Below are 144179 nucleotides of genomic sequence, written 5' to 3'. Positions count from 1 at the left end.
TCTTCATGTCCTTTCCTTTCTTTCAGCAAGTTGCCCTTGCATTTATTTCAGTGTAAAAGTTGGGGGAAAAAAAAAAAAAGAGACTCTGAAGACTTTTAAAAATTTGAGGACTAATTTGCAAAGTGATAGTTTCTGGTAATGAAGGCTCCTACCTTTGCCCAGGTCTCTCAGTATGATAAAATTGTTTCAGAATGTTAATTACTGAATAATCAGATTCCCTTGAAAATGAAACCTCAACTTTTACTAAAATATGATATGTCTAAATTATATCAGACCTGTAGTACAGTCAAACCAACAATTACACTAAAAGAAATCACGCAGTCTTCTCTTTAGAATGAGGCTCTATTATCTCAAAAGAATTTAAAAAAATACCTATGATGTATCGCCAATATGGAAATACTCATCCCATTGGCCTCTATTATCCAAAAGGAAATGAGAAAACACTTCCATTACATTTTGCAGTGATCCATGCCTTTCTCTTTTTGAGTCAATAAACTATATCTTTCACTGTAGCAGTTTATGCATGTGTGCAAAAATGACCTTTTGCAGTTTGGCTGCTGAGACGTGCTGGGAGAGGTGACATAGGAATTGTAAAAAGAGATGCAAACCAGTTTATACTGCCAGACATGTCCTACCATGGAGTAATAAAATGAGGCCTGCAAAGCCTCTTGCTGCATGCACTATTTTGTTGTTCTGTGTATCATGAGGCAGACTTCCCTTCCCAAATCAGTTGCCCCTAATTAGTTTAATTGAGGCTGATGCTCAAACTGCAGAAAAATATGATGAAGAGAAAGTCCCTCAAGTGACTCTTGGCCTCCGTGGAAGCACGGTCCCCTCTATCACATAATATCACTACACACAGCCTGTTGAAAAAACGCCTTGAAACGAACATGGATTCATAGAGGAGACGGCATCGGGGGGGGCACTCAGCACTTGCTGTCTCTTCAAAAAAAAAAAGAAAAAAATAAGACTTCAGAAAAAGTACTTTGAAACTGGTGAAATAATCTTCTGAATAAACCACCAGTGGGGAATTCCCACAGCCACTGAGGACAGCATGCTGTTCAGCGTATCAACAAAAATACATTTGGCCTGCGGCAATGCTGAGGGCAAACATATCCCAGATGGACTAGAGAGGCCCAAATACCTTCAGAGATGAAAATTTAATTAGAGGAAATGTCACTGCAGTGAACAAAAGGATTGCTTTAGTGATTTTTCATCATTGTTTACTACAAGTGAAGTATAGTTTTAAGTGTTAGGACAGGCTAAGTACAGGAATGTTCTTAAGCACTGGAATGGATATGAAAGGAATTGAATGGATGTTGAAGGTCAGAGAATCATCCGCACTTGAGGAGTGATCAAAAGGAGTTAAACCATCAAATATTGGCAGATAGCAATTAATTGCTTCAGTGATGGCAAAAGGTGGCAAAGGGGGTGTCTTCAAGCCACCAAGAAGGAAAAAAACTGACCTTATTTTGTTGATTGGGTGAGGGTTTTTGTTGCTTTGTTATCGTTGCTGTTGCAAGATCCCAAGGATGAGAAAAACCTTGGGTTTCTCTGAAACACACAGTCATGCCTGAAAGTAGAGATGGCTCACTGCCTCCTTACCTCTTTGTTAATCCACTGTATATTATTAATTCTGATTCCTGCACAAGTCAGGGGTGAAATTGCTGCAAAAGCAATATAGGGCTTGTTGCAGCACAATCACAAGGAATCACCCCCCTTAAATGAAAATACGGGAGGTCTTGCATGAGTTCTGAAAGCTGTTTGGGATAAATTTAGAGAAAATAAGACAGAGTACATTATAATATATAATATAAGACATTATAAAAGTCTGTCAAACTATAGAATTTTCTGCATTTGGGTTTTACATCTTCAGAATGCAGGGTTGAGATTTTGGTGTGTGAATTTTCTGATCTTTTTTCCCATTCAGCCTTCATTTTATATTTTCTAAGGAAATGTTACCCCTTTAGCAAAACAAAATAGTCAACTTAATTGAAAGAATGCACATCATGATTTTCCCATCATAGTATTAAAATAGTGCTACTATAGCACTCTTTTTATTACCTATTGTGTGATAGGAATTACTTACTATTATATGTTGTAAAAATAATAACAGAAATAGTATTTATTACCAAATATGTCTCACAGAGGTCATACCAATTTCAGTCAATTAATCTTCTTAAGAAGATCTCTACCTATAGACAACTGGAGGGGGGATTCATTAAAATGGGCCGCAATCTAAGTAAAAAAATGAAGAAAACACAATACAAGTATAACTACATACAATTATGTATTGATCAGTATACTTATTTGGTTAATAAAGTCAATAAAGATGGTTAATAAAGTCAATAAAACTTATTTTTGAGATTAAAGCTTTGCTATTTTTTTTATTTTTGGTCTTTTCTAGATCACTCAGATTTTACTCATGCTGTTGTGAATTTGTTTTTCTGACTCAGATACAACTATACATAGATGGATTATTTTTGTGTAGCAGGCACTGTGAAACTTGAAGTCTGCTGAAGAACCTTCACACTGATTTTAGCAAAGTTTGGATCAAGCATCTGGAGTACCTTATTTACTTACTAAGTTTACTGAGTAACATGTGCCTTAATTTCAGGTGACTGATTTCGGTCTCTCTTTGTGCTATTGCTTATTATCACCTGTTACTCACACTTCTATATCCTAGCCCAAATAATCTCCCTAGATTTCCACTGACCAGAGTCACTATGCTTTTTCTGGCAGTCAGAACTGGCTTTGTGTTCTCCCATATTATCTTGTTAGTCCTTCCTCTTTTCCTCACCTGCTTCCTTGTTTTATTTCTTCCTTTCCCTTTCCCTTTCCCTTTCCCTTTCCCTTTCCCTTCCCCTTTCCCTTCCCCTTCCCCTTTCTCTTTCCCTTTCTTTTTAGCAGATGCAGCTCTACACAAAGTTTAATCATGTGCATAAATTTGTTAGATTGATGCCAAAAGACCTGCCCAAAGGCAGGCTCTAAACACATTATTGTTTGAAACCTGCAACGGAGAGTCCAACCAGCCTCTGATTAGGCAACGTGCCATACTAAGCAGATATTAATGAATCTTGGCATCCAAGTATGAGAAATCAGTTTGCTTGCCATCCTTTCCCTGCTACAGATGGTTATCTGGAAAACAGTCCAAACAACAGAAATATACCATATGTAAAAAAAAAAAGCCTCCCTTTTCATTTTCAGGTTCACAGACTATCAGCTTAAGATTTCACAGTATATATTATTTTTATAATTCAAGATGAGCAAGTACATCAATATCCAAATGCATCCAAATTGTGTGACACTGAAGAAACCAATACTTTGCTTTAGGGGACTGTGATTGTATTACTGATGTTACAGACTTCTGGATGATCAACACAGATTCCATCTACAAACTGAAAGGACAAATTTCTTCTGTATCCATCTATCAACACCCATAAAGTGGAAGTACTGAGATCAATAATGCTGGGTGAAACAAATAAATAGATGCTTAAAGAAATATACCTCTGAGCTAGGTTAATACTGGATTACATTACAGAGAATCTGAAGAGGTATTAAAGGCACAGTAATGAAGCATAGACATCTATTTTACTATTCTAGTCTTACCAAAAGACTAGATAATAAATTGATCTTCAGCTGATCGGTCGATGGTAAGTCCATCTTCAACTAAAAGACAAACCTGAAGGGAAACTAAGTCTCAGTATGTAGCCTTCTTCCTCCACTGATTATCATCAGGGTAGATCATCCCCTAACTACACAGTGATTATAAACTGAAGTCAATGTAGTACCTGAGACAAGTTGTGAGACAAATAAACCTCCTTTATCAGATAAGTGACACTCTCTGCAGAGACACAGGAAATGTAAACATGGGTAGAAAATATCTGTGTGTATCCCATATGTAATCTCCTAATGCATTTCTTACTACTTATTTTTCTGCAGAAAACCTTTATGGAGTTATTTCCCAAACAACTGGACTAGAACAAAGAAAAATAAATGCCTGAGAGCAAAACAAAAATTCATAAAAAGGCAAAGGACGACTCCTTAGTAAGAAAAAGAATTCATAGCAAAATATGCAAAATATTTCTATGTTTTTTTACATAACTGTGGAGCTACTTGCATGATTTTTCAAAATATTCTCATGACTTATGCACCACGTGAACCATTTTGTGATGCTCCTACTCAGAGTGAGCAGCACATCACTTCAAAGTATTTGATCTGAATTCCTTAAGAGCACAAATGGTGGTAGGTAACTATCTAACAACAGGAAATCACTGCAAAATATCACTGAATGAGTGAAACTTCTCACATTATGTACAAAGCAGAAAGAGGTGAAAGCCTGGTGCAAGTTTGCGATGAAACATGAGCAAGAATTTTATAATCCTGCCATAAGGGCCATATCCTAAAAAACCTCCTGAGTGCCAAAACCAGGATGTATGAGAACTTTTGGCATGCGAGTCTTCACTCTGAATTAAACCCACTCACCATCTGCATAAGTCTGAAGGTAATAAAGTTCACTAGGTGCTCTCATCTAAATTTTTCACAGACCAAAATCTATATTTTTTAAAAAAATAACATGACTGACATTCTCCCCTCTTATTCTTAGAGAGAAAGAATATAGTGAGTCTTAGAATGATCTGCAATGTGTTCTACCTGGTGTACATTTCCTTCAGCATTGTAGGAATTTTATTTTGTTCTTAATTCCTTTTCATTACAGGGTATGCCATCACAGTTATATTTTTACTATATTGACTTTATCACTTTTACATGGGAAAAAAACATTTAAAAGAACAATACACACGCTCACCTGCAATGAATGTCTGCAATCTATTATTTTGGCTTTATGGACTTTCAAATGGACAATTTAAGCATTCAGCAAGTAAAAGCTTTTCATCTTGAGAAGATGCTCAAGAACAGGGCTACGGATTCAGGAAGGTTTCCTTGGTTTTTTATCTGCCTGTTCAGAGGAGCAGATCCTTGGGTGGGGATAGGGAGGAGGAAAACACTACATGCAGCAGACAGTTTGCTCATTTGATATACACAGAATTCCACATTTCCTCTAACATCTTACTTGGTTTTTAGATTGGTTTCTAGATTATAACTGTGAGGTGAAGGTTTTTCCTTTATGTATTTACAGCTCAAATCTGTACATCCAGAGACCTTGGAAACCTCCAGGTTCTGGTACTGTTTCCTAGGGGTAAGAGCAAAACCATCTAATATAGACAGTAGTGCTTAAATATGAATAGTGAATAAATCTGATCTTAAGAGAAAGCTTAACAAACCCTACTGGAATAATTTGCTCATAAATCCTTTAATATGAAATTCGCCTCAGCAGGTAACACAAGAACTGACACTGGTGTGAACTGGAGGAACATAAACCCAGCTATGCCAAATTAAACTGAAAACCAAATAACTTTTCACTGCCAAATCAGAGGACTGAGTTTTAGAAGCAGCTCTACTGTGGCTTTTCTATGTGTCTGCTTTAACCCACGTGCTACCTTAAATAATTATATTTTGCTATCAAAAAGAGATTTGGGAAGCTTAATATTTGTAAAGCAAGTTGACTAGCTCAAGCAGAACATACCACCAAAGAACAAAGTATTGTTTCATATCAAATAAACAGAGTTTGGCACAGATTAAATCAAAATGCAGTCCATAGTTTGAAAATGAACACTAACAGAAACCATTGGATAATTCTTCTTACACTGAAGGGAAGAAAAAGTTTGTTAAAAATGTCTTAGCAGAAATCATACTGGAGTCAAATCACCTACTCCAAAGAGTTGGACAGAAGAAATCAACATAACTGTGGGCTAGAGAAACTAGAGGCTGCTTTTCACTCTGACAAAAGATTAACCCAAACAGACTAGCAAAGCTATGTGTCCCCCCTAAATTCCTGTTATTTTCCTTTGCTGTAGAAAATGGCATGTATGTCATCACTGAAAGTTAGAAAACATATTCTCAATGAAACAGAGGGAGAGAGGGAGAGAAACTGTCAAAATATGAACAAGTTAGTAATGTTTGTATAGAAATTCCAGGCATCTAGGGAGCAAAATGATGAAACAGAATTAATGCTGAAATGCAGCACTCTGAAAGTAACAGAGTTACAGTGCCAGAGATATGTTGGAGGATGAGTTCTAACGAAGTGGAGTATTGAACTACATGCCCTGAACAGAAAAATTAAGGCACAAAGAGTTGGTGCAGAATATATTGGAGGCATGAAAGACTGTAAGAGGCAAAGAGAGATAACGTATAAAACTGGACCTTCCACTGTCAGAATCTGTGCAGAGAGGTTTGTGTAGCCTTGAAATGAGTGAATAGATTGCCTCAGCTTGCAGTGGGGACAACTGAGCTAGAGAAGAGAGCATGAGACACACTGGGAACAAAGTTACAGAAAAGAAAATTATCATGATTAAAAGAATAATAAGGTAAGTAGTTGAATGTACTGAGGTAAAGGAATGGGAAAATCTCAAGCCAACAATTCTGAGATAACTGGTACATAGGATTGCAGGTCCAGCAATGAGTATCCCAAGCAAATCTATCAAGGCATTGAAGAATCTCAGCAGTACTGCCAGTGTTCAAAAAGAGGCCTGAAGATCATGGTATTACAGCCTGAAAGCTGAACATCCATTTAAAAAAATGTAAATCTTTAGAGGACATTGAGAACTAATTAGAGGTATGTTTGAAAAGAAAAGAAAAGAATAAAAAAAAAAAAGACCACAAAGAAACATGTAAGAATGTAGGACTTCTGCATTAACAGAACACAGAACCTAGCAAACATTTGGGTATTAGTGTCTAATCCAATAATATGTGACAAAAATTAATTAAAAAAAGGGATGAGATTTAGCTGAAGATAGCAACGTGAATGAGCTGCTGTTTGAATGGTAGCATATTAGTATATATTAGCACACATATTAGCATATTAGTATATATTATTAATTTACTGTCTATAAACCCAAAGTAAATGTAGTTACTTTTAATTAAGACTGTTTTATCCTATCTAAGGTAGCTAATACAGCTCTGAATTGCTTCTGGTTGCTGTAGCTCTCTGATTTCAACCTGTGGTGATCTCGGTTCTACCATTCTCCTTTCCCAAACCTAACATTATTCTGCTCACTGCCTTTTCCACTAGTGCGACTAAAGCTAAACTGAATATAAACTATCATCAGTTCTTACTAAAGTTTTGCTATTTTGCTATATATATTCTTTTTGCAATACTATAAGTTTTCCTAGAAGAGGTAAAATTTAAGGTCTATACTATTCAGCTGAATATGTCAAGGAAAACACTTTTTCGTGGACTGTACACTCAAAACAAGTGTTCATTGCTGAATTTCAGTAGAGCCAGAAATAACCTTTTCACTCACTTAGGAAATACAACTAGTACCTTACTTGGACTTTTTGCCTTTCTCTGCTTTTAGCTTTTACTTTTGAGTGGAGATGGTTTAGTTTTACTGAAGATAGTTCTCTTCTACATTTTGAACAAATACCTTACAACAGTTTTTTTATTTTCATTTGCTTCACCAAATTCTTTCATCTCTCTGGCACTCTCTTTTTTTGCATGTCAGGATCTCAGGCTTTTTTTTTGTGTCAGTGACATCAAACATCCTTTTTCAGTCTCTGTTGTTGTCTTCTAATTTCTCTATTCAGCCCATCTGTTGTACTCATTTGTGGCTGGTTAAGTTTTGGGTTGGGGAATGAAATAAATCGACTCTTTTCACCTCGGCAGTGGATTGAAGGTCCCCCTGTATGTGTCGATTAACTGTAATTGCTAATTATGGTTAACAGTATGTGTCGATTCACACCATCTCCCATGTAGCATTTAGATCTTCCTTTTCCTACAGTATCAACAGAACTGAAATCAGCTATTCACATCAGAAATGTATAGCTCTTTCAGTAGGTTTATGTCAGGGTTTCTACATCTTCATTTTTGAGACCACAAGTCTGAAGCATTCAGTAATCTAAATCAGTGTAGGACTTGGATAAGTGTCCAGCACATCGTCAAACTGATTCCCAAAGAACCAGGATGCCCATGAGAGCATGCTCAGGAGAGACAGGCAGCATGCTCCCCATGGGCAACCCAGTTCTACTTTCAGCTTACTACCTTTCCCTCACTCTGAAGGAATGTGGCATTCTTTAATTTCTTTTTTTGAATTTCAATTTATTCATCCCTACTTTATGGTAAGTCACGAGAAATTAGAAGCCTTTTGTGAGAACCAGAGTATTTGACTAAGTAATCACTCATAAATATCTACACTTCCTCTTGCAAAATAAGAGTATAAATAACCACATCATTGTGCTTTTCATCACAATCTGAACACTGTTTCATGATAGCCTGCTGTGGAGTCATTCATAGCAAAGAGTTGTTTTAGTAGGTTTCTGACACTGGCAGTACCACTAGAGCACAGTAACTGCACTGCCAAAGGGCAAAAATGACCCTCAACAAAGCCCCTCCAGTCTGCTGTACCAAGCAGGCTGCTTCTTAGCCACCCTACCTAGTCTGTTTTTAATTATGGCTTTCTCAGCTTGTTTAGATGTCCCAGCTACCTTTTTCTTTTTCAGTGTTTAAAACCAGTAGTCAGGACAGAGCCTTAAAAATCACTCGTACTGAATGATTTTCTGGAAATATATTTCTTTGCTTCTCCAGTGATGCACACATTCTCAGCTAATTAATGTCAGAATTATATTTCTATTCATGCTGCTGCCAGTAAAAGGTGCAGAAAATATCCAAGGAACGTGGTGTACCGATAACAGCAAACTTAACATATCAAAGAAGCCAACTGAAACTGCACAAGAAGAACAGCAACCCAAAACCTCAATGGCAGAAGCACAGAGAAAAAAGGTGCAAGCTTAGGGATGTCAAATTAATACTTTCCATGAGTATCCCATGGTCTTTTAAAGAGAGTTAAAAGTTAGCTCCACCAGGTGAAAGACAGAAAGCATTTTCTCTGCAGAATATGACCCTTCTCTAGAGGAACTCATAAATAAGACACCCTATCCTATAAAACTTCCTAACTATTTGAGCACTGCCATTTGCTAATGAGTGATGGAGAAAACCTCAAACATGTTTCCTCTGCCAGAAACAAATTTACCTTGACATTTTCTTTTGGTTTTAGAAAATAAAAATCACTCTGATCATATTACTTGGGTCCTAGAATATACAGCAAAGAATCTGAGGCCTTTGCTTTCCATTTACCTTGCCCTCAGGTATTTAAATTATTTTTTTCTTCATTTCTTTCTCCCCTCTTTCATTCTTACTTCACATTTATATAACTTTCCTTCAAAGCTCCCCAGTGTCTCCATATCTTCTCAGGTGTGTCTTGCCAGTTCCATCACATAAATTGCTTCCAAATTCCATTGCAAATCCTGCCCACCTAGTAACAAGAAATTCATTTTTGGTGCTTTTTCTAATTTTGGAGAAATTAAATGGAAATACATATTTCAAAGCATTCGTGACAGGCAGACTATCAGTCTCTATATGCATTCCTTGCAACTTATTTTATGTTTTCAGTGCGTGCTTCCAACATCAGATCAAGCTTTGACAAATGTATCTTCAACAGTTTCCTTCTCCTAAAAAAAGACGATAGGAAAAAGTTGGTTTATTTTTTTAACAGAGTAGGGGCTATATACTGAAACCATATGTGGTGTTTCTACTTGGGAATATGCAAAGATTCCTTGGTTTTAACTGACATCACATACACAATAAAACATGACTTTTTCTCTGTGAATATTGACTTGAACTGGTTGCTTATAGAGATTCACTTTTATTTTTCATATTTTATTTGTGTTGCAAGGAAATCATTGAAAAGCAAACACACCTTGTCTGTGAGAATAAATCATTTTCCCCTTTGCCTCAAAACAAAAAGATACTTTGAACAAATCTGCATTTTTCTGATTTTTAACATTTCCTCTGTTGAATATAAAAATTTTAAACATTCTTCACTTGGGTAGCCATGGGAGTTAGGGAAAACCAATGACATTTAACAACTAACCTGAAAGTTGTAATATTTATGTGACTGGATAAGAGGATGGGTGGCAAATCCAGCTGCTATGCCCTACACCAGTGAATGACAAAGTAGCCATTGGAGTTCATGCAGGATTATTAAAGGGATACTGAGAAAACTAAAGAGCTCTGACCTATTACATTTATGAGGCTGAGCTGCTCTTTTAGGTTGCTAAGATTCAATCAGCCATTAAAACTTTGGTTTTTACACCACAGGTGCAATCCCCAGACTCCATGACTCCTGTGGTTTGAGGCACAGAGATGGTGGGAGTGGAGAATGCAAATGAGAACACTTACTGGAATTTCTCTGCTTTACAAGAATTTTGGTAAATATAGATCTGAACACTTATGCTCAGCACCAACTTTTATGGATTTGATCACTTCCTCTGGATTCAATGAGCTCTTCTCATGACTTATATTTTGGAAGTTAACTGCTAGAGGTCAGAACCTGAGGTAGTTCAAGGCTATCTGAAAGGTGTAAAATAGTCTTTGAATATGAACATTTTACCCTGAATCTCCCAGACTGTGAAATCCTCCTTTCTGAAGTAACATGAAAAAAGGCCTCCACTGATTCTCCATTCTTCCATGATGGAAGAGTGAATCATGTGACAAACAGAAACCAACAGAAAGCCCTGGGAAAATGAACAACTTTTCAAAACACTAATGATGACAGCTCCAATTTGAAGGCACTGAAAAAATAAACATTAAGTAGAGGAAACTAATCTCTATTCACAGCATTCTCACAAATTAAAGGTTAAAAACAGGCAGTGCAAACTTACTAGCAGTTGCCAGCTCATATTCAAAACCTTATCATATCAACTTATTCTTTTGAGATAAGTCACCACACTCACCCTATACACAAATCTTGCTTATTTTCCTTTGCTGTTTATTCACCTTTCTGGCAGTAATTAGCAAAGGCCTGTGACTGGCTCAGAGAAAACTGAAGACATAAAACAGGAGCATGAAGTGAAATGAAATTTCTATTGTTATATTTATACCTTCCTCTTACATTTCACTCTACAAATTGGAACCAGGAAAAAAAAAAGCGTAGAGCTTTTTTAGATTCTTAATAATCTTTTCCTCTTTGTTTTAATTTTGTATATCACATTTGAAGTTTTTTCTGCATTTTGTCCTTTCTCCACTCAGTTGCCTCTGTTTACAGAAATTCTGTTCTGTCTAAATATTAGACTATGAGTTCCTAAAGGTAGCTAAAAATCTCTTAAACATCCCTTGAAGCCCCTTCTCCTGTGGATTTCTGCATCTATTAGTTGTCCTGATAGAACTATTTTTAAAGCATTAGTGAAAGGATCAAGCTCAGAAAAATAATTTCAATAAAGGTCATAGTTACTTGTTTTGGTCCAGGTTTAGCCATATAAGCACAGCATAAGTAATTGATCCAGCATATTTTAGGAAGGCATTCAGGAGATCAAACAAGAAGGAACATGACATCAGAGATGGAATATGGCAATAACCTCCAAAACCAGCTTTATTCTCAGGGATTTTAACAGGGAATCTCACTTTCCAATTTAACTGCTTAGAGTACTTACCTCTCTCTTTTGCTGCTTTTCCTGCCATCCCTGGGGCGTCCATGAAATGAAGCATTAAAAAAACTCCAACAAACTATGCAATTTACAGGAAACAAATGACTTGTGATTCATAGCCTGGTATCTTGCTTCATACTTAATTGATTCCTGTTAGGCATAGCAGGACAGTAGTATTCTGCATTTTATGGCCTAACAGAAATGTCAGCCATCTGTTTGCACCTGCTGAAGTTGCTAGGGATAAGTACTACAAATCCTGGCAGCGTCTGGGCCTGGATTTCCAGAGCAAGAAAGCATTTTTTGTTGGTGACTGTCAGCATGAAGGCGTTAATAACAAATGTTAGAGACATGTTTGAGAGGGAATGCTCCCTCCAATCCAAACAACATGATCATTCTCATCTAAACCTAACCTTCAGAAGGACTGAACAGATATTTATTTCTTGCAATTTTGCTGTTAAGCTATGGCAGATGAACTAAAGTGTAGAGTCGATATTACTTGGGACAGATGGGAAATTAGCATGTCATAAAATTAATAAAAAAGTGGTTGATGATGCTGTCTGCCTCAAGAAAATAATTACATAATGATTGCCTCCTTTGAGAATACCAACAAACTAGTTAGAGAGCAGCCAGTTCTCTGATTTACCTATTAGTAATATTTTTAGGTATTTGATATCCTTCAGATAAGGTGTTTTGTACTGTCAATTTATTCCGTTAAGAGTTCCAACCCTTACCTTTAAATTTTTAGATGTCTTGTGTAACTGAGCCATAGTGAAATCCAACTTATGAACCTTGTTTCAGATATTTGCTCTAATTTAGAAGCTGATTATTTTCTTTCAATATTTCTCATAATGGTTAAAAAGTTGTACAAAAATATCTTTTCCTAATAGATCTAATTGTTTCCATACAGCCTAAAAAGTGGTGGCATTCAGCAAATTCATAAATGTTTGCCTTTTTCTTTAGCAAGTGAGATACTGAGTGCTAAAAATAGGTGGTTAGAAAGTAACCAGTTATGTATTTTCTGGGCTAAATGAAAAAGACTGGTTAGGTAGAGGATCCTGAGTACAACAAATGTAAACAACCAAAGGCAACTGAAATTCTTGGAACATATTATTATTCCTAATAATTTTTAAAGTGTACATTCAGAATGAAAATTTAAACATAATCCCTTTTGGAAGCTACATACAACAGCATTTTGGTTTACTTCCTGCTCCACTGCATGTCTCAGATTTTTAGAGGCATGTCTAAAATGAGGGACATGTAGCATGTCTGTGGAGCTGACACTGGAGTGTAAGGGCCCATGAACTTACTCATCCCCTGGAAGGGAGATCTTGGCACACTCCCGTGGGACAGTTTAGACCCAACCATTTTATCGAACTGGACTAATTCCAGAGGAGCTGCTCTTTCCCACCTGCCCACTTTTCACAGATGAGCTTTAAAGCTGTAGAGATGAAAGTACCTAATTTACTTCACTGCAAACTTTGTCAGGTTGGTTCAAATCAATCTCATCTGCAATTTAAACTAAAGAAGCTAGCTTTGCAATGAAATAAATGATCGATGTTTATGGAGTTCTGCCTGGGTTTGCTGTCTACCAGCTGTGGGAAACTATCCAGTACCTGAGGGATAGTATAAGCTGCTAAATTGAGACGTAGTGAATGAATCAGGATTTTTCTCTAGAATCCACAAGTGTTCTGTCCTTGTGCTAATGTTCAGATATTAAACTGAGGTCTAATAATCCTTTGATGTGCTCTGGAATTATAAATACGTTCAAATCTGAAGTTTAAGGACACTGGTGCATGTGAGGGTTGTCATTAATATATTATGCATTGTTAGCAATGGAAAAAATTTTTTTAATTACCTTTCTATTTCTTTTTCTGAGGACTCTTCTTCTGTCCTTGGGTAACAAAGATCACTATACCTTATGACCTATTCACAAAGCTAAATAACATAACACAGAAGAGACAATGCACTTGACATCTCCTTTGTGCAAGAAATTCAATGCTAAAAGCTGCAATGAATTAAGTAATTCTCTTGGGAGTGATAAACCACAATTACAGAGAAATGTTACTGCAAAATAAACCTGGAGAAAAAGATAATGTTTATAATATAAATTCTATTTATTTGCAGTTTTTAAGACTTTTATTTTTATTTGGGAAAAGAGGAAGTTTCCCTACAAATGTTCTCCTTTTGGAAGGAGGGAGCTCCTTCACCAGTTCTTAGAGAAGCCCTTGCAGTGGCTCCAGTGAAGCTTGCAGTAGGCTGTCCTTGGATGCTAACTGTGAAAGCAGTAACAAATATCTACCTGCTTCTCATCTGCCTACAACTATCCATCATTCTAACATAATATAATCAACTACTAGATGAACTCAAACAGCAACAAGTCATCAGAAAGGCAGGGGTAAGGAAAGCTGGCTAGCTCAGGTCAGATAGCACAGCTCAGGATTAAAGAGACAAAACAAGTTAATGTATGCAAGGAGGAAACAAAGTGTTTTGATCAGGTAAGCATTCCCTGCCACAATAGAGTGGGGGAGCCACTTGCCCTCTCCCTTCTCTGCTCCCTTTTACAGTCAGACCTTGAAAGCTGTCAGATGTACTGAAAGGTGGGATAATCATGTGTTTCTGGAAAGGACCAAAATATCTTCTGTGCTCCCCTAACAGGACAAATAAATGATGGTGATCTTTGGCAAAGTACAGGCCTACCCCCATGTCACGAGAGCAGAGTCTCTCAGAGGAGCCAGAGGGCTGCTGACAGAAGCGAAACCAGGGGCTTTGCTCTGCGCTGGTTTCTACCATGTTCTGTTCAGTGTGCTCAGCTTACAACAGACCCTCTCCTGTAGCAGTGTCTATACCCCTTGTTGAAGCCCTGTGCTGAAACCCCCCTTGTCAGGGCCCATCACAGTCTCTCTGGTACTGCCTCTAGGCCGAACGGAGGAGGATACTTGCGGATACTTGCTATGATCAGCAGCATGATTGACACTTTTCTGTTTCAGGTTACATTCACCTGGGAAGTGGGGAGATTCTCAATGGAAGTCTTCTCAGTGGAAAGAGTGTTTTCCTGAAAATCCTTTTCTCTTAAAGCTCTCCGAAATTTTCAGCTTCTGCAGGTATCTCTGATTCCCCTGTTTACTCAGGACACAGATAGAAACTTTTTTCCCTAGGTATAGAAGGGGGACTAACAATGCTGTCACCTACAGCTGGGCCAAACCACTCCCCAGCTGGAAGTTATAAACCACAAAACTCAGCTGGCAAAGGGGAAAGTCAGAAGTGCTTTTCTGTACCAGTGGAGTCAAATTAAGTCAAAAAGGCATAAAGAACATGAAGGTTTGGGCATTGGGCATTGCAGTTCATGAAGGCACACCCAGGTCACAATTTTATGGAAGCAAACAATTTCTACATGGGAGTAGTGTGTCTCAAGATACTTAAACTACTCCAGCTCTTTTCAAAAGGAACACGCGACTATTCCCTGAAATCTGATACTCATCGTAAGAATGAGGGGTCAGATTAATGATCCAAATGTAACGTCACTTAAGCTAAGGACTGTCCCAGCACAGTCACCTTAGACACACAGGTATATAAACACACACCCACTTCAAAGCTTTCCTGAAGATTGACAGATTCTGTCAACTTTGCATACACAGATGACATTCAATCCATTTTTCCAACCAGTTCCCAAAGGTCTCAGTCATTCAAGATTTATATCTTAGCTTGTTGATGGAATCCACTTTATTTCTGGCAAAGAAATACTGAACAAGGAAATTGGAGTTAAGCAGCTCACAGAAATATGAACCTAACTCTGAGGAAAAGATTTTGTGCCATATTTGAATTTATCTGACAAAGTTAAAGAAAAGCTATTTCTATACCCATTTACTGGTACAATCAATGCAATGGGAGGCTGAAATAAGGAATACAGGATGTCTGTATGCACTTTTTTCCACATATCAAGGCAATGATTACTCGAAGACCATCCTCATATCACACATTTTCAACAATTAGTTTTTTCAGGAAAAGCAATTCACTATTCACGGAACTTGTTTGTGAGATATAACCATATATAGTTTTCTTGAGGAAATTCTCACTGAGTCCTCTCAGCTCCAAAGAGTGAAACAGAAGATTTTCAGGACCCATGACTTTTAGAAGCTCAAATATTTTAATGTTCTTTATACACTGGAAGAGCATAAGATAAGTAAGCCAGACTTAATTATAGGTTATTGATGTCATTGTTACTGAGAAAGAACAAAGGGTTTTTTTATTATTTATATTTTAAAAATATTTCTTTGCCTCTTCTAGAAAGGCTTCAAAAGCAAGACTGAAGTTCCTATGACTTCTCTTTTTTTAAAGCATTTTTTTTTACTTCTGTGCAGGATGATACCCTTGGCCTTTTTGTTTCCTGACAAGACTGTGCAGTGAGGTAATTTTTTTTCTGTGGGGAACATACAGATGTTCCACCTTGCATGGCATTACTAGTTAACCTCTTATCACATCAAGGTGCCAGCAAGCTGCTCCACTGCCAGTCTCTCTCTGAACATAACCCACAGCAACAGTGATGAACATCATGAGAAATGTACAACTTATTAAACTGGAAGTCAACAGAATCACTGATCCTTGTGAAGGGGAATAGATATCAGAAGTTTTGTGCTGGCTTTAATTCTCATCACAAATTCAGCTATTTCCCATTACTCTAGAGATATAAAGGGGAGAGTCTGAATAAAGTTTAGTCCTTTGTAGGACCCAACAGTAAAAACCTTCAGCTTATTAAAAAAATTAATTCAGTTTGGCATATTCTGTCTGTGTTTAACCCTTCTAAAGAATTCTGATGTAAAGGTCACTTTTAATTTCTTAACAATATCTCCCAGAACAGACTATTTAAGAATGACAGAATCTCCAATACTTAAAGCCAATGAATATATGCAATATATGCATGTCACTAAATTTAAGCATTTGTATTAGATTTAAAACAAACAGGCAGCTTACTAACCAGATCAGTACAAAAGCAGTTTCTGTAATCGAGTTGGCACCAGTTCACAGAAAATATAATTTGAAAAGGTTCACATTTAAATGAAACTTGCTTTTCATGCTCAAATGTCATTCCAAACTCCAAGGATGAGGTATTAACCCTTCATTCACTTTGATTTAATGAAACTCAGCACTTAGCTTGAATAACCTTGACTGCATTTACTCATCAAAATATAAAATTAAACAAAAGACCCTGTATTGCAATCACTTAATTCTAAGAAATACCAACCAAAAGTATATGGATAAACTTACAGTTTGCAGTTAAACTTGTGCCCTCAGCCTTCTTCATGGGTGGGGCACCCTCATCCCTGACTTTATCAATTGTGTCTTCAAAAATGAGCTACTCACCCCTTTCCAGCAGTGTTTATCCCCACATTTGGGAAGCCAGACAGCCGGGGGATGTCTGTCTCCCCAAAAAAGGAGCCCCTGGGCAGTTAGGGCAGCTCCCCTTCTAGCTCCCCCCATCATGCATCTGAATGGAGGAGAGAATTAAGCTCTCTTCCATTCATTTAGAGCTCTGCTCCAGATAATGCTGACAAAACTATTCCAAATACAGAGCTTTTTTATCTCATTGCCATCCAGAGGGACTCGGCTAGTCCAAGGTAAAATGACCCCAACGGGAGTGCACAGGGTAATCATATGTTAATCCTCTTCCTACAATCAGTCAGACCACTAGAAAATATGCAAACATATACAGGCACATAAAATGTGTGTAGGTAAGTACAGACTGAGTACACACAGACATCTATCTACACACATTGGCATACATATATATAGATATAGATATAGATATATACAAACTCATGCACATTTGTGCCTATGTCTCCAAGCACAACCTGATTTGCCTCCAATTCTGTCTTTCTGTGAAAACTATAGAAGGAAATGGAAGGTGGCTTCTGGTGTATATATATTTATATGCATACATACATATGCTGTATATCAGCATATTCATACTGGCAGGAATATTAGAAACCCAGAACAATTTGTGTCTTTACTTTCCACTTTGCCGCATAGCCACCTTGTTTTTTCATGAGCACTGAACCCAAAAACTGTCAGGAAGAGTGGTCTGATACCTGCCTGCTGCTCACAGTCAAAAGCAGCAGGTATTAAAGGACACAGAGGTTGATGTGTGCAAATTTGTTCGCAGTGTTAGAGGTAGATGTGTCTTCTGTGAGCTCTATCCATGATGATCCTATATAACTTCCAACAACGGAGCTGAAGAGCTCTAACAGTTTCCTCAACACTAAGATTTCTTTTATGAGATGTAGAGCTTAAATTGGCATTTCTAAAACCACCACCAAATACTCTTACTGGGTACTGTCCCAGTGGCAGAGTGGTCACGCTGACCTGCCGAGAGCCACTTTGGCAGCACCTGGTGCTCTTTGCTTCCATGGGCTCTCTTCATTCTTCAGAACTGTCTGCCTGAAAATTTTTTTAACAGGATGGTACTTCTCATTAATGGAGCTTTTGAATTACTGAAAGGCTGTGTAACATTTAATTAGTCTTTATCTTTACAAGTAATAAAATGAGTACCTTTAGGTAAAAGAAGGCAGTCTCTGGCGTGCTGCTGGATAACAGCAAGTTTTTGATTTTCTATTCAAACAGCTATCAAACAGATTATAATTTTAGCTTCATTATTTGGCTAATTCACATTTCCTTAGAAGACATATGAGAGCAGGTTTATAAATATTGCAACAAAGAAATTTGGAGTCAACAGCCAACAGGTTTTGAAGGTGACAGATCAGAACAATACTTGTAAAAATACAGTTTGTATTACCTGTAAACTGTTTGGTGTTAGCTAGTTTCATTTAAATAGAAATATTCAAGGACTTCTGGTATTTTTGTAATTTATCTGTTGATTATTGACACACCACATCTTTGATTTGAATCATCTTCAGTATGACCATATAAGTTTCAAATGTTAGAGGTCTCCTTTCAAAATTTATCAAAGTTTTTACTTTTTCAACCAACCTGACTGCAAAACAAAACAAAAACCCCACAACAATAATATGAATTTTAGAATTTCAAATTTAGTTCAAATACAGTATCAAGACTGGCTTCTCCCAAAGGCATATTGCTATTTCTCAAACCATCACTGTAAAATTTTCTCTCTGAAAATCTATCTCAAATGTCATATAAACTAGAGTGAAGCCTTTTACCACATGAAAGATATTTGCTTACTGATTTACATCAGTAAATTTACATCAGTAAGCAAATGGCCAGGAGTAGATTCTTGTTTAGTACCTGTATAGAAGTAGTGAAGTAGCACTGTGCTACTTGGCAGGTTTGGGTCCTTTTAGGGAGAGACACCCACGGCGGCCATCCTGATGAACTTGCTGGAGGTTCTGAGTTAATAACAGAGAAGAATTTCATGGGACAAAATGTAACCAACTGTGTGAATTGACACAGGCAGGTGACTGGGACAACTGTAAAACCGGGGCTGAAATGCAAAGAGCAGATTTATTTCATGACCTCGCAAACTGGAGGATCCTGAAGCAACACCCGGACGGTGACACAGGAGTGGGAACACCATCTGTGATTTCCTCTGTGTGTTCTGTGACCTCTGAGCTTTCATCTCTCTCCCAAAACAGGGAGCTCAGGTGTGTCCGTGAGAGTGCCTCCAAATCCCTCCAAACACTGATGTTGTCTTTACACAGAGATTTTACTTCTCAACACAGAGAGAGGACAAACAGCAGTAGGCATAAAGGTGTGGGGTTTCCTACACTGATATTTTTCAGGCCTTGGTATTCCCAGCTGCAAGGTCACTTGAGGAAATCTACACCCTCCTCAACAATCTTCTTCTTTTAACCCTTTCCTCCCAACACCAATCTATGTGGTGCTTGAGTTTAAAACTGTGACATATGCAAACTGTACATAATGTAAGGTAGATTGGGGTAATCTCCCTTTTTGTGAAATTTCCCTAGAGGCACGCCACAGGTCACATACACAAAATCCAAAAGTACATGTCAAGACATAGATAAATACACATATTACTATGTCCTTTGGACTCAGCCACACTAATTCATAATTCTGACTAGGATTCTCCAGTCTTTTAATGATCAGACTGAATAAATGCAATTAACATCCACTTTATGCGACAGAATTAATTTGATCTTGTCTAATTCAACTATTCAATCTATACACTGTTTATCAAACTGCAAGTTTGTCTCAATGCACTATTTGGTGCAGAATAAATACTACTTTTTAAAGTAATATGACGTGAATATTTTGTAACAATAACAAAGTGTGGCTAAAGCAATAACAGAACACTTGTATTTCCAATATACTAAGACACCACATGGAAAACAAAAGGATTTCCAGAAACCATTTCTGGTGACATATTGAGGTCACTGTGAATCTGTTTCTGGCAGCATGAGGATAACATTTGCAAATTCCTAACTTATGGGTGTTGTGAAGAAAAAAAGTGACTGATCATATTAAATAATTCTTGTGGCTAGCCAAGCTCATCTAAGTACTCCTAGTAATGCGCAGCACTGCTTCTGCTTGTCATTGCTGCTCATTTTGGACTGCTTATATGATAAACACTCCCTCCACCCTCCTGCTCACTGAAGAGCAGGTAATCTGTTTGAGTTCTATCTCTAGTATCAGTTTTGGGTTTTAAAAATTACATTCCTTTTCCTTTTTTACCCCCCTTTTGATCTGTCCACTTCACTGTTCCCCTCACCTTTCAGTGTAGTCCTTAAGGTTAATATTCCTCAGGATAGTAAAAGCAGTGTATTGCTTCAGTTTCTTCAGGAAAAAGAAAAATTAGAACTACAAGCATAGAAAACTTAATTATGTTGCTTTCTGTTTGACATTGGACAGCTTGCGCATGCACACACAAAATATCTCCAGCCTCAACACCATTTCAAAGATATTAAATGGGAATAATTCCCTGATCTCAATATTTGTAAAAATTTAAAACATGAAAGACAACTCTGTAGTGCAGAACAGGATTTAAATCGGTATTTTGTGTAAAAAGAAATTATGTTAGCCTGATATGTAGTAAATAAAATACATACTAGGTAAAAAATGCAACTTAGCAGTATGGTATTTCTTGACCTAAATATAGCAATCTTATAAATGATAAAATTTAATTTCATTTCTAAAAATCTCTAATTGCTATAGTCCAAAATGGAGGGACTTGTGTAAGCAAAACAATAATGGTAATGGCAGGTGACAAGACACAAATTATGCTACAGTGTTGACAGCAATCTCTCCACCTTTGGTTTTAATTTGTTTTAAAACAATGAGTTTACATTTTAAATGAAAGCTCTTTTTTTTTTTTCTGAGTGTGGAGTGACTCTTAAAATGCAACAACGTATGGCAAGAAAGAAGCCATCAGGATGAAAAGGAATTAATTTTCCCTGTCTTACTGTATTCACTGGAGCAGCCTCAACAATTTATTCTGTTCGGTTTTTTCCCTTCTCTGGGTTTTACATTCACATATCAGTTCAGCATCTTTCTAGCTAATGAAAAAAGAATGTATAAAGGGAACACTTTATTTCTGTTTGAACATGAAAGATCTGTGATACACGGCTGCTTTTTCCAGCATTTGGTCAATATCTGCAATAAACAACAGCTGGCAGTTTTTTGAGAGAGTCCAGTGGGCTCAGTGTAACCAGGATTTGCTAGACAACTTTTGCCTTAAACTTACGCCTGTGATAAATTATTTTTTAATCAATAGACACAGCCAGTAGACTTGTTTTTTTTTTTTTTCCTAGGAAGCCAAGAGATAGGAGGGAATATTTTAATATTAATAACATTCAATATATATAAATACAATTTGACCTAGGTAAAGGCCAAAAGAAATTTGAAAGCAAAAGCAAGATACAACTTTTATAAACATATATTGCAGCCAAAATTGTATCAACATTTTTAGTGTGTCATAAACTACTCTTTTTCTGAGAGCTATAGGCATAGAGGGAGAAAATGGTCAGTTATTCCTTACTTGGTCAAGGTTTGTTACTTTTCCAGTGTCCTTGTTCTCATAATTGTTTAAAGCTTTTAAAAACAAGGGCATTATTTTAAATTTTATATTGCATAAAGCTGAATAACATGGAAAAGTCTAATGAAAATGGAAATTGTTAAAGCAATTTACTACTGTAAAAGGTGAGAGGATATTGGCTTCAGACTTGTTGAACAAGTATTAACCACAAGAATCTCAAGAAATCTGCCATTTTAGCAGAAAACTGCCTTTTTAGTTTAAATATGGCTCAGTGTAGTGCAGAAGATGAGAGAAAAGTTCTCATGAACAGAGAAGGCACAACATAACTTTACAACTAATTATTAAAAAGAAGACACAGTTAGAAATACAATTATTTGCTACCTTCACCTTAGGATCATTACTGCCAAGGTAGACTAATAACACAATTACTTTCATAAGAAGTTTTTATTTTGCTGAATTAACAGAAACTGGTAGATGTACAATTTAATATGCAAATTAAAAAAGGGAGTTGTAGAATTCTGGCAAGAATTCCCCTTTTATTTGTGTGTGCTCATTATTTTGAAAGGAATCTAGATACATATCTTGAACTTAACTAACTATTCTTTCTTTCTATCAGGTAATGGCTTCTCATCATAATTGTTACAAATTGAGATTTCCAAAATTGCTGAAGGGAGTTAAGTGTTCAATTCACTGTGAAAGCCAGAGGGAGGAAAGTGTGTTACACTGAGTTTGAAATTCAAATGTTCACCCTCACACTGTGAAACAAATGCCACCTGGATTTTAATTAACCCTTTATATTAAAGGACTTGAAAGCATTTATGAAATCTTTCATATTAAAAAAAACCCACATCCTTTGGATTTTTTGGTAAAAAGACATTGCCATCTAAGAGGTTCAGATTCTTTTGGTAGTTCTTATACCTTAATCTGTCAGTTGAAGACTTTCAGTATTACAACAGTACTTTAGAATGTTTAAAAATATATATATTAAAAACAACGGAGGCATGGCATATTCTTTTTAATGTTATAGGACTCTAGAACCATATTGTGTTTCAAAACAGATTTCAAGTTCAACTGTAAGATACTTCTTCCCTTTATAAGGTTTTTAATGTGTATTTTTACTGTGTATTAGTGAAAAAACAAAGCATATGAAATAGTTTCACAGATGTGTGATTGTGCTGAAGGACAATTTTGGATATGGGAGGATCAAGTGTTACTTGAAGCTTAGAGGATAAATTGTTACCTGAAATATGGCAGTCAGAATCTAGTCCTTGCTTGCCCGATTGGACGTTTTTCATTTCAGCATTTAATTGAATTTTGTTCATTTAAAATTGGAGCACATGCTGAAAGCTGATTTTCCTACATCCCAGCTTGAATTATTAAGCACCCAAGCATAAGTAGTAATTTTTTTTTCCCATTAGGAGAATACCTAAGTTTGACCTGAAGACCAGACTTGAGGTCTGCAATGTCAGAAGCTTCATTTTTTTGTTATCTGCTGACTCAACAAAATACCAAAACCTCTCTGAGTGTCAAGGTTCTTAATGCAATGTTTGGAGATTGTTTTAAATGGCCTGCTATTTTTACTGTCCATCTTCCAACAGGAAATGCTCTTGGAAAACATTGCTTCATTTCTGTTGGGGTCCCTCCCCTGCCATGGAGCCCTGGGAGAGGGGCCCTGAGGGGAGACACGGGGTTTCCCTGCCCCTGGTCACCTTTGTTTCCCATTGGTTGGTTTGTGTTTCCCGGTGTGGCCAAGGACCCTCGGGTCCTGTGACTGCGGAGTTCCTGAGCTGAGCCCCGGCCATGCGGCTGGAGAAATAAACATCTCTGAAACATCTACCACGAATCTGTCCATATATACTTTGTTTCCACGGGACTCCTGGTTTGAAATATGCTTGTTGCAGTAATCCCCGCTGCAATAAACTGGTGGAGGAATGCGAGCAAGATACCGATCCCTGAAGAAGATTCGTGAGTAACATAATCACTCTAGACCTCTCTCTTCTCATTTTGGTTTGGATATTCTCTCTGGACTATGGAGGAATTGTGGGAAATGGGGCTCTCTGAGCCACAGAGAAAAATGTATCTAGAAGTTAAAGGAATCCTTGAACAGCAAAACAAAAAAGTAATGCAACCGGGAGATCTAGAACACTTTTTCATCTGGCTTTTCAAAAGGTTCTCCTGTATTTCTCGAGACTTACTTTTTAATATCGAACCTCCTGTGTCTTGTGAGGGGTGTTTCTGGGACGAGATCTGGGATAAAGTATGGGATCAAAGAGGAGCTTTCCGTGCATACCTTATAATCAGGGAAGCTCTTGAGGAGCATTTGTACGGTCCCATTACCCCTAAAGCAGAGGATCCTACTTATCCCGTGGCCGAGGCCGCACGGCCGCCATCCCTGTGGCACATGACTGCAGCTGTTCCGGCGGAGGTGCCTGCGCTGGATGCGCCCGGCCCCCTCGGGAGCACGCGCCCTATTGCAGACCCCATCCCTGCCTCGGGGTCCCCGGCCGCGCGACCGCGAGTGAGGGAGTGATGCCGCAGGCGCCGCGGGTGCCGTGGGCCACGAGCAGCCAGGAACCGGGCATCGGCGTGGCAGGCCGCTCTGAGCACACGGCTCGGAGAGCCCTGCGGAGGGAGAAGCGGCGGTTTCCACAGCGACACGAGAAGCCGCGCAGCGCCGAGCCGGAACGGGGCCGCACTCAAAGCAGCGTGGAGTTGGCGGAGCAGAACCACTCACAGGGCACGGGGCCAGCGGCGATGGCAACGCGGGGCCGCGCAGCGCCCAGACACGTGCCGGAGCAGCGCCGCTCGGAGAGCGAGGAGCAGCCGCAACGCGGGGGCCCAGCCGAGACGTCGGAGTCGGCAAGGCGGCAGCCATGCGGGACCAGCAGCCACGACAAACACGCAAGCACGGGATAGGAGGAGTTGTAGCCACAAAAGTCACAGGAACTGTGAAATGGTACAATGTAAAAAACAACTATGGATTTATAACACGAGATTATACAGCGGGAGATCTATTCATCCATAGAACTGCCATTAAAAGGAATAACCCTAAAAATTACCTGCAAAGTGTAGGAGATGGGGAGGTTGTACAATTTGATATAGTGCAAGGAAAGAAGGGTTTACAAGCAGCGAATGTTACTGGGCCTGGAGGTATTCCAGTCAAAGGCAGCCGTTATGCACAAAATTATAAACAATATCCATCCCTGCAATTTCCCTACCCACAGCCTACTTTCCCCTTTTACCCTCTACCCAATATGAACCCCTTCCTAAGTTTACCCTATACCCAGTTTATTCCTAATCCGTTTTTCACCCCATGGCTTCCCTATACAATTCCATTTCCCTACAATTCCTCTCTGCTACCGAGGGGGAGATGAAAAGCGGGAGGGAAGAAATTAAACCCTCTCCTGCCTCAGTTTCCCCACAAAGCATGCTCAGAGAGTTCTGTCTCCCTTCTGTCAGCCCTAAGATGTTCCACAGAATCTGTTAAGACATTTAAAGACTCAGGAGGGTGGCTTGTTTTGTCTTGAAACAGTTCTTGTTATGTTTATCCAGTTGTTTTCATTCTCCTTTTATTAAAATAAAACGGGTGAGGTGTTGGGGTCCTTCCTCTGCCATGGAGCCCTGGGAGAGGGGCCCTGAGGGGAGACACGGGGTTTCCCTGCCCCTGGTCACCTTTGTTTCCCATTGGTTGGTTTGGATTCCCTGATAACGCCAAGGACCCTGGGGTCCCATGACTGCGGAGTTCCTGAGCTGAGCCCCGGCCATGCGGCTGGAGAAATAAACATCTCTGAAACATCTACCACGAATCTGTCCATATATACTTTGTTTCCACGGGACTCCTGGTTTGAAATATGCTTGTTGCAGTAATCCCCGCTGCAACACATTTCATACTCTCTCCTTAAGACTCACGCATCCATTCTGGGTTACTGACAGAGGATTCCCCTGGAAAACTCTACTGGAGGTAGGAAGGGACTTGTTTTATCTCCTTAAGATACATGATATAGATTTCTTATAAAACAAACTTGAAGGAAGAAGTCTGCTCTATTTTCTTCTATTTTTCTAGACAAGGCCCAAGACTGAGTTGAAGCTGGTTTTTTAGGCATCCTGAGAGGTTCTTTTTAGTCACCACCATTTTAAGACCATGCCTGCACAAATATGTGGAAGCACATACAGCAGACTTGATGTTCTGGTTCTTCCTTACATCCTTACATGAAAATAGTTACTATTACTGCATTTGTGGTGAAGCTCAGCCTTGGATAAGGCGTCTTTAAATCTGTAAATCTGCTCAGTCTTCTACAAAGTTTTAATTAGATATGCTAAAAAGTCAATTTATCAATACCTGGGGATTCTTCTGATTAAAAAGGAGGCACCTAAGGAGGTCAGGTGTGTCCAGAATTAGGCAGTAGCTGAGGTGGATTTCAGGATTACAGTTAGGTGTCTGAGATTGGTCTTCAAGCATCAAGTTGCTTCTTTTCAAAAATGACTATATGGACAAAGTGACCCTACTTTTACAGACAGAAAGAATTTTGTGGAATATGTCCTCAGCAATGTAATGAAATTTATGAATTTCCCCAACTGGCATTGGTAAAGGTTAGAACCATTTCAATCAAATGGGATAAATATTGGATCTTACTCTGCCAGGTAAAAGTGCGCATCACTGTGATTTGTGCTTTCAAAACCTTGAAGAAGTACTTCACTTATGAAAAGTGTAGCACTGCAGCTTCCCCATCCCTGTCTCCAGGTGTGGGACATATTCTACTGCCTTTCTTCAGACTCATCATCAGGCACTTAATAGAAAGGTGATGAAGTGATGAGAATTAAAGAATGAAAGTACTAATAATCCTAGATATCCACAGAGTCCTAATAGTGCTTAGCAACATCATATATTTCATGATATTCGGAAAACCAGTGGATGGCAAATTTAAGATTTACTACCTGTTTTGAAAAAAATTCCCCAGGTTTTCAGTTTTTCAGTAGCTACTATGCTCAGATATTTTTCCTTTTTCTTATTTCTGGTATATATTTTACTTCTTCACTTCCCTATGCCCTGATCCTGCTGGATACTGTTAGAATTTTCACAGCTATAGGATATTTTCAGGCCAAAATGACAATAGGTGCAAAACTCCTCTTTAATTTTCTCCTAGTGTTTTCAGTTGTCATGGGATCAGGTCTTGGGAGATGAATATTATTGGATCACATATTCTTAGGTGCCAAAGGCCTAGATCCTGGAAAAACAGATCTCATTAATTAAGAGCAAAAATCTGAATTTCTGAAAATAATTCATGTTGCTGTAACTTTCAGCAGGTTAACAGATATGGCTACAAGGATACCTACAAAGAGGCCTTATCTCCCTCTCTGACCATTTTTCATGCAATTGACCATAAAATAGCTCAAAATTGGAAGTTATGGGGCTTCATTAGTGGTCATAGGACTGTATTAATGCACCACTTCTCTTCAAGCTAATTAGCCCTGCTAAACACTTTGAGTACTGTCCAGGCATAAATTACTGCAAATACTTATTCCGTATGAAAATATTAGTAAGTACAATGAAAAAAAAGAATCACTTCAACATGCCCTAGAGCCTTTCTTTTATATAAAATTCTGTGTCATCATCGAGTTCAGGCTACTGTTGCCGAGATCATATCTGTTACTTAAGTACAACCAGGGAGTGCCAGCTACCTCATGTATTACCAGCAATCTGAGAAGTAATGTTCTTGTCAGGAGGAACAGCTGCTCAATTCATCTTACTATGCCCAATCACAACCTTGTATAATAATGCTGTGCTCCTCCAGAGAGGAACAGAATGTTTCCTTTTGTCTTCATTTAGTGTTTGCCATTTCCCCTTCATAAATAATATGCTGCAGTTAGGAACCCTCATGCTGGTAAAATTAAAAAATTGTTTTCCCTTTGGCATCCAAGGACCTGCAAGACAACATGAAGAACTGGAGCATGTGACCCTTTTCAACAAGAAAAAGCTGAAAGGCTGCAGTTTAGGCTTGGCTCCTAATTTGCCTTTTAATGAATGGTGCATTTGTCTTCTAGCACATACACACTATTCCTTGCTCTGGTGGTGTCCCTGCAATACCTGTGGGGAACCTACAGCCAGGGAAGAGCGGTCTTTGCAATGATATATCTTACTCTGAGTATGCAGAGCTGCACAGGAGGCTGCTACAACCCTGGCAGCCTCCAAGGAAATATTATTCATTATGTATTTACAGTTATTGGATTAAAACTCTGTAATGTGCTCTGTTCAATTAATAATAATACAGAGCGGAATGAGCTATGAAATGCATTGTGCCTTTTAAAAGATCTAATATAAGAAAAGACAAGCAGTTTGTCCTAATGAATGCATCTAATTGGTGCACTTTATTATAAAACACTGGAACAGCATTTTTCACGAGGCAGTTCTATTTGTAACAGGCTGTCTTCAGCACGTCAGGGTGTAATAAATGTGCTACAGACTAGAACTGCTGATTAGTATTTCTGGAAGCCCAGGAAGTTAGTAGAGATTGTTTGCCACTGCAGAAAGACCTTCCAAATCCTCGCGGAGGGACCCGCAGCACTGCAATCCATTAGGGATATGCTGATGTGATTGTCCTTTTGGAGGCAGCCCGCTGGATATGCGTGTGAAGCCCTGGTACCTGAACAGCCAAAACAACAAATAATTGCTGGTACTTTGTTGTACCCCTGGTGACTTCCACAGTACTGATATATAAAAGGGGCTTTCACTAAATACTGCCTTCAACACAGCTTTCGCAGCAATAGCTTGAGACAGAGGTATGGTTTATGTATGACTGTAACTCACTGTCCACATCATCCTTTGTTCATTTTTGATGAATGTAAAGAGGAAGAAAGAAAGGATGCACATGCAAGATTTCTTTTGAGGTATAAGAAACAAAAAGCCCTAGAGGCACTTCTAAAAACACACCTGAAAGCCTTAGAGGAAAACAGGCAACAGTGAATATTCCTTTGGCAGGATCAGTATACAGAATGACATGACAGCATTCAAGCAAAATAGTTTAGATAATACCAAATCTATGCAGAAATCAAGTCCGTGCTGAAGAAATAAAAGACTATGAAAGGAGTGAGCTTTGACCCAGAGTTCTTTTGTTTTCCTCTCAATAACTAACAAGATTTTCAGGCCTTTAAATCCCAGAAAACTGAACCAATAAATGCAGTTAATTTTATTTTCATGTTTTTTGAAATAAAGGATACCCAAAAAAGCTTCCATTGTAAAGATAAACATGCTTTCAGGTGCAGGAGACACTTCTGTCTTTATGGGATGCCTTTTGGTCTCATCAGTAGCTTCATTTCCCTTGGTATTCACAGCTGAAAGGCACATCCCGCACTTCTCACTGGGGCTGGCAGTCTGTTAGCCTGAACCTGGGAATGTCTCCCAGCTTTATGGTGTTATTCAGCCTAACAGCATTAATCTGCCTTAATACAGTTTCCTATAATAAGATGGATCCACCCCATTACTTTTACTAATTTATCTGAAAGAACAGAGGCTTCCACACTGGTTGCTTGGGCATTGTCCTGGTATATATAGTGTTCAAATCCTGCTGATTCCGTGTAATGTAAAAGAATAAATTATGCAGCCATACAGGGAGAGTAGGACTGTGTATTTACCTTCATTAATACTCCTGTCCCTGACAGAGGCAACTTTATGATGAGGGAGTAGTACAAATGAGGTCATGGGTTATAAGCAAACACACTTTTCATGTGTATTTCTCTTAGGAGTCTGAGACAGAAATATTCCAGTAAGGAAAAAGAAGAAAGTAGGTGCAAGGCTATTGCATCCCTTTTCCTGTCACACAATGCACAAACTGGTTGTCCTCAGTTATCCTATTCCATTTCCACACCAACCAATGCTGAGAGACTAAGCTACAGGGAAACAGAGTTCTGGATGGCATGCACACCCCAGGACCAGGCTGTGCTGGCACTGCCAGTGGTGCTGAGGCACATGTGTATGATGTACAAAGTGGTCCACAGTGTGACTGTTTACTCGTCTCCAGTTCAGATTTTGGCTACGCTGGCTCATGCTGACAGCAGCAGCATTAGGTCAAGGTGAGAGCACCAGGTAGGCAGAACAGGTGGCCAGAAAGAGCTGAAAGGCTACTATTCAGCCATCATGGCCTGCAAATTGCTGCCTCCAGCAGCCCCTGTATTTTGTCTGGCAGTGTCCCCAGAATCCACTAACTTACAGAAACGGGATAGACTAAGCCTCCAAGCCTGAGAGTATAACACATCTGTCTGAAGATGTCCCTGCTCATTACAGAGGGTTGGACTGTAAAGGTCTCCTTCAACCCAAACCATTCTCTGGATCTACGATCTTACCCAAAAAGATTTTGAAATAGATCCAGCTGCAGCTGGACTGCTGAGGTTTTTCTGCTTCCTGGTGTGATACAGGGGATGCAGGGGATGCCTGCACTGTGATGGAAGAGGAAAGGTCAGCACTTTCTCTGTTGGCTAGGTAACCAATTCTTTCCTTTTTCTCATAGGCATATGATATCAAGAGTAATATCAAGCAACAAAATCTTGTGAAAACTTCACTGGAATGGTGAATAAGTTGATTAACGTGATAGACTAGCTTGGGTAAAAGATGATGGAGCCTTGGTTTGTCATGTTTATTATATTGTTTAATAAGCTAAGGAAATAAAGTTGAAATCGCGGAGTGTATTGTTTCGTAAATTAGAAAGATCTGAAAGGACCTTGACACAGGAAAAGCTGCATGCAAATCCTGCTTTGGTGTCACTCAGTCCTGGCTGCCCATTCTGGTCTCAGGATAAATCAAAGCATAATTCATGATATTGACAGGAAAATGGCAAAAACATACATATTTCACAGCATATTTGCTGTACTCCTGCTACACCTTTCTGCCCAAGGGTGGGTGTTGTGGGAATAATTATGTTGATTAAACAGGTCCCAAGTAACCCTGCAGCAGTGAGCTGTGCTGTCTTTGAGCCACTCTGTCCATCATCTGGACAACTATGATTTTCTGTATCTTTATCTAATTATCCATTACCTACTTTTCAGTCTATTACCCTCTGATACTGATTCTGATCTGTACATACTGTGTCCCCAGGTGCCTATGGCCTTCTGTTCTTCCACCTCAATCCCTGTTTAAGGGCAGCAGCCAGGACATGTTATGCGAGAAGGGTGAATGGGAATGAGTTTGGAAGGCTTTATCTTCATGCCATTGTCTCTTCATGAGGCCCTGGCGCATACATTAAAAGTCCCAAACATAATTTAATGCTGTGCCTCCCATGTTCAGAGTAAGACAACAGCCCTTGCAGATGATATGGCATCACAGGTCCCTCAGGAATCCTGATTTCATGGAGGAAATAAGTACTGCAAGAAATAAACTCCTCAGGAGAATTCTGAAATTCTTTGGGGACTTCAAAGACATGACTGTTCAATAGCTGGTGTATGGCCTCTTGACATTCAACAGACACCAAGGAGAAAAGCAAACCAAACCCAACAAAAACAAGAACAAAAGCCTTCTCCTTTGTGCCTTTGATGACAGGATATAAAAGAAATTGTGAGTTTCCTTTTTAAAAACAGTGGTCTTAATTAGGATTTCTTGCATGCTGGAAACAATCTCCTTAATATGTCGTAAATAAATTATAGATATTCTACGTACACAGTCAAAATACAAACTTGAATTAGCTCAGCGTGATGGAAAATATCTGTGTATCTTGTAAATCAAACTCTGTCATCTAAAGGCATATTTTGCCCTGCATTTTCAAGTGATTGAGCCTGAACTTAAATGTTCTCTTTTGGGTCAGAGGCTGGGATTGGCCTTTTGACTTGCCTTGCAAGAGCTTCCAGGCCTGAACTTTCTCAAGCATAAATGTCAATACAGTAGTCAAAGTGTTTGGTTGATTCCAGTTAAGACATATATGTATTTCCATATATGGGAAAAGATACATTTTAAAAAAAAGAATCTCCAAGTTGCGTCTATTATTAGAATATATGCCAACATACAAAACAAACTAAAACATAAGGGGGAGATTCCTCTACATGTTATCTCTGGAATACACACTGTACTGCAATTTCTGGAACAAGTGCATAATGCATAAATATTTGTGATGGTAGCTTATGAAAAGGACACACATGGTATATGATTATTACAAACTATTTCTTCTGTCTCTGAAAGGTTCATGATAATCTTTTTCCCCTCAGTGTTCCCGAAGAAAAGTACAGGATGCAAAAACAGATCTGAAATACAAGCGGATAGGTCACAATAAAATGGAAAATTATACATCAAAAATAGCTGAGAATTTTTTAGTAAAGGAACTATTATTTACATTTCAAATATTTTATTATCCCTTTGGTTTGAGCTAAAATTCAGGTTGTTTTTGCAGTAGAAGGGCTTTCAGAGCCTGCACAAATCTTCTCTAACTGAACAGAGGAAGAAATGAGTAAGAGAGGTGAGTGTGTGCTCAAATTTCCAGGTCTCTTGCAAAAATCAATTTATCCCAAAACAACCTAGTGAACCAACTATACTCTTAAATTACTGCTCCTTAAGCCAGCACTGTGAGTTTATAATGTACCAGCTACTGTAAACCAAACTGCTAAAATAACCACTTTGACTAACTTCCCTTCCCCTTAGTAAAAGACAAAGGTCCCTTGTGTTTTGGGAAGTGACTTCTCCATATCCCAAGTTTATTGTTTACTGAAACTGAGTAAATACATTTTAAAAGGATTGAAAGGTCTATTTCCTGGTAGATTACAGGGCTTGATTATTTGAAACTTCATGGGTCTTAATGTTCATTTTTCATAACTTCGTCCTAATTAGGATTTCTTCCCCCATGATGGTCCCTTTTTTCTGCGTAAGTGAATAAAAATGAACATTTTTATTACAGAATTTAAGCATTTAAATACAATAGTACAAATATGGTCTCCTGACAGGAGTAGTGAAAATGCCAAATATTAAATATACTTCACAACTAATGTATTTTGCTTTCAAAAAGTGAAAGCTTCATGACTATATCATCACACTATGTGGATTATTAATAGGATTTTACAATTTTGGGCTGGCTGGAGTGCAGGGCTAAGGGAGCTTCCCTCTGTTCAGACTACTAGATAAAATTAAGTCCCATGTGACCCACAGCACACTTTTTCCAATATACTTTACATAATTAATTTCCATATAAGTTATTGTTCATAAATACTGTGCATAAAAATTGAATTCTAAACTTACCTATTAATTTTGGTACAATTTGAAGAGACAGAAGACATTCGCTTGAAATTATGTGACCGTGGATGCAGGGAGATTGATGTCTTTGAATCTGTGAAGAAAATAAGGATTTCTGAGAATTTAAGGGTGTTTAACAAATATGTGTCTAACACCATCCCAGAAAAAGTCAAGCTTCTCACTACTGTTTTCATTAGGTGTGCTAAGCGGTTGTTCATCTTACAGCATTTCTCCTTTCTGATTGTCAACTGTTGCTATAAAAACCCAAGCCCAAATTCCAAGTGTTCAAATGGGGAATAACAGCTTATTTTCGTCACACATAGTTTAGTTTGGAAAATAGATTCCTCAGAAGAGTATCAATGTCCAAACAGTTGAGTAGTGGGGAAGTGAGCGAGTGAAGAGAGAAAACAGCCAGTATTGGTTTGTGCTGCCAGCTGTTCATACAGCATAATGGAACCCAAAAGTAAAGACATGCCCCTAAATGCTGGCTCGGCGCTGATCGGTACCATTGGGGTCACATTTGCCCATAAAGAAGCCTGTATTGGTGTTACTGAGCAGATGAATGTCACCCTAGTGGAGCCAACCTTCGTGCTAGGCTTCCAAGTACACTACTGCACCTGTCTGAGGCACAATACAGAATGAAGGATCAAGTTTCCCAGGCCTTAGTGGTAAAGGTCTATATACACACAACGTGAAAATATAGACGTCTATAAATAGACATAAAAGTACATCTCTGCCTTTCCTATATATCTATTCATGAATTCTAAGAAGGTGGTGCCATAGGTATGCATGCTTCTTAATACAACAGGTTCACTCTTGCACCAGTCAAGCCCATATGCTTCTGAGCCAAAAAACAGATGCCTGAGCCTGCTTTGAAGCCCACGACCCTTTAGAACTCAGACACCTTCAAAAAGAAACCTCTCCAACACCATATCTACATCCATATTAATGCATACGTACAGAGAAAGGCTGTGTGTGGCAGCCAGGCTCTTCTCAGTGGTGCCCAGCAACAGAACAAGAGGCAAAGTGGAGAAACTGGTGCACAGCAAATTCCACCCAAATATGAAAAAGAACAGCTTTACTGTGGAGTGAAGAAGAACAACTTTACTGTGCAGTGACTGCACACTAGAACAGATTGCCCAGAGGGGGTGTAGAGTCTCCCTCACCAGGGATATTCCAGAACCATCTGGACAAAATCCAGCGCCATGTGCTCTGGGAAGGCCCTGCTTAAGCAGGGAGGTGGTACCAGATGAGGCATGTAGTCCCTTCCAACCTGACCCATTCTTTGGATCTTTGATCAAACCATAAAGTTCCTAGATCTCAAGGGGGGGCCCTATAGGGTGTAAAACACTGTGGGTGTCGCCTTGCTTACGCCATAACTCCCAGTGGGGTTGTGACAGCTGCAACCACCTTGCTCTGGACTTTGGGGGATGGATGGCAACAGAGTAGTCAAGGGCTGTCTGGCATGGTGGCCAGACATCTTCCTGCTATGCAAATATAGGTAAAAGTCAATTATCTTACTCCATAAATAGTGGACAGCTCCAGGCCTGCTGAGCTCTACTGCACAGCGGCAGGCTGCATGCCAGGATCTCCCCTCCAGCAGGAATGCCTCCCAAGGTTAGTCCTTGAGGCTGAGAGATTTTTTGCCACACTAGAGTCTCTGCAAGTGATTAATAGCATGCTAAGCTTTGAAATCTTACCTAAGTGATATAAAGTATTGATTGTGCATATATAATCCTTTAGACATAAACCACGGACCATGTCTGGGACTAAGAGTGGATCTATCTGCACCCAGACTCCCCTCTGAGAAGGAATTTGGAAAACAAGGCCATCCGTTCTGAGCCTCATGACTCAAAGTAGGGTCTCCCAGACAGTTTTGTCTGAGCTTGTCTTAAATGCTGTAAATAACCAAGCATACCTTGCCACTAAATCTTCTCAAACCACTATCACATTTACCTCTGAACTTGCTTAACTCCCTCCTTTGTATCAAGAAAGTGTACTGTGTCTTCTTTGTTATGAGTGAAGTGCATGACTCTATCTGTGACACAGTCTCACATTGTTTCACAGGAGTTCAGAAACTGAAATAACCAGGCTGTGTCTTCTTCAATTATTTATTTCTCATCTACAATCACTTCATCTCCAAGGATATGAATGTGATATTACTCAGCTGTTTATTCCTCGTAAACCATTTTACTACACTTAGGTATGTCAAATCAACATAGAAATCTGTTATAGGCTTATTAAAACAGGTCATTACAGTCATCTTATTGCTCAAGACTGATAACAGGACTGAAAGATAATAAAACATGATGTTTCAAAAGCAAGCAATAAAAAAGTCACAAAAGAACAGAATAAAAATTTTATTATGCAGTGTCAGGAATGTAAATAGTTTCAACAGTGATATTGTCAAGCCTTTTGGGACCCATCTCTTGGGGCAGTCTCTTCTCAAAAAAAGACAAAATAGAAATAACTTCACAGTGTAGACTGATAGTTAATAAAATAAGTGCAGACAATATTCTGCTCAATAATCTATATTGAATTGCATCAGCTTAAATATTGGACAGCAATTCTGAAAACATACTACAGAACCAAAATTGGTTCTACCACAGGAATATATAAAATTTGTTACTTTGGCAAGTAACATCCTGACACAGCTAAAATTATTAGTACATCCATCTATACTCTGAAAAGCTCTTTGTTTTCTTGTTTGGGTTGGTTGTCAACACTTTGGAAACACTCCTTATCTATAAAAGAAACATACCTCTTTCTAATTGCATGATTATGTTTCCAAGCTTTATTTATGGAAAAGTCTTCCCAGCACAAATATTTATGCACAAGATGATGACATTCTGTTTCAAGAATATTCAAGAATATGTTCACAGGGGGGGTTGGAAATGCACTTCCTGGGAATATTTTGAAGAATTGAATGCAGTTACTTAAGTGCTGCAGGTCTGTGACCTTCCTGGTATCTGCATATGTGTTCCAGCTAAAGTGAATCTGGAACTGAATGAAAATTCCTGTGGAAAGGATCTTTTGTGTCCTTTTTTTTCTTTTAGTGTCGTGTCTAAATTCCCCTTGTGTTGTATTTCAGTCACATGAGAAAGTCCCTTACCAAAATCTGGCCATTATGTAACAGTCAAGGCTGCCACTTTATTTCTAATATTTTCCATTTTTTTTTCACACTCAGTGATATGCAACAAATAAGAAAGTGAATTAGGTTTGGGGTTTAACACATATCTTCTACATTATCATTATTAACAGAGCTATTGAACTACTGTTTTCTTTTGGCTGCTGAGCTGAATAACTCAGTTTTGAAAATTTCTGCTTAAAAAATTAATTTTTAGGGAAAAGGCAGTTTAATTTAGACAACATATAACTTCTTGAGGCAAAATAAAAGCAATTTTGACATTTGAAATTGTGCCAAGGTTTCTGAAGAAAAATTTGAATTCTTTTGCAAAAGAATAATATTGCAATGAATGCTTTTTTTAATGTTTATCTTGCCATCTTGCTTTCCTGACTGTACATAAGTTTTACTGGAGCCAGAATGGTTGCTCAGCTTTTCCACCATAACAATTCCTACAAATGCTAAGCAATTTGAAAGCTTTTGTTTCATAACCTCCGTAAGTAAGACATTAAATTTTTTCCTGCTTTGTTTTTAAAGATTAAACGTCATCATTTCATAAATTGAAACAGGGAGAAAATCATTCAGCTTCTCAAAACTAAATATGATAGAGTACTAAATACATCCCAAAAAGTGAGCAGAGCTCCAATCTGATGCTGAGTGAGTTGCTTTAAAACAAGTTTCACTGGTCTTTGGTTTATGATATCTGGTTGAAAGATGACATATTGTTGGAAGTAGTGATGCATAAGCTCCACATATGCACCAGGAAGCAATAATGATTGTGGAAAGTGGAGATTGAGTGATGAGACCTTGGCCTAAGACAGTAAGTTTTTGATTAATTAAAAAGGATAAAAATATATTCTGTTACACACTGGGAATTTAGGGTGCATTTTATCACTCAGAGGAGCCAACACTTTGCAGGATTAGGCAAATACCAATTCTGCAGCTGTTATTCATCAATTTTTGCAGATACTAGATAAAGCTAAAGCAGAGTCCCACCATCTTAATTTTTTTCCTCACTCCTAGGCCTTCCATTTTTCATCTTGACAGTGTTTCTTTAGAGAAATGATACAGTATAAACACACCTTCTGAAGGAATTAAGAGAGACAAATACTGAGAAGTACCGCAGAATTCCTTCATTCTTGCCTGAACAGAGCACATCCCACAAATAAAAGGAGAGGGCAGCTTGCTGCTCTTGGATTTTCCACGTATCCCTGCTCTGAGAAGCAAAGGAGCTGACAGCAGGAGCAGTGGAGGTGAGCAAGTCACTGTCAATTAAAATAAAAGGGAAATGGACGCACATCAAAAATTTTTCAACAGATACTAGAATCATTTTCCTATGTTGTCTGACTATAATTCTGGCATGCCTGATGTTTTACCAGAATATAGGATCCTTTATCTGATCATTTCAGTGTGCTTTACACATTAAAAGTGCAATTAATAGAATATGTACCAAGCAATTAGATGACCTGTTGTGACCTTTCAATTTACACTGTGACAAAGACACACACTTGGAATTCAGTAGTAGACCATTTTCTGGCATTCACGCAGCCAGTTTAATGGAGCTTGGCAATATTTAAATCAAAAGGGGAAAGATGAAAACTAATTAAGGCCAATATACTAATGCTCAAATAATTTGTATTAATAGAAATTAAAAAGAAAGGGGCAAAAAGAATCCAGTATTACAGGGAGTGAACATATTTTTTCTCTGCTAATTTAAATACCACTGTGGGATAATTTCAGTGTTGGCTTGTGTTCATATTCCATGACTTTTATTAACATGAATAGAGAGTACTGAATTTTTCTAGAGTAGACTGGAAAAAAGTACCACATTACTTTTGATCACAAATGAAAACAACACAGGTTCTTTCTTCATATTTAAGTATCTCAACCACACGGTAAAAACCCTCCCAAATCTTTGCATGGCTCCCTGGTGTGCTAAATACTGTATTTGGGGTTAAAAGTGTCCTCAGCTAAGGAGAAAATGGTCATTTTCAGAGGAAGGCACTCCTTGCACAAAAGTCCTCCCTTTCCTAAACGTCATCAGCACTGCACTCCCACAGGCACAGCGAATGCAGGACTGATGTGCAAGGGCTGTGGTCGCAGCCCCTGGGTGCTCTGGGGCTGCCAACAGGCTGAGCACTCATCCTGCACCAGGAGCACTTTGGTCCTCTGCCCATCACTGGACAGGCCGGGGACCTCACTCTGTACTTCTCCTTTTCACCCCCATCAAAATGAGGGAGAATTTCAAGATAGTCAGTTTGTCCCTGTGGCTCATCTTACCAGGAAATGGCAAGAAATGAGCAGTTTTGGTTTGCTAGAGAATGGTACTCTTTTTCAAAATTCTTATATCTGCTTAATAGTTGGTTTAATGAACACATTATGAAGTTTAAAATACGAGGTATGTTGAAAACATCTGTGCAGTATCCCAGGTTCTGATGAAGATACAAAGAAATATTTATAATTCTGTTAATTTTGTTTGCAGTCAGATGTTCTTAACTCATTTGAAATATGAATTATTATGATGAAAGTAGTAGTAGTAGTAGTAGAATGAAGTAATGTGCCAATTATCAGTTTCCTCCAGACAAGCCTCCATGTTGCCAAATACAGATGAAAATCATGAGTAACTGAAAAACTGAGATAAATTTCCAAAATAATTTACATTGAGAATTTACCATCTAATGTTCAGTCTCAGAGATTCAATAACATTTTCTTCTCTTCTTGTAGTCTCTACACAAATCAGACTACCTCTAAGGACATACACTTTGCTGAAAAGACATCTTCTTTCTTCCAACAAGTATCAATTACAAATGAATATGGTTCATTATTAGTAAAGAAACTTGGTAAAAAAAGTCACTGTGTTATTCCACAAGCCAAGTTTTCAGTGATAATCTTTAGCCAAAATCATGATTTGAAGACAGATTTACTACCATGTACAATTTATTAGGGACAGGAGAGTCTTACTTAGAAAACCAGCACTGAACCATGTAGTGAAATGAAGAAATGTTTTCTTTTCACCCATTCTGTCTCTCTTGAGTTCACTTAGGGCTCGATTATGCAAGTCAGTGAAAAGCTGGCCCTTGACTCTTGTGTGACAAAATCCAGCCTTATTGAATTTCCTGTTTATATTTCTAACCTAGTTGGTATTCCTGACATGCACCCACAAGCGCTTCCAGGACTGCCTGCATGCTTTCAAAAAGAAGGTCGTAGTTCTTTCAGGATCATCAAACGATCATGAGTGAATCATGAATCAAGATGGAAAACATGAGGGGAATGTTCTCTTGAAAGATAAGAAAACATATAACTTCTGCAGTGCAAGTCAAATGACTCAACCCAAAAAGGAGAATCATTTTTCTAACCCTGGAATGGCAGCCTGCAGATTTCCATGTGGCAGTTCTGGTTCTCACTGAACTTTGATTAACTCAGGACAGCATGAAGTGCTTTTCTTTTATGGCCAAGGTCAGGCCAAATATTTCTTGTCATGCGCTTAAATAAAAAGATCTCCTTCCAGACAGATCATCTGTCTTTCCAGAGCACATTGCAAAAGCTGATCCAGTCTGAATTTCACTGAATTATACTCTGATATTTTTCTGGATCTGTTTAACAGTGTGTTTTGGAAGGTAAAACTCATATGCTGAAAAATTAGGAAAAGGTAGGATAGGGAGAAATCAAGGAACCAGTGATTACTATTTTCTCCTAGAATCTATATTTTCCATCTATGTCTTGAGAAGTTTCATACAGGGTTATCTAATTGTACTGTTTGAAATATAGTTTGTTCTTTATTAATCTGGCTTCATTTCCTATGGAATATTTAAACTCAAGTTGTTCAAATAATTAATCTGGTAGTAAGCTGCCAAAAATTTTTAAATGTTGTATACACTGCAGTCCTACAGTATTGCATACCCACCCCTGGGGAAAAAAGAAATTTGTCCCATCTTGATGAAATATATTATTTTGATTGCACATAAACCCTTTAAATGCTTTAAAAATAGGTTTATCCTTTCAATTCTCAAAGCAAAATCTAACATTAGATTAAGAATACTAGCATAGAAAATTTCACAGGTAAAGATAGGATTTGATAATTTTCATCTTCCTTTTGAATAATATACAGTGGACTCCTAAAAGAATCTAAAACCACAGAAAAAAAAAAAGAAACTCTGAAAAGCCATAAGAAAAAGTAAAAACTAAAAGGATTTTATTTGCTTGGTCAACATAACAGTCTGCAGCTATTTAAAGCTTTCAGAGAGGGTGGTGCTTATTTATAATGCAGAGGAGAATCTGCTGTCTGAAAGCAACGAATACAATGAGTTTGAACAGCAACAATAGCTGAGCTAGACATTTCAGAAACATCTCCCTAATAAGACATAGTAAGATACTACAGTGGATTCCAGGGTACTTATTCCTGGGGCATTTTGGAGTCCCTGATACTGGACATTCATAAAAGGAAGTTAGACAAACATCTTCCAGTAGTCTGTCTCTTCAGGTAATCATAGAATTATTAGAAGTAGAATGGGTTGGAAGGGACCTCGAAGATCTTCGTTTCAACCTTCCTGTTAGGGGCAGGGACACCTTCCAATAGACCAGGTTGCTGAGACCCCCATCCAGCCTGGCCTTGAACAATTCCAGGGATGAAGCATCCATAATGTCTCTTGGGCAACCTGTTCTAGTATCTCACCAGCAGCACAGTAAAGAACTTCCTAACCTCTAACCTAAACCCACTCTGTTTCAGTTTGAAGCCATTCCCCCTTGTCCTGATACTACACACTCCCTTCAGGTACCAGAAGGCCACAATTAGGTCACCTCAAAGCCTTCTTTTTTTCAGGCTGAAAAAACTGAATTCTCTGTCTTTCCTCGTAGGAGAAGTGCTCCATCATTAACCCTCTGGATTAATTAACCCCATGGCAGTCCTGCAGCTCTGTCTTGCACTAAGATTTTTATGGAGCAGAAAGAGTCATCACTAGCCAAAATGGGTTATTATCTAAAAATATTTCCAGATCTCTAGAAATGCTTTAAACTTCTTTTTTAGGGCATCTAGAAATGTTTTGAGGGTTTTAGAAATACAAAGTCAGGCTTATTCTTCTCATTTTAATAATTGTTCATAAGCTTTTGAAGGTAAGTGGGAAGATCAGTAGTTACTCTGGATGGTTTTTTTCATCTGTTGCTTCTCTGCTGTTTCAGGTTTTTCATTCCTCTTGTACTTTGCTGTTAAGTATCCTTTTTATTTAATACTCTGCTCTGCAGTTAATTGTATTTCCAGAAGTTGAAGTCCTCTCAGACATTTAAATGAACTTTTAAAATTAATTTTAAAAAATCTCTAAAACAATAAAAAAATCTCCTTCATTTATTAGGCTCACTCATGTTTTCTCTAGTTTAACATAGGGTTAAGGACATCTTTTTATCTGTTCTTAAACTGTGTCATTGATGCTTGAAATGTGCTCAGCACAGGTCTCCCACCTGGCTTTTAAAACAGTATTTTTAAAAAAATGCATTCAATGTACATTTCTGTTCTTTGATGGGAAACATTTTTTATGACATTTACAAGAGACTCCTGATGTAAGTCATATGTGTAATAGGAATTATCAAGCATTTTTTGTGGTTCTGTAAATTCTTAATATTTTGTGTTTGTTTATTGTTTGGGCAAGGTAACAAAGTGTCTGGAGTGAGAAATAAAGCCCTTCCTAAGGGTACTGGTGTACACCACTAGTGTGGCTCACAGATGACACACAGGTGCCCAGCACGAGGAAGACGACACAGACAGGCAGAACACAGGCTGCCAGCAGCTCCTTGCTGTTCACATCCCAAACACCTCGGGGAAGAGAATGGGAACGAGCAGTGTGTGGTGTTAGCTCATCATGGAGGGAACTGCGCCTCCCCTGCAGAGTGAGTTAGCCACTTCACCTCTCCTGCTTCCCACGGGCGTTCTCCCACCTGTGAAGTGTCTGAAGAGCATCCCCAGAGCACTGCAAAGCTGCCAAACCGCTTTGAGCCAGAACACTTTATCCATCCACGTCCTACTCCACAGCCCCTGTGCAGCTGGACCGTTTCCAGCTGATCCGCTGGCGCCGCTAAAGCAGCAGTGGGTGCAGTCAGGGGGGGGAAGCGTTCGTGGGGTGCAGGGGGAGCAGAGGTGCCTCACAAAGGCCAGAAGTGCAGGGATGTGCCACAGCAGCCCAGCCAAGCATGAGGCTCACCACGTTCCTGTGCAGCAGTACTCCTGAAAACCTCAGGCTGAGTGCGTCAACACACGTGCAAATCATCACAGAAAGAAGTAAGGACCAATTTTGTCTTTGTTTTCTTTTTTTTTTTTTTTTTTAACTAGCCAGGTGGCAACCTTATTGTTATGCCAATTTACAAAGCTGGATTGAGGAACCAGCTGAGATCTCTCAGCCAGAAAGCCCCATTGGCAGCTTTCAGCACTTGCTCCTGGCCAACTGCTGGCACAGGGGGCACTCTTGAACATGTGAGAGAGTGGCCTGATTACAGTAAGCAGCTCTGCAAAAATGCCACAGTGCATCAAGTGGTGTCTGGTCCTAGAAGCCCTCAAGGTCAGCTGAGGGGAAAAGATCACTATCTTTTTCTCTCTGCAGGTTTAAATGTTCATGTTGTTCTTCTTCTCCAGAGAAAAAAACAATCCAATGTTAAACTATTCATATTTATTTGTTATGATTTCTACTGTTCTTCCTTCATTTCTGAATGCACACATACATGGCACCTGGCTGTGTATCCAGCAGCTCTAAGTTTGACTTTAACCAACCTGCTGACATGTGAATGTTGTTATAAGTGGCATCCCTTGGAAGTCACTGTTTGTACAGTCACCTTTCTAAAACACTGGTCATAATGATAGAATTTACCTAGAGGAGAGCAGCAATACTGCAAGATAAATGGATGTCCTGGTTTTATATCTGGATGAGAATAAAATTAACATTTAATGATAATTATTACTCATTTCCATCTCCTGTCACAGAAAGATCCTGCTGTTTTGTCTTTTGCAGTTCCATACGCTCTCCTACTGATGCTATACACAACAAAGCATTTTACCATTAATTCCATTTTTCTCTCAATTCCTAAATGCTAGTAGCTTTAATTTAACCAAAGTTTTGTATTATTTGATTTTCTCAGTTCAGTAGTTTACTGTAGTTATCCCATTTAGATCAGAAGTGCTAATATTGTTGGGTTGAAAGCTGCCAATGGCATGTCTGTTTGATGTATAAGATTTCAAAGCCTCCTCAAGGAAACTGTGCAGTCTTTTAGTTCTGAAAATTAAATCTCTAAGGGCCAGGACAAATTTGATATACCAGTGGAAGGCATTATCTAAGGTAGGGCTGAGATTTAGATTTATGTCTATACTGATTAAAGTTTTGATATTCCTACTAGTCTTTATGTCTTCAAATTATTCATATGTATATTTATTAGATGCACAGAATGATCTCCTTTGTTTTGAACATGTTCAGAAGGCTGTACACAACTATGCATTTCTATTTAGATGAAAAGTCACCACCTTACGAAAGAATTGGCCTCTCTTCTCTCTTCTCCTTTTCCCCAAAGTGTCTAACCTATAAGGGCTCATATTCTTATACTTACTCCTTACAAATATTTTGGTTTGGGGTCTGTAAAATTTGTGTCTGTTTATCTCAAGAAGAAGCAAAATCAGGTCTGTTTACTCATCCTCATGGCTTGCACTTCTTTTACCCATCTGTTAGGTGGTTTGTAAGAGACCTCCACCTACCAACCACTGCTTGTGGCAAGCTACATTTTCCCGGTTTACTCTTTCTGATTCTGTGGTTTATTAAAAGCCTTGCACTGCCCAGGGATAGTAACATCAGTGGCTCAGATTAATTCTTTTTGGTCTTTAGCCAATCAACCAGCTAATTTTGTCACTTGGCTAATTTAGTGATGTGCCAGCAAAATCCATAATTACAGCTAAAAGTATTTGTATTTCTGTTGCTTGCTGAGCTAAGGTGACTCCATGAATACCATGTACTCCTTCTGCCCTTCGTTCCAGAAGAACACATTTAATAAAAAGCGTGGAAGTGCAATCTATCATCTATTCATTTAAAAATTTCAATGCTTTTGTTTTTTTTTTTAGCAGGACACCAGGCCATATCCTACTCTGAGTTACACAGGAGATACTTAAGGAAAGGGTTTTTTTTCCCCCTGGTTAGGAAATACAGCTTGCAAGCAGACTGTTTTAGACAGAATTCAAAGTCCAGCTGAGTTAAATCTCTGTTAAATGCAGGGAGAACATGTCCTTACATATGGTGGCCTTGCTGAGACATGATACTTTGTGATTTAGATGTTCTTCACAGGACAAAGTATGATTTAAGGGACACTTTACTCAGCTTTTCCCTATTTTTAAACGAGTAAAAATTTCCAATAAAATCTTCCATCAAAACAAAGAAATGTCATTTCCATAAGAACGTTTTTTGGAAGACAGGATTTAACAGGCCACAGCCCAACTATGAAACTCTAATGAGTGTCTGTTTCACATCAGATTCACCACCCTTCCCATCCCACCTCTATCATCACCAAAAATGGTTGCATGTAGGGCAGAGATATTTCCCCAATCATTATTGCAAGCTTTCCAGTTGAAAATGTTTGATACAAACTTAGCAGTCAGTAAATTAAGAGCCTGACTGTTTGCTAAAATGTTCCATGAATTTCTTAAGACTTGATAGAACTGCTCAGCACTTTGAGTTGGCACCTGCCGACTTTTAGTAATCAAAACCAAACCTCCAAAAACATTCAACTGCTTGAAACAGAGAAAATGTGCCAATATCTGGTGGCTTTTTTCTTTTCTTTGCTGCTCTGTGGATGATAATTCCTCTTTGCCCTTCTTAGTAAGTGCAAGCCTAAAAGAGAGAGGCAGGCAAAAAAAGAAGTGTGTCTGGGGAGGAAGGACTGGCAAGGAAGATCCCGCAGCACGAGCCAGGAAAGCACAGTTCCTCGGGCTGAAGCCAGAAGCAGCAGGTTTGGTACAGAATTAATCCCTGAGTACCTTCTGCTGCCACTGGAAGTATTATGAAAGTGCTAAGGGCTGCACATGTTCACAGGCTGCTTCCCCAGCTGCTTTGGGATTAAAACCTAGCTCCAAAACACACGGGATGCTGAAGCGTGCTATGTCCACATCTGCAAAGAGCACTGGGGGTTGTGCTGATCTTCCTGGGGGGCTGGAAAACATTGCTCCTTAGCCAGCATCTGGGGGAGTGGAGCAGAGAGAGCTTTTGACTTGTCAGGGGTTTGGCACCCTGTCATGGGGAGGGAGAGGAGGGGTGAGAAAGGACCCACAAAGAGGGAAATAAGGACCAACAGAGGACTATAGAGGAGGGCAGAAAAGCACCTAGAGTCTGCAAAGGAAGAGCTCCAACTTGTTTGCATTGCTGACTGACTCGATTTGGAAGCTTAGCTGTCATTATGAGAATTGGATCAGAAACAATTCTGGAAGATGATGATATTTACTTGCCAAGCCAATCCCTATCACTTACTCTCAGTGCCAGCTCCCTCAGCTCTCAGAAATAGCCTTCTCTAATTTTCTTTAGGCTGGAAGCAAATACCAATTCAATAGGAGTCATGGGTTCTCAGCACTTTTCAGGAGTAAGTATTAGACACATGCTGAACTTAAAAACTGACACATAAGTCAAGATGGTTTGTTTCAGTATTCTGCCTTCTCTGGAGAACAAACACTTGTAATACAAAACTGTGCATCTCACTTTGATAGTTTATTTTATTCACCCATGCTGATGCTCCAGGTAGTTCTAATAGGCAGAATTTGACACAGGTTTTTATGGCACATCATTTCTGGCGGAGCTGTGATTGAAGTGACACAGCAGGCTTCCAAAGTCCTCACTGAGGTACACAGACTTCACACAAACTGATTGTGAGCACAGGTATGGAGAGATTTTCAGCGGCACCAGAAGCATTCATCCTCTTTTAGCCAAGCCTTGTGAATTTCCCCTTTGTGATTCTGCCAATTAGAGGTGCTGTCTGTGTGCCTGTGTATGCTCATCACTAGAGATTCAGATTTTCATCACAATGACAGTGGTGCTAATGTCAAGTAAGTACATAAATAAAGAAATCCAGTGAAGCCTTTATGGGTATGGTTTATACTGCAAACAAACCCACTGTTACTCACTAAATGTTTTCCATGTAGAAAGCTTTATATTATTCATATAACATGTTCATCACTGCAGCATGTGACTGTATCTACAGATGATCATAACTCTGCCTGTGGCCGGTGGAATGTACAGGATTTTACTGGTATGGAATCAGCACAAGATCTTATCAGAGAGTGTTGACAGATTTACTATGGCAGAACCCCCACGCCTTACAAGTCTCTAAAAGCAGAGGGATATATACAATACTATCAGGATCTTAGTATATTGACTAAAGAATGTAGTTAGCCCTAACACATATTTCAGTCTTTAGTCTTAAGTACATGTTTTAGTGCTTAGCCCTACTGTCTTCCATAGCTCTGAGTCATGCGTTTAAGCAAATACCTTGATTAGTACAGCCCTATGCTACGTCAGGCATTTGAACTAATCACAGTTACTCCAATTGAATTAATGCACTAGGTAAATGGCACTTACCTTTATGAACATAATGAATACACTGAGCAATACATACTGGAAATAGTAACTGGCTAGCAAACAGTCTGTGGGACAACTTGTGAATGAAATCTCACATTTCTGTAATATACACACCGTTGTTTTTTGTTTTATTCATGTTCTTCAAAGTACTTTATGTACTAGGTAGGATAAATATACATCTGGAAATGGCGTTTGTCAAGTCAGAAAGGAAAATAAGAAAAAAAGGGGGGGGGAGGGGAGGAGAAAGTTCTATTGCCAGTGCAATAGTTCATGTAATAACTGTAAACAAACCTAAATCACAGACAGGGTGTAGCAAAAAACAAGGGAGCGAATGAACTGTACGCTATCCATTTCTTCAAGGAAGAGCAATGTTTTTATCTCTTTCCCCACCTTTTTCACACTGACATCACCATACCATTTTCCAGATATGGATGATTTTCTTTTTCTACATTCAAAAGTTTCACTGGATTTACATATTTGATATAATTTATGCAAATAACATTTCTCCAATAGTCAATAAATTTTACCACTTGGATAAGGAAACCATCTAAACCAAAGTATTTCAACTAAAATATAATCAATGAATATTCAGGCACAATATTTTAAGGAGTCTAATTAGGGATTTCTAATCATACTTTATTGTTACCAGCCAAGCCTTGCCAAGTAGCATTAATGAAACTCAGACTTCAGATGCTTTACTACCAACACTGGTGTATGCAGGAATTAATTGCCACAAGTAGCCTACCCACACAAGTGTCCTGAAATGCATCAATAAACTTCTAGCCCAGCAGGATTCTCTATTTCCACTGTGCCAGTGGAGTCAATGGAAAGTAGTCTTCAGGATGTTTATCTTAATGTTATCCACCTTCCCTATTTTTTTTGGTGAATTTTAACTTTATGTTTCCTTTTCCTCTGCTATATTAATTTGTATTCTATGACATCTGTTCGCCTATCTATTTCCTTCCTAGGTCAGTATCCTGATGCTGCAGTAATACCTCATGAAACCTGACATAAACCAAGAGAACTTCATAAAAACCAAAAGACAAACATTTATGGTTCCAGTTTGGGGTTTGGGCTGATAATACCAGTTGTACTTCAGGATTTTCTTTTTCAACTTCCTTAATCTCTCACTTTCTTTCCCTCCCCTCCCCCCTTCTCCTGTTCTTTCTCAGTCTTTTTATTCTGTCTTCCAGCTTCTTGATTATTTTACTTTCCTTTTTATTTCCTCCCTCTGCTCCAATGCCTTTCATCTCTCCTCAGCCATCTTGCAGTTCCCCAGTCCAATTCTACCCCTCACTGTTCTAACCCTACTCCGTCACTCTCCTTTTCCCTCATCTTGCTTTCAAAATCTCTTTGACTCTATCTATGCACGTAGAATATTTTCTTGCCATCACTCTGTCAGTCTCCAGGCAGTATGTACCTCTTGGCATACAGCTTAGCAGATAGCACCTTAGGTGGCTAATTTTGCAAAAGAGGATGTATTTCCTACTCATAATCAAAAACCCAGTAACTGGGATGTTTTCTACTGCAAAAGTCACAATAGAGGCTCCATTAGAGACAGTGGAATAATTTAGTGGTTTGTTTGGTTTCCTGGACAAAACAATCTCATTTAATAGTTCCAATAAATCATACAAAGATAAAACATGCAAGTACTTTATGGCAATCAAAGACTTTACTTGCAGGTAAAAGCCAGAGATGTGTACAGCTGTGACCTCCTTTTACATAATTTTTAGCCTTTTTCTACTGTAATAATGAACCAGTATGAAACCATATTCCACTGGAAAGGTTGTGGAAAGAAAAGAGAGAAGAAAAAAAGAAGAGGATATAAATATAAAATCAGTGAAACAATAAAATAATTTAAAAGTATCTGTTGCTTGTATGCAAAAGGATCCTCTATATAGGAATGTAGTAAAAGAGAACTATAGTGGCTCTCCAAAGGGGAACATAAGGAAAAAGCTGAGCAAAGACAAAATGAAGGTTCTGCTCCTGCAGGAAGGGAAGTGGAACAGCACCCTTCCAGTAACTGAAGGTTCACCTAATCAATTACCTGTAGCTGGAAGAGGCCAAGACCTGAGGCTAAATTAACCTATCCAGCCCCTAGATGGGGCCTGTAACACCACCTGTAACTGCTGGTGTGTCCAGAGAGACCAAAGCTATCCAAGGCAGATAGTAGTTCAATTTCCTCTGTCTCTTCAAGTGGCCATGGTATTCTTTATTTTCTGTCTTAAACTGTTGGGTAGCAGGTGGTATGTACTGTTAAGCTGTTGTCACATCTCATCCCAAAGCCACTGGTATTTCACTGACTGATAAAGTGTGACCCTTTAATTCAAAACTTCAGGGACAAGTATTGATAGCACTTTATCCTATTAGGCAATCTACCACTCAGAAGAAGATACTATTCATTATAAATGAGGTTATCAGAATCTAACCCACAGAGTAGTGAGGTAAAACACATTAGTATACTAAAAGTGTTAGTTTTATTATCAGTTTTGCTATGCAGGTATTGACAGGTTGCTGTGATAACACAAGAAGTCCAGTGCTTGAGAAGAGCAAAGAAGAATTACAGAGTAGGTGCATACTGCTATTACAGGGGTGAAGGGAACAAGGCTGCAAAGAGTTCAGGTAGAATCTTTATGTTGTTGGAAGAGATAAAGTCTTCAAAATGACAGAAAATAATTGCCTAATAAAGAGTTATAGTACTGCCCTAAGCTGCAGAATGAAACAATTATTTTTATTTAGCTCCTCATCTTTAGAACCTTAAATCCTCTGTTGTTCTCTCATCTTTCCCTTGATCTTTGAAGATGTTTCCCTGTACATTTAACAAGTATTTTTTGTTTGTTTTCTCTCCATCCAGTGCTTTCTCTATGCCTCTGTGTGACTTGCTTCTGCAGTGTTGCTACCTTTCTGGCTGTAGCATCGCATCATGGGCCAGATCATTGCAGGCATCTGTTATCCAGCACAGCTGACACATTAACCTACAAATGCCCCCGCGCTCTCCATTATTCTCACAGGTCAGCACAGTTCATCGGTGTCCCGTGATAGATGATGCAAAAGGAGAGGAGATTAGAGCATCAGGAGACAGGAGAATGACTCTGAATCTGATTAGTTTAGGCAGAAGGGATTTCATGTGATCCTAAGATGCAGCTGCAGTATAAAACAAGAGATACTTCTTTGTGTCTGTCATAGTGACTGCAAAATCCCAAATGAGCAGAGACACTGTGGGCAGCTGCTCATTTAATTAACCTGCCCTGACTATCAGGTTCCAGGGTCTAATGTCATTTGATAGAGTTTTCACTTTGCTTCTTAGATGAGATCACCCATGGAGACAGTGTGTAGGCTGGATCTAAACTATATTTCACGTGCGAGCCCAAACGCAGCTCACCCCCAAAATAGCCTGCATGTCTCTGTTAATCCAGAGTGCAGCAATGGAGAAGTGAAAGCTCAAGCTTTTTCTGTCTGTTGTTCAGTGTCGTGGCTGTATACCCGGTAAACCTCTATTCTTCAATATGACAAATATTACCAGGCGTGCCCTAACAGGTGCCTCAAGCACACAGTGGTGAGCACAGGGGCTGGACAGGTAGTGAAGCACCAGAGACACAGCCACTAGTCTTATAGCCTAAGTTTTATGTTGGAGGATAATTGCAGGTTCAAATTCCTAACCTTTTTTCCTAAGGATTTTTAAAATACCATGCTTTATAAAATTTTAAGACTCACACACATATATCCCTACCCGTAACTATAAAATGGGAAGTTTCATATTCTGTCATGTTAACAAACTATGTCTTGAAACTCCCTGGCATTGGGAAATAAAGAATAGCCAGTTCAGTCCCCTCCTGCTGCTGAAAAACATAAGCACTTTTGAGTGGATGCAGCAGCACAGAGTATTTCCTAAACCTACACACCTGTGGAAATCGTAACATTTCCAATGCATATTGTGTTTATATCGTGTCTTTTAAAATTAAGAACACTGCAAGTAACACATCTGCAGTATAGTTGTCACTTGCCTTATCTCAATGAGAGACTTTTTTTCTCTATTTTTCTTATTAGAAAAAAAGAAAACAATTCAGCCGAATGAAGAATAAAAAATAGACAATTTAGACTACAAATTTTATCCTAACTTATTCAATGTCTATTTTCTGCTTTTAGAATACTGATAAGAAGATAAGGATTTCCCGAGTATATTCATTACGACCTCTCTGGGTCATTTCCTAGAGTATTTAAAATTCACTATTCACTCTGTACAGTTTGCCCCTGGTCAGTCAGTCAAAGCACCTTGTCTGTTCTCTGACTAATAGATGAATAAAAAGAAAAAAGTGTGCAGACATTTCAAAAAATTTCTTTCTGTACATGGTAATGCCCACTTGGTAAATTCTTTCTATAGCTACTTGTGAAAGTAACATTTCTGTTACAAACATAGTTGACAAGAAGAGAGCCTAATAATGGGAACCAAAATGCATTAGTTTTTGCAGAAATACTCTCTGAAACTGAAATTCAATATTGCCCCAAATTAAGAAAACAAATTATCCATGATATTCAAGGAAGAGGTCTGGCTCTGGCTAACAACATTCTGTGATAAAGGCAATCTCTGTAGCTGATTGCCAATCAAGTACTAAATTCTCCCAATGATTGGTTAGTGAACTAAATACAGATTACTGACTATTCAGGAGGTTTGAGGTAGGTTTTGTTGCCACAAAAAAAAACCCCAAAAAACCCGAAACATTACAAAGATTACAATAGGCATTGGAAACTTTCCAGTCAGGCTTTTTGTGTCCGGCAGTGTTTTGTTAGGGATTGATACTTTAACCCTTGCAAAGAAAAGACAAAATGCCATGTTATATGAACACAGAAGTACAGTAAGAAATAAGAAGGTCATAGATTCATAAAGGCTACTGAGAAAATCTTTAAAATCTGAATAATACAGTTCTAGGCTCATTGATTCTAACGGACTTTGGGTCAGGCCATTATTTCTGCTGTGATGACAATATCTGTATAATATATTCATTTTTACAATCATGACAATGAGTTACTGTTTGGTAAGTGCTTCTAATTTTAAAGGAAAAAAAATATGTCAGTAATTAAAGATTATCCCTTGGCATTAATTTTATAAGTTGTGCCATAAAACTCTTCTTCAAATAAAAAAAATAAAATCTAGGCCAACAGAGTGCCGATGAAGAATTTGATATAGGTTAACAACCCTGCCGAAAGACAAGGAGGAGGCAGCTCAACTCCCTATTTAGTTTTGACTCCATACTGATCAACCTTTTCTTAATGGTGCCATCTCAAAATACATCATCCAAAAATATATTTCAGCTTCACTGCAATCCAGATTTCTGGCTCTAACAAATAATTTTTCTATGCCAGGCTGATAGTGCAAAGGACTAGTACAAAACCATTTACCTCTTTGTTAGCCACTTTTGGCTGACAACAATTGAAAGACATGTTTCTTGGGTTTTTAAAAATTTTTATCTTGTAATCTGAATTTATAATGGCTAGAATTTCAGCTACCTGATTTATTTTTGGGGAGCAGGACAAAAACATGACTCTCATTCCGTAACTTCTCTAACCAAATAGGTGTGCCTCTTTTCCATACCTGAGAACCACAAAGTGAAATGTTTAATGCAAGTCAAAACTGCAAAAAACAACCAAAAAGGAAATTTTTTAATAAAAGAACAAAGAACCTGAAGATCTTTGCTCTTAGAACTATTAATGTCAGAGAAAAAATCAGAAAAATTTGAAGGCAACTTTAGAACTGTTGTTAGTCTTGTTATATCCATTTGGCAGAAGGAGAAAAGATAAGGACACAGATGATTCACTGGACCACAACCTTTCTGTGACAGCATCACTTAAAGGCAGGATTCAGGTTAATGGCCCCCAAATCCATCGATCCTAGTTATGAAATTGTATGAAGAAGGATTAGCAAGTTGCAATTTCAGATGGGATTTAAAATTTATGATCTTGAAAATTTCTCTGGAATTTTCATTTTGCCCTGTTTCCCAGTGCAAAACTCAGCCAAGGCATGGAGAAGCCACTAGCCTGGTTTGCTACACCTAGGGGATATTGGCTGGAGGGAACAGGGAGTAGGAAGCTCAATGGTCTTTCCTGATTAATTTAAAGACTAAGAAACCTTCTGAGGAGGGAATCAAATATGAATAAATCCCAAACACTTAATCTAGCTTATAGAAGCAAGCACAGGGCCCAAAATCCAGGTGTTTTCCATTAATGCAACCAAAGAACTTCATCTGCCAGCTGGATCACAGAGAAAAATGCCTATGGGTATAAGTAATAGGAAGTTAATTGTGTTTATTTAAGTAATATGAAGTGTTGATTTAAGTAATAGGATGATATAATCATTTGTGCTTTTTTAAAGGATGATTTCAAAGAAGCAGGTACACAAGAAAGCACCCTGTTATATTGGATCTGATGATCTTTCAACTGAGGTGGTAAAGGCAACTGCCATGCTTACCACACTGTTACAATTCCCCAGAGTATGAAAGGGTACACCTTGTTCTTTCTGAGCTGCGCTGTCTGTTTGAAAGAACAGAGAACATAATGAAATGTGGAACTACTACCTCTCTGTCACCAAAATAAAAATCCACGGCAGCAGAAAGAGAAACCAAACTCTAGAGATTTTAAGGGGCTCTTAACCAGCTTAATGAAAACAAAGCAAAACAACAACAACAAAAAAATCGAACAAGAAACAGAGAAAAACACTCTCTTTGTGTGGAGACTGACACCTTCTGGGAGAGTTACTAAGAGTGCCAACACATTTCTTAGCTGTACAGAGAAGGAACCTAAATGTATATCAGAATCTGTATGTTCACACACATAATTTAGCCACAAATATGAGGGATTTTGCTACTACCTCTTGTGAACATGAACAAAGATGCATATATGCAATATATTTTTCTACATAAACTCTTAATGTCAAGGATGGAGAACAAAATTTTTGTGTAGGCTGTAAATCAATGGCCATTTGCCATTCTTTTAGTCTTGAGCAACTAAGCATGGATTTAATCACTGCTAACTTCAATACCTACAACATACCGTGAAAGTTATTAATTTTCTCTTATTCAGACCACAGAAATGAAGATTTCCACATCTTTTGTTTATGTCTATGGTGATTTATGTAGAAATTACAGAGTCAAAAGACAAAAAAATATATACAAAAAAAGCACATACAGTATAAAACACATAGGATATCTTCTCTAGCCTAAAGAGAAATGGCGATTTTCCACCAGAACTAGTGAAGTAGAAATTCTGATTTATTGATCTTTGAGGTCAGATGTAAATATTTTCAGTTGGCTTGTTGATTTTTGTTGTGCTTGTTTTGTTTTCCATTGCCCTTTTGAATTTATGGAAGGTAAGGTCAAAGTGTTAATGCATTAATTCAGTCAGTATTAAAGAACCCATTTTACATCTTTCTGAGCATCCTTCGAAGCTGCCATTCTGTTTAACATCTGTATCAGTCATCTCTGGAAAACAATGTCATGGTGAAACTTTAAAGTGCCATATGATAGCAGACAGTTGTGGTCCTGTTTTTTACTTTAGCAGTTTCACTAGGAAAGGATGAGAGGAGAAAACCCTGAAGGGGAAAGAGATAAGTTTGCTTTCTTGAAAAAATGTCCTTCATTAAAGACTCAAGCTTCAACAAATCTGATGGAATTAAACTTGAGCAGTGTGAACACCACTATGTTTTATGGCTTGCAGCAATTTCCAACTGAAAGGCAGGTAACTAGTATAATAGGCTTATATCTGATATTCTGGCTTTTTGCACACCAAGGACTTAATTATCAGAGGGCATGTAATTTTGAGGGCCATTTTCCTGAAATTTTAGTCTTTTCATGCCCAAATCACTGTTTCTTTTCAGAATAGTTGCATGACATTACTGTATTGTAATCCTTAGGTACCATATTAAACAAAATCAACATTATTACTGGTTTACAGTTGGTAAAGCAAAACTGTGCCCATGTTTCCAAGATGTTTGTTTCTCTTAAGTGCTTGGATGAGCAAAATTTTCCACAAAAAGAAGAAAAAGCAACTGTAATCTCCCTCTTGAGACAAGATTGTTACTTCAGTAAAACTTTACTAAATACATTTTAATGTTCATATTTTGTGTTTGTCTATATACATATATATTTGCTTATATTTCTATTTATGTAAGCCCTATACACACAGTTTTATAAATCAACAGTACTTTGACTCTATTGTGCTTCTCAGACCATTGATTCAGATTGAAAAATACTACTTGATATTTCTTAGAGTGAAATTCATCATTATGGGATGGTCTACAAACTACTTGAGGCTCCCTTATTTCAGGGTTTAAGTAGCACTTTGGTGATGCATTGCCTTGTACAGATAGAATTTTACCTTTAAGGAACATTCCACGTCTTTTCCTGTGATAGTTTAGCTGTGCAGGAGGACTGTAAGTGTTTTATGAGATAATACTGTAAAATTGGATGTTTCCCTCCTTTTCAGTTATATATATTTTTATTCTGAGTGGACTCTTTTCCTATTTGAAAGAAGAAAAAGGAGGAGGATTTTAAAGAAAAACATAGTCATTTTTTCTTTATATTACCAGCAGCGCTGATAATACAAATCTCATGAGAAGAAGTGAGGTGCAATTTGATCTGTAAAGAAGAGAATCAACCACATTTTTCCCTAATTATGCTATTGTGCATTCCTGATAGTAGAAATATCATGTCATTTTTCAGGAAACAAAATACAGGAACATTCTGAAAGGTGGGTGGTGCACACAAGTTTATTATCACCACAGCTGGGCATAGCACTAGGTTTTCTTTTTTCCTCAGAAAAACAAACCAGCTTTTATCAGCTTCAAAAAATACTGAATAGATCCTGCAATTCCCAGGGTATAGGAAGATGAAATAAGATTAAGATTAGAGAAAAGTGTGTGAAAAGGCACTAATTGAAGAACAGGAGCAGTGAGGAGAAAGGATTAAACAGATTAGAAATCCAATGTATAGGGAATTGCTTCATGCATGACCGTGAGTTATACAAAATGAAATGCTGTGTTGTGCAGGGGCTTCTGTGATGACTCAAAAACTCTCAAGACAAATCAAGAAAGCTTTTTTCCAGATTTTTTGGTCCTGAATGTATCCAAGCATTGTGCTCCTAACTGATGACATAAGAGGAAGCTGGGTGAAGTGAATTTTAGGTATCGTGTCAGAATTTTTTTCCATAAACATAAGGCAAATACTTTCAAGTCCAGATGAGTAGTTTCATTACCTATATAGCTTTCTGTCTAATGATCTGTAAAGTTCTATAGTTTTTCTACCCTGCGAACATTTAGATATCAATAAAAGATCTTGTACCAGTCCCAAGAATCGTGGACATATTAATAATTATCAGCACAAGATCTTGATGAAAATACGTTTCAGAATTTGACAGCTAGGGGTGCTTCTGAGAAACTGTTCAGGACATCTTTAAAACTTAAGACATTTCCTGCAGGAAGCAAATTTCATGAAAGTCTAGATGAGCACTATCCTAAAAAATATCAACTGCCAAAAATAAATAAATTACCTGGCAAACGGTGAAATATAAATATTATGTGGCTATACACACCTGCAGAGTAGATAAGCAATATTTATTCTCACTCACATATAAGTTTTAGATAAACTAGAATAAACATCCCATGTCAATTACAGATTTACAGATAGTGCACTTTTTTCTTTTAAAAGATGATTTTTTGCAAATCATGCAGAATGAGAACACAGAATCATGCTCACAGAGAAAGCAGTAGCAGAAAATACCCACCACATAATTTATTTCAGCCTATTTCATATAAGCCAGAAGGTAAAGTAAGTTCATTTACTCTTATGACTACAGTGTTGCTGCTGGTATCAGACTATCAGACAGAGTAATAAAAAGTCAGATCCTGATAATACACCCAAATCACCCTTGGCATACCAATAATTTCCATACTGGGTACTAATAAACAGATTTTTATTCTCTATGACTTTCAGTTATTTATTGTTTTTGCTTTACAATAATTCCTTGATTCGGGCAAGCATGCAAAGAGAATACAATCAAGAAACATAAAGAGCAGGTATTCAGACTCTGGCTCAGGTTAAGGACACTGTGGTGGATAATGATGGTTCACATGTTATGAAAGACTAGAATAATTAATTAAACCATTAGAAAACAGATTCATGAACATACCATCTGGAAGTGTTATTACATTGTGTGTCTAAATTATTCCCCTACAAATCTCTAAGAGTGGCAATTTAATTATGGAGAGGGTAAAAATTAAATTCCACAAACGATTGGAAGGCCTCCTCTCCAGTACTGCACTGACATATCTTAGTAGAATGATGGTAGTTGATGAGTCTATTTCTTATGCCATAAAGAAGAAAGTGAGCAATGCCCCTAAGCAGCATTCACTATGCTGCTTTCCTGTGAAAGCTGCCTGATGAAAAAGACCTGAGGGTGCTGAATCTACTTCAATATATTGAATGAATTAATATTTCTACCATAGTACTACTAAAAGTGCAGTGGTTGCTAAGTGAGGCTGGAGAGGGTAAGGAAGAAGTACATGTCAAAACCTGCTGCTTCACAATTTTCATGCCTGCCCTCCAGAAGAGTTAGGAAAGTCAGCCCACTCTCCACACTACAAAACGGATGAATAGGCACCTCAACAATAAAAGTCATCTCAGACTACTACCAGACTTCAAAACAACTTTGAACTTGAACTTGCTTGGTGTTCAAAGCGCTGCTGTTCCTGCTTTGGTTTTTTTGTTTGTTTGGTTGGTTGGTTGGTTGGTTTTTTTGTATTTCAATATGTCTGTGTCTTTGCCCTTTCTGTTAGAAGTCAAAATGAGAGGCAGAAATAAAACAATAGGGTGAGAAAAGTCAGTCTGTTGACAGTTTCGACCTGATTTTCAGATCAGAGATGCCAGGGAGGAATAAGCATTGGGTAAGTACGAGAGTGTGTTCCAGAACTTTTCAGGTTTCTTTATCAAAATCTGCAAAATGGAAGAAACCAAAGACTAAAGCTGTTAAAATAAGAACAGGAACCCTCACATGCATGCGTCTGTTGCTCTTGTAACAGGGCTGTGATTTGGGTCTTGTTTTCATACGTGAGTCTCATTTCAGGGGTCATGACTTGAACAACAAAAAGAAAACCATCATCACCAAATGTGGTTCCCAAATGGCATTCTCTAGATACAGCTTTGTCTTGTTGGGCTGAGGTTCTAGGTGGGGGCACTTAAAGCCCATCCTGTCTTTACTAGAAGGTGCATTTGTTTACTAGGGAACAATGGAGAAACTTGGTTTGATAGTACCCTTGCTTGTAAATATACTTCACTGTATTCCTGTATTATTTGTTGTTTCTAAAGATTCTGAAGAACTAATTCAATGCTATAAATCACTCAGGAATATGGAAGGAATTTCAGCAGTAGTGTAAAATTTTAAATATTTTGGACTTAGCTTTTGCAGGTCCACATATTTCTCTTACACATATTATTAGTCATTTCAGATTAAGTGTAAACTAAAAATATTTTGGTTGAGTGAAAAGGTATTGCACTACCTGTTTTAAAATTCAACCCACCAATTGACTTAAATAAATTATAAAAAATTAATTGTGTGAGCCACAAACTTTTTTTTGGGAAAACTTTTCATATTTTATGTAAACAACACAAGTGTCAAGCAAGCATTCTGCAGAAATAACAATTTTTTTTTTTTTAATAAAAGTGAGGGGTTTAGCTTGATTCTCTAAATAATCTCAGTCCAACAAGTTCTCTAAAAAAAAATCTACAATAAAAAAGTGTTGAGTGAAGAAATGGAAGAGTGCAGGAGAGCAGTGTATATGGAGACAGAGAAATGTTAGCCTCCACACACTTTACTGAACAGATTTTAGTAACCTAAAAGGTCTGATTTAATTCATGGTGTGCAAAAGCAGAACAGAACAAAGACCGTCTTTCACAGACATGAGTTTGTATAATTGCACCTTATAATGGCTCCCCCGCAACTGCCCCTTGGAGTTGGGTCTGTTTGTTTATGTATGCTGGTTGTTTTTCAGAAGGAGCTGTAAAAGGCATAATCACAGCAGCAACACTAACCAATGCTATTAACTCTGCTTTGTAAACCCTTGATGTAGCTCTGACACTCCGTCTTACTAACTACATAGTAGAATTTAAGCTGGATCATTTAAATAATGATAAAGCTGTCAAGACTGATGTGATTTTCTTCTTGAGCAATTCACCTTCTATTACGGGTTTTATTGTACTTTATAGTGGGCATCTGTAAATCTGAGGATCAGCTTAGCTCCCTAATTTACACCCATTGCACGTACTACATGGTTTTAACTGACTTACTTTAGAAGGATTCACAGTAGTTGCTAGGAAACCTTTCTGTGTTCTTTTCACTTCTTATATAGCATTAGCTTTTCAATTGATAAGGCTGTACCTTTAGGTACAGAGGGATTTAAGCAGAATCAAACAATGACAGTAGGACTGCAGCATAGATAAGCAAAAAAAAAGGCGGGGAGGGGGTGTGCAAATCCTTGTTCTTTGTACAGGTAATACAGAGGATTAGAGAAAAAGAAAGGACATTGCATATTTCCATGAATATTTTTAAAAGATATTCTGCATCATATTAAGAAAAGCCTGAAAACAAAACTTCTTAACTATAGTTTAAAGTTTATAAATTTGTAAATGACTGTAGCAGAGAAACCATTTCATTGTGCTACATTTGTTACATGGCATGTCTTCCCGGGGTTAATTTCCAATGGTAATAATACTGTAAAGCATTTTTCTGTATGAGGGAAGGATAACTCCTATGCAGCTTTAAGGACGTAAATGTTCTTGCCAGAAGTCTCTCTCTTGCAAACACATTTCCACTAAGATAGCACAGTTAAGTCATACTTTTTCCTGCTGAAATAGTCTGATAGATGTCCTCAGGTTAGCAGACATACAAGTCTGTGTGAGAACAACATAGAGACAGGTAGAGACTGGAGAGATAAAAGAAAACTTTACCCTTATCTTCTGTAAACTGCATTATCTTACTGCTTCTCATCTCTACTGGGATAAAATAGCCTCTTTTTCATTAGAAACCTTTTCCCAATGAATTCAAGTGTGCAAATGTGTATCTGATGCACAGCAGTAATTATATTACTTTCAGATGCAGATTTTCCACTATGCCATGTTTTTCTTCCCCAAAGAATCCCATCTCCTTTCAAAAGTTTCAGATGTTTGAGTAGACAATACTGTGAAGAGCCCACAACACTCCTCCATCTGCATACCTTCCTGTTCCCACCACGTCCAGGTGCCTCATTGCCTGATGGTGGCTATCAGCCAGGATCCTAGTACACTCAGTAGTCTGAACAGCACCACAACCATCTTTAAGAGGCCTTATAGTAAGCACATAAATAGTGGAAGATATCTTTTTTTCCTTCGCAATTGAAAGGGGAAACATAATTTAAAATGTCTTTTCTGTGCCTTTTTAATCTGGGACACCTGTAAGACTGTAAGTGTAGGTGTTTCTACAGATACCTGCTTTTTTTATTCCCTAGGTTTCTGAAAACCAAATCCAAAACATATTTTTCTCTTTTTCTTTTCTTTTCTTTTTTTTTTTTTTTTTTTTTTTTTTTGGTCCTATACTGTCCCATAGAGGTTAGAGAGTTTCATAAGATGACAGACTCACTTCAGAAAAGAATCTAACTTACTTCTTCCAATAGCCTTACTCAAGTCTCTTGGGTTAGCAAGTCTGGGTTTGCATTAGCACTGTCTCGGGTAGAGTGAGTTTTTTAAACACCTACTTTCTACCAGTCAATATGAAAAAAGGAGAGGAAAGTATTCCCCAGCATCTTGCTTTCAAAACAGCCAAATCAGAGGACATAAAATCATGTGAAATAAGGCCATCATATCTTCATTCCTAATATAGCCTGAAAAAATAAATGTTTCAAACAATAAGATAAAATCACAAATAATATTTCGTAAGTGAATCTAAAGTTCATGAAGTTTAAAGGCAAGAAGGACAGTGAAAGAAATAGGGCCACACTCCAAAGATCATTAACATCAACCAGTAATGCCTGTGCCAAATCCATATCAGCCTTCTTGAAAGGTGCATTTCAAATGCAAACATCATCTCAGAGGAATTTTAAAACACCTTCAGATAAAAGAGAACCTGCCACCTCCAATCATAAAGAATATCCTTTGCATTTAAAACATTCCTCAATTCTAATTTTAAGTTGTGTGGTTTAATGTTTTAGTCCTTCTCTTATTACCCCTTTTTGCACTACTGCTGAAGAGTCATTAAAAAGCCTTTAGAACTCAACAGTGTCTTAGCATCAAAACATTCATTTATATACTGCAATTACGTAATCTCTCAATGTTTTTTGAGTCAGCGAAAGGGATGGACTTTTAAAAATCTTTTATTGAAAGACACTTGATACAATATTTCCTCTTTTTTTGTAACTATTTTCTATAATCCATCCAATCTTTTAACAATCCTTAAAATAGGGACAATAGTTTTATATGCAAAATGGTAGTATCAATCTCTGAGTAATGCAAGTTAAAGTCTCCACCCCATTTCCAAGACAAACTCCTCATTTAAGCAACACAGTGCTGCATAAGCTCCTTTAGCCACAAGATGAGACAGAAACCTTCCTATTGCTATTGTAAGAGGAAGGCTAAATTTAAAAAGAGCTTTTAGAAGACGAGTTATGTAAGACATCTTTCATTGCTGTATGGCCAAGTATTCAAAGGCCTTACACTGGACATTACTTCTCGCTGAGGTGTCTCTTTCTCCTTGAAACAGCAGAACCAACTGAAAAGATAAAAAAGTAGCAAAAGAACCTCCAAACCAAACAAAACACAACAATACAAACCTCAGATCTTAAAAGAACAACAGAGTATCTCTCCATGCAGGTACGCCCTTATTAATTCTCCTAAGGGCCATTCTGAAAGTGGCAGAAGAAACAGAACAGCACAGGGGCTGAGCTCCTCCTGTATCATCACAACGGACTTTGCATTGGATGTTTTCTGTTATTCTTCTGTGTATTTCCAAAATGTCATATGAATTAACTTAGATATCACTGACTGATGCTGCTAACAATACAAGACAGAGAAATGAGGAGGAAGAGGAGAAGCAGAACATAATTTTAAAGACTCAAAATAACTCTTCGCTTGAAAAGGAATTCTTATCATCAACAGATGTAAATTTAGAAAACAAAATTCCCTGGAATACCTACTAAAAGCTACTTTCATCTTTTGGTTAAATGATTTGAATCACATTTACCTGAAGAGATCACTGATAAAATATATACATGAATCTACATTTAAAATGCAGAGAGCCAGCAAAAATCCCCACCAAAACTGATGCAAAACAATACAGAAAATCCAAATTATAGAAAAATGAGTTTTACATTGGGAAGTAGAAACTAATATACCAAGAGTAAAATTAGCCTGTTTCTCTTTCTAAAACAGACAGAAATTGTATTAGTTAAAAGTATGCAGAAAAAACTGCTTTCACTCAGAACTGTGTTTGCAAGGCACTCTGAAAATACACAGAACTAGACTAAACTAGATCTTATCTACTTTATTCCCATCTTCCTTAGAAGGAGATATACAAGGCTATGAAGTACCATATTCTTCCAAGACAAAATGCCTGAGGAATGTTGTTGTACATCTTAAACCAGCAATGATAGACTAAGTACTTAGATTTTGTATGGAACTAGCTTTTGTTATGCAGATAAGTACAAGAAGAATCCAGCAACCTTGCTGTACAGCTGATTGTTATTTGGTCTACTAAGTGTAAGTAAGTTTGGGTTAAAAGATCAGTGGTGAAGAAGGAGTCTTCTATTTAATTTCTGCTTACCAAAACCACATCACACAGTCCATACTTTGCTGCTTTTTTTTTTTTTTTAATGCTGTGTAGAAAAGAATTGTTTAATTAAGTTTTAAAATTGCACTTGAGGAGAATATGACTACTAGACTAGTCTCAGTTCCACATTCTTTACTTCACTTACTACATTAAACACACCAAACAGTGAAAACAAGAGAGAAATCATATTCTATGTATGATGACAAGTCTCACTTAAAGGTTTTACTAAGAGCTCTCATTCAGCCATTCACGCTATTTCTATCAATACAAAGACATATTAGTGCATTAACTCTGCACAAGATACATCTGAAATGCCCAGAGATCTGCAATCCCTTCAACATTACAACCTACATGCTAGCTGACTTCACTAACCCATTAGCGGGACTCCTTTACTTCCAAATGCCTTTTTGGTCTCTTAGAAGCAAAATTTATGATTTTTCTTTTATTATGATTAATTCTCCTTTTTAAGATTACAGAAAATTGGGGAAGAGCATAACTTTGATATCATAATGCTTACTTTTTCCTTTTGTAGTTTTAAAATATCTAGCAGCTGCTCAGCAGATTTCCCATCTTTCACAACTTCTTGAACAACCAGAGATTAAAAGCACATAGGAATAGACTGTTGGCATGTATAAACTATGCTTACACTGCAAGGGCAGTGGCCCTCGTGTGCCTCAGTTCCCTCCATTGCTGTCTCCCCAGTGCTGCTACCCTTTACTGCCCATTTGACTTGTAAATCTCTCTAGCACCAGTCACCTCATGACTATAGTGCAACACCTTGTATTCAATCACAGGTCCAAATCAAGGCCGAACAAAGGCCTTCTTACCTACTGAGAGGGCTGACAGACACTGAAAAAAGAAATCCAATTCTCATATCCTAACTCCCATTTATGATCAAAGTGCCCTTCTGCTTGTGAGCATTTCTTGTCAATCCCTTCAACAGAGAAATATCCTCATTGTCAAGTGATACAAGGACCTCATGAGTTTACATTTCATCTCCCAACTACTGCTACCTCATCCATCATACTTTCATGATGTCTTTGTAACTATACCAAGCTGAAGGTTTTCTCAACAGAGAAACAAGTCCAAAGACAGTTTCTACACTATCTTGGCTTTTGTAACTAAAAGAGGATTCCAAAACTAATTGTAAATTCACTTCTCTGTCTTCTTTCCTCCTTTTTCCCTCTCCTCTCTTCAATGATGAGCTTGCTCAAGAAATTCTTTCCAAAAAGGCCCTCATAGTATGTATTCCACTCTCCAACCCTGTGAAGGTTGGCAAAGCCTCCACAGCAAGTCAGAAGCAATCCACCAGCACTGTTCTATAAATTAAGAAACCTCTGTGGCCTTTAATTTTATAACAGCTGAAAAGACACTGCTGTAAAAGTGTTGATGGCTCTTTCCTCTTTAGACTGCTGAGCCAGACAGGGTACCGGTGGAAATGCTTGTGTACTCAGAAAGGTAACTTCTAAATACATGAAGGGTTGTTGAGAGGGGAAAATATCCTACAAAAATCTGTTGATGCACTTCTCCAGATAGTATCCCTTTCATCGATCTCAAACATTATATCAGGCTGTGGTGACATACATGGTGAGCATTTGAAAACTGATGATTAAACAAGTTTGTTTTCCTATGCCAAATGTAGGCTTGAGAAGGAAACAGCTTACATGGGTAATAAGGTTTGTTTTGGATCGATACACAGTAAATTGCCCAGTGCTGATTATTTTGAACAAATGTGCAGTTCTACCCCATATAATAAAAATCTGGCTGCCTTTTGTTACTCATGAAACTCATAAAGGTTAAACCTTTAGCCTGAAGGAAAAAAGATCCTTTTCATCCAATGAAAATTAATAGGACTGAGCATCCCTCCCCTTGCAGGCAGCTGTAATTTTTCAGCTAAGAGGCAGAGAGGTCCAAGAAGAATTGATGATGGAAAGTTTTTGTCACCACCATAAACACATTTTAAAAGCAGCTAGCAGTAGGCTCACTCTGAGAATTGCATGTCTGAGGCGATGCCAGTGGTACTTAGCACAGCTGCTCGTGGCTGTGCGCCTAATTCAGTGTTGTTTGTCTCAAGATTTTCCAGTGGACCATTTCAAGTGGCAGCACACAGCTGATGGGCCATATTAGCATTAACACCTCACCTGCAAAATACATAATTACATTCAAATCTGCTGATTAGAGTCAAAATACAAACACATACTAATGGTTGCATTTCAGTGGTAACCATGCCCAGTGAAGAAAAGGAGTGGATTGTTACCTAGAAATAGTGACACATTCTGCCAGTAAAAAAAAGATTATTGGTAGCTTGTGTAGGAATTAAAATTTCATAACCTTTTTTGGATGATGGTTCTTTAAGGCTGGGTAAATCTAATTCTGTTTGTTTTCCACACATTTATTTTGCATCTTAAGATTTTTAAAACATGTTTCTGTGATGCTAAGAAAAGGAAATCTTCTGATGAATTACTTCCTATATATATACATATATATACACACACACATATATATATAGAGAGAGAGAGAGAGCCGACAAATTGTGTGATTAGAGGATGTTAATCTAATACCTTTTAGCATAGCTGCTACTCTCATGCCAATCTTCTCTACTGGAGCATGTTAGTTTCAGATTTATTTCTTTTTAATAACTAGTGTTCACTTCAGAGTGAAGTTTATGTTTGTATTAAACTAATTTACATTCATTTGAAAGTGTTAAATCCAAGCCATTCCCTTTTTTCCGCTGGGAATACAGTCAAGCACAGTCGCTGCCAAATAACTATTTGGAAAATATGTTTTTATTATTGTTGTGTCTTTAGGTGATTATATGCAGTGGCTGATCTGAGAGCTCACTGCAGCCATTGTTAATGCAGTGAACTGAGCTTTGTTCTACCAGAGCAGGTAACAGCTGAAAAGCTCCAAACAAAAACTAAGCTTTGAATTTAGGAATAATTTCTTACTTAAAACACAGCATCATGGAATAGGTAAGTTTGGAAGAGACCACTGAAGGTCATCTAGTCCAACCTCCCTGCTTAAGCAGGGTCCTTTACAGCACGTTACTCAGGATTGTGTCCAGACAGCTTTTGGAAATCTCCAGTGAGGGAGACTCCGCGCCTTCTCTGGGTAATCTTTTCCTTGCATGACCCCGTGCCCAGTAAAGAAGTTCTTCCTCATATTCAGGTGGAACTTCATCATTGTGCCTCACTTTCTGGCCATTGCCTCTTGTCCTACTGCTCAACAGCACAGAACAGAGCCTGGCTCCATCCCCTTGACACCCTCCCTGCAGGTCCTGATAGACATTGCTAAGATAATTTGATAAGTAAATATACACCATACTTATATGTCACACTATACATCAAATAGAAATATTTGATGAATCAATAGACATTGATAAGGATTCACTCAAAAAATAATGCTTTTATGAAGCATAATCCATCAAATTCCCATCCACAATGGCACATGAAACATAGTTTTGTGTTTTTTACCTTAAAAATACAAATAGATAGTCTAGTGGTATGTAGTCTTGCTAAAGTCCACATGTTTTGAGGTTATCTTCTTGAAAATAATGAATTCTTACACTGAAAAAACTATCATTGCTTCAGATATGCTACCCCAAAAAAGAAGCAACCAACACTGAAAACACATATTTTATTAAAATGATATCTACTGAACAAACCCAATCTCTTTAAAGAGATTTAGGACAAAGGTAAAGCTTATAAACATATTTATAGAGATGGTGAGAACTTACCTATGTCCCTCGTGTCTTCACACTCTTTCTAGGAAGGAGAATCCCTCTGAGGAAATGGTGATCTCAGTGTCTAATGACGTCTGTATGTGTTCTATAAAATGGTAAAAATTAAGCTTGCATAGGCAGTCATAAGGCTGATGCTTCCCAACTTTACAGACTACACAATTTATTTCTACTCTAAAATCCACACAGACTCCTAAGCACGAGATTCTTGCCAAGGGAAAGATAGGAATAGGCTTTGTTACCTATCTGCATCCCATAATAAATCAGATGAAATGTTTGAACGTTTTTCCTTCAGTCGCTTTAAAACCAGCTGCTGTTACTACACTTTCCTGGCCAGCTGTGCTTGGGGAACAGCTGCTGCTGCTGGCAAGACCTCAGAGGGGCTGGTAGTTGCTTCTACTATCCTGCTTCTCCACTGATGTCATCCCTGAGCCACAGATTTTGGAGCTGGCCATGTATTCTGCAGATGGGATACTGCAAAAGGACATTGAAAAGTTTTCGAGATGTGCAAGATTTGGAAATAAAAGCCAGTTCATTTCTCTGCTTTTTCTCTTTCATATGTCCTATCCCCAAAGCCCTAGTAACTTCTTGGTGACCCCACTGCAAGGAGGAAGCTGCCATCAGTGCTTTGAGGTATGTTCTCTACTCCACAAGCATGGGCTTATTAACTTCCTTTTTAATTTTTACAACATTAATAGATCTCTTAGAGGTTTTTCACACTTAAATCTCTTACTTTGTCAAACTAATTAGTAGTGTTTTAATCATTTTCACATCTCTGGGCATCCAGATTCTTATAGGTTGCTTAACAGAGAAGTATAAAAGAATGGCTCCTTCCCTGATGAGCCTGAAGTTCAAGAAAGCATCTACTTTACAAACTGTACTATAAGAACTTGTAAATGACACATACTGAATTGGTAACCCTTACATTGCACCCATATCATTTTTACATCAGATCTTTCTTTGATAAACTGATCAACAATTCCTTTTTAATAAACTCTCTTCTTGAGAATGTCTCTTACCTTGATCAAATAATTGACAGCTCTTTTACACAATTTGTGTATTTCTGCAAAGTATTGTATCACAAGGAAAAAGAGAGTATCTTAAAGCAACTTAGGTAAAAAAACAAGAGAAACAACTTCTCCAAGGAACTGACTTTACCAAGAACATCCTCTTGTAAGGACACTAGATTTCACCAAGATTAAAGTGAAATAAGGCACTATGATACACACTGATAACATGCAGTGTTAAAGCCTTAGAGAACAAATTACTGAGTTAACATATTACTGTAAAAATATGAATTAAAGGGGTATTTTAAATTTCTTATCTAGAAATGAATTTTAAGAGAGAATCTGACCAAGAATTATGACTCAAACCTTTGGGAGAGCCCTGTATTTAATCTCCTGAGAGAATTTGAAATCATGATTTATTGTCTGTCACACAAATTCTGTTAGCAAAGTAAATAAACTGCTTATTTTTAAAAAATCTCATCTATTATTCTCAACTCTCAAATGTCTTTTTAATTTTAAAATTAAATATTCAGGAATTGCAAAATACTGCCTTTAAAAATGCATTTCAATGTACTAATAAGATAAGCTACTGATTACACTAGTCCAGGTGTTCAGAACTGCCTAGACTTCTCCATGGAGCATGGCTCTGTGCTGTATCATCATATTCTCTCTTTTTTCAGGCTCATTTTGTTTAACAGAACATTTCAATAACGTAAAATAAAAAAAAAAAAAACCATAAAACCAAAAAAAAAGCTTTTATACTTCACTTTATTTCATTCATTGCTGTTCTTATCCACACCAGAATTACAGTTTTTATCTGAAGGTGTTACGTGGGAGGTGATGAAGGGCCCAATGAACCTGCTTTATTCCCTTTCTTCCCACTTGTGGTAACAGGTCATGTTGGGGTTTAGCTAGAGGGAGAATCTGAGCAGCCTCACTTTAAAAGGATAATTACAGTGCCATAGCCATGCTGATATAACTCCCCCATGTGGATACTCTGTTCTAAGGATAAAAAATATTTTATTCCAGTATAATTGCTTTGCTTTTTAATTCTGTCTGAACAAATCCCTCCGAAGGGAAGCATATCAAGATATCTACAAAGCTTCGTTTCTTCTTGCGGTCCAACCCTCTCAGGGGAGGATGAGATGCTGGGACAGCACCAACTCCAACTCACCCAATCTCCCCTGTACTTCAGTCAAAGGAAGAGCATCGTCTGCCATCTAGCCTAGACAAAGAGCCCTCTCTACAGAGAAGAAGGGGATTGAAAATGGGATACCATGAAATATGTCAGGAGTACTGGGTATGTAGAAAACACAGACAGATCTGTCTGTACATGTTTCCCAGTGCAGAATTTCTGGACTAGCAAACCATTTCTATAATTTCACTTTATGTATCAAAAAGACTTCATGCATTAAAAAATGACTAAAAAGGGTAATTAATAAAAGCAAAAGGAAATAGGAATGTTCTATTACTTTTTCAAGCCTTTCTTTTCTCTCTTAGAAGGAGTGAAACTCTTCAGTGGTGTTACATAAAAAAAATCCCTCTAATTGATCTAGAAATAGCATAAAACATTTCCTATTGCTGCCATGATAAATAATAATAGTGTGGATAATCTGGAACTGCCTGATCACATGCCATTCACTGATCAAGAATACATTTTGCACCATCAGCATGTAAAGAAATTCTCATTGTTAATAGAAGAATGCCTACCACAGCCTGAATACAAGCAGTTAAGTCCACAGCACCTGAACTTTCCAAATTGCCAAGACAGAACGATTTTTTAGCTATAAAGCTATTTTGTAGCATTTGATTTTTCTTAGGAGTGCAATTTTTAAAAAGAAAGTGCCTTGGTTACTGCTTTGCAGCTTTACACTTCAGTTAGTGAAGTGTCACAGGTTTTAAAGACCATCTGAACTTCCCCTTGAAAGGTATGAAAACACCCCTGGATGACTTCTAAACAATCGACTTAAGGGCAGACACTTAGCTTGTGTAAATCAGTATCACACCATTTAAGATAATGGAACTATGCCAAAATACCAACTTTCATCTGGCATGGTCTATTTTTTGCTTCCAACTATTCTTTCATGGAGTTAGAGAACTAAAGGGTTTCACAAGACATCTTTCTGGGTCTGACCTCCTTGAGCTTGACTGACGCTTTAAAATAGAACTTTAGCTGATGAACCAAACACTGCATCACATTTCCTCCCACAACAACAATCTGAAATAATGATCTATAGGCACTTACTGCTGCCAGCACTTTTTAAATGTTTCCCCTGGTGCCTCAACAGTTGAAATTCCAGGAAGTTAAATTAGCTTGAAAATTTGACTGAATCAACACCTGCTCATTCAAAACATATTTTAACTACAGGAAGGAATTCTTCACTCTTATTTGGAGCAGCAAAAAAACCCCATCCAAGAACACAGAAATCGTGGCCAATTTCAAGGCTCTGCTGGAATAGAGAACTAAGCCAATAGCAAGTTGTTGCTCTTCCATCCTGTTTTGTGTGGTTCCAGTACACAGGCAAATACACGCTAATAGTAAATTTATTATTTGCCATGTTTGTCCTGAAAAATAGCTAGCCAAATATCTTCTCTCAGGCAATGTGAAACTGAGAAATGGAAATTAAAATCACAGTATCATTTATAGTTTCTGCTTCACTTTTGTTTTCTTACACGCCTTTTCATTAATACACATAATAGCATGATATGCTGAATGCAAAGCAGTGGGAGACATTCAGATTTACAGATCTATTGAGAAGCTGGTGCTGTGCCTCTCTACACGTACTCAGCTGGGGTTTTTACACAAGAACAGTCCCTGATAAACCACAAGACCATGGCTGCAATCAAGGAGGGTAGGAAAAAGCACTATCTCCTATGTACCAAGGAAGTGCCATAGCAAAAGGGACTGTGACAGTTTTAATATCAATCTCACCCTCATGAATATGTATTTTTAGCTGTAAACATCTAAAGAAGAGATAAAAACTGAATTTCCAGCTAAAATGTTCAGAAAGCAGATCTGTTTGCCAGGCAGCCCTAGCTGCCATCATTTCAGATGATACTTGGGCAGCTGTTTTGAAACGCCAGAGTAAACACCAGGGAAGAGACCACATATGCAAAAAAAAACCAGGTACAAGAGTTTTAAATGCACTATGTGTTCATTTGTCATGCTTAAGTGTCAAAGTGTTCTCATTACTAAAGAAACTGCATGACATGCCTTAAACACACACTTAGATGAGGGCAGGGGTGCCCTGACATACCTAGCAATCATTCTGTCACTGTTGAGTCTCAGTATCACAGACTAGAGGAACACAACACTGGACCCCTCACAACTACCAACACATTCCTGACTGGGTTCACAGAAGCACCTTATCTTGAAAACAGTCCCTTGATTTTAAAGTGATTCACTGTTGTGAACACTGTTAATAGTCTTTATCAGCACATCACCATCCCTCACCTTGCAGTAGGGAAGTCATCCTCCCTAGAAATGAATGACAGGAAAGAATGAAACTCATTTACACACGGAGAAACCAAAAAATAAAGAGAGGACAAAAAAAAGGATAAAGGGATCTTAACTGAAGATAACTTTTTTAGTTATTGGTAATAAATATCTCAAGCTTTTTCATCAGGAGAGTGACACATTCATAATTATGCTACAAAGATATTCCATCTATATGAATAGATTATGCAATATTTTTACTGGAATTTTCACTGCTGCTTTAATTTTGTGCCATCTCTTTATGGAGCCCTGTTCTAACTCCTGTCAAGGGAACTGTTTGTATTCAGTTCCATGTAGAGGGGGGTGAGGATTACACTAAGACTTTAAAAAGAGGGGAGTTAACAAAGAAAAAAGGCAACAAAGAAGAGACATTGGAAAAAATATAACATCGATAATCTTGTAGTTCTCAACCTTTTAAATCAGTCAAATAAGGATGAACAGCAATTTAATATTCTAAGACCAAAAAAAATTGAATTTTGGAAGACTGCACCTTACAGAACTAGAACAGTCACTTATTGTGAAAGCTTTTATAGTCCACATCAAGTTTCTGAAACAATTTAAAAAACAGTAAACAAAAGTTCAGTGTTTCTGAGTTTTGGACTGTGTCATAGCAGGTAACACTGTGATGCTTGGGAAGTACAGTCACAGGGCTGGTATAAAATCTCACTATGAAGGGAACAATAGCAAATAGGCTTATGCTGATGATGCATTATGTCAAGAATCACTAGCTAAACAGCAACTGCTGAACATATATCATAACAGTAACAGAAATAAATAAGAGGGCCTTTGTTTTTTCAGGCCACAACTGCAGCACAGCATCACACTGTCCCATCACACTGCTAACTGCAGCATTACATAGGCACACCGCAGACACTGAACCTCTCCATCATATCAGAAATAATGTTTAACCCTCCACAACAAAACATACTTTTTTCCCTGATAGGTTTTTGAATACATCAAAACCTCAAAACACTTAAAAACCCCAAGTAATCTATTATTTAAGTCAAGACCAGAGAACAGTGCAAATCTCTTTCTAGTCAGAGGAACTGATCAGATGATGCTACAAAGGATCCTGTTGCCCACCAAAAATCACTTGGCCAATGATGCACACTGACTCGAGCGATTCAGGGAGGGCACTGAACCTGCCCAGGTTTCTTGGACAATAAAACCTTGCTGGGTTTACTGCGCCAGCACAACAGATTTAGTAAGGAGTCACAGTGCCTCTGTTGTCTGCTGCCGGTTTTCAGTCCCAGAGTGTAACAATTTCCTCTGAAACACATGAAATTTGAAAGCTGTGGGAGACAAAGAATGTGCAGTGTAGGGATGCCAAACAGTGCCAGGGGTGAGAGGGATCTCCTAGATACTCCTAGGACAATTACAGGGGGTGCAAGTTGCCATTAGACCCACAGTGCTTGAGACACTAAACCCCAAATAACATTTCCAGTCATGGAAGGTAAAGACGGAGTTAGACAGAGAACAGTGACATGATGGAGTGACAACTTGCTCTGCAAAGAGGGAAGAGAGTGTCAAAACTGACACAGGAGCTGTAAGCCTGAATGACAGGGAAGATGCTGAAACTGCTGATGGACAAGTAACAGTAGATGTCAGGAAAATGAGGTGCCCCTGTGAAGAAGAGTTAGATCTAAGCCAGCGTATAGAATGCAGCTCAAACAGAACAAGGGCACGAGAAAAGTAAGACCATGTTAAGACCCAAGGTGGGAAGGCCTTCTCCAGGGACCAAGGGCAAGAGGAACAGAAATAGAAGTAGGAGGAAAATTTTGATATCTGTTCGGAGAAGTGCTAAAAGCAGAACTTATATTTTTCTGTCCTGAATTGTTAAATCCATTTTAGATAACCTTATTTAAAGAATGCAGTTTTGTCATGCACTGGATTCTTGTCAAAATTATTTTGGGACAGCCAGACACCAGGTAACCCACAGTGAAGTGCCATATAGAAATGTGCTTGACACATTGCAACATATTAGCACTGAGGAACTCTCTGGATGGTGATACGGGCACCCTGACCTTGGATGTCTTAGCTGATGCTCCAGAGGCATGTATAGTTAATTCTGAGTTTGCTCTTGTGAGGTCTAAACCCTACTGTGCTGGACATCTGGAACTAAAAAGAGAGGTGCTGAATCTATATCAGAGTTTGAAAAGTGACTGAAATGTAGATGGTAATAATGGAATTCTGTCAGCGTAGGGCTCAGTGCCCATGTCTCTCCTTGCAAATACAAACCCTGGGGATAGAGAATTGTTCAGCTGTGAGCTTAATGCTAGACAAACTATAGAAAAGGAGGAAGAATCCCAAGAAACATGAATGAGATAACACTGGGGGAGGAAGCTGTTAATGAAAATTTTCTTTTTGTGAAAGACTGGAAAGATTGATGTCTCGAGACATTTTGGGGTGCATGTGTGTGGGGGAAGGAGCAGGTCAGCCCTTGCCCAGGTGAGGAAGTGCCCTGCCCTGTGCACCCCACCTCCAGAGCCTGTATCCTAGCCTGGCAGTGGCTGCCAATCACTGGCACAGCAGAGGAAATGCTCCACACTCACCTCTGGAGCCCCTAACCCAGCTCCTGAGTAGCCAAATGACCAGAAGTCCCACCTGGGGAAGGCCTCAGGAAGGCCAAAGGGCATTTAGGGCTGAATATGAGGCAAGCACATATGTTGACCCTACCTCCACTTGCAATTTCTATCAGCTGAACACTGCTGGAAGCCAGGAGTTGGTAGCTATATGTGTCCTTTTCTGTATCTTTTCTGTCTTTCTCTCTTCTAATTCCCTCTTCTCAGAATTTTTGAGTAACTTAAAATCAAACGAGCTTAGAGTTCCCTAAGTTGAACAGTCCAAATTAATGCTTTCAGAAGTGTTTTGTGTTGACTGAGTATTTCACTAAATATTTTGCAGAAGTTCTTTGATTTTCTGAAGTTGCCAGTAGTCTTTTCGTTTTTTTGACCTCTTGAGGATATCCCATGCATCTAACTCAGAGCAGATGAACAACTGTAAAGCCCTTTTTAAAGCCTCATCGAGCAAGTTGTTTGGGGCCTTACATTGTTCCAGTATATTTATCTTTCAGTTGGAAAAAAAAATCCTTCCTAACTTGTATTCATTGCATGCCTGACATGTGTTTGGTTTTACTTTTTGCTTTGCTCTTTCTCAAGTGTTAAAAAGAAGAGTACTTGAAGTCCAGTGAACATAAACTGTCGTAGGCAAGTCTGAGACCTTAACTTCAAAGACTGACTACATAGACGACAAATACAGGTTGGCTGGAAAAGTGTTAAAGGAGTGAGGTAAGTGGGTGTTTGATGAGGAAGGCTCATCAAAACCTATCTTAAAGTTCAATTGGAAGTCTCTCTCTGCCATCACTAAATGACTGCTCCAGAATGTTGGACTGCTAGAAACCTCCTCTGAATCCCCACCCTGGAGTTCCTCAAGGCTGTTAAGATCCAAAATCCTTATTAAGGTCTAACAGATGAAATACTGACGGTTCTCACTTAACCCCAACAGCTGCTAACCTCCATGCTGTAGCTGTCTTTGCTGGTTAGTTTATCTTTCCCTTTCAGGTATAACCCTAACAGTCTCTTTTAAGTTATTATTTATCTATGCAGCCTGAGGTTCATCCTCACAGCTTTTTTGCTTACATGGAAATAAATTCTAAATATACTAGAAATGAGTATGTTCAGTTTACTTCACCCAACTGATTTCCTAAATTTCTTTTTTTTCTTTCTTTTGCATGCCTTTAAAGTGAAGCAATAGACTCATCTCTTAACCTCCAGTTTAACTGAATTATTAATCAGCCCATCAAAGTTGTTTACAGTTCTTTGTGTTTTGCATTTTTAATGGCTGATCTTCTACAACATGGTCATTACTTTCAAAAATTTTACTAGTAAGGAAATCCATGCAAAAATATGTCTGGGTCCCACCATTACTTGTAGTATTTTTCTTCCCATCAACACCTGGAAATTAGATAACTCTTGAGAACATTTATTCTTGTAAAAACAACATAGAGACTACATATCCAAGCCTAATACTTGCCATATGGTGGCTGGAAAGGTGACATGAGGGGTTATTTTTTTTTTTGGTGGGTTTTTGGTTTTTTTTGGTTTTTTTTGGTTTTTTTTTAATAAAGATGAGAAGACATCTGAAGGTAAAAAAAGAAGAGAGGAAGAAAAGAAAGGCAAAGCAAGGACAATGTCAGAACTGCTGCTGAGAAAAACAGGCAGGGAGAAAGTAAAAAAACAGTGATAAAAGAACACATCAAGTAAGATTTCTAGCTGGTGTCTGTTTCAGGGCTGGAAAGAAGGGCGTTTCTCCTGTAATTCTCTGTAGATCAAAGCCTGTTAAAATCAATATACGGGGAAGAGAAGACACCTCAGATGGTACAATACTTAGACAAAACATTCTACAAATTTTTGGCCCATTTTACAAATGCATACTAAGGCACTGACTTTGGGCAATCCTAAAAGTCAGGTTTACTCAACTCTGTAGTACCGGCCCAACCTACCGACACATCTGTAGGTTGGAAGAACACAGCCCTGCCTTATTGGCTGCTACTGAACATCCCACCTGCTCTTGAGGAGACTTTCCCAGAGGGTTTAGGCACCAACTGCTACATGGAAAGCAAGGATTTTTAGGCAGTGTGTGATTACTAAATACAGGGACACTTGCATTCTACCAGCCATATAGTTAAGTGGACTGTGATGAGCTTTGGCTTTAGCCCATTACCTGGCTTACTCTCTAGTATAAACATAATCCTAGAGTGGAAGGTGAGAAAATCAAATGAGAGAAAATCTTAAACATTAGCGGTTGTATAAGTAGGACAAAAGACAGAGCTCAATAGGCAAGATGACAAAACAAGCTGATTATTTAAGAAATTTGCAGCTAGTAGACCATGAAGAAAAGAAGGCTTTTAAAAGTCCCACATCCTAAAAAGACTATAAGTGAAGGAACTGATCCAGAACTACAAATAAAATGAAAATGAGCAAGACAAGTCAAGGTGCAAAGCAAAATAAAAGCTAAGTAACAAAAATTGAAGGGAAATGGCAAAGAACAGAGAGTTCCAGGAGTCAAACTCATTGAAGAAGAAAGACAGAAAAAGACAGCTGAAACTACAATAGGACTCTGAAATGTAAGGGAGCCATCATTATTTATCAGTGTCTGAGAAGGGATAGAAAAAGAAATGAAAATGATGCCAGACCTGCTATGAGAAACAGAGATCATATTAATTCTAAAATAAAGGAATTATCTGGCTGTAGCTAGACAGTGCACTAATAGGACTGGTACAATTCATCTTACATACCCATTACTATGAGTAGTACCTAAACACAGGTACTATTGTACCTATCTAGTGTAATAGCACCAGAAACTAATTTAACCACATAATTTAAGGTGAATGTGCTAAGACAATCTCAGATTCTTTTGAAGAAAAAGCAAACTGAGCTTGCAATACTCTGCTTTATATATCTCTCAGTAGAGACACCATTTAACCAGATTTGTCTCAAATATTAATTTCTATACAAATGAGTTTCATAAAAATACTTTTAAGTGGAATATATTTGAGACGGAAAAGGATGATTTCCTCCTTCTCCATCAGAAGGTAAAATATGTTTAGTTTTAGAAAAGATTAAAAAGTATATTCCAAGTATTGGGATCTGAAAGTGAAATAGACTGTAATTGACTATTCCCATTTCCAAATGAGAAAAGTAGGGGCATTTATAACAAAAAGAGCAGCTTAACATTTTGTGTTTACTTTTCCAATTTAGATAATGTAATTTGTTAGTTCCAACACAGTCTAAGTAAAAGATACTTACATTAAAAATATGAAGCTAAATTGCTAGTATAGGCAGATACAAGTCCCACAAAGTCATGTAAATACAGATCTTTGCACACTCCCTGTGGAATATCTCAGCTGGATGTCACCTTTTTAAGTCAACACTCTGTGCACAGAACATGGCTGGATGTTCAGTCACTGGAACTTCTCAGCACAGGTGGAAAAGCCAGATTTTTTATTAGATTCCTTCATTATTTTTCTTAGCCCTTTCTTCTCCTAAGGTGTATTAAAAGACCTACACCTATCTCAGTATGTGACTAAAACATAAAACAAAATAAGGACGCTCATTTGTCAGATCAACCCTATCTTCCAAGCCAGATAGTTCACACCACAGGCTTGTGTTTCTACTTCTGAGCTGTCACCAGACAATTAAATGAGTCAAAATGTGAACCTACATGTCACCGCCACACTACAAAATGACTGGTCTTCACTGCTTTTCATTTCTTACTTCTAAAGCACAGAACATAGACCAAACTCCAAGTCAAATTAAAACTTATGTGTTTTATCCTTTGTCTTTGCACAGAACTCTTCATATCACCTACTTGGTACACATACAATTCATGACTAAAAACATAGGCATTACATGTATATTGCTATGTCTCATATCAACTCCAAAAGCTTCATGGTTACTTTAACAAAATAATTTTAAATAAGAGACAATAGATGTTTCTGAGTATACATGTTTTATGCAGAATTCAGATGACAAAACTGTACTCCCTTTGCTCCAGGTTTTGTGATAGATGTGTATTTTATCCGTCTATTCTATGGTGCAACAGAATGATAATTCTTCATGTGGCTGTAAGAGCCCCAAGGAGTTACAAACACAGCCACGGTCAGAATGAGGTCAGGTTATTCCACATCCCTTTTCTCTGGTACAGCAGCAGGAGGAAAAACATATGGCATAACAGACATGAAGTCATATTGCTTGTTCTAAACATAGTTTTCTATTTCTGCCACATGTGGAAAGTTCCATGTGTAATAAATGTCAAGAGCCCTTGCATTGCCCCAAATTTTTGAAAATTCTTCCCCTTGATCAGGCAGCTGAAGCAGGAGGGACACAGACCAGAGGCTGCACACCCCCACACAAAAACACCCAGAGACTTGTACTTTTCTTCAGGCTGCAAAAAAATGAATTTGCTCACTACAGCAAACCAGAGAAGAGAACTATAATCAGATGTGAAGTGCCTCCAGCTCTTTATTGACACCATTGATCACACAACCATAATAATCAAAGATGGCCACATTTGGGCTCCTTTTCTCATTGCAGGTTATGCACTAACCCTGAAGTCACCCTGAAGATGACACTTGGTACCAGGAGTGACAGGAATGGTTAAGACAGGCTGAGGTGCAGTTGGTATTTCTGTGTTGTCCCCAGCTCAGCCCTCCTGAGCAGACCTGGCAAGGCAGCACAGTCCCAGGCACAGCCAGGTAACCCCACCACAAGCCCTGGACTTGGGCTCACAGGCTACATGGATGGGAAGCAGGCACTGTTCAGCAGGCAGAGATCCTTTTCACACACATGAACAGACACAGCTTAGAACTGAATTAGGGCAGGCACTACCTGGATTTGTAAGAGACAGAGTGTAAGAATCTCCTTCAGCATTCAAGTACTGAACTTAGAGTGCTTTAACTTGTACTAGAAACTGCTTATGGAGAGCTAGGATCACAAGCCCATATATCATTACACTGGCAAGTGCTCCCTTTGCATTCAAAAGGAATGGGGGGAATCTCACCAGAAAATGTGCTGTGCCTTCTGCAGTGTCTTCTGGGACAGCACGGCCCTTTACTCGTACTCAGAAAAATGCCTTAAACCCCTTTCATATTATATATGCTTCACTGGGAGCCTTGTACAGTCATGCAGGAGGAAAGAAAAATAATGGATCATTAAAAAGATAGTTATATATTTCTTTAAAAATGGTTATATATATGTATATATAAATATGCAAGCATCTTTAGAGTACTTTTATTTGAAATACCATTAATAAAATCAAAACTTACTGATGAAACTCCACCCTCAGGTGAAGTTTTCTTTCACTTCAATGGTATATCTGCCTGAGCAAGGCTGTGGGATTTGGATTTGATACAAATAAAGCTATGAAATATTCCCTCACCAAAATAAAACAGTAAAAGAGCTGCTACTCTACCACCGTAACACTGTAATATTCAAAGTGTGTGCTATCGGACTGTAATTATGCCTGCACAGACAGTTGCAGGGGAAGCAGTGCACTATGTTCCCTTCTCCCAACGTAGATCTCTGCAGGTAATTTTAATGGGGCTGTTAATAACCTGGCAACCATCCCAGCCAGATGTAGCACATTTAAACGTTGTCCTTACAGCTTTGTCAGAACTGTTGACATGGCATGTCAGTAATGGAAAATTGCCACTGCACCCAGCAACCATCTTCATTATATGGAATCACATTGTTAATCTACAGCCAAATGCAACTTGAGGCGGAAAGAGAGTTTAGATTGCACCCATCTGTATACTATCACTCCAGGTGGCAGGTCGTTCCTCAGGATTAGAGATTGAATCAGTCTTTCCATCATCAATAAGCCCTGCTCCACAACAAGAACCTGTCAATCCAATATTTTACTTTCAGCACCGTGAGGACCACACAGCATGGTAATGAAATTTCCCTGTAAGTAGACCACAGGGATCTATACCAGAGAGATACATCTCTTTAAAAAGCTCAGGAAAATCAGACAGTGTGCTGCACAATCTGGACAGTAACTCGGTTTCCAGCGACACCCTAACTGTTTTATATGTTTAAGGGTGAGACCTACCAGATAAACCAGCATTTTAATGCTGGGTTATTTCTTATTCTTTTGGTAGTAATTAGTATTGGGTAATTATTTCCCATTTGGAAATGTTTGAGAGCCGCAGAAAAGACATTCATTTCTGGAACAAAACAAGCTTGTTGATATACAGCCGCTACATTAAATACTTCTCATCACATATTACAATTGACCCAGGCTAAAAAAATTGTTTCAAACTGCCCCATATTAAAACTTACTAGATATTATATATTATCTTTTCAAGATGCAGCTTAGCATCCTCCAGAACCAACTGGAATTTCTTCAAAGCCCCCTTGTTACTTGCAGTAGGCATTTTGTTGCACTGAGAAGTCTTCTGCCCCCTTAAATTATCCATCTCCTCTTATATATTATATGCCTCCAACAACGTCACCTAATCACCATCTCCAGGACTTTCCTGAATCAGAAGTTTATTTCAGCACTTCAGGCATTTGGGCTGTCTGATGATAGGTTTATTTAAAAAATATATACTATGAAAATATATACATGCATTTTAGCTGCAACACATATACTTCGCTATTACAAATGAAACTACTTTCATAACAAAAATATAATGAGTGTGAAATTCTCATATTTTAACAAGCATCTAGCTTCTTAAAAGTATATTAATATTATATTACTGCATTCATTCCCACTTGGTTATATTATGGGTCATAAATTCAGCTCCCACACCTTTTTATTTCAGTGTTCATGTTTTATCTGATAATGGTTAGTTACAGCATGTGTTTTCAAAGCAGATAGAAATAGGAATAAGTTCATTTTCTTAGTTTTTCACAATCTATTATTGATTTTTGTACGTTTGTTAAACACCTAACAAGTTCAAGCTAACAATTATGATCATTAAACAGAAATGACTATGTGACACGGTCACAGAAACAGCTGAAAACAGGAAAGCAAAAGACATTACAGGAAAGCAGAAGACATTACAACTATGGAGATACAGAAACAGAAGACAGACTAAACCCCTATTTTCTGAAGCAGTAGGACTGGTAGAATATGCCTTTTACCTCAGTACATCATTTGGTTTTGGTTTATCACATCTGCAAATACAGAAAACACATTTGTTTACAAATATAGTTTCTTAGAAAACAGATAATTTGATTATTATCAGCATATTAATGTTGTGTTTACCCAGGAAGAAAAAAGAACACATCAGCTTTTTTTCCTGACCTCTCCTTTTTATTCTACTGACAGTGGGTTTGGATTGATTATGCTATTTGCTTTCTAACTACAAGGACTACAGTCCAGTACATATGGAGGGGGCTCTGCCCACAGGACTACAGGGCAGTAAGTTAGAAATCCCTGCTTCAGCTAGACTCAATTTTGTGGCTCATGGAAAAGAATATTAGTAAATATTCCATATGTGGCACCTGTTAAACCCAGCCAGCACTGAGAGGAATGCAATGATTCATTTCTTCATTCTGTGACCACTTAATGAGAAATATCAGATTCAATAAATTATTGGTATGGACTTCAATTTAATCTGAAGGATAAGGATGGAAATATGGAACTTCACTCCCACATTCCTCAGTCACTTTATCATTTATAAAATAAGGCCACAACCTTTGCTGTATCCTGTTACTTTTTCTTGGAGGCTAACTAACTTGATGCCATGAAAGGAAACTTCATATGAAAAGAAACACCTCTACCTCAGAAAAAAGTTTATGTCTAGAACTCAAACTCCTCTATTTCTTGTCAGCCCCCAATCAGCCCTTTTTGGTGACCTTGGCCTTGCTTGGCAACACTTATAAGAAGATAAAGGTTACATTTACACTACAAGAAACATTCTCTGTATCAGGCCACCTGGTACAGTGCACTTGCATCTACACTTCCTTCGGGTTCAGTTTCATCAATAAAGGATTAACTCTGCCCAAAGCGTACTGCAGACCACACTGTTCAGTGTTCGGCTTTAGTCCCTTTGGCCCCATTTGCTGTTTTGTTACCCATCCTGAAAAAGGGGGTTGTTTTTTTCCTGTTCAAAGCATGCAAACCTGGAACAATCTGCTGGAAAGGTATTTTTTAAACACAATACTGAGTCTATATTGTGTGCCGTGGGTATAGCATGTGACATATGAAGATATTTTAGGGTGCAAGGTTTGCCAAGACAGTGCGGGAAGATCATGCAAACAAAGATACAAAAGCTTTACACAAACTTGAGTTGTCCCTGGAGTGAATTGACTGCAAACCCTCATCCAGGTTTGATTTGAAAAGGAACTGACTGGTGTACTCCAAAAGAAAAGTAGGCACTGTGTATGTTAGTCAAGCAGGCTCCCAAGGGTCTACTGAGTCTTTGGGAAGTCAGGACATGACTCTGCTTCCAAGCACAAAGATCCCCCTTTTCTCAATTCCACTGCATTTTTACCTACTAGTGTCTCCTTGCCTGACTTGTCTACATGCTTACACACAACTATAGAAAGAGTTGGAAAAATTTAGGGTACCACTTTTCCCCAGTTGCTTGTTACCACCCAGTATTAGCAAGAAGCAGCACAGACCAACCTAGGTGGTCACTGCTATCCTCTGGCTGAACTTCTCTGTTTGATTTATCTCCCCATTTCTAGTGATAATCCCATGATAGACAAAGACTAGTGCTGCAGAACCAATATTCCTTCTATCCCTTTCCAGTGGCCTGTGAACTGGTTCACTGCACATCCCATCTCATCAGTGTGTGGTAAAATATAACTGATCAACGTTTGAAGGACCTTTTTATGTCTTTTGATGGACACTGATTTTAATGCCATTCTTTGTGCAAATGAAACATCCAATGCAGACAAAGAAACAGCAGACGGAACAAAACTCAAAGGACATGAAATTGAAATGAACAGGCCATGTGTCATACCCCAAGGGATTTTGGCTCAGTGCTACAAGCATCTTCCAAGAAGATTAAGCATCAAGCATTAAATCTGGCCTCCCACTCCGTCACACTCAAACTCAAAGTATGAATTTTGTTACTGAGTTTCCAGGGGGGAAATGTACTACCAAACTTTCAGAATCACCTTTGTATTTCTTGTATTTTCAGGTTGCCTGGGAACCTGTTGAACTTCTGGCATCAATTAGAGAAAGCTTAAAGCTACTCTTCTGGCTGCAAGTATCCCTCATGAGCCATCCACCTGTCCAGAAGAGCCAGATAATGGACCACTCTGGGCCTGCCTGTAACCCCAGAACACCTCCCAAGTAAGGAGTATTTCTAAAGCTGTTACCCTTTTATGACCCCTTTATATTGCCAAAGTGATGTAATTTGGATGAGCCCAATGGAGACTTAACTCTTTCATGTGCATTTTAAGCTGGTGAATGCAGAAATGCACCCCACCACAGTCCATGGTGAATTTATCTGTCACTCAGGCCTAATGAATTTCTCCTCTCACTAAGCAGCATTGCACTGAAAGTTTCTAGCTATGTAACGAATGAGACTTTACAATGTATGTGCCCAGTTACAGAAATTCAGTGAACATACCTGTTTACATGAAGATAGAGGAAAGGTGGGTGATTTGTGAAGAAAGTAGCATCATCTGAGAAATCTCTTTAAAAGGATGATTACAGTCATGATGTGTGTGGAGGCATAGTGAAAGAAACTGACTTATATGGCCAGTTATAATATATTTCACATAATGGAGGAAAAGCTGAGTCAATGAACAATTTTGTATCACCATTATTGCTAAATGAATACAGCCCCCTTTATCACAGCTGTACAATATGCTGACTGAACAGGAAAACATGCAGTACACACAGTGCAGTGATTTCCACCACCGTATAAGTAAATGTCAGGCTTGTTTCATCTATTCAGTGATTTTCTTAATGAAAACGTCAGCATAATGCTGGCATTTTCCTCCTTTCATTTAATTCCTGCTCTCCTCTTTCATCCACTATTTGACCTTTGCATGCACTTGGTAGCTTGCCCAAGGTGCTGTCACACCTTCTTTGCTCCTCTCTAATGATGGTCTTTCACTGTCAGATTCAAACAAGATACTTGGGAAGGAATTACTGTTCCCAGTACGATGACGAAAATCTGAATGCTTCACTACTTTAGTAGTAGGTGACTTTTCACTTCTTCTCTGAAAAGAATAACCAATGATTGTTTATCAACATTAACGTGTTCAAATAGCATCCTGTTATGGTAGTCTAGGACTCAAGAGAAGCAGGAACAGCTATTGCACCAGCAGCACAGCAATACTAAGGACTAGTAACTGCTGAATGAGTCAGATGATTAGTGGAATATGTTTTCTCAGCACAAAAGGAAAGTGATGACACACAATTAGAATGAGGGGAGCTTTACACAAGACAATGACAAATAGGAGTAATGTGAGTTCTATAAAATAGGGAAAATTATATGCCATATTGACCAGTTTTGGTCACCACAATACAAGAAAGATATTAAGCTGATAGAGAGCATTGAAAGGAGAGCAGCAAAGATGATGAAGGGCCTTGAGGTGAAGCTGTATGAGGAGTGGCTGAGTGGAATTGGTCTGTTTAGCCTGGAGGAGACTGAGGGGAGACCTCATCACAGTTACAACCTCCTTGTGAGGCAAAGAGGGGGGCAGGCACTGATCTGTTCTCTGTGGTGACCAGTGACAGGACCCAAGGAATGGCCCGAAGTTGTGTCAGGGGAGGGTTAGGTTGGTTATCAGGAATAGGTTCTTCACCCAGAGGCTGGTTGGGCACTGGAACAGGCTCCCCAGGGAATGGTCACAGAACCATCCTGACAGAGTTCAAGAAGCACTTGGACAATGCTCTCAGGCACATAGTGTGACTCTTCGGGATGGTCCTTTGCAGGACCAGGGGTTGGACTGGATAATCCTTGCGTGTCCCTTCAAAATCAGCATATTCTGTGATTCTGTGAAAATCAGGCCCCAATTATAGTACCATGTTGCACAGAAAACACTTAATAATACTCTTGAGCTGGTAGTTGCCCTGAAAGATCAACACTTCATCTGGATACATATTATTTCCAATAGAAATACAAATGAATCATGATTCAAGCAGCTGAAATAGGAAGAAAGATAAAAATTTTTTGTTTTTTACACATCCTGATTGTGCACCATTTTTCCTGATATCTGAGGAGATCTGTCTCCACTCTACTGTGTTTAACAGCCTCTTGCATGCGTTAGCCAACAACTGACCTCACAGCAGAGCCAGCAAGGAAGGACAAGGTGTACAGAAAATTCTGGAGTGACTTGAAGAAGGAATTAGTAAAAGTTGACCAAATCCAAAGCTTCCTTCCTCAGCAGTGCTTTCTTCAGCGGTGCCATTCTGAGGGTTTGTTCTTTCCTTCCAGGGTCTCTATATACTCAAAGACCAACTTTCCACCACAGAAGCTCCTTCTCCTGCCTCCTGGAATGAATAGAACAGACACAATTACCTTTTCTACATAATTCTCCCATTTCTTTATGATATTCTTTTACGTTGCCTGTGGGTTAAGAAATGAATGGGCTAACTGCAAGAACAAATAGTTCATGGCTAGTGGGTTTCACAAGGTTCAACAAGAGACAGACACAGCTGTCTGGGCTACACAAGTACCTTTGCTGATATTGTGCTATGTCAATATGGTGGTTTATCTACACACAGAAACACAAGGAATTCCTATCTTGGGTATAAAGCAGTTACTAGCAGCAGTTAAGTCTAAACCAAAGATAACCTGTTTGGGGAGCGGAATTATCAGCTATTTAAATCCCTACCTACATGGCATAACAAAACATTTCACACAAAAACAACTAGGCTATGAATTTGACAGGTTTCTTCTGTGCCACAAGTCTCTTACTGTTAGTCAGGTCTCTACCTGTAATACCTATAATCAGTTTTTCCTCACAAAAATGTGGATAAAAAGAAGTTAAAATAAGGCATACAGCAAGGTTTTGAACATAATAAGCAGGCTAAAATAGTCAAAGCTTTAGCTAAGTATTTTTCTCTTTTATCAGTTCACTGCATGCTGAGAAAAATAACATACAAAAGAAGGAAAAGTATTTCACATGCCATAGGAAAATATTCACAGTCTGAAAAAAAGAGAGAGCAAAAGGATCAGAAGTCAGCAAATGACTGCCGTAGGCCCCTCTCTGCCATGGTTAATAGCAGACAGGCACATCAGCACCAGATCTCTGAAGTTTGGAACACCGACAACTTCTTTAACCAACTTCAGACACCTGTGATTGAGACTTTTGGCCATGTGCTCCGTACAAAAGCATAATCGAATGACAAAGTTCTGCTGTAATAAATGACTCCATGTAATGGTGAGTGCTACAGAGCAGATTGCTTATTTCTAGGAGTGAAAGATACAGTACTTGTTCAAGGATAATCTGATAATAGATCACAAGGAATTCCAATGCCACAAAAGACTAAGCAGAGCCTTGGGATTTCACCAAGAAGAGGGACGTAACTAACCTAACACAATCTAATGATGGAGGAGATTCACTGCAAGCTGATATACTGCTATACAACTGTCTCTTGTCTCGCCTCATCTTAAGGAACTGAAATGTTTTCCATAATGGGTCATAAAGCCTGTGTTTTCCCCTGCAGCAGAAGCCAACAGGTTTTACTTTGTAGGAAGGAAATCTGCACAAGCAGTCTCAAACTATGGAAATAGACCACTTCTTTCAGCTAAACAAATTCAGTGCAGTAATACAAATTTCCTATGTCCTACATGAGGAAACATTCTTTATCAGACCCTGCTAAAACAACACGAAAAAGATTATCTGATTGTAGCATATCCTTCAAAACTATCAGTTTTACACCAGCTACTATTTTGTCAGATAGCATTTGTTTGTTTGGACGGGAAGGCTGCACTGTTGTGGTAGTGAATTTTACACATTGGGAAGTTTTTTATATGAAATATTGCCTCTTTTTGTATTGGTAAAACTGAGTTAATGGCAACCAAGACATGACTTGGCTAAACAACACATGAAGAAAGGCAAAAAGTGCAAGTCTTAGAGTCACTGGAAAGACAGAATTAGAGCAAGCTTTCTGTATCATCCAGAAGACGAAAATGCATAAAACGTTGATTTTAAATAGGAGACAAAATAAGGAGAATAAAGCCCTTGAAGATATAAAGAAAAGCTGAATTTTTTTCACGAAAAGAGTTGAACACACACCTTTCCCTTTCCCTTCAGAGTTTGGGACCATTATTCCATAACGCTCAAGGGAAAAGTAGAAAGCTCAAATAATTATAAGACCATAAGCATCACCATTCAGGACTGAATGGCCATTTTTATTTGCCAGGAGATGTGTTGTCATTAGATTTAATCTATGTCCTATTTCATTCAAAATGAACAAGTTTGCTTTCTACTTTCAGCCATTATTTTTTCTCATTTGCACATTTACCAAGGTTTATAACCTTTAATGGATGATCTTTTTCAAGCTGAATACTTGACATTGCCAGCTACATAATGCATAAGCGACAGAGTTTTTCAGGATCGAGTTAAATATTTTCCAACCCGTACAGGCAGAGAGTTTTTAGTGTGTTGTTACCCAGGAGGCTTCTCTAATAGTCACTCCCATCTCTGCCCTGGAAAGTAAATAACTATTGGGTTATATTTTCAATTCAAACTTTCTCCTTCCCATCTGTTTTTCATCCCGCAACATAGTTGATCAAGACTAGCTGTATGTCTTTTGCTGTGGAAAAATGAAAAAAACCCCAAAAAACTGTATATTATTTTTTTCTTTTTCATCCAGTTCAAGATACAAATAGCTCAGTTTTACATGCTTCCCCTCCTCTCTTTCCTGATCCCGTATAACTTTACATAGTTTTATAGACTGAGAGAAAGGGTAAAATTTAAGGAGTTTTAATGACTGAGAAATTTTGAAAATAGCTGTTTCTGCTGCAACACATTACTGAAGTTTCCCAATGATATTTTTTCACTACACTAATCGTTAATCTGAGTAAAAGTTGCTTGTTAATTTAAGCGGTTTATTCTGCTTTGTTGCTTAGAGCCCCAAGTTCTCTTTTAAGATGTTCTTCTAGAAATACCTATGAGCCATCCTGTAAAGTTATAAATATAAAGCTTGTTACCATTTAAAGTAGATAACATTAGGTAGTTAGAAGAAGTGATTCCATGACATAAGTCAAATAATTATAGCAGAAATTAAGGAAACATAATTTTTGAAGTACCATAATTCTCACAAAAATTCCCCATGTTTGAAAGAGTTTGACCAAGATATGCATTTCACATGTTCCTGTTGCTTAAGAAGTTGTGTTTTATTCATTTATAATAATAGGCTACTTTATAGAGTATTATTATTCTCAGTGAATCATTTTGAAGGAGAGCATAGTAATGACCTAACAAACCATTAGTTCAGAATTTGAAAATCAAACAGGAAAATTTATTTGATTATATTTCTTAACCAAGAGAAAAGTCTTAAGTAGTATTTGAGAACTTTCTTGATTACCATGATCTCAGCTTCATGGCTGATTCTAAGCCCAAACAGCCCAACTGACAACTCATGTGCTTAATGTTAAAATAGCACTGAAGTGCTTTAAACCAGGAATTAAATATTTCATACAGATATGATCAGAAGCATGTGTTCATCTTGGACAGGGAATCACATTCCATTTACATACCTCCTTGTCTTTGAGTATATGGTCTGAAGTTCAGAGCCTTAAAAATACATTTATTTCAAAGGGTGCTGGATCTGGCATTAATGAATAACTCTAGCTGCAGTAATATGCTATTTGAAAATATTTAATTGAGCTCTGAAAAACTCCATGGAATACCAAAGCAATTTTTAGTACAGTTTGACTAAATTCAATGGCCAAAACTTTGTAACACTTCTGGGTCAAGCCCTAGAAGAGCTGAAACTAGAAGACTTGATGGCATAACCCTGATTGCAAGAAAACTAAGCATCAGGATGTATCCACGCTGCCTCTGCAGAAATAATATGTTCATTCAATGTCATCCAGAGGGCAAGCTCAGCAAGTGGGCCCATGGCAATTTCATGAGGTTTAAAAAGACCAAATGCTGCTGCTGCAGCACCTGAGTTGGGGCCACTCCTGTTATCAATCCAGGCTGGGGGATGAACAGATGGAGAGCAGCCCTGCCCAGAAGGACTCGGGGGTGCTGGTGGAGGAGAGGCTGGACATGCCCTGGCCATGGGCACTCGCAGCCCAGAAAGCCAAACATGTCCTGGGCTGCATTCTGAGCACCGTGGGCAGCAGGGGAGGGAGGGGATTCTGCCCCTCTGCTCTGCTCTGGTGAGACCCCACCTGCAGTGCTGCATCCAGCTCTGGGGTCCCAGCATAGGAAGGACATGGAGCTGTTGGAGTGACTCCAGAGGAGGGAAACCAAGTTGATTGGAGGGATGGAGCATCTCACCTGTGAGGAAAGGCTGGGAGAACTGGGTTTGTTTGGCCTGGAAAAGAGAAGGCTTTGGAGTCACCTAATTGTGGCCTTCCAGTACCTGAAGTGAACTTACAAGAGAGCTGGAGAGGGACTATTTACAAGAGCCTGGGACGACAGGAGAAGGGGGAATGGCTTCAAACTGAGAGAAAGTAGGTTTTGATCAGACTTGAGGAAGAAATTCTTTACTGTAACGATGGTGAGGCACCGGCACAGGTTACCTGGAGAAGCTGTGGATGCCCCATCCTTTGAAGTGCTCAAGACCAGGTTGGATGGAGCTTTGAGCAACCTGGTCTAGTGAAAAATGTCCCTGCCCATGGCAGGGGGTTGGAACTAGGCGATGTTTAAGGTCCCTTCAAACCCAAACCATTCCTAGGACTTATACTGAACACAGTCAATAAATTTGTTGCCTTGGAAGGAAGTAATGGCAATAAGAAATACTAGCACACTACTGCAAGTTTTCAAAGTTAATTGAATCAGCATATAAAAATGTTTTCCCTGTGTAATAAATCTCATTATAATCAACTACTCTATGGCAGGCACTTCCCTATGATATGCAAATTTCAATTATTTATTTAGAATATATTCAGCATTTTCATATGACTCCATTTTCTGTTTAAAAAATTTGAGAGTTGCATTAAATACCCAGCTCTCCTTTGGAAAATGTTATTAGCAATATTGTATGCCAACATAATAAAGGAACTTTTCAAATATCCAGACTACAAATATACTTTGGAGCTTCCTGGTTAAATCTGCTATGCTGACTTCTTTACAAGATGCAACAAGGAATGAGATAAATGTTTAAGGATATTTTACCTATTTTTTCCCCACACAAGAGAAAAACTTCATGATATAATCACTATTTACTTCCATGTTAAAGTTCAGTCTCAATGAACTCATGCTGTAGTTCCAAGTGTAAAAACAACAACATCTATTGAAGGAGAAATACAGACCACTGACAAAAATGTACTAGTGATCCACTAATGCTATGAATCTCTTCCTCAACCAGTGTTGTTAAACATTCTGGAGAATAGCTAGATGACCGCATTCAAGGTGAAAAAATAAAAAGGAAGCACCAGAAAACAGATGCTGTCTAATGGAACTTTTTCACAGTTTGCTGAGTTTCTCATTGTTTCTTGTCAGACATGAAGAACATGGCAAAAGAAGTCATACACAAGCCGCACAATGAGATTGCAAGTAACAGAGATATGGAGCTCTTTTTATTCCCTGAGTAGCAAATGCTTCCTCTCCATCATACTTACAGTGAATACAGAACAATGAGACCAAAACTTGTCCAATGGATAATTATTATTTAAATTTGTAAAAAGCATGCTTCCTTTTGTGAATCTAATCCTGTAATCTCAATAGGAACTTTCATGATGATGGCCATATTTTAAGATTGCAAAACTCAACCTGTGAGTTTCTGTTCTTTTTTCCTTTTTATTGTTTTTGCAGAAAATTGTATAGAATAACACATTACTTCAATGCAGACTAGACTGTCACTAAAAATAATTTCCAAAGAAGAATTAACATTTAATAAATTCTTCATGCTTATTTATTTTTTGGGATTCACATGGAAAAATTAAATTTATATGAAAGAAATAACTGAAATATATGTATCACATGGTCAAAAAACTGAGCAGTAAAGCATACAGTAGGAAAACAAGGATTCATAATTAAAGTAGATTAAATCATATACTTCCTCAAAATGAGTGGTGTGTAATCAAAAAAAAACTTAGAGACAAAGCTTTTATATATAGTCAGTATATATACACCTCCAGGTATCATAGGAAATTTGATCATAGACAGCTAAACGATGAATGCTAAACTGTGATAGAAGGATACATCAAAAAAAGACACTTGAAGGTCCATAAATAAACCCCAGCTAAGAATTGCTTGATGCTAGATTCAAATATCAGCATGTGAATAATTAGTTCCACCCGTCACAGATACTTCTCCCCTTTTTTCTTTCTGGCCCCTTGAATATTTAATTGCACTTTTCAAAAGAGAAGAAATTCAAAAGGAGCAGTAATTGTAGAAGATCCACTGGACAAAGCAGATACATAGAGGATGTAGATTTCAATCTCCCCTGACCCCACCTCTCTGGCTGTGCCTCATTGTGACAGACATAGGAAAAATAAGTAACTGCAGAAAAGGAAAGAATCTGGTAAGGATACGAAACACCTTCTGAAGTTGTTCATATGGGTTCTTATCTTCAGCATTTCCTATTAACTGGATGTAATTGCTCTGTGTTCTCTGGATTCCATTCTGAACCCTCCCTTGTACAAGGCAACAAAGACAACCTGTAGATTTTTGACATGGTGATTGGTTTTGAGGATGGTTACTACCATGTTGAATGCTGTGCTGCTTAAATGCCACTGGATAGGTGCGCCCCTTGGCGATACACAGGCAAACAAACAGGAACCTCTTTTTTAACTGGTGCAAGCTAAGAGGAATTTTTGACTATTACTAAAAACCCATTCTGGCAACACTGTATAGACTCAACTCCTGTGAAAAGTCTCAAAAACTATTTCTGAATACGATCCCTACATTCAATTGGGCAAGGATGACAACAACCTCAGGTTCTAGTTTAGGTTGGTAATATCTCTTTCCCTGCAGATGAAAGTTTTGCCTGTGATTTTTGCTTCTGTAGAGGAAGCAAAGTGATTGGTTTTGTCTGCCTGTGTAGCTTTGAGGTCTGCCTTCTCCCTTTCCAAACTAATCCAATAAAATAAAAAGTGCTCTGGAAAGCATGACTCCTATGAGACAGGCATATTCTGACTTTCAGGGAGAAAAAGTGTCTGCATTAGGATGATAAATGACTGACTATAATTAATTAATCAATTAATTGATTTTACAAGAAAATCCAGTATTAGAAGTAGTGGCCTTAAATACACCGTGACCTGCAGTTTTATCTGATAAATTATGCTCCATCAAAATCCACACTCAGCAGTTATTTATTGCGCGAAGTTCCAAATTGGATCTTCTGAATTAATTTGGATCCTTTTTTGCATTTGTATTGCCGCCCAAAAGGGTTCTTGTAAAAATCATGTATAAAAAAGGGATATACAATGTTTACAGTAGGAGCATGCTTGACTTTCTATGATATTAAAAAAGCTTAGCAAAAGGGAACAATGCTCATCATCTAAATGTCTGGTCTAGAAAAATTACTCCTGGGGTAATTTCAGGATGCTGCTCTCCCTGGATTCAATTTATGGTCTGCATCTACAATAAAGGGCAAATGTCTCTGCAGTTCCCTGCTGAAATCAGTGTTGGGCTTGTACTTCTCAGTCTCACGGCTTGGAAGAATGCCATTGCAAAGGAGCACGGAAAAGGGAAATGAGCCACCGCAGAGAAAGTCAAGAGTGAAGATGCACTTCAAATCAATTTTGCCATGAAGTTGAGCTCTTGTTATGTCTGGTAGGAATGGATTTTAACAGATAGGAGAGAATAACCTCAGGGCTACTATTCTCCTAATCACACAGATTTTTTTCTTTTTCTTTTTTTTTAACTTTTCTGGAAAGACCAAAATGTTAAAGATTATTTTTAAATATTATTTTAATGGTGCTGAATGTCTAATTAAATCTCATAAAAGTGGTTCTGTCTTGGGAAAAAGATGTTATTTAACCTATAAAAATGTTAAACAGATTATTTAAGTGGGACTGTTATTCTAACTGCTATGTTGTAATGGTGGAAGAGATGATGGAAGAGACAAAAGAAGCATCAGTCTGATGAAATATTAGAAAGAAATTTGAAATGGCATTTGACAACATATCAAATAAAGGGCACAATTCAATAAGGGATCACAATTCAAATATTCACTAGTATTTAGAAGACTACACCATTTCAAAACCCACTAAAATACGTTTTTATAATTGGTATCCTACTGCACAGGACACAAACTGAGGAATAAGATTTCAGAATAGCTGAAAAATCACAAGAATTGCTCATAACCACTCCAAGGCTTTTCCACAACTAACTGAAATATAGGTCATAAGTCTCAAAAAAAAAAAAAAAAAGAAGAAAAATTCTGCTTCAAATACTTACCATAAACCCATCACAACAGTTACACACATCAGCATCTTTGAGTTCAGCTTGCAGCAGCAAACAGTTAGGTACTGTTGGCAAAAAGAGAAAGCAAAGTTTGTTGCTATAAATTTCTGGATTATTGCTCAAAATATCCATGTCTACAGTGTGGTTTAGAGTAGCTAGTAGTAGTTAGAATGTATTTGGGGTTTGTTATCATTTGGGCAAGCATGACAAGATAAGATCTTAACAACTCTATTTGAAACATGCACAAGTTCGTTTACACTGCCTACTCTGCTGCATTGATTCCTATCTCTTTCCTGGGTTATTTCACAAACAAAAGGGTCATAGCAAATGTACACAGAGCCAATAAGCCTACAGACATTAACTCCCCCCTGCTCCCCAAAATCTTTATATAACAAAATTGTGTGTGGTTGGTTGGTTGTGGCTTAGATACATCGCCAAAAGAGTTTTCACCGACTCGCCATTTATTCACATTGCAACATTCTCAAATTCACTTCATCTATTTTTAGAGACAGACAATAAACATTTATGTGATCAAAATAAATAATACAGGACTACTGAAACATCTCAAAGGCTTTGCTATTCAGAATGGCATCAGCTCCTGCCAAGGAAGTACACTCAGCACTAGCCACACTTTAGTTTTCAGCCATCTATTTTTGACATAATGAAAATGCCTTCTCTCTGAGTACATGGCCACTCTTCCTCTCTTACGTCAGAGTCTAAAGCTATCGAGGGTAAAAGATGTATGAGCCTGTTCAGACTGAGAGAGCCAGCAACTTAGTCAGTATGTTTCTTTTTTTAGTATTTAATATCTTTCCTGACTGCAGCAGATTTCGTGTGCTTGGAAGTTAACATTGAAATATTTAGACTACCACTGTTTGAGGGACAGTGACCGCTGAGACAGGACAGTGAGCCAGAATTTTTGCTTGTTCTACATTTAAACACACTGTTAAAGAGATGGGATGAATACTTTTTTAAAAGAATTCCATGCATCAGGCCGTGCCACTGCGAATCACACATTGCTGCTTACCAGACATGTCTCTGCAACTGCAGCTGCTCGCATTCCTTTGTGGATGCTTACAGCGTGCAGACTGAAAGTCCTAAAATGAAGAGGAAAGGGGGGAAAAAACTGGATTCCGTATGATCTGACCGGATTCAGACTGAAGAATCTGAGGCGGCAGCTTCTTAAAGCTTTGGAAGGGGTTATCTAACCAAACCTGAGGGATTAATATATCACACCGTTCCTAGATAACCTATCTGCAAAGGCATTAACTAAGAGTTTGGAACACAAGTAAAAGCATTCACCACTTCTACTTCAGCAGGCTAAAATTGGAGCCAAGCCACGAGAGTGCATACTGACATCAGATCAGTCCTTTCTAAAGACCGATACAGAATTGCGTTGTTTCATGCAACCAGCAGTTTTAGGTCAAATTCTATGAATCCCAGTGACCTTGTCTTTTATCAAATAAAATGCGAAGCACTGGTGAATTGAATGGAAACTTTAACTAAGCTCAACAACAGTTTAAGCATTCCATTCTGGGATATGCAAAAGAACAAGGCTATTCTGTAAAGGAACAAGCAGACGTAGTAGATTAAACTGTCTGTACCACCATCTCTGAAATTCAACCCTTTCTTAAATCTTTTTAAAGGCAGATGGACAATGTTTTGCCAAGTCTGCAATTTGGTCGTGATGAAATTGCCTCATGAATGTGAAGTTAGATGACTACTTAGAATTTCATATATTTGTGAGAGAACAGAGGAAGAATTATCTGAGGTCTTCTAAACTGCAAGAAAAGAGAGGAAATTGGCTACATGCTGAAGCACCGATAAAAGGACAAGTTGAATCTGTTTATAAGAATGCTGGCAGAAGATTTTAGAGCCTTACAATTTCAAATCAAAGGCCTGCTGGTGGAGAAAAGCTGGAGAGAAAAAAGAGAAATCTGCGAATACACTTACACTTTGCTTCTGATATGAGATAGGAAAGAAGAACAGAGAAATTAAGAGAGGAGGAGGAATGTCACGAATTTTTATACAGGTAAGTATTTCTGAGCTCAAATTTGCAAAAAAAAAATAGGAGATAATGGGGAAAAAAAACTATGGTAAATATATTTGGAAGAATCTCCTGCCATATAAAAAAAAATACAGGGTATTTAGTTTTGTATTATAGCAAGGATATTTAAATACTTAGTGGTTTATATTCTGGTTTGATGAGTTTGTTAGAATACTTGAACTATAAGCCCTGCAACCTACTTGTAGTTCACTTTGCCATACTACCCTTCAATGGTTTTCTGTGTTATATTTAAAGGAGAGGCTTTATAACCCATTTTTCTACAGATGGTTTTAGTTTGTGCAGAGAGTACCTGTGCAAAAGATGGCAACATTGGAAGATAACAGCTAAAATGTACTTTTATCTATATAATACAAAAATCTCATTACTCTTGCTATGCTACACCAGATACTTTTCTACAAGGGAGACAGGAAAAGAAGGACATCCCCAGCCATCTTCTTGTTTGGAACATCAACATCCCTACAGTTACTAAACGTTAACAAGAGCACGCAATAATGGCAGATCAACTCTGAAGAAAGGGATGAAAAGGAAAGCCTAAAAACAATTTGTAAAAGGACTCAGACTTCTGAAATAGGTGTGACTTTGGATATCTGACTTCAACTGTGTGATCCAAGATGTTTCTGTTTGTTGTCTCCTTGAATAATAAGGCTTTGCAAATACTGAATATCTGATTTTGATTTGAAACTTTATTTCTACATTAACTTGTCTCAATTTCACCCTGTTGCAATGTCAGCAGAATAAGAAAAATCAACAGAATAATGTTTAGGTTTCTAGATTCTCTTTTCAGAGCTCAGAGCATGTTCACACACCTGTTCATGGCATGCTTGACCCACAGGTTTAACCCACTGCCTCTTCAAAAGTCACTCAGTGGTTTAGCTGACACTCATCTTGTGTAATAGCCTCATGCAGAAACATGTGTGTCCCTATCCACCTCAGCCTAATTACAAGGAATTCAACCCCCAGCTTCCCCCTACAGCGCCTTAGCCTGAAAACAAGGCAGCCTGGATCAGAGCAGTACAGAACGATTCAGTCTGTCCGGTAATATCTGGACCTGCCTACTTTCATCATCCTCAGTAGGCAGAAAGATCACCGTCTGGTGATTCAAGCAACATCTGTGACATATTTTTAGAACTTACTTCAGTCCTCTCCATTTGCTTTTCATCACCATCTTTTGTCTTTCCTCCCTGCTACTTACTTTCATTTTACCTATCACAAAACTGGAACAACAACTTCAGATTTTGCAAGTCTCTGTTCTTATTCCCTCTTTTAATCGCTGCCTTACTTTCCCATCCTCTCATGTCACAGCACAAACACACTTGTCCCACACCCCAGCCTCTTTAACTACCATTTCTCCTCTCTGTTTAATCTCTTTATGCTCAGAAATAGCACTCTGTGTCCTGCCTTGAACTGCCAGCTCCCTTCAATACAGCTACGTTCCTCTTGAAATCAGTCCCCTTTTGCTTTCTCTGACTCTGCACTGTGATAATTTTCTCCCACCATCTCTCTTCCACAGATCTCTTTAGATTTTACCGGTTCTTGGTGGCAAATCCAAAATATTTTTATTTTGTCTCCTTCAATATTGCCTTTAAGTTATCTCAGTCTACCCATACCTGCAAATTTAAATTTAACTACTTTTTTAAAGCAACTAACAGCCCTAACTCAGCATCCCTGACCCCTTGCCTCCTTGTCTCTCTGACATCTTTTCATGAGTGACCAGCTATCAATGTTTCAAACTCTACAAAATTAAAACAGGCATCTTGATATTCATTTGAACCATTTTTTCCCATTTTTTTAAATCTGAACAACCAGCATTTCACTGCCATGTCTGTTTATAAATACAAGACATACTTGGTATCCCCCCACTTATTAAAATGCTGCTGCAAAGACTGGTCCTCTACTACAAAATTGTATCCACATCACCCCTCTCTTTACATTCTTCCACTACTAGGTCACTTTTTTGTAGGAAACACAATCTATTTGTCTTTATTCCTAATGCTAAGTACATCCTAGCCCCACCCAATTCCCCATTCAGCAATTTCCAGTAATTCAGCAGCAGGAACTCCAAACAACTTCTCATCTCAGTCTCCATATTTTAACCACTCTACCTTTCTCTCACACGACAAAGTAAAAAATATCTCCCCGTCATTCTCCACCCCATTAATAAAAAATTTCCCTTACTATGAAGCCGCAGAAAACCTGACAGTGATTCTTGTTAAGGTCTATGACTACAAGATACCATGACTGTGCTTTTCTTGTGCACTGCAATTTTTGGCATCTGGTGTTTGGTTTTATTCTCAGATCAGCTGGGCAGGCATATTCATTGGTGCATTCATACAGGGCACAGCCAAATGCACAACTCCCACATTTATGATGCTGTGTAGAGATGTTCTCATGGGGGGACACCTGGTTGCATCTCCTTGTTCATGTTCGAGACTGGTCCTTGTTCATGTTCAAAGGTGGTCCTAAAATGTCTCATGGGAAGGAGAGGGGGAATTACAAGGAATTTTTATAGAGATAGAGGCCTTCACAAAGAAGACAGAGGCTGGAGAACTGACACAAATTGCACAGGACAAAATAGAAAAGTCAAATGAAAAATCTTTTCACCAGGAGCAAAACTGGTCTCCCAGAAGGGCTTCTAGCAAAAAGTCACTTCACTTTTTCCCTTTGCTCTTCTCCCTGTCCTAGCTTTGCGAACATGATCCATTCTAAGGGCAGGGGTCACATTCATGTTCACAGGATGAAAACTGTGAAGAGTAATACAGAATCTATTGTCATAACCAGGCAGCAAGGAGAGGGACAACGAGCTAACAAATCTATTTCTGTTCTAGACATATGTAGGTTTGTAAACAATTTATTTTAATGGTTTTATTCTAAACTGATGCTCCTATCAATACTGTTACGGCTAGTCCAAGGAACTACAAAATCTGTCCAATTATTTTCAGTGTAGATTTCTGTGACTCTTTCCATCTGGATTTACAGGATCAGTATTACCTCTTGAGTTGCTCTCCATTTTGAACTAAAAGCTTCAGGTATTTTTAACATTCTTTGTGAAACAGTATTTGCAGTAAAATGGTGCTTGGAAAAGTAGTAGGAATATCTCACAGAAGGCAAGCATGTTTATACTGAATTACCTGATTTCTCTCTTTTGTGATTCTGCATATTTAGCATCATTTGGTTTAGGATTAAAGACCAGCAGAAATGACTGCTAAAGACTTATAAGTACATTTAATCCTATTTTATACAGAGGTCTTTATTGAATCATGTATTTTAAGTTACACTCATGAGAAGTGCAGAGAAAGGCACACTGAACTGGTCTTATATAGCAGTTAAAAGCCTTCTTCAAATGCTAATCATTTATAATTAGTCTACTTCAATTAGTAATGAACAAATTGCCCTCTCCAAGAAAAGAGAATATATTCCATGTGCTGATTAAAAGGGAAGAGTGATCTTCAAATTCTGAAGCGAATGATTGATGTGAAGCAAAACTCTCTCACAATTTTGTTCTTTTAACTCTTTGATGAACAGATCAACAAAGGCAAGTTTCCCAAAAGTCTTAGAAACATTATTAGCAATTCACATAAAGAAAAGCACATCTGCGTTCATACGTTCTCACTTTAAATACATCCTTACTTTAGCGCTATTTTATGCCATTTACTAAGCAGGTGTTATCTTCCCTCTTTTTTTCTCCAGGAATCAGCTTTTAATTGGCTACTTTCTAATGTGCAAGAAAAATCAAAAAGCAATTGGCTGGTTGGGAACTGATTGTTAGGCAGTAGTCCCAAAAAACCTTTGGGTAGGAATAAAGGCATCTTATTGATTCAGTACAACTTCAATCGCTAAAGATTATACAGTTTATGAGAAAATACCTAAGCTGAATTTTGATACAAGACTTCTTTCACTTGCTCAGTGTCTATTCTAAATAGCCAAGAGAGTGTTTACTGGAAGAATGGTTTTGCTCACTCTTAATGTATGAGTTCTTCAGGCAATAGTGTACTGCAAGCATATGCAAATCAATAGTTTTGAATCACCTACACTGAAATGGGGTATGGACTAGGGAAAGAAAATTGGATAATTTCATTCAGAAAGTAAGTTTCTGCTTTCTGCTGATATGCCAACTGGTGAATTACAGAAAATCAATGTTCTGTTCTTTATGTTCTGTTATTAGGTGTTCTGCTTCCAGATGTTTGGAGTGATCTTGTATAACTGGGGCTTTGTTTGTTGGTTTTGGTGGCATTTTTACTTTATCAGAAGTCTGTGTGGGATATCAAGTGAAAATATACAGGAGAATGTTACATTTTAAAAAGTAGAGAAAATCCTTCTCACTGATATGGTTGTGTAGGCAAATGCTGTAGGACTGGTAAGGAATATATTAACAAAAAAATTGCAAATGGAAAAATGTAGACATGACAAAATGAGATAATTTTTTTCAACGACAACTCTGTCTCAATAAGAGCAGCTGAACTAGGAAGAGTTTCTCTAGTAAAAGTAATAACAGAGATTTCTAGTACTTCATTTCAGTTTAACTTCCTTTCACTAATTAAAGCTGCATTCAGTTCATCTCATAAGGACCCATAGTATGGTCTCTGAAGGAAGAGGTGATATCTCTTTCCAGTCATCCTCAACAGGCATGGACTGCCCTCCATTTGAGGAGGCAAATGAAGGCACTGAAGCGTTGCTTTGAATCTGATATAAACTGTAAAGTATTACAATATTATAATATAATTTGAAAGCATGTAGACACATATTAAATTGTAATCACTCCCCTCTATATGGGAATCAGGAAAAGGATATCTTATATTACAGAAACATACAGCTATAGCAGTAATTAATTTCCTGATTAAAGCTACAGATAACTCCATAAAATAATTAGCAATAGCTTCATAGATCATTTACAAAGTATCTGGAATTCAGACAGTAAAACACAGTTGCTCTAAGACAATGGTTAGTACCCCTGTTAGTCTGTTTCTTCCCTAACTATCAACTACATTAGTAACATCATGGGGAGCTCATAGCAACTCCATAAATGTTTTATCAGACTTGAAGAAAGATCATTATCCCATAAAACACCAGTGTAAGCATCTCTGATTTCACACAACCCTTTGTCTTAGTTCACTTGAAAGCCTGCTGGTTTTGGAAAAGTCATTGATTGTGTCCAAGAAAAACAAATAACTTTTTGAAGGATTTGTTCTTTGATTGAAGGTGATTTCACAGCCTTATTAAGATGTTAGGATCCCTGCGTTCAGAAGGAGATTGAATTTTTCTTTCTTTTCTTTCTTTGAAGGTTTCCAGACACAGCAACAATAAAATGTCCACAAGACACTTGACAACACATGTAAGCTAGCCTATTATAACTTACCCATTTGTACTTCTATGCAGAATATTTCACAGAACCACTGTTTATTCAGGGATTATTCAAGAGGCTGTTTAGGGATAGACTTTCAGTCAAGTGCCTTAGTTTGATCACGAGTCAGCTTTAACTTCTACCCTAGACATTGTATCTGACTTTTCTGAAGGAGAAAGTTTAGGAATTTACTCTATTGGTCGAACACAACTATATGTGTTACTGTGTTACCTGCTCCACCTTTGGAAACAATGAAATAAGGAACTGAAAATATAATCTATTTAAAGAAAAAAAACCCTAATTGTTCTAAGACTGGCCTTCTCTCTGGCCTCATGATGTGAATACTGTTTTGTTTGACAGAAAATGCAGTAGCGCTGTGTAGTATTATCATCAGACTATTGATGGACTTTCAGAGTTGTCACCAATAGTACTAATTCTGCATAAATGAAAAATAATTACCCATGAGTCAATCAATTTGCCACCTATAACACACAGAGTACTCTGAGAAGTAACAGGAAAAATATCTTTGTAAAATGAAAGCTTGTAATAAAAATTAAATATTATCTTTAATGAAGGGGCTTTTCATATAAGAAAAACTCTCACAGCACCAGCTTCAGAAGCCACATCTTGTTTCATTAAAAAATTTATATGGAAAAAGGAACTGTGTGCACATGAAATACTCAGTAGACATGAGCTCTGTATGTTCTATGAACACCAGACAGGAAAGAGATCTGTTCCAAAGAATTAGTGTAAATACACAGATTTCAAAAAGCAGTCTGGTTGCCTCGGAACTCAGTGAGAAACTCAGAATAGTTTTACAGCTGATCAAGGTCCATTCAGTGTTATAGATAAAAAGTGCTGATCTGGAAAGAAATGAAGATGCATATCAACTATATATAATCTCCTGTTCAGGCATTCCAGAAGGATGTTCCCTTATCTTGGGAACATCCTCATGGTAAACCTTATGCTTTTTTTTTTTTTGTGGCAAAACATCACAGAATACCTTAATACAGCGGGAAAATTTGTCTTCGTATCTAAACCACAGAGAAGTAAACACCTAAGGAAATACTAAGAATGCAACACAATGATGGATTTTTGTGGAGAGAAGACTTGAAAAGGAAATTATTATTTCATTGTGAGTGATACTCTAGAAGTACAGCCAGTAGTATAGTGAAAATAAAGTGAAAATATAGAGAAGACATTTTCTCTGATAATAAGTTCTTCTGGATTATGGAAAAAACTTTGATGGAAATTACATCTCCTGGAATTTGGACAAAGCACTTGCTGTAAATGTAATAAAGGATATACTGATGGATTGGCAGAACAGGAGGTGGAAGAGCTTTTAGCATTTTTCCTCTTCTTTCCTAGCTCTTTACTCTTATCATTGACAGCATTAAGTATTTCCAAAATTTTGATGCCATTTCTATAGTAGGAAAAAGTTGATTCCACATTTGAAGTAAACAAACTCCCAATTTCTACAGAACATCTTGCAGTGAGCTAACAGGTGTTAAAAATAAAAGGTGAGAACTATCAGCATTTAGTTTAACATCTACATAAGAGCTATTTCTACAGAATCCCTGATACACTGTAGAGATAAGCACTCCTAGTGCCTACATTATTTCGTATTGCCAACAGGTTACTTATGAGCCATATCAAGAGAACCACTCACAGACAGAGATGAAAAACACAAAAGTTGTACAAGCTAGAGTACAAATGGTAAGGTTATTAGGATGTAATTAGACATTAGGATGCAATGAAATTAAATGGACATCAAACACCCAGTTCCTGCAGTGTAGGGCAGGATGTTGTGGGGTTTTTTGAGTAGGGTGAGTGGATGAAGCCAAATGCAGAGGCCAGCTCTCCTGAGCTGAGAGCTGGCAGGACCCTTCTGCCTTCACGTAAGCACATGCCATCGTTAGCAGCAACACAGGTCTCCAGAGAAGTTCAGAGAGAAGTACGCTCCTTCCAGAAGACATAGAAGCTGTCTTCAGGAGCCAGAATTCTCGGAAGGATGTGCTTCGTACTGCCTTTGCTCTCGTTAACCACCTGAGATATGGAGAATATTTTTGGATGTTTCCAGTTACTTCAAGAATCAAACTTCCTAATTTGTCTCCTACTTGTTCTTCAGCTATACCCAGCTGTGTAACAGACTAGCAAGCAGACTCCACCATAAAGGAACTGTCTGCTCTTTGCATAAACTGGGATTGATGACTCCTAATAAACCTGTATTTTGAGCTGCGCACATTCAGATTCAAAAATGTAAAGCCAAGACTGCTGACTGTGAGACCATCACACAACAGTATGCTTGTGTTCTGCCAGGATGACATTTAATGTAGTTATGTCTTGTCACAAGAAAACCTGAAAATGTAAAGTAAGCAAAGATACAGAGGTTTTACGCATTTTTTACAGCACTCAAAACTCAAACCACCCTGATTATATAGCAGTGAATTTAGGCATATTACAGGAGACATGAAGACAAATGCAGCCTAAAATCAATCTTTGCAGAAGGTAGGGTCTTGATTTGCCCCTCAGAGTTCAATCTATTCTCAAAGTTGTATATTCTTAGGATAGATTTTGTAGGCTCAGATTCTCAAAGAAACAAGATATATTTCCTTGAATACTTTTTCTCATACCTTTTCATCATGTAAGGGAATTTTTATGAGCTTTTTTTCTGGTTATTTAGATTATCAGGCATCAATAAAGGTCCTTTATAGTAAAAAAAAAAAAAAAAAAAAAAAAGTGGTTTTTTTTTAATCGTTATGTAAATGTGTACACTAAAAATGCCTTATATATTTATGGAAAGCAAGAGTTAACTCCTCCTCACTGCATATTTTAAGTCAATATTCTTAATCTTGAAGTGCAAAAGGGAGTCCAAGTGTACCATTGCCAACCAAAGGATTTTCTCAGAGGAAAAGGTAGAGTCAAAGGCAGCTTTTCAGATTGTCTTACATCGTATTATCTCTTAGCCATTAATGTAAGGAATGAGGCCAAGCAAAAGAAGATGGACACTCCCAAATCTGGATGACCTGTAGCTCTCAGAAGAGCCATCCAGGGCTACAGGCAGCCAGACACAACTTAGTGTAGACTGACACAGCTCTAATTTCAGGCAGCAGTAGGGATCCACCTGGAACTTGGCCAGAGTCAGGCTCAAGGCAGTGAAAAGCTCTTTTTGTTCTCAGACTGTTTTGTTGTTTTTTTTTCAAATAAAGTCTGCACACACTACCCAACCTGCTTTTCTAGCTATATCCCTGTTTAGACATACATAGGTAATTCTGCAGACCTTTCAGCCAACACATACCTCATGGCAGACACTTTGCCAGGGCACACACTGCAGGAAGCAAAGCTCCCTCAGCAGTTGCCACAGCCCTGCTCCCTGCAACGTGCACACCAGAGGCCTTCCATGTTATGCAGCTGTCTTTCATTCCTTTTAGAACTGATCTGGAGAATGGATATGGGGAAGTGACACATTTCTGACTTAAATTTTGGTCTCTTTCAGTTTAGAGGCTGCGTGCAGCAAGTACATACTCAGACTTGACAAGCTGGAATTGCTCATGTACTGCTGTTTATATGTAGCAGAAGATGCTGCTTTGTAAAGTTACATGCACTATGAACGTATTTTACTTTTGAAATATTATTGTTTACAGGACTACAAATAATAAAATAATAGGAAGCCCAGTAGAAATAACAGAGCTTGTGTTTGAGTTTTCCTCTCCTAATGAGTAGATATTTATAATTTACTAACGCTGCAGTGATAATGAGGGTAAGCTGCCACAGTAAAGTAAGCTCTCCGACTTTCCAGCTAAGTGTTCCATTTGCTCAGGTAAGCAAGCTGGTTTCCATCTCAAGTGAATGCATAACTCTCTTCACAGGCTGCTCAGCACAGGAAGTTTGGTCTCTGAAGCTTCTCTGCAGACAATGTGCCAACAGGGTCTCGGTGAGACTCCTCCACACAGCCCAGAGATAACTGGAGTCTGGGATACAATGGGAGAATGGATAGCAGCTGTGAAGTGTTGGGGGACAGAGAGAACCCAGTGTGGGTGTCACACTGTGCAGGGAAGCCGGAGGTGGCCCTTGGCTCCTCCTCAGCTACCATTTTTCTCATCTCTCTGTTACACAGTGTCACTACAGCACCAGTTCCCCCAGCATATTTGAGAGGGCTGATACAGTGACAAGGCACAATATTGCTGAAGGTGCTAAATGCTGTCTGGTCAGTCTGGCATTGCCCTGCCACCCAGGCTAATAATATTTGTTTGTTTTCTCAAGCTGCACAACACACAAACTCAGACATGTTCTTAAAACTGACTTGGTCTCTGAAGACTTGAAGACTGCTGAACATCACTCCAGTGCCTACAGATGGACCTACTGATCTCTGATACTCTTGGCAAAAAAGACCTGCATCTCTGCTTTCCAAAGGCATCAGATTTGTAGGTAAGAAATAGCCTAAACAGGGCCACAAAATGAAACATTTGAAGACTAAAGAGTGGTGGGATTGGAAGGACTTTTTGGGGTGAGTGTGGTGTCAGGAGAATACAACACGTGACATAGGCACGACTGGATCCTGTGTCTGTATGCTATTATACAGGATAATCTGGCTTTTCGCACAGATGTATTAGAGTTACTCTAAAAAAAAAAGATCACAATGTTTTTGTGTCCATGCTACTTCCCCTGTATTTTAGAAAGAAAATTAGCCTCTAATCTTATCTAGACAATACTTCTAAAATTTCCTTCTCATCGTGTCCAATCAGCATTCCTGTAATAAGTAATGCCTTGATATTAACTAAGTCTCTAAGGTATCTTTCCATGAAGTTTTCATAGCATGGGCTGATTTATTTAATTGATGAATAGCTTTGTATGTGCTTATTTTTAATCCTACTCATTTATCTTAGGAAGAATTGCTGTTTGTAATTATTCCAAAGACCTAATACCAATATTTTTAATGAAAATAATGAATGACATGGATTTTAGCAAGCCTTTTAATGTTTGTAAAACAATACTCTAATTAGTCCGAATAAAATATTTACTCAGTTAATACAAAGGAGCTTGATATTTTACTTGATCTCACGTGACTACAATGAATCCAACAGGCTGAATTTCTCTTTGAAACACAAGACCACACACCTTTCTTTTAATCACACTCTCATACTTTAAAATCTGTAGAATACTCTTGAAGATGTCTACGTTACGAGTTAAATATTAAATACTACCAAAAAGACTCCTATAGCATTTTATCTGCTCTATCATCTGCTGCATCCAACTGTTGTGGCACACTGAGAATATAAAGTGGAAGGTCTTTCTGCCAGGGGAGGCTTTTTTCCTAACTGGCAGAACATCTTCATTGTCCATTGCTAAGGTTCCTTGTGCTAATGCACTACAAAGAATGATTATTATTTAATGAATACCTGTAGTCTCCAGGATGGTTCACTGAGGTTATCATTGTCAGTTACATTTTCTAAGCTTATATTAAAAATTACAGGAATAGCTATTCCCTTGTTCACTAAAGAGGACAGAATATTTTACCACTAAAGCAAAGAGTGTGCATAGATACCATCCGTAGCTGCAGTCTCAAGAGTTCTTAAAAATAGCAAGGAATCCATCTCTGGGTGCCTGATCTTGGCCTGTGATTCAGAATTCATTTTTAGGCCCTTAAATAGGCAAAGGAGTTTATAAAAGCCCTTATTATCTAGTCATGTCACACAAGTCACTGTCTGCGAGTGGAATCCATCAGTCCCCTATCATTGGAGAAGAGTCATTTCTCTTGATCCAAGTTCACAGACTGTAGATGCCATTATTTTGATAACAGGCCTTCAGGTGTTTCCATTTTGACATCCAAAGCATTTCAAAAGACTTCTGAAGATTTTCAGGAAATATCCAAACCATCCACTCTCAAATATGAAGAGAGACCCACCTATTGCTTTCCATTCTCCCCATCTTTCCTCTTTTGATTATTTCAGAAAAATTTAGAGTGAGATTTGAATTGTCAAATTCTTTTTGACAAATGAGTTATTGATTTGAGATTGTAAACTACAATTTTAATCACTTAATTTTTGGCCAGTCTAATCAGTATTTTAGTTCATGAAATAAAATATTTTTTTTTTACATTCCATGCTTCCAGGAAAACACCAAGAAAAAATGTTGTGAATGTCAACAAACTTTTTCCAAGTTTTTCATTAATCTGCTCTTCACTATCCCACATTCTTCTTCCCAGCTCACTGTAAAGTTTCTTGAACAATAAGGAAATTTTTATCACTGCATTTGATATCTCTTTGACTAATCTCATAACAGATGCTTCTCTGAACAAGCAGTACCCTTTATATCCAGTATTTTAAAAAAATAATCAAGGGCACAGCACATTTATTGTTAGAATTTTATCTCTCTGTAGCATGCATGCAATGTACAACCAACTTTGAGCAAGAACTGAGGTGTTCTGGACATCAATGTGTACTGAAAACTGAGAAAAACAGTATGGAAGTTCTTTCAGTCTATGGAAAAGCATCAAGCAAATACTTCATTGTGAAAAAGCACGGGAAATTTTGCCTCAGATTTTTGGAAGCTTTTCTTCATTGGCTTCTGCTATTTAAACACAATGAGATTTCATATTATCTTGTCTATTAAACTAAATTTCACCTAAGTTTTGCTACTCTAAGCTTTGTGTTTAACTGCACCTTCCCATAAAAGCTCTCAAGTGGAAATACAGCTACTTGACTTTCTAGGTTACAAGAACTTCTTTCTCTCATTTCTATTAAAGGAGAAAAAGACTGAAAAGCTATAACTGTTCGTCAAATTTATTGTGCTTGTAATCCCCTAAATTCCAATTTCACTGTTGTTTTTATTGGCTGAGAAACTTACTCAGGTTTTACTCATGAATTATGTATTTAAGAACTGAGTACAGACAGGATCTTATGATTCATAATTACAAATTAAGTCTTATACAAGAATCTCTTCCTGTATCACACTGGTAAATCTTTTGGCAACATAGTTTTGTATCTCTAGTATTAGTTTTTTATTTCTTTGGGGCCTGTATACCATTAATCAAAAAATAATTCAACATATCCTCACAACAAACTTGCAGTGACTCTGCTGCAGCCCTGCCCCCATAAACACACTTCCATGACCTCACTAGGCTAATGAGTGTACTTAAAATTGTTCCAAAAGGGCTGTATCCTCTTCACTTCGAGTGCTTGCACAAATTTCTAACGTGACAAGTCTACAAAATTTAACACTGTGCCTAGACATACACACAAGCACACCCTGTACCCACAAGCAAAAGGTGGCAAAGAGGTGGAGAACAGTAATAGTCCTGAAGCCCTACAGCCTACTTAGCACTGGAATTTCTAGAGGAATAATTTTCTGAATGTAACCCAACACAGCCAACTTAGTCAAGTATGAAGTTGGACTCAGTAAGCTCTTCAGACAGCTGGTCACAAGAGATTCCTGTTCTGAATTATCCCCTGGGGCAGCATCCAGGTCTTGCAGGCTGCAGAAAAAGCCAGAAAACTTCTAACACATGTGTTTACACTCAAACCCAAAGTACTGTGAGTGTTCTGATAAAAATGAAAAAAACGGCAAGCTCCTCAATCTGACAGTGTTGAGCGGGAGTTCTACATGCTGGGTATCTCAACAGGTAAGAAGTAGTTCAGAAGTTACCATCTGAATGGTCAGACAATGGAAGCATCTTCTTTAAATATGTCAGATTTCACTCAACAGTCATCTTAGATTTAGTCTGCCTCTTTTCTCCAGGGAGTTTAAAATATTATAGCTCTGTAGAAACCTAGACGGCCAACCCTTGTACTATTCAAACAAGCAGTAAACACAGCAGTATGCTGTACTCAAAATCAACTACAGTAACTTAATGATTAACTGAAAAAACTGATTGATTATTTCATTATTTTATTTGCAAAATATTTTAGAATCCTAGAGCCTTTGGATATGTGGGAAAAAAAACCGAACACAAGTTTGATGGTATTTTCAATATTCTAATTTAATCATAATGATTTAAGGCATTTATGACAGCTTTAAACTACAAAAGCACATCTCCAACTTCCAGATCTATAAAAAGCAACTAAAATGTGTCTTATTGAATGTTAGGCACAAATCTATGACTTTTTTAAAAAGCTTTGAATATTAATGAACACTTTCCGAAAAATTGCTTAAAACTTTATGAAATGGTAATTCAAATCACAACATTAACAAATTTGAGTTCCCTGTAATGATAAGAGTCCAAAAGATTTAGGATAGTTTTAAAAGAAACAGAAACACTGAGAGTAAAGCTTCTCTGATGCCACTCAGGATCAACTTATTCATAGATAACAAAATACCAGCCAAGAATGAGATTTGCACCTTTACTTCAGATTTCTTGCACATGAACTTCTTTCCACCTTATCAATGCAGCTACCAAAAGGCTTAGTGAGTGCAGTTGGATTGGAGTGTCTCACTGTAGTTCTGGCTGAAAACTTAATTGTTCATGTCCATGTGTAGCAGCAAGTCATGCCTGCAGACTCGTGATAAATTTAACTGCAGAAGGGGAAAAAAACAGGGAATAGATAAAATATTAACCTCCATCTGTAAGAGTTAATGTGTCAAATTATATTACATGTATTCTGCATATAACTTAATTTTCTTTATACTTTAAATCAAATGGCCTGATCAAAAAGAGAAATACTCTACCTGCACTTCAAGCAATATGGGTCAGTTTAAACATGCTTAATGCGACCGTGTCCCTAGAAAATTTATTTCTGTCATTTAGATCAAAGGCATGTACTTGCAGCATTTTCTATGCCTGCTCTATAGATGCAGATATGTTATTTCCATAAGACCTGCTACAAATGCTATTGTAATTGCTCAGAAAGTACTAAAATCACAAAATTTAATTCTGTGAAAGATTCTCTTTAATAAAATATTGCTGGTTTTCTCTTAAGACTGGGTCATTATTTATTCTTTTCATGCAGTTCATTTCAGAAGTTTCAAAGTGTTTAACAATAACAAAAAAATCAATTAAAAGCCCAAAGACAACACTGCAGTAACATGAAAAGAAATATAATAAAATTAAATGCAAATTTCTAAATTATTCAAATTAAAAGTTTTATAGGTATTCACAGTAATAAAAAATACTAAAAAGCCTTCAAAGGAAGAAAAAAAGACAACAGAGGGTTTGAAGACTGATATTTAGTTTAATATCTGTAATTAGTTTAATAATTTGGCAATATTTGTGCCTCACAGGATAATGGCAGTTGTCTACAGAAATTGCATATGCACTTACTCAAAACTGCAGCTTTTCTTTTAACTATCTGTGCACCAACGTGCAGCTCCTTTATGCTGTATCTATTGAAGACAGAAATATTTTGTGCTTTTTTGATGCACTTGATCTGTAAGTCTCAAGGTAACTTAAACAATCGTAACACCCTGCAACAGGAAAATTATTTTTACTTTATAACTGGGGAAACTGGAGGATGAGATTCCCACCTTCAGACATTTCACATGTTCCTGAGTAAAAATTAGAGTGCCCAAAACCACAGAGGTGACAAATATCTACGGTTTGCAGTGATGTATATAGGGCTTCCAAAGCCTCCCTGTGTCAGCAGCAGCAGTCCTGCTGCACTTACTCAGGTATGAACCTGAAGATCTTTGCTTTTGCTGCCTGACTGTATAAATGTTGGACTACATGGTTTAGTCCCTGGTTGGACTGCATGATTTATTCCCTGGTAACTTATTATGGCACTGTATCTAAAAACCCATGTTATGGAGAATTTGACGGCCGTTACTGTAACACAAGCTGAGAATCTCACAGATGGTTTATTTGCCATCACTACTTCTCATGACAGCATCCCAGTTTTACAGAGTGAGAACCCACGAACAATGGCATAAAGACCTGAATGTAAATTCACCTGGATCAACATGTGGCGCTACCCCAGAGATAATGGAGAAATTAGCATAATGAGGCAAACAAATGCTTTAGAGTCATAACTTCCCCTCCAGTGCCTCTTGCAACGCTTCTTTTGCTCTGCTGAGTTCTAAAACCATCTCAGGGCTGCTGACAAGTGGGTGATAAAGAAAAAGAATAAAATGCTGTCAACAAATGTTGCCCATTCCTTTTTATGGTCTCCCCACACATGATCTGGGCTACAGAAAAGTAGAAACAGTCATGCTGGGTTAGAGTGAAATGGCTAAATCCTGCCTCCCGCTGCAGACAGTAGCTGATGCTTAGGGGACATGGGAGAAACAAGGTAAGGACAGACTGGTCCTGCTTAGCAAACTGCTTTTGGCAGTCAGAAGGTTAAGGACTTCCTGAACTGCCTATCTGCCATTTATCTGGAACCAAATTCTACAATTTAATTACAACTTTATGAAAAAAATATTTCCTCCTGCTTGCCTTAGACCTGTTCCTTGAAAACAGAGAGGTGGGTTCTATTCTTTCCTAAGTAAATTGTTCACAGACAACTTTGTAATGACATGTTTTTATTGATCTCTCTCTGACCCTCTTTCTTGTACATTTTGTGTCCTCTGTTTCCTCAGAAGAAATACATCCTCATATATTTGGTAACATCCATCTCTAGTTAATACTTCTATTAGCCATAATACTCTGTCTCACCTTTAAACCAGGCATTAATAATCACAACTGATAATTACTATGATTAAGAAACAGTGACAGTCAAGTGAAAACATTTTTTCTCATTTCAAAAATGCTTAGTTTCCTAAAGGAAATGTCTGTGTATACTGTCAAAAATCCTGGTTCACCAGCACTACAGCTATTCCGGTAAATTCAGGAGCCAAAACCATTCCTGCTCACAAGAATTCATCTCTTTGCAGTTATTAAACCCTTAAAATTGCCCTTGTCACACCTTTGGTGCAGTGACCTGGTACTCTTTGGATAGCACCATCTGCAGTGCAGCACATTAGGTTAAGTGTGTTCCCCATGGGCATTTTGGATGCAGTCCTTCCACCTTTGGATGTTGGGAGTGTTTAATAGCATGGCCAGATGCCGCCTGGTGGCCCTGGGGCCAGTGAGCATGCCCTGGCACTGCTCATTGCTAACATGGATTTAAAAAAAAGCCCAAAACAACAAGGTTTATGCAATGTACAGCACAAGGCATGCTTTACCTTCCAAGTCCACTCCCACTTATTTGAAGAGGTTATATATGATCAGCATAAGCCCACACAAACAAACCTCCAGATTTTGGATGTTCTTGAAGGTATGGGGATCCTACATCCTTCTGCAGCCATCTAGGTCAAAGCACATGCTATTCATAAATGTTTAACATAAAGAGAGTGAAACACAAAGTGAGAGCAGTATTCCTACAGCTCAGTCCACTGCCAGAATCATATTTTCCTCTGCTTTGTGCCTAAGGTGCCCTACAAATTTTTGGTCACAGTTGTTTGCTGTTTTTTAAATTAAAACAATTAAACTATTTAATCACAGTTTAGAAGCTCTACAGGTAGGATGCTTGTTCCTGTAACAAATAATATCTTAATTTTTTAAATTATTATAAAGTAATTTATTAATTTCTTTTTTTTTTTCTTTTCCCAGAAAGGAGGTCAGAAATAACATATTTCTTCTATTTTAAAAATTAAAACCTTAAAAAAACCCCAACCCAAGCCCTTTCCTACATGTGGTCTTTCCAGGCAGCCCTTCATTAAAGATGTGCTTTAGCATGGCATACTTCCTCACACTTCCTTGCTTAGTTGGTAACGCTACCCAGCTGATCATCCAGGTTTTCAGCTGTTTCCTTAAAGCCACACAGCATTTCACGCAGCTGAACTGAGAGCTTGTTGAATAATGAGTTCTGCTATGGCATTGTGAGACTTCTCATCAATTATAATATTGACAGGTTTCATTGACAAACCTAACCACCTTCTTACTGAAACAGAGTTTATGCAATTTTTTTGTATTAGTGTGAACATTACTTCTACTATATTTTCACTCTTTCCTTTGTGTTTCTCCCATGCCCGTTGGTTTCTGTAGGGTTTGGCTGCTGCACTGCTCCAGAAAGTTCAAAAGGCTCCAATTTTGCTAAGCTCTGCAGAAAGGTGACTTGTTCAATTTAACTTTAGGTGAGATCCACCTCACTAACTTTGGATAGCTATGACATAGTCATCCGAATCTGCATAAGAAGGTCCCTGCTAAGTTTGTGGAGAGAAAAAGGCATTTTATAGGACAATATACTCCAGTCTCGTGAAATCACAAGAACCAGCTGAGATCTAGACTTTTAAACTCTAGCCATCTAAAATTAACTGAGCTAATTCTGTTTCACTTACATATTGTTTTAATACCACCTTCCTCAGAAGCACACAAGGAGAGCCAATTCTTTGATTGCCCTGAGAAACAATAGCGGAACAGCACTCGAGAGCGCAATGTGTTGTATTTTCCCAAGTGATTAGCAGTCCATGAGTGCCAACCTGCAAGTGCAAATCATATTCAATTACCATCAATCTAGAGCAGAACATAAGGACATGATTGCTCACAGAGGTTTAGTGTGTAATTCTGTCTTTTTTTTCAATGATTTCTCCAGAACATACTATACACCCTATGAAAATCTTCCAGGCATTTAATTTATACTGTGGTCTAAAGAACAAAATTGTCCTCTTTGATGAGCTATGATCAAATACATTGTCAGCCTAAGACAGAATGAATTTCAACCAGCAGCGTGTTTCCTTGAGCCATGAAGGAGGAAGTGGCAATAAGAGACAGCAAGGTTTGTTATGTGCTGTGGTTCACTGTGTTCACATTCAATCAGTCATGTCCCTGCTCTGTGACTCAATTTACCCTTCATGTTTTGTGAAAAAAAAAAAAACCAGCTGTGAAGTTTTGTGGTATAGAATCACACTTTGCTTTCAAATACACAGAAACTTCTGTTTGTTTCACATCTGGAACTGAAATCAGAGTTCAGTCCTTGAGGTCCACGTAAATAATTTGAGACTCTCAGTTGGAAAAGGGCTAGGAAGGTGTGCATTAATATTTAAACTTGTTTTGCATGGCATTTTCTGGGACATGTTTTCTAATCATTGACATTATCCAAACATGCCACATTTCCTCTTTAGCAAGGTTTTACTGTGGGATTATCTTGATTGATGTGGATAACAGCATTGCTGTGAAGAGAGGTTTTTTATGCATGCACTTCAGTTTCTGTTAACAACTGTAAAGATTAGGGGTTTATACAACAGGTATTAACAGACTTTTCCTGTTATTAACAATTTAGGTCAGTATTTTGCTTTTTATTTTATGCATGAAGGTTTTATGATTATGTATTCCAAGTGATTCTGCTTTCTTGTTTGATTTATTGTTGAGCAAGCTTACTTAAGTCTTTGCTCACTTTTTAATATTTGAGGAATTCAAAAAGTCTGCAGACTCAAGGGGGGTCAATACATTATATCATACATTTAGGATGAATGCAAAATGTATTTCCATTTTATTCTGTGTTACTAAAAACCTTACAAGTAAAGTCATCAACTTCATTAACATCACTGGTAAAATGATGATATATGCCACATCTTGGACATAACCCTCACCAGGGTCACAATGAGACTGTCACAGCTGTATGAACCGGGCTCTGTTCAAGGCTGTGAGTGGTACTGGGTGAGAGAAGGAAAGGAAGTGCCACTCAAATATATGAAATTACATATAATTCAAAGATTTAAAAAATGTTCTGCCTTGATTCCCAGCATATAACGTTCCTCCCTTGCCCATCTTCCCTCAAAAACCTCCGATAAGGCTTTAATTTTTTTTTTTGTCAAAGAGGTCAGAAACCTTTGACATAATTTTCTTAAAGAAAATCTATGCCACATATATTTCTTACTATCTACAGATCTGAAAGTTAAACAGATATTTTTCTTCATGATGACAGAAACATCAGGGGGTTAAAATGGAAAAAACTTAGAGCAATAACATTGGGCTGAAATACATGCATTCACTGCACTTTGAAGCCTGTAGCTTCCAAAAAATTTGGTGTTTGCATAATAAAAGGAATGAATGTTCAAATGAGAAATTTTACATATAAATAGGTTTCTTACAAATCACATATGTATATAGCTTAAAAAGCATCCCAGAATCTTGATGGTTGTAAAATGTTTAGTTGTTGACCTCACTTCATTCTTCCTAAGGAGAAACAGATGTATGTAATTGAAATTATATGTGGCTTTAAAGTTGTGCCTAATTTATGGATTTTGATACATCTCTTCACTATTACACAACAAAAGAGGATTTCTTTCTCCCTTTCCGTGGTTTTTTTTTTTTTTTTTTTTTTTTTAGTTTTTTCATTTTTATGTATGTGTGTATTTTTTGAGTCTTGTCAATGCTATAGGAGAGGGTGTAATTTTGGCACAAATCTTTGCTCTGGGATGTGTATACATTGTGTACTCAGCCCAAACACAGGCTAATGACATCATCCACTATCTGGACAATCAACAAACCCAAAAATATAAATTACGCTACCCTCTATTATTTTTTGACTACTGCAAATCCAGTGAAGATCTCTGTCTCTCTCTCTGCCCATTGCGAGCCAGTGTGGGCAGTGGGAGTTCTGCCATGAGCCAGGTCGAGGCCAAGCCACCTGGTGGCTTTGGCAAAAATAAGTAACACAAATAGTAGGGAAATAGAAGCTCTTATAAGAAAATAATAAGTATTCCAGATTTAGGGTGCAAAATCTCAAGGAAAAGAACTAGCAATAGTTCCATGAGGTAAGATCAGTGGCATTTTAAATGTTTATCATTTTATCAAATAAAAGGTACAGCATCAGAAGCTAGCGCTGTTTGATGGCATCACACCGTGACATCAAGGAGAGCAGGATCTGGCTGACCTAAGCTGCTGTAACTGTCTTGCATCTCCTTTGAAATAACTAGGGTGGGAGGGTTCCCCTAATACTTTTGCAATTATTTCAGAAATAAGTTTCCTTTACATAAAAACAGCTGATGCAGAACCATTCCAATGTGTTCAGTTACAAGCAAAGTATATAACTTGCTTTTGTTTGCCAATTAATTAAAAATATTATTTCCTTTCACAATTTAAAGAACAATTAAATAATATACAAATAGCACAGTTCCTTTAAATAATAGACAAACAGCACAGTTCCTTTTAGACTCACCTGATAAAATTTCTTTAAAAACCACGTGATGGAAACACCTTTCCACAGGATTAAACCTCTCCTGTCACATTAACACTGGCCTAAGCTCTGTGGCATAAGTAATTTCAACAGCAAAGCCCTGCTTGGCAATATTACACAATACTTTCTGGAGCCCTTCCCTGCAGCCTACTGAGATAACACCATGGCAAGTCTCAGGATCTACTGTATAAGACGAGGTTAAACCTTCAGAAACCTTAATTAGTCTACTGAGCATTTGCAAATAGGTACATATACAGAGAGAAAAGAAAAAAAAAGCCTACCAAGTATAGGAGGGAACATAGTTAGCAGAATAAAGTACATTTCTCAAAAATTTGAGACAGAATTGGAAGTAACAAAAAACATTTGAACATCTAAAGTTATTTTTAGGCAACCCTATTCACAGTGAGGAATCACTGAGATTTTGCATGACTCAGACAGACAGTATACTCAAAAAATTATTATATTTACAAAAAGCCAACCAGCTTTCTTCCACTTTCCTTCTCAAAGAATGAAAAAAATTTAACCCATGTGTTCGTAGACACACAATTCTGAGGTACAGTCACAAACTGCTTGGAGTTCTGTTCCGAAATGAATCTCCAAGCTTCTTGTCCCCTGAACCTTCTGGCAGGGAGGAAAAGGAGTTGGGACCAACAGAGCCAAGCCAACTCAAAGAGGAAGCCGTTTGGGGCTGTTTTTCACACACTGCAAGCAGACAGAGCCATCTCAGGGCACCATGCAAAAATCCAGTGCCTGTCACCACAGGCTCACACAATGAAGCTACCTCTTCATGAGGAGCTGGACATTCCCAGTGCTGGTCTTCCTTACACTGCTGTCCTTCAAGGCCATTGGTCATGCGACTTCTGGAAAAACTCAAGCAGATAAATTATTCAAGGTCTTGTAACAAGATTTCTTCAACAAATGTAAGCAAGTGGCTTGTGGCTTCAGGTAAGAGGCTGCTCACCTGAAGAGGATGGGGAAATTATGCTAGAACAGAAGCACAAGGTTTAAATTAACTGTCACACAAAGGAAAACTGTCCAAACTGAGTGAAATGTCGATGTTAAACGGCACAGATCAGAAGACATTTAAAAATACCATGCCAGACACTAGGAGTGCCTGAAAAATGGTGAGAGGGGGTCTGAAAAGGAGACTGAAATCATGACAGTTGCCACTGGCTTCAAATCATTATGCCAGACCAGGCAGGTAACATTTTGCACTAACTTGTCTCAACAAAGGAATGGATGAAAAGAATAATGACTCTGCACAACCAATTATACCATTGTCTTTATGAAGTTTAGCTTCAAGAATATTTTCTGGAGCTAATTCTTGCAACTTTTTATGAGAGTATTACTTTAAGAGACATAGTGTGTCCTCACTGCATTTAAAAGGGAAAATATCTTCTGGATACATAAGTGCAGTAGAGAATTCTGCAAAAATTAAAATATCACCATGCTAAAATTATAATAATGCAAGTAATTTAATTCTCATGACCAAAAAACATTTCACCATACATTTCAAATATATTAAACTCTCAGACTGCAAACTGTATGTCTTTTTCTTTCCAAACTCAAGGAAATGGAAAATCAAGGCAATTCCACAAAATGTTTTACATTTTTCATCAAACAGCAATGCTATTCACATGCATCGCTTAAGAACAGAGACCTATAGGCCTTCCCATTTAAAAAGCATCAGGTTTATAGAACCACACTCCCTGCTGCAAATAGCAGGAAGAATCTAAAATTAAGAGATACAGAATAATTGATAATGTATGATGAGAATCATATGACAGCAAAAGTAAATATGTTTCATTTGTAGCAGAGGTGGCTGGATCGTATGCTGTGGTATTTTCCCAAGCTCCGATCATTTTCTCTAGGTTGCCTTGATTCTTGAGGCGATTTCTATCACTGTTACAGAAAGAAATGACAAGTGTCCACTGATTCTGACTATGACCCTTCTCTTTCTTGCCACGTTTTGAAGACCCTTCTGTGAGGATCCTACCTACCATCTACTCCCCACAGAAATAAGGTGAAATACGACAGGAAAGATGCCTACATCTTCACCTATGTGAAGTGAGGCTCTCATTTCAGCCTGGAAAAAACTCTCCTGCTCAACTGCACTCTTATGCATTTGCAGACAAGGTTTTGGAAGAAAAGGTAAAATCTGTCTCCTAAGTTTGGATTAATTATTTTTAAAGTAAACACTTCTTCCTCCAAAAGTAACTGTGGAGCAGTCACACTGAGTAACTCCCACCAAATAATAAAAAAGAAACAAAAGTCCCAATGACTACTTCATACAATCACTGAAATTTTAGGTTATAAAAGACCTCTAAGATTGAGTCCAACTGTCAGCCCAGCACTGCCAAGCACTGCCACTAAACCGTGTCCCCAAGTTCCACATCTACATGTCTTTTAAAAATCTCCAGGGATGGTGACTCAACCACTTCTTTTGGCAGCTTGTTCCGATGTCTGACAAGCCTTTCAGTGAAGACATTTTTCCTACTATCCAATCTAAACCTCTCCAGTGCAGCATGAGGCTGTTTCATCTCATCGTATCACTTGTCACCTGGTAGAAGAGACCAGCCTACACCTCACCACAATCTCCTTTCAGGTAGTTGTAGACAGTGATCTGCTAATGTCAAAGTGGCTCCTTCTCATTTTCCCACAATATTTTAATAACTTTTAGCTCCACAATACTTTGCACAAAAAAGGAGCTCTCTGGCTTTGTGGCCCAACAATTAGAACATGTTGTTAGAGGCTCAGATACAAATCTAATCTCTCTCTGAACCAAATCAAGCATTTAGGAAAATACCTTAGACACAAAGTAATGAAGAATTGTGGGCTGGTGCCCCCTCAGTCTATTGGGTTTTTTTCTGTTGAGCACTTGGACTCATTAATACAGTAACCTGGGAATCCCCAGAATGTTCTTAGCATCAGGCTGTAAAGCAATTTTTTGTGCTGCTGATGAAAAGAGCTGCTTAAGCATTTTATACCTGGTGGAGATGTTCCAGGAGAAAAATACAACATTCTGTAATAGCATATAACTCCACAGTAAGGACATTTTCTTCTAAGTTAGGTGAGCGGGGAAAAAAGTCCATCTACTTAAAATCAGTAGAGACTTGAACTGTTTCAATATACATAAGAAAACTGCAGCACCTGTTTTGTGATAGTGTCTATATCATCCTGAAAATCTAGCTTTTGCTTTTATCTAAAATGTTATGGAATGCATTTTTTTCGCTTGAAAAAAGCATCTTGCTTTGATTAGATGGAAAAAAAAGTGGAGGAGTAAAGAAAGATCTGTTTCTTGTCAACTGGAACCATTCTAATGTATTTATTTTTAAGTCGGTCACTGAACTGACAAATCAATTTATTATGTACCCCAAGTGCAAATCGCCTGCCCTGGAGTCAAAGCAAGTTGCACATATGCAGGCAAAATTTAGCCTTTGCTTCCTGAATACACCCCTCTCAGCTGCAGAATACCAACTGCAGGCTCCACTGGCTCCATGTCAGCCAATGCCAATGGGTAAACTAATAGGGAGAAGCTTCACAGAGATTAAGAGATTACAGTTTCTCTGTAAAATATAATTAAAAGAGAAGGAAGCTTAATTTCTCTAATTCCTAAAATGGAATAAATCAGAGAAAAATATCTTCTGTTTTTATCTTGATAAAAGTATTCATGAGTTTCACAAAGCATTGTATCACTACACACGTATTCCAACAACAAAGCAAATGTATCCATGAACAACAACTACTTTGCACTACACTAATTCAAACTCATATCTATTCTATATGGCTTTTTGTAATTTCATCTGACTTTCTAATTCAGTAACTGTACAGCAACTAGCAAGAGCAAGCTATGCAATAAAGAAGTAGAATTGTGGAATTTTCTGCAACCTAAAGCAGAACATAAATACATGGAGCAGATTTACTACTTTGCCATTTACTGTGACAAGCCTGCACCTACAAAAAACTTATTGCTAGGTCCCTTCCTGATCATACGTAGGAAGAATTTTCTGCTTGCTATTTAAATCCTCTGTCAGTAACTGGCCGAAATTGGCATTCCAGTTTCTGAAGAAGACACGGATGGTTTCTGGATTAACCTTCTCTGAACACATCACGTTTAATAAGAGGAAGCAAGAGAAACAGCAAAGCAGTTCCTATCCATAAGGATACCACAAGGAGGTGGTATATACTGTGGCAGATCAGTTTGGATCTCTGCAAGGCTTTTGGAAAACCACTGATGCGTATTCTTGGAAAGCACTGCTTGAAATCGCCCCTAAAGCAACACAGCACACGCAAAACAAAAACCTACCTGCGGCTGTTCAGATAGCTTACCTCGCAGCTGATGTGGGCCTATGCAGGCAAGTTTACTTTGCATCTGACACGTGGCGCCGCAGAGGTGGAGTGCTCCCAGCTTTTCACCTCCCGGCAGGAAGAGTGTGAGGGCAGCCTCTGCCTCCACTCTGGCCTGGAGCACTTGATTTAGGGACCCAGTGGCCTAATTTAATTGCTACAACTGACTTGTAAACCTGTTGCACAGTGTGCCTTCAGGAATTAAAAAGACATAAAGAACAAATGTGTTCATCTAGCCTAACAGCATCTATAGAATTCACCTAAAATCTGAGAAATTCTACATCAAACCAAAATATGCTGTTTCAATTGCTGTTTATTTTAGGAGGATATATAGGTGAAATTTAGGGTTCCAACAACAAACAACCACCACATTTAAAGACACAGTGTGCCAATGATGAATTAAGCTCATTAATAATTCATATCTTGTTTTTATCTGAATTTGTTCTCGCAAATGTGAAATTGACCCATTGCATTCACAATGTACTTTAATATCAACCATTCTTGCATTTGAACCGAAAAACAAATTATATAGAAATAAACAAAATAAATCAGAATATCACCATTTCTCTTTGGAACCATCTGTGTACTTCACAGTTCTTCACCTGGTTTTAAATGTGACATTTTATTAGCATTTAATCTGGCATTAGAAAAGGCATTATTTTCTAATTGCAGAAGAATTTTAAAATATCAGGAAGAAAACTCTTCTCAGCAAGAAATCAAAAATGATCCAACCACGGAGTCTGGAATCTGCACCTAGATGTAGGTTTGATTTCTCAGAAACTGGGAAGGTATGAACATGACTTGGGATGGGGGAGGGGCGGGTGGGGGTGTATTCAGCATCTCTATCATGGACAATCATGGCTGATTATGGATGGAAAATCATGGCCCATTATCACCTCGCACTTTTAACAGTCCTTTACACTCCCACTGCCACAAAGTCATTTGTCCTGCGTTTGGCTAATAAAAAAGCCTTCGGAGATTCCTGTCTCTGCAAACAAAGAAACTCTCCCCAGGAAGAGGAACCACAAACCTGGCCCTGCTACTATGACCACTCTGCTCTCTGTGGTTTTCTCTTGGGCCATTTTTGCATTTGGCAACCCCCAGAGCACCAGCACCCCTGCTCTCACGTCCACCCCACCTTCCTCCTGCACCATCTTCCAATTCTCCCTCTTCCCCCACTCAACATGCCCTTTCCCTTTATGACCCCCCACTTTGACTCTTCATGACTAAAAATATCCTCCCAAAAAAATTCCATTAAAAAATTTTCAAAACTCTGTAAGCTCTGAAAAAGACCTCTCCCATGATGAAAAGAAAAGGAAAAGTAAGTACAAAAATCAAAGCCCACGTGTTCTGGTATAATAACAACAATCACTCTATCATTCTTTTTTGTTCCATCCCCTCCTTCATATTCTTTTTTACACTGTTTAGTTGGATATGATTACTTTGTCTTCATACAGTATGTGGGCAGTTCTACATATCTGCAAAAACACAATGTTTAATATCAATAACTATATTGATTAAATGTATTAGCAAGGATATGATACAAAACACATCTTTTGACTTTTATCTCCATCCCAGTGTTAACCGCCATCCTGTACATATCCTCCTAAAAAAATCTCTTGAAAGATTCAACAAGATGCAAGACTGAATGAACAACTCCTCAAAGGTTTTAAATCAATTAATGTAATTCAATTTCAGGGTTTAATTTTATGGTAAATTTAAATTCTATCATAAAGATTGTTAAACTCTATACCTCTTTTTTCGCCTCATGCTTCTATCAGTAATAAAAATCTGGTTTTCATAACAAGTAATTAGGAACAGATCATACTCATTCAAAACATTTTATCTGTGGTGGAAAAAGATGTTGTTCACACAAATAAAACCCCAAAACCCCATCATTTTAGTAAAAAGCACAAAGAAATCAAGGTCCTCACATGACATTGCTATACTTAGGTTAGACTTCATTAAGTTACAATAGTCCCCTATTTGCTGCTGCAGCAGCAAAATCCAAACAACTAAATAACCACACTTGGAGAATCCTTTGGCATAAATATATAAAAATGAAAGAACAGACCAAAAAATTCCTTTCTTCCAGTCTGGCTGATACCAGCCAGTCTCGGAGCTGGATCAGGCGTTGGAGCTGAGTGGCTGGAGCACCTGGCCTCCCACCAGGGAGCGCAGAGCCCATGGATGGTGCTCCAGTGTTCAGTGCAGCTAATGCTAGAGCTCCAGCAATCAAATAAAGTCTGCAGGAAACCCATCAGATGGGCAGTTCACGGCAAAACCCTAGAGGGTTGCAAGAATGGAAAGGCAGCAGGGGGGGAAAACAAACAAGAGATGCTAAAACTGCAAACAACTGGAAAAAACAGTGGCAACAGAGAAGAGCAGTTTAAGAAACAAACGTAAAACTGAACCACATAACACTTTATTAGCAAGACAAAGCACAGAGAGCTTCAGGCACCCTGAAAGGCAAGCAGGAGTTAGTGATGGATTTCAAACACTTGGTTCCAAAATAAAATTAATTCAGCAAATAAAAATTATCCTTTGGAAGGAGACTTTCTTTTTTCCTTTATCACCTGTTTTGTATTTGTCCTAGTACTATCTGATAGAGATTGAAAATTCTGAAAATCATTCTAAGAAGAGAACATGACAGAATGACAACCCAGCTGGTGAGCAGAACTAGCCTGCTCAGCAAAGAACCATTTGAGTTTATTAATAAGCATACAGAATAGAAGTGTGACTTCACAAAAAACCTCTGTCTTAAGTAAGAAGTGACCAATATTACCTCTTTCAAGATAAAGGAGAGGTTGTCCTTGTTTTTTTAATTAGGATACAGGATGAGGTACCTCTTATTTGACCCTACAAAACAGCTCATAAACAGTGAGAACACTCTTCCACTCTTCCAGGCTGCTTGAATTATTTCCTATGGTCAGGGAATTCAACTCCATATTCTTATCTGTCTTTAAAGAGGTGGGTTACCATACCCATCAGGACATTCCTCACACTCCTCATGGAGGCTATGAGGTTACAGAGGACAATGCTAAACTGGAGAATTCTGCAGCATATGAGCCACCTTAGCTGGGAAAAGAAGTTCAAATGCCTGTGTCAAAATCTGACATTAGGGCTGAATCTGTCCTTAGCATGGAAAATGGAGGCCTCAGGTGACTACAAACCACTAAGCCTCATGTTCACATGTATTTTCTCTCTGGCTCACTGAACCATAAATTATTTTCTGCCTAAAATAACCAAGGTCACGGAAACTCCTTGTATGTGAGAAGAGATTCTGAACCAGTTCAGACCTCAAGGAGAGTGGGCGAGTGACTTAACTGTAAAGCAAATACACACACAGAGATTTTGTGTCAGCAGCCCTTCAGCTCCCTGCTGTGCATGCAAGAAACTATCTCTTGGGTTGGGGAAAAGGTCTGTTTGTTTGGTTTTTTAAATTGACCTCTATTCTTGAGCCAAGTCAGGTAGAGCACGAGGAGAGGGCATGGTGCTCTGTTTCTTCCTGTCCCCATTCCATCTCCTCCATGAAGTACAGCAGAGATAGTCATTTCATTCTGTACACACATAAACAGCCACACCCACCCTCTTCTGCAAGCAATGAATAAACAGAGGGACAGGATGGAATGAAGTGGAATTGGTGCTGGCCTTTGACTTCAGAGTTGGTGTTTGCTCCTTCCCTCTCAGAACAGATAAGTCTTTATGATGGCAGAGTCTGAACAGGTATCTGGGATCTGAAAGAGACACTTCCCACATGGCAGAATTTGCCAAGTAGCTCCTCACCTTTCATATCAAACTTAGAATGTTTACATCAAATCTGTAGGTTCTACCATTCTTGGCAACATAGGAAGGTTCAATAAGGAGGTCTCTAATCAGTTAAAATATGAAACCTGATCACATCGTTGCAATTTCAGTGAGTACATTAATCAGAATTTAGTGTCTTTCCTCAAATCTTTTCTGGCACCTGTAGGAGAATAGGAATTGTTAAGAACAGAGAGCAAATATCACTTCTGCATATTCCAAGACAAGCAGTGCCCTGTGGGAATACAAAGAGTGCTGCCATGCAGCCTGAATGATGGCTCCTTGAGGAAGAACAACTAAAAAAATTCCCAGACTCTGCAATTAGCCACGTTATAGTGACTGTTCTGCCTGATTCTTTCTGCATTTCTGCATATGCTTATGGAATACAGACATTCCACTATCTGCTTCGAAAAATTACCTGTTAGTAGTGGTTACTCACTAACAAACAGCCAAGATATGTGATTAAAAAAAATTTCATTGTGGCATCAACTCTCTTTAAAAGGAAAAGGAGGGGTGGGAAGAGGAAGAGAGGGATAGAGAGAGATGCTGTAAGTTCAGAAGCAAAACACTGTTATTATTCTGAAGCAGGAATGACATCCTTGCATTAACACAGCATGAAATCATGGTAGCAATTTTCATGCTGTATTATTTTGTTTTTGTCAGGTCACTGATTTTCAATTTCATCAATACTATATAAATCTAAGGAAGATAATATAATAAGAAGCATCCACTCGGAGTCCAATACTGAAGCAAGAACATGTTGCCTTTTCTGTGAATTTAAACCAGCCAATATACACAGAGAAAATATGTGTTATTTTTGCCCCCAAATAACATAAATACACCAAACTCAGAGGTTACACAAAAGACAATATACCCAAGGAAACCTGATACAATACTAACTGTACGTTACTACAGTTTACAAGCTGATCTGTACCTTCCTCTAACATGCAAAATAGACAGAGTATAAAGCCAAAAAGCTACAGTGGGCTTTGTTTACACTGATCTGAACCCATGTTCTTGAGCTTTTTCCAAGCACTATTCATTTAAAGCGAAAATAACTGCTTAAATTATCCCAGATTTAGCTCACTGATTCTCATCACCCAGCTGTCCTTCTGTGTTTTGACTGTATCATTACAACTGATCTGAGGTCTCCTAAAACACAAGTTATGGCAAGATACAGAAATAAGAGCAAGACACATGCTATTTTCAAAGCAAGCCTGCCAAGCCTTCACCCATGGGGATGTCACTCCAGGAAGTAAAGCTCACAGAAGTGCATTTGGGTAGCAGAGAAGTCCCTAGAGGTCCACCTCTCCATTTGGAAACATTTATGAGGTACTTTGCCTAGAGAAGGGAAGAAGGGAGAACAAAATCCAAGGAGCTATCACATACAAAACATCCAATGGGCTTGGAGTTTGGCAGCTTGACCATGAAGTATGTCAGTATCTGCTTCTCTAATTCACAGCTGCTCCACCAGGTTCTAAACCCCTGAGCACCTTATCTGAGCCTCTGCATACCCCCTCAACCTGAGAAACTTTCCTATGAACGAGGCACCAAACTTTCAGGTGTCCTCTCCAGCATACACCTGTGCAAGATCAGAGATAATTTTCCAAATAGAAATGTGTAACTTCTTTCTTCAGAGGGGACTGAAAGCCCCTAAATGCTTTCCACAGTGGAGGAAAGGGGCAGCAGGGAGATGGACACAAACAGTCCTACTCCCTTTATTATCCAGTTTTATCCATTGCAGGCATGTCCCTCACTGACACTGAGTCCATGAAGAAAGTTACCTGCTGCTCTCATTCCCCAGTACTTTTCTGAAGGCTCTGAAGAAATCCAAGTAGTTTGGCTGGAAGGGACATAATGCTCAGCCTGGTCAAGCCCTAGTCTGGATGGGCAAGGAACAAGAGGTGCTGCACAGCACACCCATCCCGTAGTTAACACAGGCTCCTGTGACGGCAACACTACCTCTACCTTCTTTGTAAGAGTTGAAACATGAGCAATTGCTGTGATATCCCCCATTGTCCTACAAATAATGGCAGCCATATGTTTCCCTATTAAAACGCTGCGGGAGTAAATTAGATATTCCATGATTTCTTTATAAAACTGGATCCTTCCCATCGCTATTTGAAAATAATTAGTCCTTCTTCAACACTGAATGATTAAAATGTAACTAACACCACACTTCTTTCACATGATCAATGTTGGTACAATGAATAGCACATGAATTAATAATGTCTAGGCAGTTTTTCTAATTGTTTCCTAATGTTCTGTTATTATATATTCATTTGATATTCACTGCAATGCTAGTGATCACCATTTTTTAATTTGTACCACAAAAATCACAAAATTTGCCTTTTCTTGCTGCAAAAGGATTAAAAGAATGAAGTACAGTCACCTGATTTCTGTCAGGTGAAGTCCCAGGTGACTGGAAAAGAGGAAGCACTGTACCCATCTTTAAAAAGGGTAGAAAGGAGGACGTTGGGAGCTACCGACCTGTCAGCCTCACCTCTGGGCCTGGAAGGATCATGGACCAGACCCTGCCAGAAGCTCTGCTAAGGCACATGGAGGGCAGGGAGGTGGTTCAGGACATCCAGCACGGCTTCACCAAGGGCAAGTCCTGCCTGACCAACCCAGAGGCCTTCTATGATGGGGTGATTCCATAAGTGGACAAAGGAAGGGCTATAGATGTCATTTATCTGGACTTCTGTAAAGCCTGTGACACAGTCTCCCACAATATCACCCTTCTCTCTAAACTGGAGGGAGATGGATTTGATGGATGGTCTGCTAGATGGGTAAGAAAGCGGATGGACGGTCACATCCAGAGGGTTGTGATCAACAGCTCAGAGTCCCAGAGAACATCGGTGACAAGTGGTGTCCATCAGGGGTCTATGTTGGGACCAGTGTCATTCAGTACCTTCATTAATTACACAAAGGGATCGAGGGCACCCTCAGCAGGTGACACCAAGCTAAGGGGCCTGGTTTATACCTCTGAAGGATGGGATGTCTTCCAGAAGAACCTGGAAACGCTCAGGAATTGGCCCATCTGTAATTCCCATTGGGAGTCTTATGAGGTTTAACAAGACCAAGTGCAAGGTGCTGCACCTGGGTCACAGCAACCCCCAGTATCAATCCAGGCTGGGGGATGAACAGATGGAGAGCAGCCCTGCCCAGAAGGACTCGGGGGTGCTGGTGGAGGAGAGGCTGGATATGTCCTGGCCATGGGCACTCACAGCCCAGAAAGCCAAACATGTCCTGGGCTGCATCCAGAGCTCCATGGGCAGCAGATCCCAAATCTGTTACTGACTCTGTTATTGTCACTGAAGGGTAAACATCTCTCTTTGACCCTCTCTCCTGTCTCACCAAGAGAGATTAAATTACTATTTTTAATAAAAATGGACAGCTATACTACCTGGCATCATCATGACCAGTCCCCACAGAATCCTATGTGCCCTGGGATTGAAAACATTTTTATTCTGAGTAAAAAAAAAAAAAAAAAAAAAAAAAAAATTAAAAAAAAAAAAATCACATCAATTCCAATGCATCTTTTTACAAGCATGTAAGTCCCTAGAAGGTGACTTTTTTCTACCTCCTATGGTGTCCAAAATTTTCAGGTGGCATCAGCCTTCTTATTATGAGCTGCCTTTCTTTGTCTGTATTCAGGCTGTGAAGTATGAAGAGAAAATCAGGTTAGATTGTTCATGAATTACAAACTTGTCTTTAAACAAAACAAAACATTCTAATAACACATATTGCTAAGCCACAAACTTAGGAGGAAAAAATTAAAAGCATTGTGTAGAAACACATTCTTTAAAAGGAGGGCACCTGAATGTAATAAAAGTAACAAATGTGATATCCAGAGGAGTGTGTACAGTACTTGTTTTGTTTGTTATTAGGCTTTGTTTGGCTTGATCATAACTCCCAGCACAAAATCTACTAAGACAGATCACTCAAGACAATACCACAGACTATTTTCTTTATCACAAATAAAACATCCAATTTTTGTGGAAAAGCTCAAATAAATATAAAACATGAAATGGGATGACTCCAGGCTTTGTTTTGTGCTGTTGTCCATATCTTCAAAATACCTTATCAAACAAAATTTTAAAAAGTGCTTACGTCAATATTTTATTGAAATTCTTTCAGAGAAGACTTATATACATTATATTTTCAAGATGAGATGCAGACTATTTTACTTGCAGCAGAGAGCAATATATTGGATAATAGGTGACATTTGACTCCCAGGGTTTTTCTTTTATGAATCAAAATTCATTTATGGATAGTAAAGTAGAAGAGTGTGGCTAAGAAATCGATAAAAATGTTCTGTATTCTAGTTATGGAACATAGAGATAACCTTAAATCAACATTAAAGATGCTGGCCTGTGTAAACATTGACAAAGCCAAAGGAATTATTTTAAATAATAGACTTCAACAAGCAGGTATCAACAAGCTCTGTTAGTGGAGATTGCTGCCATCATTTATGATGGTTCTAATTTATTCAGCATGTGGAAATGATCAGTGGCATGCAGATGATGGCGTAATTTAGAAAAAAAATTCAAACTATATGACAATGGTCATCTTTCCTCTAACAGCTCTAAAATAAAAAAAAAAAAAAAAACCACCAACACCCTCTCTTTTAAATACATAACATTTATTTACTGGCTCATTCCAGCTCCATGCCAGTTGCCAAAGACAGTTTTGTTTTTATTTTCCTCGTTGGCAATGAATACGCTGAAATTACACTACTGAGCACACATAGCCCATGCACTGATAAATCAGCAAAGTCCATAAAATGAGTAGAACAAAGACCTCATATTTCCTGACTGTCCAAAAGATGGCTGCTATTGGAAATTACTGTTTGTGTTCAAAGAGCAAAACACCACAACAGCAGAGAGGGATAAGGATATGAGCTGTCTGCTCTGTACATGCACAAATAAGCCCATCTCCCCAGCTTGGAAAGAGAACTGACCCAACTGATCCAAGCAAAGGGGTAAAACAGAAGAAGGGGATGAAACAGTTTTTACAAACAGGCCCAACTGAAACAAAGAATCAATATCAACAGAAATTCAGGTAAAGAACAAGACACATTCCACACCATATTTAGAAACACATATACTTCAAGTTTGGGTTTTAAACATCTTGCTTCTGAAAAACAGAAGCCTAAGCTAACTCTTTAGACATTAAATAAAATCAGTAGCAAAACACCTATTTGAATTCTGTTTTACTTCGAGGATTTGATTTTTATTAAAATTTTGCCTGTTTGCATACCAACATGTAATTTTTCCATGATTCAACAGGCTGCTTGAAATAGTGCTGTTCTTGAGATCTCTCAGGTAGCGCTTTAGAACATCCACTTAATTTTCAGTTTATTCAAAAACAATTCCTTTCTATTACTCAAAATGATCATGTGTACTGCAAAGAAATGCCTATAAGGCATGCCTATTTAAGTATACAGCTCATGACTGCAGCATATATCTTATTTATTGAGTCTTCCAATAGTTGTTAGCACATATTGCTAACAAGACTCCAGAACCTACACTTATGAGAATCTAAGATTTTAGTAAAAAAGGCATATCTATCTCTCATATATAAAATAGAACTTAGATGTGCAACTTTAATGTACCCCAAAGACAAAAGCAAGAATCAAACAAAAAAAAAAGAATCCAAAATGTCTTTTTATGTTTTAAGCAATACACCTGATTCTTCTACATTTACCAATATTAGCAATACTGTATATTCAAAATGTCAGGAAATCTTTGCCAGCAGGATCAACACAATGAAAATGAGGAATAAAACATGTCCGGGCAAAAGAAAGTGCTTTCTCTCCCCTTAGTTTGATTTTTTTACTAAGAAATCAAAATATGCTTATTACTCTCTATTGGGAAATGCATATCAATTTCACCTTTATTTTATGAATATTTACTTAGCTGAATACCTAGTCCTGCTAATCCATATTTTATGAATATGCGTACGCACACACAAAAGCTACATGGAAATTGTTTTCCTTATAACATAAAAGAACTTTTTCTCTTGGTGAGCATTTATTATTTTGATCAGGGAGAATAGATAAGCCCTGTCACCAGCCCAAAATATATACCTGAATCTTGAGAAGTTTTTAAGACTATTTCCAAGCCATGGATTATTTTTTTCTTTTTCATATTGTACCTTTTGAGGCAGAAAAGGAGAGACTTTTTCCTTTTATCTTTCTTTTTCCATCCTTTATTATGCCCTTACCTACGTTATCTTTAGTGAATAGTAATACACTTCATAAAGATAACTTAATTATTTTCAGGACAATAAGCAGCAAAAAGCCTCAGCGACTGAGGATAAAAATGCTTACCTTTTCACCACCTCATCATGTGATATTTTTATATCAGCTATTTTCCTTTGCAAGGGTGCAGCGAGAAGCATCAGAAGCATTTTCTGCTCACATAGGAGAGAATAACTCAATATATGTGTTTCAGAAACCATTTCTCAGGATCTTTCAATTCTATTTATTTCAAGTACCACTGCCTCAAGAGTAATAAATATACAAATGCCTGGGGACAAAACAAAGTGTTTAATCTTGATGCAAGAGGTTGCACAGTTGTTAAACAACAGAACCTCAGAATTTGTTTCTATTAGACACAAGGAGAGAAGAATTTTATTCAGGATGCTTTCTGCCAACCAAAAAAATTAAGAAATGTAGGCAGATTTTAGCAATAAAGACATTAAATAAATGTATCATGCATGAGGATTTTTGTATGCTGCCCCTAAAGCTGCCTCTTTAACTCAGCAGGAGGCAGATCAGACAGGAAAATCAGCATATTTTGTAACAGAGCTGTGCGTAGACACTAATGTTTACATCTTTGTTGATTCTGGTTCAGGAAAACATGAACATTAGTACTTCCTTTACAAAAGTCTCATTACCAACCCATTGCAGTGTCCCACCACTACATAAGCAACTACATATGCTCTTGCTTTGTTCAGCACAAAAAACATGCTGGCATTTAAATTGTTGCTTAGGCCTGCCTTATTTGTATTTATGTATTCAGGATTACCCTAAAGTGAGTAATTTTTTTCAGTAGTATTACAGAGATTTAACCAAAACATATCTTTGTCCTTCATCTGAAGTGAGATTTTTAGTCTAAAAAAGGAGGCAACAGTAGCGTAAGACAAGCAAAACACCCACACTTTCACTTGAAAGGTGTCTTTAGAAGTGTCAGTGTTTTGACTAGTCATCTCAGCATACAACCTCTGCCTCAATGAACTGCTTATAAATTAACCACAGATGGCTAAGGCATTAAAGAAGGTTAAAACGCAACACTATTGTTTAGCTTCAATGAAGAGTTTCAAGTGTATAGAAATATTATTTTATCTAATTGTATTTTGATACACCTGAACAGACCATAGAACTTTTCTCCAAGGAAGTGGGTTTCAACTATTCTTTTCCCAATTCAATGCATTAACTGAAGGTGACACACAATTTAGTATGGCAAGACAGTAGTGTCCCAGTCTGCCAGAAATGATGGTCTGTGAGATCCTGCACAACTCCACTGCTCAATCAGTCATCTGTGTGCCACCAAATTGGAAACCCAGGTTCTTTCCAAGAAGACAAAGATGACAGCAACTAAGTCTTTGGGAAAAATCTGTATTGACAAAGCCCAAGAAATTTATTTCAAAGTGACAAAGTGGATCAAAAGAAGATAAATTTAATTTTGGAGCTCTCTTTTTAAAAATAAATACTTTTTTCCCTAGCAAGGATGTCTAATTGCAGGTTTTAGGCAAACAAAGCTAAAAAGGAAAAATGGATTAATGATGACACTCCTAAAATAAGGGTTATCTTCAAGCCAATCTGAAGCTTTCATCTCAGCCATAAAATATGGTACCAGGCCTGAGATGAGACAACAGGGTGGCTAAATTCATTGAAAGACAAATTAATGAATGGCATCAGTGATGTAAGCTTACAGAATTGATGTAAGCTTACAGAATAGCAAGTAATTGAGACCTGAAAGCTACAAGCTCAGCAGGCAAAGATGAGAATAAAGCTTACAAGCCTTTCTTCTTAAAGGAGACAATGTAATCCATGAAACCTAAATACTAAAATAAAGGTTCAGTATTCCTCACCTCTCACAGAGAGAGATTCTGTCTGTTACTATGCACTGGCCTACAAGTAAGAAAGCAAGGGTGTTTCTTCTTCACATGAACTACAGTCGAAGCACCAATTTGGGAGTTCCTTGTTGGGAAGACTCTGGTTTTGTTCCGTATTTGCCTAAGTTGTAATTACTTGTGTCTTGTCCTAAACACAACATTTTTTTTTTTTTTTGCATTAGCTAAACCAGATTAAAAAAATTAGTATTTGAAAATGCAATTTGGGGGAACTATTAAAACAAAATAAAAAGTTTTCTTTCTGCTGGGGAAAAAAAAAATTTTTAAAAAAATATGCATATATATATATAATCATATCCATGTATAGAAGAGAAAAAAAATCACTAAGTTGGTCTTTTCTTGGACAAAAAAACCCAAGATTAAAAAAAGGGTTGAAGGTAGATGATAAATAACCTTTAGACTAAGGGCAAATTGTAGACTGTGAAGGTATCATGATTCAGTTAAAAAAAAGCATGCAGCACAAGGTATTCTGCTTACAGGTGATATCACTACTACTACCACAGTACCAGCTTCTGGTGCTAGTCCAGAAGAAAATGAGAAGAGAGGTCTGTAGCAATAACATGGATATGTGCAGACCCTCAAAGAAAATACAACTGCACTACACTGCATAACTGGTAGAACATCATTCTGAATTGGTACAAACACAAATCCAGAATTATCCTCAATTTTTCCAGGCATGGCAATCTCAGCATCAACTTCTTTTTGCAAAGATAATTTAAAATGCCTACCGAGCACTCAATTGCTAGAATAAATGTTGATATTGTGCTAAATCTTCATCAGCAGAGAGATAAACTTTTATTGCATGTCCTACATATTCAGTGTAAGTAAAGCAAAAGGACATCTGGATAGAGGGATGCACATGGATTTTAATTCCCCAAAACTGTGCTGCAGCAGGACTGGCACTGCTCCAAAGTAGAGACTTTTCACAGCTGCATGGAGACTGCTGCATCCCTGTGAGAGGGAAACACAAGGCACTATGTGCAAAATTCAACCACAGTTTTAGGTTTTGCAAAAGTTTTTAATTTTTTTTCAAAAGCACAGCTTTTTTTAGTGCTTTTGCCCTGTTATGTTAATTTGGTAACTGACATGGGGCTTAGTCTCAAACTAACCAGACTCCCACCTTGCTTGCCTGTTGCCTCATCTGAAATCCACAGCAAACTGTGCAATTAAGCAGAGAACCCAGTGCTGGAAATGATACCTCTAGCCTGGCCTTAATGGAGTGTCTCTTGCCAGGTTCAGTTCCACCTTTGCCTTGGCCTTCCTCACCCCTCACTTCCTACACAACTGTACTTCACCTCCATACTCTTCCCAGGTCACCTGTGCTGGCTTCAACTCTCTATTCATTTTCTTCTTTTCCCTTCAGTTTGCCCTGAGCCTGTCCCTACTCAGCCATGGCACTGTCTCACATTCCTTGACCAATTTCATGCTTCTGGGAATCGCTAGCTCTTGCACTCCATGGAAGACTTCCTTAGAGATCTGCCATCTCTGTTTCACTCCCTTGTCCCCAAGGGGAGTATCCCAGGGAATCCCACTGACTGTCTCCTTGTAGAGCTGGAACTCTGCATTCTTAAAGTTCAGGGGCCTAACATTAGACCTCACCTGACCCATATCCCTCAGGACTGCCAACACCACCGATGCCTGATCACTGCAGCCCAGGCTGCCTCCAATCCTTGTGTCCCCAGTTAGCTCACTTACACTGGTGACCAACAGACCCAGGATCCCCTTCCCTCTGGTAGGTCGGTCTATTACCTGACACAAGAAGCTATCCTCCATGCATTCCAGGAGTCTCCTGGATTGCCTACAGCTCGCCATGCTACCTCCATCACATGCTAGGGTAGTTGAAGCTCCCCAGCAGGACAAGAGTCTGCAATCACAAGAATTCCTGCAGCTGGAGCAAGAGAGCTTGGTCAAATGATCCCCTTGGTCAGGGGCCTGTAGTAGAAACTGACCACAGGGCTCCCTTTGTTGCTGGGGTCTCTGACTCCTACCACCAGCTTTCGACCTGCTCTTCAGAGACAACTCTCCACACTCAATCTTGGTGCCCTCTTGATGTAGAGGGCAAGTCTTCTGCCTCTCCTTCCTCCCTTGTCTCTTCTGAACAGCCTGTAGCCATTGATACTCACACTCCAGTCATGGGATTCATCCCACCAGGTTTCAGTGAGGCAGCAAGGTCATAGCTTCCCATCAGCACTGTGCCTTTCAGCTCTTCCTGTTTGTTGTCTGTGCTGTGTGCATTGGTGTAACAGCACCTCAGCTGGGTTGTCAGCCATGTCACCTTCCTAAAGGAGCACCCCTTAGTTCCTTTGCGATAATTCTCTGGTGTTTCCCTGCTGGCTTTTATTACCTCAGGAGTCTCCCTGGCTCGTCTCCATAAGACTGCAAGTGCGATCCAGTGTGGCCAGAACATTTGAGAGTCAGCAGAAGAGAACCCTCACTAGCACCCTGTCCCTCTAACCCCTTCCCCTCTGTTCTGGGTAACTCAAAAACAAAGTGTGTTGTATTCCATGTCTGTGCTACATCATATGCCCAAGACTGCTACTGTCCCTTTAGGGCCTGGGGGCCAGAAAGGGAATCATGGAGGCGGGGAGAGCTGGGTCCTTGTAAAAGATTCGTTCTCATCAGGAAGCTTCAACATCTCAAGACAAAGGCCTTCTTTTGCTCCTTTCCAACCTCCTTGCCTGGATTAGGTCTCCAAGAAACTGCATTTTGCAATCCTAAACTGCTTCAGGGCAAATTTCACAAATACCTCTCTGCAGTGGCAGCTGCCACCACCAGACCTGTGGGGTTGGAGGCTGCTGTTTTCAGTGCCCAGCAGGGCTGCTTCTTCCCCTCCTGCAATACACCAGTGACTCGGAACTGCAGTGCTGACACCAGCTGGGTCCACCCGGACAGAAAAGACGCAGAGAAATTGACACCACAGGTTCACCACTGCCCCAGGTCCCAGGTTCCAGCTGCCATTGTTGACAGAGCTGCCACTGTCAGGACAAACCCTGTTGGGTGGTGTGAAGTAATGGCTTGAGGGGCATTTGACTGTTTTTGGACTCCAGGTTTGTTTTCATTTTGTCCATGTTGCCTGTTGGTTGTTGTTTGGGGGAAGAGGGAGCTTTTTGTAATCATGGTGGTTCTGTCACTGTGCTGGGGATTTTTTGCTGTTTTCTTTCTCCACACATCAGGAGAAGGGGGCTTATCCACCATCTTGTCTTTGTCCCTTGGACCACATGGTCATCTATGGAAGACACCATCTTGGGGGGAGGGGGTTCGCCACCATTTTGTTTTCTTTGTTCCTGGGGAGTCCACGGGATTCCGCACCTTTGTAACTAGTGGTTATTGCTGTTATTTTTGTGGTTGCAGGTTTGTTAGGTTTTTTTTTCTAGTAAACTTTTTTTTACTTATATCTTTTCATGTCCATCTCTCCTTATTGTTTAAGGTAGTGGCTAAAGCTAAGAGGGGAGGCAACTCACACTGGAGTGTCTGCCCCATAAATTGTCTTAAACCAAGACACATCATGCAGCTTGCCAAGGACAAGCCTGATAATATCCTGCTCCTTCCTCACATCTAGTTTAAAGCTGTGCCAATGAGACCCACTAGTTCCTGAGCAGTCTCCTCCCTCTACTGAGTAAAAGACATCTGATACCAGTATACCTGGTATTGCATAAACCATTCCATAGTCAAACCTATTTTTGTCTTTTTTCCTTTGTGATCTTTACATATTCTCCCTGTTCTCTGAAGCAGTTTGACAAGACAGCACCCACCAGGCCCGTGAATGCCTCCTGCTTCCAAAACATTCCCCCAGCATGGAGCATAGTACTACAAGCTTTGAATATCTCGACTCGCTTAACCCTGCCTGGCTGTGCACAACTCTGTTCCCACCTGGATATGTTTGGAAAAGCAGCATGCCAAAATCTCTGATTATTGGGTTGTATCTGGGCACCCAGGCACATCTCAGTGACACAAGTGAAGTTCAAGGTTTTCTCTACTGAGGGCAGGCAGAGCCATCTTGCTCCTGCCCTGTAGGGGACCTGCTTTGCTCTCCCCTGCTTGTCTGTCTCTCTTCTCTTATGCTTTTCTCTACAGTGACTGACGTGACACTGAGTCAACTTACCTACAAGTAGTGCCCTCCTGCACATTTCATGTGACCAATCAGAGAAAAAAAAAAGACTAACGAGGCACTGGAATGGATAATAAAAACAGAATTACTTGTCCTGCTTCAGATCTAAGGCAGTTACTGATCTGGAGACATTAAGACATTTCCCTATAGAAGGACTCTATAAATAACTCGGCGGGTGATTTCTAGCTGCCTTTGAAGTGTCAGGCACTTGACATTACCAGAGATTCCTCTGCATTAGGCAGACAGATGTGATGTAACATATTAATCCCAAGAGGTAGATTGCTATATCCCCTCTTGGCACTCTCCTAAAACTCAACAGATAAGAGTGAACTTAAAGCAAACTGCTTTGAAGATGTTTGTTGTCACTTCATCCATTTCGAGAGGAATGGTGTCAAAGCCAAATGCTGTATTGCTGGAGTCTGCAGGACAGCCTACAGCCATGCTAAGTGCTATTTCTTCCATTTGCACTGCAACTGCAAGGCCCCTCTAAGTACAAATAGTGCGGGATTGTGCCACATTAGACCTTTGCATTTTTTTCAGGAGAGAAAACTTAACGTCATTCTCAGGATCAAGGCACTGCTGGGTTAAGACACTGTGACAACCCAGGGTTGACTTGAGCCAGAAGAGCTTTCACTACAAATAAAGGATCTGTGGTCTTTTTTTGCCATAGAGAGTACAAGGTCTCCAAAAAGGAGCCAGGGGAAGAAACAAGGCAAATGGCTGCATGCTAGTCACCCAGGCCTTCCTTGCTGTGGTTGCCCTACAATTCCCCTGAAGATCTGCTCTATCACAACTTCCTAATGCAGCAGGGTAGGAAGGGGAAAAAATCCCTTCCACCCCCAACCACATTTACACCCACAAGCACAAGCAAAGAACACATAATCCCAACAGAAATCACCTGGAGCACAGTGCACATGATTCAGGGGTTTATTGACTATGGTTATTTGTGAAAGAGATATATTAGGGTTTTGTGCTACAAATGCAAACAAAATTCTGACAGGCTCTATAGACTTGCAATTGCTATATGAAAGTACATCTGTGTTTATGAAGCACAAATAATAGAAGCCTTTGTCTCTTTTTTCTTTGAGATAGAAAAAGGCACTTAAGCCCCTATCTCCAAAGGTGTTTCTGTCTTCTATAAGTCACTTAACTCCCACTGAACTTGGTACTTAACTGCGGTAGAGAAGCTGACATTTAGGTTTTATCTAGACAATTTCTGAAAATACCTTCAACTCCCTGGAAAGTAAAGGAACAAACATTAGTGGCATCTCTTAAAAATGGAGAATATTTGAGGAAGTCATGAATAATCAGAAACAGCCAAGCCTCAAGCAAGTTTGGGAGAATGATGCCAGTTTAAGAAAGCAAGAACAGTTTAAGTAACACAGTGAAATGATCAAGCTACACTAGAAAATGAAAATAAAAACCAGTGAGCTCACATTATTTAAAATTTACCTTGGCTGTATATATTATGGCTATCCACACCAAATTCAGTCCCAGTCTGGATTTTACCTGTTTATTTAAATGGAGATGGTTTAAAAGCATGTATAATTTTATTCTCTTTATAGAAACAAACAAACAAAAAAAAAAACCCAAAAAAATCAAAACCAAGTAGAGTTTGAAATTATCACAGAAAATTTCCAAAGGCTTCTACAGATGTTTTTAGATGCCTTTACAGTCTTTTTTCATTTTATGAGTCACTTGTGATACTTGATCAGCTCTACTTTTTTAGGTATTTATAAAAAAAGAGTAAAGTGTCAGCTTTGTGTCACGGCGTTGGATGCATCTATGTCTGTTCACCTGCATGCCAATTCATTTCAGCACCTATGACCCTGTGTCCTTCAGTTTTCACAGCAATAAAATACAGTTCAATCCCAACCAGACAACTTTACAAGACATTCAGGATACCTACAAATCAGCTGTTACTCTTTCTCTCTCTTCCTCCCCATCCTTCATTGAAAATTGTTATTTGTTATATATACAAAACATTCTGCAATGTGTGCCTGGGTGATGGGAAGAAAGGAGAAAAGAAGCTCTAGCAACCACATGAAATGCATGTGCCAGTTAATTGGATGTTTCCCACCACCTACATTAAAATAATTTGGAAGTTGTTAGGGAGCTGTTTTTTTATGATTAAAAAAAAAAAAATCCAAAAAAGCAAAGAAAACCCAACAATCAAACAAGCAAAACAAATTTCTTCTGCCAAACAAAATATACCCCAATTCTTCCTTTTACAAGTGATCACTACCACAAGAGAAATCTGCCACTGCATACTCTGTCACCAATTTCCAGCTTTGTCCATGGCTGCAATTTTGGGAATATTATGGCTGAAACTGGCATCAATTCTATGTATAAAATTTTAATGCTGTTATGCAGAAACAAGTAAAAGAAAAAATTTGACTGCTTCATTTCTTATCAGGTGTTCAAAAATGAGCAAGAACAATGTTACTCAGTCCCTCAGTTCATCACAGGAAAAAAAAAAAACCAACCAAAAAACCCAACAAAAGCCCACTAGTTTCCTTAGGTTGAATCTTATTTCCCATCAGATTTGTCAAACATATCCCTGACATTAGATGAGACAAGAAGTCCTTGTGAATGGATCAGTAAGCTCATTCAAACTATTCAAATAACTTCTACAAATGTCAAGTTTTAGAAAACAAGAGACTGTGCAGAATATGCCTATACAATTTCACTTTACAAAATATGCTTCAGAACACGATCCTCTGATACTGTTTTTATTAAAAACCACAGCACTAGCAATCACTGCCAAGAAATGATGCTGATCTGAAAGCTCTAGCTGTATAAAGCAACACCTTCAGAGAGGAGGAATATTTATTATTAAAAAGTGCTACAAAACCCTGTGATGTAAAAAAGAAAGCTGTGTACCTTCTTAGAGAGAACTACCATAATCCTGCTGAGGAACATTCGCGTGCGTAGCTGAACTACCCATATAAGGCTGGCAAAATATTTGATTAAAGTCTCAGAGTAAGCTCTGTATCCCTACACAAAACTCTGGTAAACTGTTCTTAATGTTAACCAGGTGTCCAGAAGCACATGAATACCCTTCTGAGGAGTCCTTTTAATATAACAGTTTAAAGTAAACAATAATTTTGAAGAACAATATAAAGAGAGGGTTTGTTTTTTGGGGTTTTTTTTGTTTGTTTGTTTTGGTTTTGGTTTTTTGGTTTTTTTTCCCCTAAAGTGAAGCTCAGCGCTGCTTACAAGCTGCACTAAATTAAGGAAATCGGGGCTGAGGGGTGTTGTATTGAGAAATAGACTCTCATTACACTGGTGGGAATGCACTTTCAAAAGAGATATGTAATTTTATCATGAGCTACAGAAATAAAAGTTTTGCTTTGTTTTGCTTTGCTTTGTTTTTTGTTTTGCTTTGTTTTGTTTTGTTTTGTTTTTCTTGGTTTTGTTTTTTGCTTCATGTGTGGTTTGGGTAGGGTTTTTTTTTGGGTGGGTAGGGCTTTGATTTTTTTTCAGACAGACTTACAATTCTCATCTGCCCTTTCAAATCGATATTCAAGGTGTTAAGCTCACAGAAGAAACACAGCATTCAATATCCAGGGTTATGCAGAACAAATTAAAACAGGCAAACTATTTTTCAAGCACAAAAGCAAAAGGATTCTGGCTTTAGTCCCAGCCATAGGTGCTCAGAGTGCAGAAACCTCATGTATTTGAAGCACTGAGGAACACGTTCCCCAACAACCATCCAATAACTCACCTCCAAGGCAAGGCTGGCAGGAAGAGAGGAGGGCTGTCTGCAACGCCCACAGCCACAGTCCTTCCCTGAGTCCCTAAGAACCAGCTTCTGCAGCAGGGGAAGCAATTCAAGCACAGTCCAGGGAGTTTCCCAATTTGCTCCTATCAGTCACAGTGACAAGAGCTCCTTGTGCACCACCTCACCTTTTGTGTAATCACTTCATAATGTAATTGTGCCACAGAAGTGTCTGCAAAAACCTCCCTATGCTTGTTTCCAGCTTCTTAATTATGAAAGACCTCCTAACTGCTTTTCCTCATTTGGTCAATTCAAAAAGAAAAGTGTCTAACAATACTGCTGCATGTGCTTTATTTAAATTTCACTTTAATATCTGAAAAATCTTTTCACATCTTTAAGCATCCAGCCAGAATAAATATGGCTTCCAATTCTAAGCAGGGGAGCTTTTTTCTTGCTCACTAGCTTGCTTATGACGATACAATTTAATTAACATTTCTGTAGTACTTTCTCTGCCAGATAGCGACTTCTTTCTTCAACTTTGCTGTTCAAAAACACTATATAATAAATCACAAGGGAAAAATCTTTATTTTTAATTTTTCCATTTATGCATTTAATGAACATTATTGAATTTTTGCCAAGTATTTATTGGAAACTTAGAATAAATATCTGTGAACTACTAATTCACTTCTGTCTGTGAGGATGAAGTGTTCTGCTGACACCAGAATTTTAATAATAATTAGCTCTTTTATTAAAAATCTGCTCTTCATTTTCAGTAACATTATAAAAGGCTGAGTTTTAAACTAAGCTAGAAATCAAAAGCTGGTTTTTTTACTGAAGCTTTTCCATCCTTCGAACATAATAAGTTTTGAGGAAACCTTCAAAAACACAGACTGCAGAATGCCATGCCATGCCTACTACTAATTAGTGCTCTGCACTGCATTTGGAGTTTCCAGCGATGAGGACCATCCTGGCCTCGTGAACTGCCTTAGTTATGCCTGCAGTTCTCTCTCTGAAACACGCATTGTGCTGATGAATCTGCTGCATTTTTATGCACAGATCCTTAGATCTTTTCGCTGCCTTGCTACTGGGAGGCCTCACTTCCCAGCTGACCCATGACAGGTGCACCAGTGGTCCCATTTCCCCATTTCATCAAAGTTTCAATTCTCTCTTGGTACCCTTTGTTCTCCGTTATTAACCTACCTCTCTGACAGAATTGTTCATGTTCCATTTGAGGATACACATATTTCAGCTTTAATACTCCAAATATAAGAAAAAGTGAAATGCTGGCACAAACACAGAACTCTTGCTATACTCACCCCCAAACTTCTCTATCATATGCCCATTAAGCAGTTACTGTCAGCAACTTTACGGGGGTATCTTGAGTGATCAAAGTGGGATCTACTTTATCACAGACCTCTAAGGCATGGCATTGGTTGCTTAATTATGAAACACAACTGGACTTCTTCAGAAAAAAATGACTTTGTAAAGAAGCTCTGTTTTCCTCAGAGTGTTTCATCAGTAGAGTGAAACAAAAATCAGTATTTAGTAGCATTATTTCTTTCTTACTGATATTTTGACAGGATCAGGTCCATTAAAATAGAGCTTTTAGTGCACAGTCCTTTATATCTGTGTGTAAACTACCATAGTTATCTGAAGTTTTCACACTTAAAATGTATCTAAAGCATCAATTATAAATCAAAGCATTCAACATTCAGTAGGTTTCAAATTATGAATGCTCTTGATCATATTTCATCTTACAGCTCCTTTGACAAACTGTATGACAAAAGATTTTTTTTTAAAGCCTAATCTTTACTAAATAATTGGCTATGTAATTGTTATGTTTTTGCATTTATGAAAAGGAACCGTGTATTTGCATTCTGAATTCTTTCTAGGCTAAGGAAACTACAAAACCAAAACAAAAATTGAAACCACACTTTACTGCCTGTAAAGGAGTCCTTCCCACAATATCCACAGATCATAAGCAAAAGCTAAATACGTCAACATAAGAATAAAATTATGATTTGGTTGCTTGGCATATGTGTAGTCCTGTATCAGATGCACTTTAAATGGAAATTACAGCTTGGCAAGTACCAGTGCAACATTATTTTCAAATACAGCCCTGACTAGTGTTTTACAAAGTAGTACCAGGGGTTTTTTTGGCCACCACAAATTCTTGATTCAAGATGTGAATATTGACTGTAGGCCAAATTTATGAGTTGAAAATAAATCTCGATATTAAAGAATATAAATGCCAGTGTTTGGTAGAAGTCTGTGCACGTACACATACCTTTTTGCTTTAAATTGGGGTAGATGTTTTCCTGCCTCAGAACTGTTCTGCGCCTCCCTGCAGTTCTTCACATCATCCCAGGCTAAGGATTGACACCCAGTGTGAAATGCTATCCTCTCTTCTGCAACCAGAAAGAATAAGAATTGTGGCATATTGCTGTCACAAAGCACTCCTGGTTTCATTAGCAGCAACAGCACAATGAGCAAGCTGACTTGTAAGAAACATGCTCATCACATGTAGAGCACAGACTGTACTGTTCGTGTCACGGCTGTTCTTCCCCATTACCGACCAACCAGAATTAACTCCAGATTTCTTCATCTCTGCTCTAAGATAAATAGCAATTATTGCCCAAGAAACCTCATCTTCTTTTCTGGTCTGCTTTTCAACAATTAGGGGTTTTTTTCCTTTTTTTTTTTCCCTTTTTTTTTCTTTCTTTTTTGTTTTTTTTGGTGACAGGGTGATGCTTTGACCAAGGTATTTCCTATTTCTTGCAGTCTGAGAGAGCAAGCCCACTTTTATGCTGTTATCAGCTGTGGAAATCTGAGACATGATTCACTGTTTACTGAAGTAAGTGGGCAGCCTACCATTGATCTCAACAGATGAAAAAGCTGACCTTTTACATGCAAGTTTTTACTCCCAAAGGAAAGCCAAGAGTGGCTAGGAAAGCACAATCCAAAGTTATAAAGATCTTGTTTGGGCCATTTTTCATTTGTGTCTTCCTTTTTCCTTTCTGTATTGTCCTGATACCTTTCTAGGTTTGAGGGCAATTCTTTAATCTGAAGACAAAACCTTCTAGTATTTCTGCAGGAGCCAGACATGCACAAATCACATCTACTTTTTAATAGAGTAATAGAGTTGTCCTGAAGGATGATCATCAAGAGCAGCATGGCAGGCCATAATGCCTTTCTTTTAAAAATGCTTTTTCAGTTTTACTTCTCAAAATTAATTGATACCTACCCACCAATGGACATTTGATATTCTGGTTTCTCTTTGTTGTTCACTGGAAAATTCCATAAACATGGCTTTGTAATTACATAAAGTAGCAGGCCTTTGCCTGTGTAAAATTGGTAACTTCTAGGGGCACATCTCTATTGTAGCACTTCCTAAAAACTAAGTACTTGTCTTTACGCCCTTTTTAATGAAATGATAAAAGTGTATGTATCCATGGGATTGTGTATAGCATACTGTTAAAGTGCAAATTGCTGTACCATGTAGAAAAAACCCAGATAATTTGCACATCAGATTTAAGTGTAGTTCAGCATTCTCCAGGTTACCAGCTTATTTTTATCATGTTTTGTCAATTAAGCAATGCTTATTTCTTCAGTACATCAAGCCCAAGATTCTCAAGACCTTTTGAAAAAAGATTGAAAATAAAATTTGGAACAAAATTTGCTGTTCTGATGACACCATGTACAGGCAGACAAACTGCTCATCTCCCTAAATGGGGTTTCAAGCAAACTTTGCAAATGTATGCACTTTGATGCACAATATATATTGCCTATATTCACCAAAAACCTGAAATGGCTTTAAAGCGAATTCACTTCAAGACTGATAACCTCTCAAGTGCCACTATACTTAACTGATCATGAGACCTGTCTGAAGCATCACATTACTTAGATCTACACAGTCTGCAAACAACCACTCTTTCAAACAATTTACAGTATTTTAGATAGCTAAGATTCACTTAAAGAGTTAAGGGAAGTTGTGTTTTAAGTGGTAATATTTAAACACAGAGAAAAAAAAATAAACATCTCTCTAGAAAAATACCAAATTTAGGTGAAATGCCACAAATTGACTATTAATAGTCTTTACTTTCCCCCACATGACATTTTTTAATTTAGGATGCCATTGTTTCTGACAATGAAACAATGCATAACAAGTGCAGTTAAGACAAATTTACAGAAGTTTTTGCAAGTAAGAACTATTTACTGAACCATTAAAGTTGTGGGAAGTGGGTGTTTCATTTGTAATTTTCTACAACAAGACCCTGGGGATACATTAGACTAATGATTCAATAATCATTAAGAGCTTAGAAGTATGGGGCCTTTAAAAAACCAAATTCTTATTGAAACATCACAGTTTTAAACAGAATAACACTGTATTGTGAATTCTCTTTTCTGGCAGAGTACTCTGCCAGTACTTTGTGAACTTCAGGAGGTACTGGGAGCAACCCTTTAAGAAAATCATGATATTTTAATTTCCTTAAACACTTTTCATGTACCCCTTATATGGCATTTGAATGTTACTTCCATGTTACTTCAGATAGATCCTAAAATGCATTAAACTAGAATAAAAAAAAGTTAACCATTCTGATGTTTCAACTATAGCCAGGCTGATTCCTCACCATATTTTTTGTAGACCTGCTGGGAATGTGTCCAGTGATTCCTGAACCTCTTGAACTCTACTTCAGTCCAATTTTAAATTTTTTTTTTTCCTCCAAAATTCCTCCTTGATCTAAGACCCCAGAAGCTGCAAGCACTCAGAAAACCTCCCTGTTCTGAGTAGGTTCTCTCTTTGGTGGCCTGGAGTACCAGCCTGGAAATGAAATCATACTAGTACAAAAAAGGGAGTTTTCTTTGATGTCTCAAATCAATATGTTCGAGCACTTAAGGGAAAAAAATTTAACCAAAGATAACTTTCACAGATTTGGAAAAGCAAAAGAACAAAACATCAAACAAGTGAGAATGTTCCCTTTTTCCCCACACAAGTTTTTGCTGCTGTTACCTCCCATAAAAAGCTACTTGTGTTGTGCTTTCAGTGCACTCTAGTGACAAGGGCACCAAGGC

General features: G+C 38.2%; 1 long non-coding RNA gene across 2 annotated transcripts; it reads right to left on the bottom strand.

Annotated features, from left to right (window-relative positions):
- Positions 1-79549: 79549 nt before the first annotated feature.
- On the bottom strand, positions 79550-126203 carry LOC104693707. 2 transcript variants are annotated; one of them, XR_752605.4, is made up of 5 exons: positions 115766-126203; positions 112145-112285; positions 108233-108406; positions 92484-92554; positions 79550-84444 (listed from the first exon to the last, which is right to left on the bottom strand). It is a non-coding gene; the product is annotated as an uncharacterized LOC104693707 (long non-coding RNA). The 2 variants fall into 2 exon arrangements; XR_002273506.2 differs by lacking the exons at positions 79550-84444; positions 92484-92554 and having other exon boundaries at positions 107856-108406.
- Positions 126204-144179: the final 17976 nt, after the last annotated feature.

The sequence above is a fragment of the Corvus cornix genome, chromosome 4, assembly GCF_000738735.6.
Source record: "Corvus cornix cornix isolate S_Up_H32 chromosome 4, ASM73873v5, whole genome shotgun sequence".
Classification (NCBI taxonomy): Eukaryota; Metazoa; Chordata; class Aves; order Passeriformes; family Corvidae; genus Corvus; species Corvus cornix.
This window is presented reverse-complemented; position numbering and strand designations above follow the sequence as displayed.